The sequence below is a fragment of the Cornus florida genome, unplaced genomic scaffold (genome assembly GCF_030987335.1).
Source record: "Cornus florida cultivar Cherokee Brave unplaced genomic scaffold, ASM3098733v1 CherokeeBrave_3.0.0_Hap2_Chr06, whole genome shotgun sequence".
NCBI classification, from domain to species: Eukaryota; Viridiplantae; Streptophyta; class Magnoliopsida; order Cornales; family Cornaceae; genus Cornus; species Cornus florida.
In genome coordinates this window covers 102118057-102262235 of record NW_026775576.1, presented here as the reverse complement: position 1 = coordinate 102262235, position 144179 = coordinate 102118057, and the positions used below count along the sequence as shown (strand labels likewise).

The following is a 144179-nucleotide window of genomic DNA, read 5'->3' as shown; positions in this document are numbered from 1 at the left end:
TTTTCGTTACAAAACATGCTTCCGATTTTTAAACAAAACATTCCTACATAAAAAAAAGTTGTTTTGGTTTAGGCTAAAAACCAACCGCCTAAAACATAACTCGTACCAAACAGGCCCGTAGTCTTTTAATTCCTTTATACTTCTTTTACAGTAGTTGTAGTTTTAGATTAGAATACTTAGGTGCTATTTGATAACTCAATTCAATGCTTAATTTTAAATATATTAAACACTTATTTAATTAAGTGTGTTTGATAACGCAATTATGAAAACCGTAAGCTCACCAATGGCTAAATTTTTAAGAGACGGAGACATCACTTATTACTGAATGTTAAATGTTGAATATTCAAAAAGATATCATAAATTATTTAGAGCTTATTTGATTTTTTAATTCAGCGCTGAATGCAGAACACGTTAAGTGATTTTTTAAAATAAGTTTGTTCGATAAAATTTTAGGACACCGTTTAACATGGTAAGTGCCGTTTAAAAGAGGCCAAAATTTTAAGCGTGGGTAAGGTTACTTATCACTTATCGCAGAAGACGGTAAGTGGTTAGGTTTAAAAAATAATTTTTTAATGACTACTCTACCCTCATATAATTATGTTCTCTCTTTTAGGGTTTCTCTCTGCGATTTCTCTAATGAAATTGAATTACATGTAACAAATTCCAAAAAAATAAAAAACACAATTCTACCTAATATATTTTAAACACGTATATAGCCTTTTGGTTATCATTTATATTGATTTACTATAGAAAACAATTATTTATATAACAAAATTTTATTCAATTTCACTTACTTTCTTTAATATTTTTAACATCATTTTTATACCGTACATAAATATTATGTAATTATTTATATAATAGACTTCTATTCCCAAAGAAGAATTGTATTTAACGTATTTTCTTAACACTTTTTTCAATACCCTACCATGTAATCCAAAACCCATATATTTTAAATTTTACTTTCTTTAATCTTTTGTAACATACTTTTTGATATCCAAAACCTATATATTTTAAATTTTCATTAATTATTTATATAATAGAATTATGTTTCTAGATAAAAATTCTTTTCCACTTTCCTTAATTTTTGTAACACATTTTTTAATATAAATATTATATAATTCAAAACACATATATTTTAAATTTTACTTTCTTTAATTTCTCTAACACTATACCTACATAAAATATTATGGAATCCAAAACCAATAGATTTAAAATTTCCATCAATTATTTATATAATAGAATTTTATTCCTAAATAAGAATTATTTTTCAAATATTTTCTTTAATCTTTGTAACACCCTTTTCAATACCCTACCTTAATATTATTCAATCCAAAACTCATATATTTTAAATTTTACTTTCTTTAATCTTTGCAACACCCTTTTCGATACCATACATAAATATTATGTAATACAAAATCCATATATTTTAAATTTTCATATTTATTTATTTCATTGAGTGAATGTGATTGTTTTATTAATATTTTTGTATTATAAATATAAAACTGTTATGAGTATCAGATATTGAGGGCAAAAATATAATATATACAACTTTCAGACTTCAGCTTTTGTATATAACAAACAATCTTAATGAATTCAGCACTTAAAATTAAAATGTTATTAAATAGGGTTTCAAATTAATACATTCAGTGCTTAAAGTTTCAGCAATTAAAATTCAGTACTTAAAATTTTCAGTGCTTAATTTTCAGTTTTATCAAACAGCACCTTAGTTTTAAATTACCACTTAAAAATTTCAGTACTTAAGTTTCAGATCTTAAAATTTTCAATTTTATCAAACAACACCTTAGTCATTTGTAATCCATCGTGACTCTATTTTACAAAATCTCTATTTTTTCTTCTTATTCTTAACTATCATATACATGCGAGGCATTATTTTTATGCTATGTTTGGGACAACTTTGAAGACAAGGGCTGGTACAAACTTGTCCCTCTTTGGACGTGCCTAAAGAAGACCTCTGGCGGATATGGGTTATATCTTGAAGCCATATTGGACTGATACCACCTGTATGTAGGAAGACCATACGACTTTAAGATAGTCTTTACATGGATTACTATTGAAAAAAATGCAACTACCATAGGGTAATGATGTTTATTCTATCGTTTTCTTTACATTCTCTTTGTCGAGGCATTCATAACTCCTCTTTGTCGAGGCATTTAGAAGTTAACAAGAAAGGGTCATCCCTTTTGTATTATATTTACAGAATAGAACTCATATAATAATCATTAACCTAGGATAATGTGGAGGGAAATTTTCCCACCAGCGAAGCTACACGCATGCACCTCATATTAAAAAGGATATCCCGGAAAGTAGAAGTCCAACTTCTGGACCAGCTCAATTAGGAATGTATATGGTTCGGTTCCTTACGGTTTCGGTCGGAATCGGAACCGTTCACAACGGTTCCTTAAAAATGGAACTGGAACCGTATGGATTCGAACGTTCTTAAGAGACAGCGGCTGTCGGCTGAACCTTGCGAACCCGAACTGGAACAGCAGGCGATGGAAACTGAAAGTTATGGGTTTTGATTTTTTGAACACACCATCTCCATAATTTCAGATTTAAAAAGCACTCCATCTCCATAATTTCAGATTAAAAAAGAAGAAAAGGAAAAAAAAACAAAATAACACACAAACCTTAGGTGCTAATAACATCAACAACAATAACCGAAAAATAAATTAACATAAAAATCTAAACAAAGAGAGAAAACATAGAGACGGAGAGAAAGATTTATACTAACTCAGATCTGATGAATAGTTCGGCTGAAGCTTGCGAACTGCGAACCCGAACTGGAACAACGGGCGATGGAAACTGAAAGATATGAGTTTTGGTTTTTTGAACAATCTAAAATTATATGCCGATATGGGTTTTGAACTTTTGATTCTTGCAGACAGATCTGAAATATACGGGTTTTGAACTTTTGATTCTTGTAGATTTTGTAGTTGTAGAGAGAGGGGGAAAGTTCAGAGTCGAGAGAATAGAGATGGGAGACGATTGGGGAGGCTGAGCCTCATTGATTTGCCCTAAAAATAAAATATAATCAAATAATAAAATATAATATATAACATTATATATAATATTATATATTATATTACTAATAATATAATAATATAATAATATATATATATATATATATATATTACGATTCCGGTTCCAGAACCAAACCGTGAGATCGGAACCGGAACCGAACCGAAACTCAACGGTTCCTCATTTTAGGAACCGGAACCGTGAGAACCGGAATTTCCGTTCCGGTTTCGGTTCCATGATTCTTTTGTGCACCCCTAAGCTCAATGAATAAAAGGAGACTTTATGCGCCAAAAAGGCCCAGAAGCAATTACACAGCCCACAAGATCCAGAATAAAACCTTGACCAGCACGATGAAGAACAACACACAAGTGAGAAAAAATGTAACATATCAGGAACCATATTACAATCGGAAAGTCCTTAGAAGGCTCCTAAACAAGGGCTTAGGGTATACCGGCGTTGGCAGGAATTAGAACCACACTCTTAACTTAAATGGTTGTGGGCCGATACATGTACTTTAAGTAGGAAGAAGAAAAAAAAAAAAAAAAAAAGGCACCTCAACGGTTTCGTATGCAAATATAAATATAGGCGAAAGACCCAAATAAAATCAAGCCGTTTTACTCTGCTTCTTTCTTTTGAATATATATTTTTTTTATTAACGAGCAGCTTTTCTGATTGAATGTTCGGTCCAAGATTTTATGCACCTACAAGTAAAAAGTGAAAAAAAATAATTTCCGAGTTTTTCCATGTCTGGAGCTTCAGTCACTTTCAAGAGAGTAACCTCCAAACACCAATTATTCGAAAGGTAATTAGAGCGTAAACCTGAAATATGCAAATTCAACTTAAAATGGTGCTGGATCCAGGAGAATGGACGATTGTATACATGATATATACTTGCATAAAATTGTATCAAAGGAAGCATAAGGAATAAATAATTATCCATACATATAAAAGTCAAAAATTAGGTTGTAAATTTTGGGTAAAGAAACAGAAAAGAGAAGATGAGAAAAATTGCATTGAAATTCATATTTGCTTGTTCTTTTTCTTCTTCTTCATTTTTTTTTTTCATTAATATGAAAAATAAAGAAATACTTAAATATTAAGGGGAAAAAAATTAAGAAAAGAAAAAAAATTTTATGATAAAAAAATTTTATATTTATATTTTTATATATGAAGTAATTCAATATTCTAATACTACAAATTGCTTCCAAAAGTAATTTATATAGAAAATTGTTTCACATTACTTACTACCTTTGTCCTACCAAATTTGTCCCTTTTTTAGGAACCAAATTTTTTAAGACTATAATTTTTATTTTTATTTTTTTAATTTTTATTATAATGGGTAGGGAATGAATTTTCAAATATACCATGTGTTTTTATAACTTCAAGACAAAGAGAGTCAATTAGAATTATTAAAAAATAGTAATTAAATTTTGAATTGAGACAATTATTTAGGAAGAGTCAAAAATAAGGAGGTGGACACTTTTTATGAGAGGAAGAAAATATGATATTTTTATTGTACATCATAAAATCCGCAGATTGATTATTTTAAAAAATCCGTTGATTATCCCACTGCAGCTGCAATCCGAACCCATTAAATTGTAATGGTTTGTTTTGGTCCATACAGCTCTGACTTGGTGAATCACCCGTGAATCTAGACTGTCCAACCAAATGCAGAATGACTTATAAATTGAAACACCTTTCCATGTAATTTGGGTTCCAGAAAGAATATAATAGCAAAGTAGCGCCCGTGAATCTCGAAATCGAGTGGGTTGGGCTTCCTAGGACATGCCTATGCGACCTCAAAACCAAGACATAATCCCAAGGTCCATCATCAGCTTACAACATTTGGGGGCTATCCTTATCCCCTTCTTTTGGGCTTTTAATCGAGCCCTTGAAGTTGACCTCTTAAGAAGCATGTTGTCTTTGCGGATTGGGCAAATTTTAAATCCAAACAGTCTATACGGCTACAATGGTTGGGGGAGTTTAACAACACTATTTCCATTTACCCTTTCAAATAATTTTATTTATTTATTTACTTATTTTTAAAAAACGCTATTTCCATTTCAGGACGTTTTATATGGGCGGTTGAAAATCGTTCTTTCTACTATTAACACCAAGCAGTTTTTCTTGAATATCACAGACCTTGAAAAGTTCGTATAAAAAAAAATAATAATAATAAAAAATATAACTCGATGAGTAATTTAATAGGCTCGTCCAGCATAATCAACTAAAGAAAGATTCCTTTAGCGAGAATCCCATTGTTTAAGCAAACCATTGAAAAATGCAGAACTATTAGAACTGAGAGGCTGAAAATTTAATAAAGTCTGAACATAATAATAATAACAACCTCTTGTTAAAGCTCTCATGCAAGAGTTAAATTAAACCCTAGTCAAGAATTTAGAGGCTTTCCCTAAGCCTCAACTTTATTCAAGCACCCTCATTTTATGCTTCCCAACCTCTTAGAACTGTTGCGCGGGCAACGCGATTAACTCCAAGGGTGAAGGCTCCCATACGGAGATCACAGTTATGGGTCTTGCACATCTCCTTCACATCTTTAAAACCTCTAGTCATGTAGGTTTTCAGCTCGTCGTTCACTTTCTCCTCGTCCCACATGAAGCCTTGGATGTTCTGTGAAGCACAAAATAACAATTGATCTTATAAACATATCAACTTGATAGGCATTTTATCAAAATTAATTATGCTGGTTAAATCTAAAAAATACCTTTCAATATTAGAGTAAAATACCTTGTTTCGTAAGGGGACAAAAAACACTAGTGTTGTGGCTATGGTAGGAAAAAATTGATGGGAGGAATATAGTAAAACAAGTTAGATATGCCAAATCATATTGTTGTACATCACTTCAAGTCTTTTGATTTACAAATGTTCAAAAGAAGTTTCCCCACTTTTTTCTTTTTTTTTTTTTTCATCCAATTATTCAACTGTTGTGACCATGTGAAGCGAAGAGATTAAAATGATACCTGAACCCACTCAAAATAACTAACAGTAACTCCACCAGAGTTTGCATATATGTCTGGAAGGATAACAACACCTTTCTTGGATAGGATCTGCAAAAGTAGACAATGGTTGATGCTACTCTGTTTATTTTTTGTCCTGTGACTCTAACCTTCAAGCATGCACTTACCTCATCAGCCTCTGGATCAGTTGGATGATTAGCTGCCTCAATGATAAACTTGGCTTTGATATCGTTTGCATTTTCCCTTCAATCAAACAAAGAGAACATTTCGGTAAAACTTAATAATAAAACCATGACTATGACAAGAGTTCACTCTTTTTGCATTGTCCATTTCCTAAGATTAAGGATATTGAATAGCCAAGTAAAAAAAATACATATGAGCCTACAAAATTTTTCAAGCACTTTCTAACTAGGATCTGAATTGCCACAGCGGAAAAAAAATATACATATAAAAAAAAATAGCACATACTCATGTTTTCCTTGATTGATATATTTGCTTCTTGAGAAGTTAAACTTATTTTCACAGGGGTGATTGTGTTCATTTTCCTTTCATTATTATTTTTTTCTGCCCTTGCATTCCTTAAAATTTTGTCCCAACATTCCCGTGCTAAAAGGGAATTCTGTTCCCAAATTTTCCCTTTCCAATTTGGATAAGTAGCTCATGAGCGTAGAACTAAAAAAATAAAAATTAAATAAGGAGACTCTAAGATGCAGATGATCATTAAAATGAACCTGTTGATCACACCCCCAAGGGCTGCTGGGATAAGAATGTCACAGTCTTCAACCAATATTGAATTAGGATCGATTGGATCTCCACCTGCAAAACCTCTAACCCCACGATTTTCTTTGACGTGCATGAGTAGGGTTGGAATGTCAATTCCATTGTTGTTCTTCAAGGCTCCAGTTATGTCACTTACTGCAACAATTTTCCCACCCTTCTCACTGATGAGTTGAGCAGCCCATGAACCAACATTCCCGAATCCCTGAGATTAAAGAATAACCATTATTATAGGACATATGATTGATGAAAAACAGTTACATTAGTTTTCCTTTATATTCAAGCTTTCCTCCCTTCTCCAATCACCCATGCAATCATGATCTTTTCTTTTAGACACTCCCAAAAAGTAACATGATAATTTCTTTATGCAAAGCCTTTCTCTAGGTCGCTATATCCATCAAGTTGCAACCTATTTTACTATTTGTGCATGGACTACGTCAAATTAAGCTTCAAATTTGCTAGTAATAGTCATATGATAGGTGCACCTGTATGACAAACCGTTGTCCAGCAATGCTCTTTCCATGCTCATGAAGCAGGGCCTCTGTTGCAAAAAGTACTCCCCTTCCTGTAGCTGCATCTCTTCCTAGGGATCCACCAAGATCCTGATGGTAAGAGTTTGTATCTGTCAAATACAGGAAGAAATTCTATGGAAGCAGAATAAATCATAGTTTTTAATTATCAATATTGCCCTATGAATGTAAAAGAATAAAACTTATACTGGGTGATATGCCAACATTATCTTTTCTTTTTTAGCATTATATTATGGTATTTAGAGAATACATGTTTGGATTTATCAAACAGCCATGAAAATATCATAGAACAAAGGCGTTAACGATTATAAGATGAACAATTCCAAAATGGCATATCAAATAGATAAAAAAGGTGTATTTATATGACCAGAACAAGTGATAAAAAACAAGAAAACAAGATGACAATTTCAAGACCTGTATTTATGGTCGGTCATGATAATGTAGAGATGGGTCACCATTTATACTTACGATAGGTTTTCCGGTTACCACTGCAGGCGAGTATCCATGAAACTTTGAGTATTCATCTAGTATCCATGCCATCGTCTGTTTATCACAAAGCAAGCAGAAACAAGTTCAAGTTTTTTGAGACTTCAAGGCAAACATGTAACCACTTTTCTGTAGCACTAGTAAGTGGTATGATTCTCAACACAATAGAACCAGTACTTAACCAATCTCCTGTGAATTGAAATGGACATTTTTTGCATACCTGTGGATTTGTTCCCATATCAGGTGCTGGAACATCAGTGTGGACTCCAATTAGATCATGTATCTTCTGGGTGAAAACTCTTGTAAGTCGTTCTAGCTCAGAGATGCTTAATTCACCTGGAGCACATCCTATCCCACCTTTTGCCCCACCATACGGTATATTGGCTACTGCTGTCTTCCATGTCATAAGTTGAGCTAAAGCATTCACCTCATCTGGGTCAACCTACATTCAATGTGACTATTTCAACTGACATTTAAAGTAGGGTTACAAATACAACTACATATCATCATCCACGGTGGACGAGGAAAAAACTGGAGAACATGCTCTAGACTCTTACAAAGTTATTCACTCTGCAAAATCATGTGAGACAAAAATATGCATACTCCAAACCATTAATTAGAAGAAATGAAATAACATAAAAAGATGAATTTCAGTTGCATGTTAAGAAAGGCTGCTTATGGTTTGACTCCCAAGTAATTTGACTTATTGTAAAATATTACTGCTATTTTAAATCTTATTATATATACGTATATATAATTGCCCCTTTTAACCATGATAGTAAAGTTCTGATTTTCCCATTTTTGTAAAGGTTTCAGCTTTCAAGTACTAAGAAGTGAACCTCTGGGTGGTATCTGATTCCTCCCTTCATGGGGCCTCTGGCATTGTCATGTTGAACTCTGAATCCAACAAAAGATGCTAAAGTGCCATCATCTTTTGGTATGGTACACTCAACCTGCAATTTTGTGAGGCAGTGGAAGGAGCAGAGTTAATCAAATGAGAAATCATATAAATAAAGTGAAACGAATTATGAAAATCCACAACTTATACAGGTCAGAATGCCCTACATTTCTCAACAGAGAGCTAAGGCAACAAATACGTTAGTAATTCACACTCTCATGGTGCAATACTGAATTCATTAGGATTGATATTATCTAATTTGTAGTTCAGAAGTCAACTAAGTCAAACTTGTCTAGATGGATTACGGAGGAGCAAGTAATTGGTAGATTCTAATTCTTATTGGCTAAAATGCTATACATTTTTCCTTGACTTCCTAAATTTAGTGACTGAAATACAAGTGATGTTTAAATACTAAGTTGTGAATTCTGGACGGTATGGAACTAAAGTGCAAATATTGAGGAGTTTTTGAAGGCAATCGTAATCAATCCAGAAATTCCAGAATATAAAAACTTCCAGCCAACAGCATCCAAATTATCACAAAAAGGACAAAACAAAATCAAATGTGCAGAGAGCAAATTGACAAAGAAAAGTTATTTCTTGAAAAGCACCAATGCATTAAGCTAATAAAATGCCAAGTCAATAGATGAGTTGAAATTAAGATCATATCCAACAGGCGACAATTAATAACCTTGATTTCCCTAAATGGGATAAGTAAACTCTGTTCAAGCTTTGAGTCCAACCCCAAAAGCCGAGCTGCCAGCTTAAAGTTTCTGTTCGTTGCAGCTAACGCGTTCATGATTGTTCAAAGAGCTGCCAAGGAGCAAAAAGAGGAGATCAGTTATCTCACTCTGTAATGCAAAACAAAGGTAGATAATATGATCTGAACAGATTTTCTTATGAGAAACCAAAAACAAAACAGATGTAGAAGACAATTGCCACTCGATCTCATATAAACTGGAGAACCGTGCAAGGGAACCACACAAAGAAGAAAATTTTGCAGTAAATGAAAATCAATTGAAAGCCTACAATGTTCTTTCAAGATTTAAGCAGACATAATATACTTGGTTTCTTGTCCAGACCAAAATTGTTAACTTAGCAATTAGATTTTACTTTAAATCTATTATTGTCTTATATGTGAAACTAGAAAACCATCATATGCTGAGTATGTGCAGTTTCACGATTATCAAATAAAATAACCTTAAAATAAAGCGTGTCGGGGTAATTGTCCTAGATTTGAAAATTGAAGCAGCGCAGGTTAACAGATTTAAACTATTAACCCATATAGCAAATTTGCCCGTTATAGAGACATGAAAGATATATTACTAATTCCTAAACCCAAAATCTTGATTAACATCGATAATTAACCATAGTTTTCCGGTGTTTGACCTTAAATTTAACAAGCTAATGATTTGGTTTGGAGCCAATTTAACTATTTATTATCATGCATTGAGGTTTGAGTAAATTACAAGTACTATAATATTTGCTATAATTGAACGTATCTGATCTGTGTCACTGGATCCCCAACATCCGTCTCAATTTTGGATATTGACTCATTATTTTATTACTGCCAAACTTTCTTAAAACCAAGTTGTCAGGCTGAAATTTTGAACTTTTGGCATTGCATGAATTAAATATTTCCCCAACGTTATCGATTAAACTTATGACACTAGAATCTGGAGCCTGATACAGTCTAACCTAGTTTAAAATTAGGGAATGGTCACTGTGGCCTGAATATATATATATATATATATAACCTGACAAATTGACAATACATATAGAAATTAAAGAACACTTAGAACAGCAAGATCAGACTTAACTTTGATGGACCCCATATAACTACCTAAGAAAGACGATGATATAAGTAGTGCCATATGTGGGCACTCTACTTTGCATATTGGACTCAACTGTCTGTAAACCTCTCAGTTGGTGGGCCTAATGGACCAAAATATCTTCCACCACTTGAGTTTTAAGCATATATTTGAAAAAAAAATCTAAAGTACTCTTGAGTTTTTTAATACATATATTTATTTTTTACTCACACCCCCTTTGTCACTATAGGGGACTAAGTAACAAGTTATAATCATGAAAAAAAAAAAAAAAAAAAAAAAAAAAAAGTTTATAATCCAAAAAATAGTGAAAGACATTGGGGGCATGCTTGGCTCATTTCTTTGAGAAGAGAAAAATGAAAAAAAAAATACAAAAATACAAAAATAATTTTGTTTTAACATTTATTTAGATATTAAAAAACGAAAGAACACTATTGGGCCAACGGCCCACAGAAGAAAATTAAGCGAGCCAGCAGTATGGGTGTGTGGGCGTGAGCACTGATGAGGAGTCAAAATCCGAAGACTTTGTCGTCAGTCACTCATTTGGAAATGTGTACGTTTGACCCAAAAACAGGGTCATGAAGATAGAAAACCTTGTATAAAAAATCCTTACCCAATTTATAAACTCCAAATTACAAATGCATACTGTATAAGAGGAGAAAATTAGATGCTAGTAAAATAAAAGTATCATCGAATTTCATAAAGAAGAGTACTACCAAGTACCAACTAGGAAGAAAAAAAAAAAGAAAGAAAGAAATTGATAATGAAAGAGCAATCATACCGAGAAATTGAGAAGGGGCACAGCAAATTCGGATGAGTCTTGACTTCCGGCAACGGGTAGATCCAAGATGTAACTCGCAATCTACGAATATATAGCCAAACCACATATAGAATCAGAATCAATTCCTCTCTCTCTCTGTCCTTCTTTTTCCTCCCAAAACTTTTGCGATCCACCAAATCCCAATGTTTGGGGATATGTATAGAACACCAAACATAGGTATGTGTGTGTATATATATATATATGCATCTATATATGTATATAAAGTGAGAATGAATCTGAATTTTGTGGTGAGAAGAGAATATGAATACGAATATGATGCTTATGTATTTCTGGTACAACATGTACAATCAACTCACCTTCCACTAACCTTCCTCCTCCTCCCACAGCTCTGCAGACAGATAAAGAGAGTTTTAGAGAGAGAGAGAATAATCAAACGTGGAGAGGCACAAAACCCCACTTTGCAAATCCTGCTACAGCTACGTGATTCCGACTCGAAACGCACGTTATCAACTCACTATTAGGATCATATCACTCATTCTTCGTAACTAACGTAACTCTCTATGTTTATATGGTGTTGTGAGAGCATCATATATATATATATACACATATGTATAGAAGGTTCTTTTCTCACTTTGTATTGAGGAGAGATTTCTTTTACCCTTTCCGTTTTAAGACCCGGACATTTTTACCTTTTTGCATACCAAACTAGAATGGGTAGCAATTTCCCCTTTATTTAGACATCAAAACAAAAACACAAAACACAAAAAATAAAAAAATAATGTGTGAAGGTTTAGGATGACGACAGATGAATGAATCGTATTGGGATGGCGGACAAATTTTTTTTTTGGGAAGGTCAGATGGTGGACACATTGCGAGAGAGTCTGAATGACTTTCTATTCCCGATGACACTACTTTTGGTACTGAGCTGAGATTCGAACAGCAGCCTCTTTTTTTGGATTATACGATAATTCAGCTCATTTATCCTAATACCCTAATTTTTACTATACATAGATTATTCACACTGTTTTAAACTCTCAAAATATTAAGAAATTTTTACATAATTAGAGATTATCCCAACCTCATTCGCAGACAAAAATGGGCTGGGTTAGGTTAGGTTAGGTATGTGTTTGAATGTAGAGTGAATTAAAATTAGAATTAAAATCAAATCAATTTCACATTGATAATGTTAATATAGTTTAGTGTACTTTATCACATTTTAAAGCATAAAGTTCAAAAGAATATTAATTTTTTTTTTTTTAGATCAAGGAGCAATTTTTTAGTTCGGTACAAGTAATATCAAATTTAAATTCAATTATTTTTTAATTTACTTTCACGCCACTACAGTTGAAGTCTCGAGTCGGGATAAAATGGCTGGATCAATTTAGTGTCACTCCCCTCCAAGTGAAGTCCCGAGTCAAGGTAGTGATAAGATGGGTGGTCCAACCAAAGTTTCATTATTTGTACAAATTGCATCAAAACGGTTCTAATTCGATGCACAAATATGGAGCCCAACAGCAAATGCCGTTTTGGTCCTCTTTTCTGACAGTGTGTTATTTCTCTAATTCGTAGGGCAACATTTTGTTTACAATGTGCATTGGTAGACTATGGTGGTGTCTATTGCAGGCTTGCAGCAAGGTGAAACATCAACAAGCGATTCGCTGAAAGGTCACAGTAGAGTTGAGCCCACAGGTCCATCACCTTTATCCAAATTTATTGTAACCAACTGTTCATACAAAGTGTGATAATTTTGTCAAGTTGAGCTTTAAAAATCTTTAAATAATCAGGTTCAGGTTGTTTAGATATAAAATATTTTTTTCAATATTTTATTTTTTATTTTTTTAGTATTTAATTATTGTAAATTTTTTTTAGCAAAGTACATAGTATTTTATTGTACAAAGGCAAAGAGGCCCAAGAGGAAAAGCACAAAACAAAAACAGAAGCCAAAGCAGAAGCACAGCTTACACAAAACCAGTTGCACCCCCAACCATTGAAAAACAGTTGGGTCAAAAAATGGATCAATTGTTGCCTCTGAAAACAGAGCTTGGAAGACTCCAAGCAGCAGCAATTGTTCTAGAGGCTTTGTTGTCATGAAACTTGCACGAGAGAAGCCAATTACGAACATCGATGTATATAAGCTTGCTGGTTGATTGCATGTCTCCTACTTGATGGATTCGACATCAACCTCAATCTTAATCTAAAATTTTATCAAATACAAAAAAAATAAAAATTCGTAGTCACTCTCTCTCATACAATTCTCTAATAGTTAGAAGTCCAACTCTCAATTAATGAAGTCTTAATAGAAACATGTCATACTAAAAAGAGATGAACATATGGAAATTAAAGTTGTTATGGGAATAAATTTAAGTGCCTAAAAGCTTGAAGACTGCTTTTTTATTTGAAAGAATGACAAGAGGGGCGACCAATGGTGGTTGTGGGTCAAAAAGATAGGTTTCCACTTCAACTACACACTCCACCACTTCACGGCTAGTTTGCCTTCTAAGAGTCTTGGAGACATAAAAGAACAAAATTGAAAAGAAGCCCACCTTCTCACCCACTACCATCTAAACCCCTATTACTCACTCATACAACCTTTTCTACTACTTGCAACGTAACTTTGGGCTATGCCTACGACTAATTTTATGTCCAATCACAAAGTCGCAATTATATGAGCCCATAATGCATGCAACCAAAGGTTAAACAATTTGTTCCACTGAAATTTGATCAAAGTAATGACTGTTTTATAATCTTTTTGTTGCAATGCCCTTTGCGTAAGAGAAGCAAGTAATCGAGTCTCATATTTTGACATTTGTGGGTGTGTGTGACATAGAGGTCACGAATTTGAAACAAGAAAACAGTCTCCCTGCATGCAGAGGTAAGATTGCGTCCCACCACCGGAGCTTCACGAGCAGGTTATTATTATTATTATTATTATTATTATTATTGAGTGTAGTTTAAATTTAGAATATTAAAATTGTGCCTTTCCCCTGTATCTTTGGTGTGGTTAAAAAAAGAAACATGCAAGTTGTGTGACAAGAGAAATGAGCACAGGAATTCCACTATGGGGCGAATCTTGTGATGGAATCCTTCTCAGAATCTCAACCACTACCCCTACAATAAATAGATTCCCCTTCTTGCTCGGCCGCATGCAACACTTGCATTTCATCTTAAAGATGGATAAAGCAGCTGTAGTGGCACTAGGCATTTCTGTAGTTCCATTATATATGTATATATATAATGGAACTATAGATCGTGGCATATAAGCCTACAGATTGTGGCATGCAATTTATGTTTTAAAAATATTTATTTAGAGGCCATACAATCCCTTCTACAATTCTTTTGTGTAGTTGAAATTAGAAACAAATGTGTACCAGAAGCAAGATTACATGCCGTTATTGCATGCATGCGTGTGGGCATTTAACGTAAATACAATAATATGAAAACTTAATTAAAATGCGAGTAGTGTAATAAAAAAATTGTGATTGTTCAATCTCATTGATATATATATATATATATATATATATATATATATATATTGATAAATTTTAAATCATATCCAGCTTATTCCTCTGCATATTACCTTCAGCATATTGCGCATAAGATGGTTCATAACTGCTATGGGGACTAATGATCACTTAAGTGATTTATCAGTGCCTAAAATTAAAACCAGATGGCCATTTGATTTCACCAGACTATAGTACTTTCTGTAGTCTTTTTTTTTTAAAAAATAAATAAATAAATAAATAAAAGTCTTTTTCACACTGCTTGACAATGACATTAATATAACATGATTTAAAATATGAAATTGTTACAGTACATTAATTATGAATGTAAAAGATATCAATGATGGAAGAAAAAAGCAGTGTTGATGTCACCCTAGTATGTAAGAAAGGAGCACTACGGTTCTAATTACAATGATTGATGGAAAAAATTTGATTTCAATTAAACAATGAGAGCAATTTTATTGTTTAAATAAATGAAAAGTTCTTTCAAATGAAAAAGAAAAAAGTTTCTATTTATTCAATTGTTATATATAAAAACGAAGCATTGAATCCCTATGTTGGTCAAAAGAAAGGTTGGAAGTTAAAGTTGAAAGGAAATTAATTCAGAATTTAATTCATGATGTTTGTCTTTGTTTCTTCAAGATGGTATCTTGAATGTTTGATAAATTTTTTAAAGTAAATTTTGAAAATTACCTCATTTTGCAATATTCTAAATATTCTGTCTCCTATGTAATTCATGGAACTTCCATTCGATGGAGTTTATTTCATATTTATTTTCTTATATAAATAAAAAATAAAGAAAAAAGATTGAGAGTCTTGTAGTTGAAAAACTCTAACTTTTTTGTGGGACTGATAGTATAACGATGTTATTAATATCTTTAAAATTATAATGGTATCAGTGCAAACTCACATAAAATTAAAGATGGAATTGTCAAACTCCCTTTGTCATTAATGAAAAATAAACAATCATAATGCAAATGCGTCCACAAACTTATTTACAAAGTTGCCCTAGAATATAGCAAGTTGTTTATAATAGAGTCCCTTTCTAGCACTTTTTTTTTTTTGTTAAACCCTTTCTAGCACTTTTTTCTTTGCCTACAGTGCTTCCACTTATTTTTTTTGAAGTTTTTAATAAATGTTATCGTGTTGGGGTGAGTAGAGCTGGGTTGGGCCGAGTAATTATTGGAAGGGTGTAAGTTTCTGGAGGCCCGCCCTCAAGCTTGGGTTAGATGGAGGTAGGCCTTCCAGATATTCGACTTGCCCACTATTAAGTTGTAGGGCATTTGGGCGCTTGGTCAAAACTACAATATTGGGTTTGGTTGCTCCTAATATTAGGGTTTCCTAATTTGTAGTTTGGGTCTTTTTTATCTTTGTTTTTCTCCTGAGCCATTGGGCCGTATTAAGGTTTTATCCCATCTTTCTATGGTATTTATTTTCCAATTCTTTGATGGTAATTTAATTTTATTTTTTTTCAATGGCAGAAAAAACATACTCACTTTGTCTCATCATTCTCTTTGAAGTTAGAGTAAATACTACTGGCCACAAGACCGCATGGTATGGTATATGGTATCATATGCTTTAGACCTGAGCCCATATGATTTTGTTCTTCGATTTTACCCCCAAAAGGCCTCATTACCAATTAGAGTGTACAAATCCCACATTTATAGCACTTCCTTTTCTTTTCTTTTTTTTCACACCAAGTGATATGGAATTGTGCACCTGTAACTCGCCCAATGCCTCTTGCACCTGCCTACAGCACACTCGCTTACATAGATTGCCACATTGCTCCCTCCCCCCTCCCATCCAAAAAAAAAATTCTCAACTTCTTTATTATTATATTTTTTTAACAAGGCAAAAGAGTCAAAGTCTAGCACTCTAAAGTCTACCAGAGACACTAATTCACTAAGCTATCGAGGTATTTGCCTCAACTTCTTATTACTGCTATTTAATAAAAAATCATAAATATTATTAAAATAATATTATTATAAATTATGAATATTATTAAGGTATTATTATTATTCTATTTATTTTCATTATTACTATGTTCTTAATTCTATATTTTTGGTATAAAAGGGTTACAACTTGAACTCTACCATACTTTGTGATCATATCTTGTGATTAGATGAGAGTGGTGAAGGCTGTGAGCCTACTATTTTAAAAAAATTATGAATATTTTATATTGTGTTTGAGATAATTTTGAAGACAAGACTAGTAAACATTTATCTCTCTTCGAACATGTTTGAAGATCATTAATATGAATTGTATCTTGAAACCGTATTGAATTACTATCACCTATGTAAGAAGACCATACGACTTTAGGACACTGCCTACATACCTCTTATTATCCAAACCAATTATGCCCTATTTATTTTAGTATTATCGTTTTCTTATCTTAATTTATATTGTTAATATTATTGTATAGATTAATATTCTATGATTCATTATTATATTCATGTAGTTTAAATTGATATATTATTCAGTTCAGTGAAAGCGTTTTGTTTTTATATTGTGATATTATTTATTGATCTACTGTTCATATTGTTATGACCTATGTATAAATAATTTTTGATGTGTTGTTTTTATTTTTTAATGTTCGGTAATTAATTTAGGAAAAAAAAAATGTTCTGTAATTTACTTGCAAATTCCTCAACACTTTTAACATATATAAGTAGAATTTGATTTTTTTATAATGGCTAGATGGAAAGTAAAACAAATTATATAATTTTTGTAAGATTCATTCTACAACAATGGAAAGCATTTAAGTGGTTGCATTTCTATCTTTGGGCTTGGCTTGAACTTATTTCAACCACACCATTTGCTTATTTCAACAAAATAATGTATTGTTAGTCTCATAAAAATAATTCAAGTTTGTTTTATGTTTCGTCTGGTTGGAGGCCTGGATGGAGAAATGGATAAAAGAGCTATGGGGAGGGATGGATGAAGAATCTTTCGGAAGGGAATGTGTCTCCACCATTGTTTATTTGGTTGAATGAAATGAACAGTAAAAATGACGAATGTGTGAATTTTTTTTTTGTTTAGTTGGAAAGAAATAAAAATAAGTTTTTACATATTTTTTTACCAATATTATACCATTATTATATAAAATAATAAAAGATAGATATCCATTTGAATTTTTTAAAAAAGTTTAAAATGAAAAATTGTATATATGTAAGTAATTATTTATTTTTTTCTCTCCCCCATTCCTCCAAAATTGAGCGAATAGAAAAATAAAAAAAAAAATGAGATATGAAACATCCCTCCTTACTTTCTCCCTTTCTTCCTTTCCCTCCAACCAAAGTATAACATGAAAGCCATCAACATCAATATATTCTTTTTTTCACAATGAATATATATAATAATTCTCCTTTTAAAAACCACATGCACTCTTCTTACAGTGAAATGAGCTAGTTTTTCAAACTCACAAGTACTGGTAAAACTAAGTATGAAGGGTATATTTGTTATTTATTTATTTAAAAAGATATCCCAGTAATAAAAAAAAAAAAAAAAATACAATTGATTAAAAATTTAAAGGGAATAGTAGTACGGACATTAGAATTGGGAGGGCTTTAAATGACAATGTGATTTATTTGGTCTGAATATCAATTCACAAGTGGGGCCGAGCTGACATGGCAATCACCTGATTGGGGGGATTCAGACCACTACATGCCAATTTTACGATTGGACAAACATGAATTGAAATAGTGTAACGAACGGAGAAGACGAGGAAGGGATATTTAGTCTAGTGAGAGAAAGAAGGGAAGGGATATAACAAACAGAGAAGACCAGGTAGGGATATCTAGTCTAGAGAGAGAAAGAAGGGAAGGAAGATCAGAGATAGAGATGGTGTTCAACAGCCCGCTGGTGGTGGCGGTAGCGAACGTATCGGCGACTTTGTGCCAATACATAGCGTGCAATCCAGAGAGACTCAGCAGCCAACAAGTCCTCCATCTCATCTTCTGCTTCCCCTTCAGCCAGTTCCGCCGCGTCGCTCTCTCTCTCTGGAACGTCTTCTGCTTTCCTCCTTCCAACCCTTTCCTCACATCCTCCTCCTCCTCCTCCTCATCCTCCGATACCTCCTCCGATTCCGACTACGATCACTCCGATTGATTCCTATATCTATACACGCACTGCTCTATTTGGATTATGGATTTATGGATATGGTATTCTTTCCTTCCTCTTTTTGATTTGGCTCTGTGAATGTTGATTTCATGTAATTTCTAGTATCAAGTCTCAATTTTTTAATGGGCGACGTATTGAACAATTTTGGGTTTTCTGTGTTCTTTTTATTGGATTGATTAATTCATCTTTTAATTGTTTGTTATTACTGTCCATGATTTGTTGTCAATGTAGTTGGGACCTATTACTGAATTGCAAATGAGAGATGAATTTAATGTCGTTGTTAAAGGATTTGTTTGGGATAAAATTTATATAGGGGCACATGTACTTGTTGAATTTGTATACTTTGAGGCCTTTCATCAATATGGAAAGTTATCATGGTGTAAGTGACCCCAACAACCTAGTTCTGTATTTGAAAACCCTTTTTTTGTCTTTTTCTTTTCTTCTTGTATGTTTGTTATGTAATGTCCAAAAACATCAGAGTGTGTGAATATTTTCTCTCCATTTTTATGTAATTTCCTCTCCATTGTTATGTAATTTCTTGTATCAAGTTATCAAGCCTCGTTATATGTACTTGGTTGGACAGAAACGAGTTTTGTTCTGATATGCTTGTTCTGTATGGGAGTTCCATTCCTCTTTACTTCTATGCGGAATTGTTATAATTGTCATCAATGAACTATTTGTCTGCTACCAAATTAAAGGCTTCCAATAGAATGTGTTCCATTCCATATTTTGTCACTGCTTGCATATCAATTATTGCTTGAGTGTAATGTTATTGCATCCTAGCAAATCCCTGGACTAGGCTTTCCGAGAATTGTTCTAGAATCCTATTACATCAAACATTTCATCTGATAGAGGAATTCACATTTACCCTTTTATGGCCCGAGTTGATTTTACAAATTCTAATTTATGTGATGCTACAGTTTCTGCTGGTTTGGGGGAGTTTGAGAACTCTATTACCAAGAGTACTTTGCTTTTGAGATGATGGCGTAAGTTTATTATTGGACATGTATAGATGGAATTTAGCTTCTTTTAAAATCCATCAGAGAGCTCCTAACTTATTTGGATCAAGTTTCTAATTTGTATGATCTTCTTTGGATTGGTCAAAAGGAACATATTCATATTTGCATGCATATATTTACTTCCATGATATGCAAGTATTTACACTCTTTATTTATTTTCCTCGGTGAAAGGTGTGAGATAAGCTTGGATTCTAGGAAGTTTGTGTTTGACATGGTCTTACTGATAGTTGAGAATGATACAAGATTAACTGCTTCAGGACATGTGCAATAGGGCAATGGATTTGGAATTAGGAGTTTACTTTTGAATTAGAGTTCACCATTGTAGAATGGTAACAACTCCTTTTTGCCTATGGACTGAATGTTGATAGGCAAAGTTGGTAGAAAAAGATTTGGAAATAGTCAAGTACCATGAAAGTCCCTTTTGGAGGATAGCGTGAGATGTAATATCTCGAAATTTTAGATCATTACTAATATTTTTCTTTTCCTTTTTTTTTTTTTTTTTGGTATTAACTTGAGGAAAGAAACTCTTTAGGATAATTACTCTTACTAGCATACCCAACCAATGTGGGGTTTGACTGGCTGGCAATGCATTTGGATGCCATGTTGTGGATAATTTTCCATTTTATTATCAGCCGTTAAGTCATCTGCTCATTCCGTGAAGAAGATGTCCTGTTAACGGACGTTTATCATTTACTAAGGTGATATAGTGATATTGAATTTATAGGTGCAGCTTAGGATGCCACCATTCCTTTTTCTTTTTTTAGTTGGCACCAGGAACTCCCCCACGCAGGGCCCCTTAGGAACCCACCGTGGGCTACAAACCTGGGGGTGTAGGGCAGCCCCTACCATACATCGGGTGAGTCGACGAAATTAGAAGGCTTGGTAGAGGATTCGAACACTGGCCTTGTGTGTGCCAGGCCCAAGCCCCCACTATCACTGCTGGCCCGCCGGGGGCACTTCTGTTCTTAGTTACCTGTGTGTACTTTCATGTTCTCAATTTAAATATTATTGTTAGCTGTTTCATGTGATAAGATGTGTTTGTGTCCATGTGTGTATAAGGTAGTGCGTTCTCCTTGAGTTTTGTGTGTGTATCTGGGAGAGAGAGAGCACCCTTTTTTTTTTTTTTTGTGTTTGTACTTTCTTTTTTCTCTAGTTCAAAGAGTTTGATGCATCATAAACCTATTGTCACTTGCTATGACGGCCACATAATTCGGTAACAATTCCTCACGAGCTGGATCGTCTGCTTTCATATACAATTTAGAAGCCTTGTTTTCTATGTGCCATCTTGTTTCAGAGCCTGCAACTTCTTTAAGTCAGCTAGGAATTCCTCTTATATTATATCACCACAAAAGGAGTTCCATTGATCTCTAATAGGAAAAGTGCAAAGCAAGGGGCTAGTTTAACAAGCATTCTTCATTCATGTTCCTGGAAAGATTGCTGTTTGCACTGCTTTTGTCATTGTACAAGTAAATTGCCAAATTTGCATTTCTTTTGAGGCAAGGAAACAATATCGAAAAAATGTGGAGGTAAAATTTCACCTTCACAATCATATATATATTTTACATCTTTGTCTTCAAGTTATAGTCTTGCAAATATGGAAAAGCTTGGTGTGGATGTGGGTGGTATCTGTTGAAGGTACTTAGATAAATTTAAAAAGGTGTTTTCGAGCGTTGGAGGGTGCTTGGTATGTTGTTACTATCTGTTTATTTATTATAGCTGATCTATCTACATGACATACAGGATCATATATGACAGTGAGATGAAACTCAACCCCACCAGATTTAGATATTACTTTAGATTTTGATTGTGATGGCAGCAGCAAAGAAAAAAAGGATTATAGTTTTGTTGTGTGAAGTTAATCGTTTAACGTCTTGCTTATGGTAGAATTCGTTCATTTTTTTGGGACAGGTTTTCTGTTTGACAAAGACATGATTGTATTGTGTATCAGGTTAATTGATCTATTTTCAGGTCAGTTAATGGATAGCAAAAAAAACACCCTGGAAGATGGTTACCAATCTCTAGTTTCATCCTTTAGCCAATTAATTTAGACGATGCCTCTTTCAATATAATTTGAGTGTGAGGTTGTGAGCTCATTGCAGCGGATAGTAAGAGCATTTAGGGTACGTTTGGATAAGGTAGATTTAGAGGGATGGGGAGAGAAAAGAAAAGAGAGAAAAAAAGGAAATGATAGTGAGAGTGTGTTTAGTTGATTAAAAATAATAGAAAAGAAAGGATACCGAGTGATAATTATCCTCTTTATTATGTCATTTTCTATCTCTCAAAAAATAAAAAGATATGAAGAGGAAAAATAATGTTTAAGTAGTATTTTTATAATCCCGAAAGTGCTTTCAATAATTAAAGGAAAATGATAAGGGGTTCTAAGGATAACCCCTGAAAAAATGATAGCTTGAAGAGTAAAAGAGTCATCACGTGCTTAGGTATAGGTCACACCAACAGTAAATTTAAAAAAAAAAAAAAATTTGTTTGAGAAAAATACAAGGAAGGTAATGGAGTCATGGACATTGTGAAGATGACCGGGAGAAGGTGGGTATATATATATATATATATACACACACACACACATACATACACACATAATTACATATATGTTGGTAATAGATCATTTCTTTTCTCTTCTCTTCTATCTATCCAAACATAAATAAAAATAATTGCTATCATTTCATTTCTTTTATCTCATAACTAATATTATTATTTCTTTTCTTTTTTGTCCTATGTATCTAAACAAAACCTTAGTCTAACACGTGTCCACACAAAAACATAGACGCCAACAAAATTATTATTATTATTATAACAACAACAATAATAATAATAATAATAAAGACTTCCCCCATCTTTTGCAATTTTTTCTGTTGGTTTGGCTCTTAAAATGTAAAAAGAATTAGTTCTTCCGTAAGCTCAATGTTTTCTTTAAAAAAGTCAATAGAAAGAGAATTGATTTTAACCTTTACTTCTCAACAAATGCATTATATTTTGTAGATAAAACAATATTATTGTCACTAATCCTTAATAAATAAGGGAACTATACATTTGTAAAATAGAGGCACTTTCGTTATTTATTTTAAGGAAAAAGAGGAAGGGGAAGGGGGGGGGGGGGGGGGGGGGGGGGGGGGGGGGGGGCGCAAAACATGGAGTGCTAACATCAAGTATCCCTAAAAGTTACAACTTTGAGTTCTTTTTCAGTGTTAATAATATAAAATGCTTGTTTGAATAATACTTTCAAAATAATAGTTTTCTCATGAAAAGAGTTACAAGTTTTTTTTATATTTAACTACACAATTGGGATAGATTTTTTTTAAAATATTTAAAAATTCAAATAAACCATGAAAAACTTATGGCGAGGAGTCTTGAGAACATTTACTCAATATTTTAAATGTCAGTTTTGAAACTTTATGAAGAATATTGGTACGCCAAATGCATGTTTTTTAAATTTAAAACTCCTAAGATATTATTTTAGAGACAAAGTATCAAATAGATATAAATCGGTTGATAAATGGTACAAATGTTTTCTGCGTGTTTTATTTACATGAAAATCATCATCAAACATCTGCAATAATTAGATATAATAAATCATCATATTGATTCCAAAAATCAATGGCTAACCGTAGATTTTACAACAGACACCAAATTGTATGATTAACTCCATTGGCAAATAAATGCACTTTTTACTATTTTTTACCTAGCTAATCAGCTATAAACAACACCCAAAAAAAAAAAACATATTTATTTATTTTCTTTCTTTTAAGCACATCTTGGCTTGAAATTCTCCATATATAAGTGGCTAAAACAGAGTGGTGAGGTGAGAGCGCGAGCGCTAGTGTACGTCTGAAACTAAAATATTGTGAAAAAAAGGAGGAGGTTGAGTTGGCGTGGAGATGAAGTGTTTACTAGTCTCACCCTCCGCTCTACGCTGCTCATCGATTGCCCCTTTTTCTCGCATAAATAATGGCCGCCGCAACATCAATCTCAGTCAAACACCTTTCAATTCTCACCAAAATTTCCATTTCCATTTCCATTGCAAACCTCCAACCACTCGTCTTGTTCTCGCCATGGCCGCCTCTTCTACTCAGTCCCCTACCCCTAACCCTTCTCAGCAGGTCTCTCTCTATCTATCTAATTAACACATTACTCTAGGGTTCCAAAGTCAAATTTTCACTTAGATGATGAATGATTTTTTGTTAATATATGGCTCAAACAAACAATTAGATAATCTTTATTCCTCCTAATTAATATTTGTATTTTTCTTGAATTTCTTTTGTCAATCAGACTGTGCCTTCTGGGGATGCTGCTGGTGAATTAAATGTCTTTCAACTCATTCAAGCTCATCAGGTTAAACTTTATAATCTCTCTCCCCCTCTCTCTCTAGATATATATATATAGGTGGGTGTCTATGTATATATATTGGTACATCTTATTAATCATGGGTTGTTATTGCAGGAAAAGGCTGCTAGGCTTCCTCCAATTGAAGAAATTCGGACGGTTCTTGATCACAGTTTACGCGGCATGCTTTCTACTTTCTCTCATGTAAGAATTCTTTTATAGTTTGCCAATTATTTATTTTTATTGGAACCAGATCATATAAGTTGAGCCTTTACTTCTGCACTGTTATTTGGAGTAGTATTATTGGAACCAGATCAAAATTGTGGATGTTCGGGATGATTGATTAAATGGAGCTTTTATTTTCTGGATTCTATCTTTGGCATTATTATATGAATGGAAGGATGAGGACGGACAGCTTTAAGGGACAAATATGTGATAGTCTGATAGTAACTTACAACTATCCTAATGAATTCTATTCTAGGTCCTGTGATTTCCCCCTTTTTGGGTTTTTTACGTAAAAATTGTGTTTGTGCTATACTCTATTATACTTTCTGTTTGTTGCATGATTTTGAGAATGATTGAAGGAATTAAAAAGTTACTAGAATTCAAATATCAATCTTCACAACAAGCTAACTGGATTGCAAAAGGGATCAACAAAAAATTGAAAATTTAATTAAAAGCAAAATAATATTCATAAGACCTATTCAACCCCATAGGTCAAACTCACCGCTCACGCTCTGACACATCAGATCCTAGGGTTTCGGTTCCACAGATATATCAATTCGTATCAAAGTATAACAGTTGTTAGATTTTCCATAATAATTCTAATGAATCAATTTCAATTAATCACAACTGAAGAAAAAATATATATGTAAACAATTATCATGCCAAATTGTACAACTGACAAGTGCAAATAGAAGCTGCACAATTGATTGTGAAAAGTTGAAAACATATTACCTTTTCCAAATTATTGGCTCAACTTATTTGCAATTACCTTTTCATTTGCAGAAGCATGAGGGTTATCCGTCAGGGTCGATGGTTGACTTTGCGTGTGATGCATATGGATCTCCAATATTAGCAATCAGCAGCTTGGCAGTTCATACCAAGGTTTGCACCATTACTTTAAAATTCATAGTCAAATAACTTTTCAAATTTTAGAATGATTTTGGCAATATCCTAAGAGATATTGCGAGTTGCAAGTGAAAGTCATCCTTTTCTTCTGATTTATATGTAAAGTTATATTGCAATACAATGGTTCCTGATAGTTACTTGTGCTTTTTAAATTGATAAAACAGAAATAGAAAAGGGAATGCTTGGACACTTCTCGAACAAAGAGAAAGTTTGATGATAAGGGTTGATTGTACATCAAAATGCTTTGTACAAGAAAAAGTTGTTGAATTAATAGTTTGAATGTGGGTACATGTTCTCATGTACGTTAAGATGAGCTCGGTCAAGGCCAAAACCTAGATTGTCCTAGACATTCATTATTCTTAGAATATCTCTGATACATTTTCTTTACCCTTATAACTAAATGGATTAACAGTTTGTTCGAATAAATGTTTATGGCCTCTTTGTTTCCTTTTCTTTGAGAAAATCATAGTCTTTGAAAAGTCAGGTAATTATTTGGAACTATGCTGCTATATGCAGGACCTCCTATCTAATCCCAAATGCTCATTGCTTGTGGCAAAAGATCCAGAGGATAGGACTGATTTAATAATAACAGTGCATGGTGATGCTATTTCTGTAAGTCTTTTATCTTTTTTCTAATATTTTACCTTTTTTTGTTCTTTTTTCTTTTTCTCCATTTGTTGGTGGGGTAAGAACCTGTCCTAAATTATGCTGCTTATGTTCTTTTCATTTGCTGGTTGTTGCATTTCACTCCCTCCTTAATTGGATCATTAAAAATAAATTTTCTTGTGATCAATTCTATAGGTTTCTGAGAAAGATATAGAAGCTATTCGTTCTGCATATTTGGCAAGGCATCCTGATGCTTTCTGGGTAACCTTTGCTCATTCATTATCTGGCATACAATGTATCATGGCTCAATAATTGTTATGCTTTCTCCCCTATTTATTTAGATAAACTATTAAAAGAATTTTTTTGGAATATGAAGGTTGATTTTGGCGATTTCCAATTTATACGCATCGAGCCCAAAGTTGTGCGATTTGTCTCAGGGGTTGCCACAGCTTCATTGGGATCAGGAGGTTTGTGTATCATCCATCCACCTTCCTTTCTGGTGTGCACATATGGACTGGGTTGGGGCAAAAGGGGGAGCTGACATGTTGCTTAAGTGCCAAAATACAAGAGACACTTCCCTTCTTATGCTATTGTTGCTGAATATTTGATCTATTCATTTTCTCAGTGCCTCCTGCCAATTGCTTTACCACGTTTGATTTCTCTTACTAAAACTGTCTTTCCTCATTTATAATATCTTGTACTACTTTCAGAGTTCAGCAAAGAGGAGTATAGAACGGCAAAAGTTGATCCAATATTTCAGTTCTCTAAGCCAGTTGCGGTATTACCTACTAACATGTGCCTTTGGATTACATATCGCTTTTTCTTACCTTCGATGCAGCCTTCTGTCATTTCTGTTTAACTCTATGTTATTGTCACTTGTCAGTCCCACATGAATAGAGATCATGCTGAAGATACAAAGCTTATCGTACAACACTGGACATCAATCCCGGTAATCTAGAAGACTCCTTTGAACCATCTCTTTTTTGTATTATCTAGCTGGAAATTTGATCTTAACTATTAAAAAAGCAAAATAACTCAACTGATTGAAATAGATAAACCAGGATGATTGCAAATTGGGGCTTCCAACTGGGCCTATTTCACTTGGAAACGAAAATGTTCTGTCCTAATGGATTTGGAGCCATAACCAGAATGGATTTTAAGCTAATGATTTGATCAAGTTTGCTTTTATGACACCCCTTCCTCTTCTCCCTGAGTTCAAATGTCAGTTGGGACATGGGTGTGCATGTCTTACTTATCCAAACAAAGAGAAAAAAAGTAACAATGGAAAATGTTCTCACCGCAATGAAACTGAAATTTGTTGTTCCCAATCAATTTGCATTATTAAACAAATAATATCATCTGACGCCAGCCACTTTTTAAAACTTGTTTAGTTTAAGGGTGTCAGTCTTGTTCCAAAGTGTGCAGTAATTATCTCTGTTTTTTCAAAACTTGTATGGTGTGGGATGAAATCTTAAACATCCCCGTCTTTTCTTTCTGCCTTTGTTAAATCATTAATTTTAGTGATGGGATTACTTAATATGGTTTTAAGTTTCACTTACTGAGTTGTGGATGTTGTACGTAGCTCGCTGATGTGGCATCTTCTTAAAGGATGCTTATTTTATTATATCTGCCATTTATCTTGTATTAGTTAATTCCTCAGTATAGAAATGGTTGTTTAGTTAAATAATGGTGAAATTATAGTTGACAGCATACGTTTCAAAAAATTGATTTTATGTTGTTCTCCCCAGGTGGACTCTGCTCACATGCTGGATTTGGACAGTCTTGGTTTCAATGTTAAGGTGATGCTGATGTTTACCATTTCATATTCTGTTTATTCCTAATAGTTGTAGGACTTATTATTGTTCTTTTCCTGCTATATATGACGGGAAGAGTAGGTCTTTTGTTGAAGTTGTTGAGGCTCTTTTTGCTGGTTGCTAATTATGTAGTGACATATGCTGGAAAATAAGCTATTTGGTGAAAGGATTTTCTTTGCTGAAAACTTAGCAAACCTTATTGGGTTCACTTTTTTTCCCTATCTCAACAATCCTCTTCACAATTGTGCTTACAATTTGTTTTCTATCAGGCTGGCTATCAAGGGAGCACTTTCAAGCTTCGAATCCCTTTCCCTAGACGTGCAGTGGATAGAAAGTGAGTCGTTCAAATTTGAATGATTTGCCATAACTTCAAAACTTGTACTGACATTTTTTTTCTTTGTTCTTTACCTCTGCTCTTGGTTATTGTTACACTCTGATCAAATGGATTGCACAGTAAGGGTCTGGTCACATATATATTATACATATCACTCACTTACTCTTTCACAGCGGAGGCAGTGCAAATATCAGAATTTGTGCTTTTGGTACAAGAATTTTTTTTAGGAAGAATAAAGAGAGATCCTTAGAAAAAGGAAAGGCCTTTTTAAAATTTTCTGGGTTTAGTTGAGTGTGGAGGAAAGGTGGAATGATTACATAAGATTTATAATTTGAAATTGAACAGTAGAAATTTCATCCCAATATTGAGACCCAACTGAAAAGAAAGGAATTACTGCTGTGGTGATGATGACTGGAAGAACCAATGAATTTCCTAGTGGCTGTGACAACAATAAAATTGGTGGATTTCTTTAGGGAGAGAGTGGGGATGGGGGAAGGGGAGGGAGATCTCTGAAACTTTTACCGTTTTGTCGTTTTCCAGTTTGAATTTCCTCCCATATTCAAACCCCCTTTAACATGACTGGGAATTTCTGACACAAATCAGAAGTTTAAATCTGAAGCTTCGACTGATTTCCACCATTCATCTTCCTTCTCCATTATTACAGATAAGCTAGATTAACATCCACTGAGCTCAAAACAAGGGATTTTAAGAGAGAGAGAAGTGAGGAGAAAGATTTGAGAATCGAGTCCCAAGGGAAGGAACAGAGACGTTATAAAAAGAGCCAGATGTTAAAAGGGAAATTTTGTCATTGCATTAAATAACAAAGTGGAGTAAAGTTCCAGAAGTATTTTTGGACCGCAAATAGCACTTTAAATAAAAATAACATGCCATATGAAGACTGTGTCCTTAACTAGAGTTGGATTACTTTTCTGGGCAGGTTGTATTCACATTCTTTCCCAAACTTTTGCAGGGATGTGAAGACTCTCATTGTTGAAATGCTTCAAGCTGCTACGCCTCAAGTTGATTGATTACACTGAAGAATAGCAAAGAGGTGTGCTTTCCCAAATTCCTAATGCAATTTCTTGCTTGGTCATTTAGTTGTCATCAACATTGTGTCCATTGCTCTACCTTATCCTGGTCTTATCACAACTGATTATTGAATCTGTTACCCAAGTAGACCGCAAGCGTTGAAGTCCGTTTACACTCTTACTAATTTCTGAGGCGCATATCTACACCCCCAAGTTGTGTGGAGGCTGGTTCCACTAGAAGCGAATTTTGTTGAGGCCTCTGCTTCATGATGTAATGCTCCTAGCCAACTGCTCTACCCCACTGGGGGATATAGTACATAGTACTTCTCAATCAAGTACAAAACCTGGTTCTGTTAAACTCACAAATAATATTCAAATCTTGCAAATAATCAATCTTTGTGAATATATTTCAAATTCTTCACGAATTTTGTTTTCATTTGGCGCAGTTTTGGAATAACTGGTTGATATTTAATGGTTTTACCTGTTCTAACTGACTGTCTTTTCCACAAGAAGTTGCTCTAAAAGTTCCTCCAGAATTTTATCTAGATTTGAATCAATGCAGCAACTCTGTTTTTCTCTGTGGCTGTGAATATCCCAAACATTGAACATTAATTCATTCGGGGATGGTGCTCCTAAAAAAATAATCGTTACTATTTTCTTAGATTTTTCGTGAAATGTAGTTCGTAGAGTCCCAGATGTTCCGACACTTGTGTCGTACACATGGTTGTGTTCTGAAAATAATAGCGTGTAAATATTCATTATCTCTAGTGATCCTGATTATGTTCACACCGGTATTATCTAATAGACTGTGGCCTTGGTCTCTATATTTAGGAAGAAGAGATGTTCGTTTTGTGCTGATCCCTCGAGCGTGACATAACCTTACTTTTTTGAGTATTTTACACAGGATATACATTACACATTCCAATATTCCATTGATCATCCTTCCCACTAATTTGTGCAGATTTATTCCAAGTATCAGAACCTAGACCTCTTTTCAGTATGGACAGATACGAAAAAAGATGCAAATAGAGAACAAAGTGTTGCATCTGGTCACATCAGGAAATAAATATTTTGGCCAACTTTATAGCTCTCTCTTGAATGTTCTTTTAGATTTACTTTGTTATTGTAAATAAAAGTGCGATTAAGGGTCAAAAGATTAACTCTTTGATGTACGAAAGATGCTGCTTTGCTACAGATTGAAGTCAGTGAGTAAATAGAAATTGAAGCGTCCAGAAACCTTATTTGGAATTCCTCTACCGTCGTCTTAACTCTTGAATACCATTTATTGTTGACCCAAACAGAACACCTTTTTTTTTTTTTGGTTATTTTTGGGTGACTTACACGTGTACTAAAGTTTATATTTTCCTATGAACGCCAACATCAATGCGGAGATAAATCAAATTATTGCCATTGAAGGTTTTTCATCAAATTTTCTATAATTTGGTCGTATCATTTCAAAAAATTAAACTTGGAAGGAAATGTAGAAGAGCAGCTTTGGATCTTGCCAAAGAAATTAAAAGAGTGGTGATTAATAATAATAGCTCTTTGTGAAGAAATACTATATTTTAAAGGGAATGGTTAGTGTGTATTGTTCTTTGTGAAGACTAAGTAATTAAATTCTACGTACGGTGCTCATTCTAATGCAGTTCTATGACACAGAACCCCACATAAAGAGAATCAGCATCTAGGCACACAAATTGTAGTTGCAGGAAGGAATCCAAATAAACAAGATCAAAGACTAAAGATATAAAATGGATATCCAATAGCAAGAATTTTTTTACATATGACGGGAATAATTAATTACAAAGATACGAATATAATCAGGCAAACATTCAATATAAAACTAAATGAAGAATCAACAAATGAAAGCTCATTTAAAAGATTGTGAAGCCAATCTCTTCCCCCACATGATCCAATGACGGTCATTCCCGAGCGAGCGAGCGCTCCATGAAAAATTCTGTTGCAGAGAAGAAAACATAAATATGCAACACAAAAAGAGAGATCAATCAAAAGAGGAGTGCAAACGCAAAGGTGATCAGAGAAGCCAAAGCAGTGGGCATAAAGAGGGTGGCGTCAGAGGTTGGGCTAGGCGCAGGTGCCTCCGCTGCAGCCACGTTTGGAACGGCAGACACTGCCATCAGCACCAACACCGCAGCAACAAAAAGCTTCATCTTCAATGCCTCCATTATGTTGTTGAGTTGAATTGTGCAAATGTTTGCTGAGAAAAGACAATGTGAAGTGCAGAGATATTTGTGGAGGCCAAGACAAGAAAGCACAGAAATAAAGACTATGAATGTGATGTGAGAGTGAGTACTCTCAACAACTAGGTTAGTTTATATATAGAGTGTTCACGGGCAGGCTGCCCAAAGAGACCGTTGTTCCAACGCCTTTAGGTTCGATTTTTGGGGCTCGGGCTTGCCCGCCTGCCCGATTGTTGACAGGGTGTCCCAAGTCTCACACTATTGGTGCCATACAGTTGTGGCCAACGGTTTTGTGGTGGACAATTTTCGATTTGAAAAGAACAGGGTGCTACGTAAAGACCATTATCACCTCCCATAGAGAACCATGTCTTGGGGTTTCATTCCATGTAGCTAAGGGTATTTCTGAGAATCTATTGACAAATTCAATGTACTTGTAGGAGATATTTCTAATTATATTGTTAAATATTTGAATTATTGGGTGTAAAGGTTGGTAAGTGAGCTGTTTGGTCGGCTGGATCCTTATGCTTTTCCTTCTTTTTGGTAGGCTCCTAGTTGTCATGTGTATAGAGTGCCTAACGGTTCAATTATTTTTGAAGGAATTCGGCTCTTTGTTAGCTCAATTGTGTATATTTGTTACAGATTTTCAAAACTACAAATGGAATTGTGCCATTTTTAGCTTTAAAGGTTAACATTAGGGGACAAGAATCCTCTCCACCACAGGAGAGATTTTGCACAAAATTAAGTGATTGAAATTGAATTGATAAATAAAACTCAATAATGATGATGCAATCTTAATCACTAAATTTTGTGTATAACCTCTTGTACATTGGAGAAGATCTTGTCCTTACGATAGGCCAATGGTCTATGCTATTTTTGTCTCATGGCATCAGCAAACCTTTGTTATGCTTCATGTTTTTCCTAACAAGTATACTATATTATAAATGTTAGGATTTACTAATATTGTAGAAGTGTCAAATAGCAAAATGATACCGAACGAGTGTTCAAAAAGGAAATAATAATAATAATAATAATTTATTTTTAAAATAATGAATTTATGTACAAATAATTGAACGCATTCATAAAAGTATCCACAGAAGTAATATATCAAAGCTTGGAAATTCATAAAATACAGAATGGCAACCTCAATAAACGTTAGTGAGGGGCAAGTTGGAATTTACAAAATATTGCCTGTGACCCCAATGATATTTTATGCAAAAGTGGCTGAAACTGAATTTCTTGTATGTAGCACAACAATGTTAATCCCAAAATACGGATTTCCACGACCATAAAAACGTACAATATTTATTCAATTATTTTAATTTTTGGGAGATGAAAAGAGGATAAGAAATCAGTTGCAGTTGTACATTGTATCCAAGTATTTTCGATGGGAACATACAAACAAACTGCAAATCGAAGACCCTAAACAGACGATTGAAGCCCAATGATACCTGCCAAACATGAATGTAACAAATGTTAGGCTCCTAAACACATGTATCAGGAGGAAAAACAAGTGTAAGTCCCACCCATTTAACAATGGGACCTGCAATTTTACAGGCCAAGCAAATTAATTTAATTTTCTGAACATTTAATGAAACGAAGCTTTAGAAATCAGAACCTTGTTATGAGGCAACTTTCAGGTGGAAAGCTTCCATTAGAACATCTTGTGGATACTTTCCTGAGTTGCCTTTAAATCTTCCTACTCTAGGTATACACTGAAGTGCATGATTGTCTATAGCATATGTGTAAAGAAAATTACAAAATAATAGGTAATGATATCATAAATCAACATATCTGACTATACAAATGACAACAAATTGTAGATACGAGTGTGCGTGCATGTGTAGATGTGTCTGTGTGTTATATATGCAAATTCAAAAAATTGAATTCATCCACAAGGTGCTTGTGAAGCTACTCAGGGGTTGCCCTTCAATTATTTTGGCCTTTTAACAATGTTAGATCAAACTAATTAAATGATATCAATCGTCGGCCATCATCCCATAGGGCCATAAGATCATCATGTTCTTGCATATGCATCATGCTCTAGGTTCACACCTCCTATGTACCTTAGCTTAACCAACCACAGGAATATAGTCAATACCAAAAGCTGGGAGAAAGAAAAAGAAAGGTAACTACCACATCCTACTCTTCCACCGGCATTCCCAGTTGCCTTGCTAAGTTCATGTCCACCTGTTGCACAAATCACTATAATTAGTTAATAACCAAAGAATGGTGCTATAACAGTTAAAACTATAATCATTTTGACTGCCAGATTAATGCTATTCAATCCCCACATTTGAGAACAAGACAAGCATGAGGATAAAAAAATTGGAACAGGTGATGATTCTGTGCGGATGGATCAACCAGTAAGACTTGAAGAACAGTCAGCATCTCCTTTCATTAAGCAACTCAACAGCCAAATGCCAAAACGAAATATCATTGTTCCATGGGTTTTACACCAAGATAAGTCAAGAATAGGCACATCCAAATGCAGAAAATTAGGAAAAGACAGCTTCACTTCTAGTAAATGTCACAATCTCTTCAGCTATTACTCTCGCTCATACAAAATTTTAGAGTCGAGAGGCCCACTTCACTACGCAAAAAAGGAATTTCCCAACATAAAGCTCCCAAATTGAATATTCCTCTATCAGGATTCAAACCCTTTCTTCCTATGTTATATGGGTTCTTCAAAAATCCATTTAGTACCGACGTCAAAGACATGACGCCTGCGCCTGTCAGGTAGGTGTATGGGTTAGGGCTGGCCCTTTAAGGGAAGCAAGCTTATCAATAAGAATGTGAGGAAAGTAGGTCAAATGGGAGAATCACATTGCAGTGTATTGGATACGACTGTTTTACAGCATTCACTAAGTAGGTATATGACACCGAAGTGAGCCAAGGAGCCAACTGGTTCATCACCAGACCAATCTACTGAAGTTGTTTGCGGTGTCGAACTAGTCCACTTAACATAACACACACAAGATATTGCTCAAAGAAGGACGTGCGTGTCAAATTCGGTCACTGAGCCCCTTCCTTGGTTCCAAAACAACTGTCTATCCCGATTTGAAAAGTGATTTTAAAGAAACCCCCTGCCAAAAGTCACACTATCCACTGCGATTGGTCCCGATCTTGTCAAATCAGGTGAACCAAGCCCAAACAAAGAACTATGGAACAAGAGGTGATCCCCATGAGCTCGGTTGGGAAACACAAAGAGTTATTGGCTACTGACACATTTACAATAGATGTAGAATGTAGAGTCAAACATGGATATGAGATGTGTCCCACATTATAATTAGACATACACCAGATAAGTATATCTAGTAGACCAAGTTTATCACAATGTGATGATTTTGGAAACATCATATGAGGTCGTCGAAATTCAAAACTTGGGGAGTATATAAATCTAATTAATGGGAAAAAAATTACAATAGAATAAAGCATATAGCAACAGTGTGAAGCATTGTAATTTAATTGGAGCAGTCGAACCTTTGAAACAAATAAAAACTTAAGCTCCTTTCTCAAATTAGGAACCAACAATCCAATCGCAACAATTGAAGAGAAAAACTAAGAAGATGGGCATATAGAGGAAACTACAGCTACTTCAAATATGAAAAAAAATACATAAAATAAAAAAAAAAAAAATGGTGCAATTTGGAGGGGGAAAAAAATATAGATAAATATACTATACTAGCGTCAGTTTGTATCATAGCACATATAATGCCGCTGTACTAAAATTTCACATTCCACCCGCATCACCTGCTACTAGACTTAGTTGCACCTCTTCTCTGACTGATGAACACTCCCCAACTGCATTTAACATTAATCATTTTACTTAAGTGCCTTATGTTTCCATATCTTGAGCTCATTTGACACAAGCACAAAAGGGTGTCAAGATCACATCCCTCCCCACATGTAAACCTCTCAAGTCAACATATTTTGAACAAATATAATTTTTTGAATCTACCAAGAAATGTTGCATACCGACATGACATGAAAAACTTCACAACCATATTCAACAACTATACCTCTTCCAAGATCATCAGGATCAGCATGCACAACAACTGCCCTCCCCAATATGGAATGCTGCCCACTTAACGGAATCTACAAATCAGCAACAAGGAAATGAAAATTTTAAGACAAAATTTTAAAGTATTACAACTTTTCACATCCTATAAAAATGAAAACATTAGATAGTATTTCATTAGCATTTGAAATTATTCCATTTTAATTTTCCATAGCAATTGAAGCAATTCTATTCCCATTCTAGGTAAAATCTTAAAATATTTCAGAAAAAACATTGTAAACATTTTCAACATGACAGCCTTCAAAGGTTATGGACAACAAACAATTTTATTTCCATGGTACAAACAAGTAAATCATTGATGTACCTGCAAGTCTTTGATTGAAACCTCAGCAATGCCTGAAACATGGAAATCAATATAGTATGATATACACACACATACATAACATCAATCCACTCTAGGACTACAACAGTAATGATGCGCTAAAAACAGAAACTGAACACACCATCTGAGCTGGCAACGATGTTACCCAAATCGCCAGCATGACGCTCTTTATCAGAAGGAGCTCCATGGTTCTTCCTTAGTGGATTAAAATGAGGTCCTGAAACAAGTGATAGAATCAGAAAACCCTATTCAACCATTAAGCAGAATCAACTCATACAAGATATTAAAACAAATTAAAAAAAATATAACTATATATATATATATAGAACACAAATAGATGTGTGTGTATACAATACAAGGTCTGAATTAGCCGAGAAAGGGAAAAGAAGCGACCAGTGGAATTGCAGCCGTTGGTGGTATCACCGAGGGCGTGAACATGAAACCCATGAAGGCCTGGTGTCAGTCCTGTAATCTTTCCTTTCACATGGGTAGCACCTGTATATATATAAGCGCCAAGATTACAATAACATAGTTATGACTAATTAGGAACCATAACACAACAGAAAAAGAAATACACACGTGTGTGTAGAGAAAGAGAGAGAGACCGTTGGGGTCCTGAACGAACTGGAGATAGCCTCTAACATTTGTGTCGCCGGAGATGATAGCCACCGCTTTGAGTGTGCCCATTTGCTTCCTCTTTTTATCTTTCTATTTTTTTTTTCTTTTGTTCGTTTTAGGTTCCTTCCTCTCCCATTTTATCTATTCTAATTCTTTTCCTTTCCAACTATTTTCATCAAACCAAACCGAGCGGTAATAAACTAGAATATAATATATATGTATATATATATATATATATATATATGTTGCTATTAAAAGATTGCTATGACACATTTTAATATAACTGCTTTTTATAATTAAATTATTTTTAATTTATTTGGTAGTAATATTTTTTAAAACAATATTTTTAAACTTCAGTTGTATTTTTAAACTTGAAGGTTCATTTTCCCTTTTCTTTGTTCATGTATCCGTCTATTGTTCGTTTTCACAAGAGGTCACATGTCATTAAGTCATCATATTATTTTAAGTATAAAAAAGAAGATTAATATGTTTTCAAATAAAATCACAATTAAGTTTAATCAAGTACCCATTAAAGAAGCAAGAGGATTAATTTTAAATTAAATCACAACCCGTTAACTTAGTTGTGAAATGACAAAATTAATCTTGTTATTTAATGTTAAAAATTATTATTTTAAAATTACAGAAATAATAAAAGACCATTAAATAATGTTAAATTACAAAATTGTTTAAAATTATAAAATTATTATTTAATATTAAATTACAAAATTAAACTTGTTATTTTAAAATTTTAAAAAGTAATTTTTTAAAAAATTATTATCAGCATTTTTATTTAACATGAAATAGCAATATTAATTTTAAGGTAAAGTACAGAGCCAACCCTGAGGTTTGGCAAAAGGATACTCAGATGAAAGTTTGCCTATTTTAGGACAATCACACCCCCTTGCGAAATTTGCCATCCAAATACGACCTTAAAACAAATGAAAAAACCATTTTACCCTTTACTATTTTATTAATTTTAATTATAAAATATCAAAATACTTAAATGACCAAATTACTTCAGAACTCAATCAACCCTACAACCAGATTCTAGCGCCACCACCACACCAAAATCCACAACCACCACCATCCCCATCCCCAACCCACCGCCACCATCTCCACCCCAACAACCACTCCTGTGTATTACAGCAATTTATTTTCTCTATTGATTCATCACTTTCACCGCCTCACCATCAATTAATTATAAAGCCAAACACACACAACAACAACAACAAACAAACAAACAAACAAACAAAAAAATGCAACCCATTTACAAAACAATCAAGCCATCACCACCCGATTTTTCTCTCTGACTGTCCTTGATCATCGGCCGCCATCATCCAAAGTTGAGCTTGCCCTCGCCACCATCCACGGCCGAGCCATGACATCACCATTTTCAGCCTTGCACATCGCCGAGCTCATCGCCGCCTCCATCACAGCTGACATCAGTAAAGCCGAAGTTTCCCACCGCAACTGCCCATCTTCCCCTCCACCGCCCACCCATCTAAATCAACATCATCAATGGTTACGCTACCGAAGAGGGCATCACCGGACTCAACCTTGCCCTAAATTACTGCAGTCAAACATTAGGGCTTCGCGGAAGCTGCGGGTGGACATTAGGGCTTCACGACTGGAGATTGAAAGGTTGAGGAGGGTGGCGGTGGCGTTTTCTTGGGAGATTGGAGAGAGATAGTATAGGGTTTCGGCGATGTAAGGTATTGCGCCCTCGTCGGCGATTAGAGATCAACTCTGGGTTGTGTTTGGAGATGAGACGCGAGTTTGTTCCGATACTGAGCTCAGCTTTGTTATCAAAGATCTCGTCGTTCAGCGTTTAACTTCCATTTGGAGCTTCTCTCTCCAAAGCTAGAGTTATTCCTATATTTGACACGATGGCTCCCGGACCATCCTTAACTCTAGCGCTTGCCCCTGGACCGGGAGAACCTCATAACACTTCACCGCCGATCTACTTGTCTTCTTTGTTGACGGCGACTTCAATCCGTTGCAAACTCCACAGTTTGATTGTTTCGTATAGAAGTCTCTAGCGAAGGATGACATATTCGCCTTCTTTGAGTTTTCGGCGGTGAAAAAAGAGTTGAGGAAACTCACAATCCCGTCGCCTTGTGTGTGTGTGTGTATATATGTATCTGTATATACATATATATATATGTGTGTGTGGGTGTGTGTACATATATGTGTTTGTGTATCTGTGTGATAATGTGTGTGTGTGTGTGTGTGTGTGTGTTCGTGTTGGGGCGAGGAAGAGGAACACGAGAGAGAAGGAAAGAAATGGTTATGGGTTTGAGATTATAAACGTCATTACAACATTTAAATTGTTCAATATAAAAGTTAAAGGGCAAAAATGTCAATTCATTATTATTGGAGTGTCTTTGTTAGCTGTATCAAACTTCAGGAGGTATCATTGTCTCAAAATAAGCAAACTTTCATTTTGGTATCCTTTTAGCAAACCTCAGGGGGGTATTGGTATACTTTACCCTTAATTTTATCACTTCAGAACTAAGTGTTACGGATGCACAATCCCACATCGCGTGGGAAAGGGAAATGTGAAATGTTTATATGTACGTGTGTCACTTCAATTGGTATGAGCCTTTTGGGGTAAAACCCAAGAGCAAAACCGTGCGGGTTAAGATCCAAAACAGACAATATCATATCATGTGGTGGAGTGAGTCAAAAACGTCGGGCCTCCAAAAAGAGTGGATTGTGATGACCCAATGAGTTTTTAAAATCTATTTAAGATTTTATTCACAATTTTAAAAAGTACAATTGTTTTTTTTTGTTACTTTCAAGTTTTAACCCTTAATGAAGTGAAATTATATTGCACACGGGACAACAAATTCGAGCTGTGATGGTCATTTGTTTTACGTCATTCATCGGTCATCACACTATGTGAGTCCATGTAGCATTGGGCTGCTATTGATCCAACGATCCCAATTTTGGGCCGCTCAAGCCTATATAGCCCAATCATATAAAGACTATTGTTCCCTAAAATGCCAATAAATTGACGTCACTTGTGAAGAAAATAAAAGAAAAAGTAAAAGATTAATGGAATAATAAATTCTTCACACAAAGATAAGAAACGGTTAAATAATAAAAAATAATAATAATAATATTTGTAATAATTATGTAGTCTGAGAAAGTTTTAAGGAATAGTTAAAATATTCTCCATTAAAAAAAATATGAAACAATTGAAGTGTGATGTTTATATAAACGAATGAATTTGGGATGAATGAATTTGATTTTAAACAAAAGATTGTGTATTAAGAGGTTAAATTATAAAACTCGAGGTAATACTCAGATGCATGGGTAAAATATTTTTGTATATCTTTAGGATTTTCCTATCCATACATGAATTTCAAATAATTTTTTTCACCTTGGTATTCAAAATTTATTCATGAAAAGTTCTTTAATCATTGTTAAAATTATATTAAATTACTCACGTCAAATTTATATTGTAATGTTTATAAGGTTGAATATATATCCAAAGACTATAATTTAATTGTATTTTTTCACCTTTTATATGTTTTTTTTAATATTCATTTTATTTTCAGGTATTTAGTATATCATCAAACATATGAGCTCATATGTCATTAAGTCATCAATATACGTTCAAATAAAATCGTAATCAACTTTAATCTAATACCCTTTAAAGAACCGAGGGATTAAATTTTAGTACAAAGGTACGATACAAGTGGGATCCTAGATGTTGAAATATTGAATTAAATAAATTTTAATACAAAATTTTGAATGTTTATTCTTTATCAATTGACCAAATGTGTGACAATTGACATGATACGCATATATGACTGGAATTAAAATGCAAAGCTCTTGTGCATGCGATATACTTGGTTATAATGAGCTTTCTTTTTTCTTTTTTCTTTTTTTTTTCTTTTTTTATATTCCGACAAATTAGTGGAAGAGGGATTTAAATATGGACATATCGACTCAAAAAGTAAGGCATTGTTGTATAGTGTCATCTATTTATACTAAATCACTTTTTTATTCAAATCCGATATGGAACAAATGGCTCTTTATAACATTATTTTTCATCCGAACTCGCCATGCTCTTGTTGCGATCGGACTACCCTACCTACCCAGGGTAGCTCACCCAGACGCTTGACGTGGCACCGAATCAAGAATTAAGAGTTTAACTCTGATATCAATTGTAACAGATTGACGCTTATCTATTTATTCAAAAGTTTAAACTGTTAGGTAATTCTATATATTCACGTATTTAGAACTAATCACTTCTTTATTTGAATTTGATGTGAGATAAATAATTCCCAATAGCGACAAGTAAGTAACATCCCACTTACCTCTTGAAAAAGAGCACTAATTGACTCCTAATTTTTTTCAAAAAAAACATTGAAACCTACCTTTAAAACCTTTTTCTTTACATAAGTTATAAACCAATCTCTGTTAAAAAATAATACTCCCTCGTTCCTAACTTAAGTATTCACTTTGAAAACTATAATTCACCCGTCCCAAAATCAACCTCTATTTTAAAACAAAGGCAGTAATATTAATAGTCTCAATCTGTATTTATGATTACAATCAGCACAGAATAGTTCACGTGCCATTACTGGCACACAAGTACTAATGAATGTCAAGCATATTATAGTAGCAGTACCAACAAACGCAACTATAATGAATAACCCTACGTGTAAAGCATGGTCAACAAAGTAGTAGTAGTAAAGCAGCAATATGACAGCCATTAAAAAGTCATAAAAGATGGGCAAAGGCTTCATTGATTTGTCAGTCTTAACATAACAGACAACATTGGCTTTACCTGATATGCAATGCATCAACCACTAACAAACAAACCCTAAAATAACTCCAAAACCAGTGACACTCATAATTATGAGATTCACAACCACCCCCATTAGATTAGCCTAACTGACCACACATAACATTAAAAGAGCTAATTAAACCCCCTCTCTCTGTCTCTCTCATTCCACTATTTTTTTACCCTAATTTGTTACTGCTTTTTTTTTTCTCTCTCTTTTTCCTTTTATGGAACTAACTATACATGACAAGAGTACAGTAGAATTGACTCTCATGATCTCATCTCCGGAAAAAAAGCCACTTTTTCAGCACATCTTCGTCACACACCCAAATGCATTATTAATGGCTAACCATATATATATATATATATATATGTATATCTTCAGCTTTTGTCCTTTTGTTATCTTCTTGTATTGTCCTTCAACTCTTTTCCTTTCCTTCTTTAAACTTGCATCAACAGTAGAGCTTGCTTGAAACCCCCCAAAACCCACTTACCTTTAACTTTTAGCCTCTTTAATTTACTCCAAGGAAATCAATGAAGGGCATGCTTTTCTTCTCATCATTTTCTGATCCATCCATGCTGGTCTTGTAATTGTTGCCAACTGACTCTGTTGCTGAAACCTCTGAGTTTGAGTCTGATTTACTGGATTGGTCTACACCCATCGCCGTTGGTCCATACAACTGGTCAACACCCACATTAATTCTTATTGCCACCATTTTTTCCTCTCCAGATGTGCCTACAATCCCAATTCAAAACAATTTTTTAAAAAATAAGTATGAATAAATAATTCCGACTATTTTGATTTGGTTGTCTAGCGATTTTGATGTCAGCTTGTTGGATGTTAGGTACAGGTCTGTATCATGTAACTCTTTATAAACTATAGAGTATACATGCATATAATTTAGCAAAACAGAACAAGTTAGGAGAAACCAATTAGATAAAGATAATGAATTAAGTGAAAAATTGATCATACCCATCTGCAGACCATAAGGATGAAGCTGGTGCTGAAGTGCTGGATTAAAGCTAGTGAGAAAAGCAGGAGGCAGTACAACTCTGGTTGAAGAAGATGGAGTAGCGAGGGAGAGATCGTGAGTAGTGCATGTTGATGCAGCAGAATGATCATGATCAATATTGTTATTTGTATTGTTATTGGTAGTGATGGTTGATTCACTACATGCATTGTTTGTGCAATTAGTAGTGAATAATGTTGTGATGACAGGAGGAGGAAGTCCCTTGGGAAGTATTTGGCGATTTCTTCTGATCCTGTAAAAACTGTTCTTGTCTCTGTGCTTCCTTGCCATGATCACATGCCAGTGATTCTTCACTGCATTATCAGTCCTCCCAGGGAATAGCCTAGAAATCATAGCCCATTTGTTACCATACATTCTATGCGCAGCTAATAGCTTTTCCTCTTCTTCCTCTGTGAAACTCCTCTTGTTAATCCTCGGATCTAGCTGGTTAAACCATCTCAATCTGCAACTTTTCCCTAAAATAAGTATATTTAATTAAAATTAACAGAAATTTCAATAAAAATTTTATAAAGGGTACTTTTTTTTTTTTTTTTTTTACTAGTAAAGATTCAAGCATGATGATCAAAATCATTTTCCCCAAATTTCAATCTTTTTTTTAAAAATAATAATAATAATAATAATAATAATAATAAAAACAGGATGTGTGTATAGTTAAGAGTACCTGATCTTCCTTCGAACTTCTCAGCAATCAAGTTCCAGTTTTGAGGACCAAACTGTTCGACAAGGTCTTTGAGTTTGGCATCCTCATGAGGTCTCCAATGGCCTCTGACACAGAGCTTTGTGTGCCCACTACTTCTCCTCTGATCAATCTCTTCAATACCCTCATCACATAGATTCAAAGCAAGCCCTTTTTTGGTTGTCTCAACGACTACCCCAGAAGTAGTCCCAAAGCTCAAGTCTTTAATCCACTTATTTGTTCCCCTGGCTTGTTCAAATGGGTGATCATCAACGTTCAAAATCTGAAAACCCATTCTTGAATCATCATGGGACTCCCTCTCTTGAAGATTATTATTGTCCACAGACAGAGAAAGTTGAGGCAGAAAGTTGATGCCACCAGCATGAGTAGTCTTGAGGTTTTGAAGACTCATTGTGACTCAGAATCCAGATGAACCCAAAAGGCAAAAAGGAAAACGATTCTGGGAAAATGAAGGAAAACAAGAAAAATGCAATGGAAATGAAAGAAAAGATTGGAGAAGCTTTAAGAGAAAATGAGAAGGAAAAAAATGAAATTTCCTCTGTGTTTCTCTTCTCTTACCCTTGGAAGAAATGAACTGGAAAGAAAAGGAAACAACAAAGGTTTAAATGAAAGGGGATGGAGAAATTGGTTATATAGTAGTGTGTCGAGGTAAAAGAAGAAAAGGAACAAATGAAGCACACGAATTCACTTAATCTGCTCTCTCTTCTTTTTATCTGTCTGAGTGAATGATTCCATTCATGTGAGGTCAGGGTGCTTATTTTGAGAAGGATGGCTTTCTGTCTCTTCTCTCTTCTCTCTCTAAAGCAGCAGTAGCACGTGTGCATGCAAGTCCATAACCGCTCGTGTGGGTGGTGGGAGTTATAAAACTCTCTCTCTTCCTTGAGAATGCCAAAATCTCTGTTGGTTTGTGAACCTTTTTTTTTTAGCTTTTCAAAGAAAAGGAAAACCATATTCATAAAAGACAATGCAAGAGTCTTAAAAGACCACATGCCCCATCTATGCCCGTTTCTTTGCGAATTTGTCCATAGCACCCGTAAATTGCTGCAAATCAACCCATCCCCTTTCTCATCATCACTTTTAACTCACCTACAACTTTTAGCTTCAATTCGCCTAGTAGTTATTAGGATGATCCCAAATCGATTCTAATAGGAATAGAGGAAGTGTGCAAGAAAATATTACACTCGAGTTTGTTTAATCTTTTTACTCTTCCTTTTAAAAATTTAAATCTAAACAATTTTATAAAAATAAAGAAATTGAGAAAGTTATAAGAAAAACGTTACGTTATTTATGATGTGGTACGGACACACATGAGTGAAAAGAACTGTTTTAACTTTTTTATTTTTGTAAACAACTTTTGTGTTTTGTCACTTAATACTTGATGAAGCGATGAATCAAAATTCTCTCCGGTGCATTTTGCTTGCCTCTTATTACAATTTCGTCACATTTATTTTAAAATTTTATTACCATACTAGTGCAACCAATTTTTATTTAAAAGTAAATTATAAAGTACAAGACAATATCAACATGTGCATCATTAGATTAAGAGTTTAATGTCACATCCTGTCATTGGAGATTACGCGATACAGTGACACACGTTCTGAGTAACATGTTACATAACATCTACAATGGAGGAGGGGATTCTGAAGTTTTCCAGAGTGATAGGGAGAATTTTAGTATGTAAAAATATGTGTAGAAGTGTAGAGAAGGTAAAAGAAAGTTATGTATGAACGATATGCATCCTAAACGTTCATTGGTTGATGAGATGCCTATAAATAAGTAGCAGTATTCATTTGTAACCACCAATACTAGTACTATAGTGAGACCTTGGGAGTTAAAGGGTAGTGTTAAAACTAACTTTGTACAAAGCATTCTTACATAATAGTAGAAGTGTTACAGTGCTCAAATGTGCGCGAGTGTGCAAGCAGCTTGTGTGTGGGCAAATCCAACATAATGCAGGCAAAATCTTAAAGATGAATTCAAAGTCCTTTATTGTTTTTGACCATCTTTCAATACAACATTTTGCTACACTGGAAAATGAATCAATTTGGTCAAATAATTGTCTTTTTACGAATTCATAACCAACGAATATATGCAGAGCATACAGTCATCTTAACACAGCCAAGGAATGTCTACAGACAGTGATCTCTATGGGCAATCAGTAACAAAAAGATGGGTAGGTTTTTGTCCCTTTTGTACCAAGAAATTAAACATTATAGGCAGCCTTTGTTGAAAATATAAAGACACATTTAGGGTATATCTTTTCGGCATATATTTCTTGACCACAAATTTTTTTTTTTTTTTTTTTAATTGTGAAATTTAATCAATCAATAAGAGAATAACTTTCCCAAACATCAAGGTCTTAATTATAACAAACCCATCAACTCAGATATAGAATAACAACTAATTAGTCCTTTATTGTTTTAGTGTTTTTTCCCATGTGAGTAATTGTAATAGTGACAAGGATCATCTAGTTTCACTGCACCTACAAGGTACATATTTTAACGTGTTTGACAAACAAACTTTGTGTTTAAAGGTAGCTTGTTTGTCATTAATTTGCTTTTGTCCTTCCTTTTGTTTTACTAATGAATTAAACAAGCAAAATAACAAAAATATTTAAAGTATTCATGTTGACAAGTAATTTTGATCATTATTTTGCAATTTCAAGAAAAAACCAAAATGGATGTTATGTCATCTCACTGATATTAAAGAATAAAAATCATTGTCTAAGAACACATTTTTCATCATTTTTTATGATCTGGGAATATTAATGTTAAAATTTTTATAGATCTCATATTACATTCGGTAAAGATTTATGATACATGTACAGGGTGTACTAGGGACAGACTTACAGAGGAAGGCGAAGGGCAATTGCCCCCATGAATTATTATTATTTTTTCATTAAATACTAGTAGTTTTTCTTATTTTTAATTATACACCTACGAAATTTTAGCATTACCTCCCTGAAAAATAAAATAATAAAATATTATTATTATTTCATTAAATACTAGTAGTTTTTCTTATTTTTAATTATACACCTACGAAATTTTAGCATTACCTCCCTGAAAAAAAATAAAATAAAATAAAATAAAAATAAAAATTACTTTTGTCCCCCCTCAATATCCTAGGTCGGTGTGTACTTCATATATCCGAACTTGCCCCACAGATGTATTAAAAAATGGACATTCTCGCTTCCGCTTCATCCACCGTTGCTATGGAAGCCCTTTTTTGGAATAATTCTTTTATTTGCTCCTCAGCCTACGGGATATTACCAGCCATTTCCAAGTCGTTGTTCCCCTCTCAAGAGTATCATCATATTGTTAATTGTACAAAGAAAATATTATTTTAACTCAACAGTTCAATTCTTTAGAGTAAGTTATTGTTTGATAACTCGATATTCAATTTTGAATGAATTAAGTACTTATACAGATAAATTAAATTTGATAACATAAAAATTGGCCATCACTTAAAAGAAAACTACCACTTCAAATGAGTTAAAAATTTTAAATATCAAAGACTAGACTTATTTAATTTTCAGCTCTTAAAAATTATAGCACTTAATTCTCATTTTTTTTTTTCGGAAGGTAACTTAATTCTCATTTTTATTATCCATATTATTGCAATCCTTGTATCCAAATGAATCATTCACCTTTCAACATCACTGCTGCATTTTGACTGGTCTCGATAAACACTAGAGAGAGCATCCGTGTCCCTCTCGCTGTCACTCTTTATATTCATGTATACTTAGGTATGTATATATATATATACACACACACTCTGCAGAAGAATACGATTTTCAGTCATTGAAAAAACCGAAGGAATCAATTGCGTTAAAATTGATCCACTGACTTCAAGACCAGTCATGTTAAAATTTGTTATCATTTTAGAAAAATATAAATTTGGAATTAAGCTAAAAAAAACCAAGATGCATGTACTCTTTGTTTTTCTCCACCTGCTTCTATCTGCATTTCCAAGAACCCAAATCACCCAGAGTCCTTGAAAATAGTATTAAAATATAGTCCATAGAGTGAATCAGCCCACAACAAAATCAAATGGAGGTTGGACTTTTCATTAGTTTCTTGATAAATAAACCAACATTTTCCCAGAAGCCAAACAATGACATATATACATAAATGTATCATGAGGTCGAGGACATGCAGCGTAGTTATCCACATAACTTTTAGCACCAAAGTATTATAGTTCTAAGTTCTAACTAAGACACGCTTGTCATCTATATTTTCAACAACATTATAATAATCCTTCAAATCTCAAAAATGTCGGCTCATTGTTCGTTGCTATATGTTCTTATATATATTAATTAATTAGTATTTCATTATCTTCTATAATAAAAAGCTAGGTTACAACAAAACCTAGATGTCCCTCTCATGGTCGTTGTTTGATAATTTGAATTGAAATTCGTTATTGGACTCCCTAGATCTAGATGTCGATTTTAAACTAACATATATGAATTGATTTGTGTTCTGACAAATAAAAGTTTGATTATTTTAAGTAATCATCAGTTTAAAATATTGGAAGCTTTGGGATAGAATTGACATGTTGGAGAATATGCATGTCGATAATTGAGAGGATATTCAACATCAAGTTTAGTCTTCTCCGGGATTAGGCGGTTTGTTTGGGTCAGAATACTTATGAATTGTTAATCCAAGACAAAGGTAATCATGAAAATTTTCAATGTAGCTTTATCATAAATAAAAATAATTAATTGTCACTATGCATTTTTCTGAGCTTAATTTTATTAATTCACATAAAATTTTAAATAAAATAAACCACTACAATATTGAATTTGGATTGGGTGCAGTACAACATGTGATTGTATAAAATATGCATAGAATATAGATATATATTTATTTAGCTCTAATTGATTTTTTAATTTTTAATTTTTGGATGAAAAATCAATAAATGGAGTCCCGAGATTAGAGTTTATTCTTCCATATGTTAGCTTAAACTTTTTCCGGATGTGAGAGATTTTGGAGATTATGACGGGAGAGCTTGATTTCTAGAGATTGAAATCTCTACAGTGATGCGGTGCTTCTCTCCTGTACTAAATAATTGGATAAACATTTATTACCTTTAAAATTTGTCAATATTTCACATAAACCTTCTTTATATTTCATAATCCCCCTACCTCCCTTGTAATCTCGCTTTCCTCTTCTATTAGTAACTAGAACGTCAATTTTGTTCTTCCAATACTTGAAATGACTGTAAACATTTCGTGAATAAAACGATAAAATAACACACTACGAGAGACAAGAATGAGATTATGAAACATGGCGAGAATTTATGTTAAATATTGACCTAGGTAAAATTTACCCTGAACAATTTCTCCAAATATGAGATGCAAGATGCAAACCCCCCTAAACCCTCCTGGCATGTAACATCTTTGATTCTTTCCAATAAAAGTTGTAACCTACACACACACACATATATATATATATATAGATATACTGAAATCAGTTACAACAAAGAGTGAAAAGCATGGAACCTTTTACGCCAATCTATATAAAACTCAGTTACAACGTGATGAGAGAGAGTGGAAAGCATGACTCCGCAGAATCAACGAGTAGAACGTTGTTGGATTAGAAGCTTGTAAATCTGGTTATCAAGCTGCCAACACCCATATTCATTGCAATTCTTCAAATATTTGCTCCAAATCCTATCCAGTAAATTTACCCCGAATTCCAAATTATGAATTTTGTTCAAAATCCAAATCTTGCCAACACTGAGTTACAAGATTTTTTTTATATATATAATTAACGGATCAGTGGCCCAACAGTATCAACCTCTTACTTTTCAAAGGGAAGTCAAGAATTCAAATCTCAAAAAAGGCAAGTGTGTATCAATATCAACTAAGAGGAAAAAAAAAAAAAAAAAGATTTTTATGTTGGTTGTGGAAGGAGTCAATAGTCAACTCCAATGGACATAAAATTGTTCAAGCTTGACCAACTTACAACTGACCTAATCTGTTTCGACTCCCATTTGGACCTCCGCTTTTGGAAGACAAATCATTTTCCTTTCTGATGGGCACCATAAACATAGCCCTTTTACCAACATACATTTACATACATACATATATATACATCCATATATATATATTTAACCATGTTGTTAATCAGGATTTGACTACATGTTTTACAATGTCTAGACGTGTTGGCATTCAGTTCTTGTAGCAACTGAAGGTAAAAAAGAGCACATCGATTAATGATTGAATGAATGAATCAAGAAAAAAACAAATAACAGACATCAACATTTCTAGCCAATTGACAGTCCAGTGCCTTAAAAACCTCCTTTTCTCCCATCTTCCCCTCTGTCTGTCATTTACAAGTGTTACAATTTAGTCAAAAAAGTCTGTCGCAAGCATATATTGTACTTACTATCTTCTTCAAGCTGCGTTCCAAATGTTCACCTCATATCCAAAACTGCCTAGCCAAAGAGTATTTGTTTTTGGCTCACTCACCAAAATTACGCGGCAATGGAGCTGATCTTAGCCCTTTTTCTTTAGGGGCATGAGAACGAGAGAGTCGCCTAGATTTGTGTAACTTCATTCTCATAGCAGGAACCTTACGGGCCACGGCCTGCCATATCATTTGGACAGCATCACCTTCCTTTGAAGGGTACTGAAACTCAAAGAAAGTTTCAACCTCTTTCAGCCTCACCCACATTCGAGTCCATTCATCCTTTCCAATGCTCCTGATAAGGTTTATAAGAAATTTTTCTTTGAGAGCATCTGATGTACGTACAAATATGCAGAACTCAGAGTAGTCCAGGACATCTTCATACGGGAGCTCAATGTCATCACTGATGATAACAGGGACACAATGGCTAGCAATGGCATCAAAAAGACGGTTTGATGATGGAGTGTCACCAGCTATATTGAGGCAGAATTTGGAGGAATGCATACCACTTGTAGCTTTTCTGATCCCATCTCTTTGGACAGTACCAAAAGAGAAGTGCACTTCTTTTTCATCTTTTAGAAGATAGAATAGCTCTTGCCTAGCAAAACCACCCTGAAGATGAGAAACCAATAAGAAAAGAATCAGACGAATAACAAAGGAAACTTAATCTGAAATATTAGAATGAACCGGAGGGCAGAGGAGTTGACACAAAGGATAAAATCGTGTTGCTTGCTTTACCATGTATTCTGCAATCCAAGGTATAACAATCATATGAGTTGGGAATTGTTTGTGGATTGCCAGAAGACTATTGGCCTAGAAAGTATTTGATGAGAGCAATAACATCACAGAATTGCATAAATCAGATGGCTGGGAGCCATTATCTTGGTGATGATCAACTCGAAATGCTTTCCAACTCCTAACACCCACTAATTACCTTGTTCCTGTGATTCTATTACTCAAGGCAACCTGGCCAAAAAAAAAAACACTAAGATTGAACAACTGACCTCCAAATCCACCACACGAGGAACAGTCTGACCCAAAAAGTTTTAAGTCAAATTGGAACTGTCAGAAAATACTGACATACACCCCAAATTAAAGAACACGCTATGCATCCCCAATCACCTTAATATCTATCACATCTTCAAGAGCTTCTCAATCAGTGCCAACTTCTAATCATAAAAGGATTTCTAAAAATTTGATATTCTAAGGCATATTCCTTACTCTCCCTCCAACACATGACACTTTGACACCCTCATCAACCACGCAATGCAGAAATAAGGCCAGAGACACCTTTCCTAAAGGCATCTTCTGATGCCAAATGCCATTCACAAAATAAAAACCTCACTGCCATACCAAACCACAAAACCTTCACCCCGTGCCAAACTTCCTCAACCACTCTTATAAGCCCTTCTGAATCCCCACATAGTACAATCTTCTCAAATCATTGGAATTCCAATCATCATAAGAATTTTTTTGGTGACAACCAAGCAGATAGACGCATTTTGTTACTGATAGTCATGAGAACCTATCCTCAAACACGAGAAATAAAAATAAAAATGATGTAAGGTGTTTCCTGTTCTTAAGCAAGTTAGTGCACTGAAGCGAAGAGAGAGGGTGACACAAACTTATATCTTCTTAATGTAGGTTCATTCAGACATCTTACAGTATCAAAAAGGGAAAGGTACAAAGTTGCTGGTCTCACTTACCCACAAAAAAAATTACATCAAGATTTAATTCACCCAAATCTCCATAAGGTTGCCAAGAAGACTAATAAAGCCATTTTGGTGGCTGGAATGGTATAACATACTTAATTTCCTTCTCCCCAGCCTTTTAAGCAACAGAATAGCACATAAATGGATTGATAGAAAAAAGTCCAACTCAAGTTAAGTAAATTAATAAAATTTCTTACTGAAATCAAACATTTGAAGCTACTCTTCCTCTAAATTGCATCATCTAGAACCATGAATTGTGATTTCGGAAAACCACCAAATTAGTTAGATTCCCATATGTGTAATTGCAAATATAACACAAAGTAAAATGATTCGTCTGTTTGATATAAAGAGGAGAAAATATGTTTTATGACTTCATAAGAATGGAAGTCTCAGAATTCAGCTAACAACCTGAGCTTCGAAGTTGAAAAACCAATGATGATTTCAACATAAAATAAAAGTAAAGGAACTTAATTATACTTCCCTTACAAGTCTCAACAGCTACATTGTTGACACCACTTGAAAATCCACTCGTTTTTTTTTTTCTTTCTTTTTCTTTTTCTTTTTCTCTCCCACCCTTTTGGCGAGACTAATCACCTCCTGACACGTGACAAGCCCCAATGTCACGTGCCAGTTCTAATTCAAGAGGCTTGCCTCAGGGAGGGGAATCAAAGTCAAAGGTGTATTTCTTAACCAAATCTTCCACCCCCTTGGGGTTACTTTCTCAAGTTAAGAAAATACTATACTTCTAACTCGAACTTCAATAAATCTAAAAGAAGCTGCAACATATATAAACTGCCTAAGTTTTCACCTTTGTAACAGGCATAGCATTCTTCAATCAAAAATAGAAATAGAACACTAGAATTTCTACTCTACATACAACATATCTACATTTTCCTCACTACTTATACCTTGAGCTATACAAATTAGTAATAGAGCAAAAGGGATAATGGAAATAGGGACAAGTCATAATTAGAATTAATGATTGGAAAAAATTGAAAATCATACGAAGATTGTAAATTTAATTAATCCAGAAAATAACTAAATAAATAAATGAATGCATATCAGTCTAAGCATATGTCTGAAACTAGGCATGGTAAACAAAGCATGTAAAACAAGTTTTTGTTGGATTATATAGCCAATTATTAGTCAAAAAAAGAGAGTAAAGGATCACATTTACTGGCAATTGACAAACAAAAATTTCTTTTCCAACCTCTAAATTCTAAAGAAACGACTAATAGAAAGATTAAGGGAAGAAGATCACATACATCTTTTCTATAAATGGCTCCTTGAAAGTACAGCAAAGTTGGACGGCTATCAAAATCAGATAAGTCGTTGACAAAGGTTCTGATTACATGCTTGTAAGGTGCAATCACATCTTTCTCTACATTAGCTATGTTTGGGGGGTACCTTCCAAAATCTGCGAGTATGAACATCGCAGGCCAAAGCTTCGTCCTTGCATCTAGCATGCTATTTGGATGATGGGCTAAAATTATATGGTCACATCCTCCTGACCTCTTCCATTCCTCTTGAGCTGTCAAAAATTTAACCAACTTTTCCTGTAGCAATGTGTTCTTGCTCTTCTTTTCGTGCGGCTTCAATCTGGAAAAGCGATTCAAGGATAAGGAGGAAAAGAATGGAACGAATATGACATCAGCTTCGCTTGAGTTGTGGACTCTTATTGCAGTATGAGCACTGGCTGGGTCAGCATATTCCGACGAGAGAAGATCCAACGTTAGCCAATATTCTATGCTGTGTTGTAAGTTTAATCCACCAGGATATTGAGGGATTTTGGTTCGAATATCGGGCCAAACACTTCCTCCATTTGCCTTCCAATCTAAAAGCTCAAAATGAAACTCCGGGGGCAAATCATACATGAAAACCTTAAGGGCTACTTTATTTGAATTGTCTTTCACCAAAGCATTATCTTTGGATGCTTGTACTTCTTTTCCAACATTCATTGGATTATTCAACACTAAAGGTTCATCTTCACTCTGAATATGGGGTTTAGAATTCCTCTTATCAATCCTGGCAAAGACCTTGGAATTGGGTATCAAACTATGGTTAATGAAGTGATTATGGCCAGTGGAACGCAACACAAAGAACCAAGACAATATGAACAAGACGGTTGTGATAGAAAACAAATAAAACAATGATTTCTGAGAAATAAGCCCAATGGAGGGTGCATTTCTCTCAGCCATTGCACCCCAATCCCAAGAATCACTAGTCTGTTTTGTAAAGCATCTCTCTTCTCTATTCCCAAAAGATGACACAATCCAAACAAAATTGTATGCGCAACTACAGAATGAAACAAATTAATCTTGATAATTAAGATTAAAACACATACAGACCCCGACAGGCCATACACTGATTAGAGAGGAGATATGAATGAAGACACAGAATAGTGAAGAAGGTGAAGACGACATGCAAATTAAGCCGAAATTCGAACTCACCCAAATTCAAAGGTTACCCTATAACAATCACGTCAATAGAACCAGAAATCAACCATCTATTCATTGCCCATTAAGAACACTCATTACAACAATTCATTTTCTCTCTCTACATTTGTCAGATATAATAGAAAAACAAAACCCAGTTCAAGAACAATCATCCAATGTGAAACAAAAGCAACCCAGATGAATTTGAATCTAAACTCGCCAATCCATCAAGAAAAAAGAAGGCCAAATCGACAAATTAATATATATAAATAAAATACTGTCAGAGAGAGTTTGAAAGGGAAAAAAGTTCACCAGAATATTGTGGTTCGTAGCGTAGAGGATATACAATGAACAAACGCAGAGGCTGTTGATCAGAAACACACACACACTCTCTCTCTTTCACTCTCCTATTTCTCTCTTTCTTTGTCTCTCTGAAAAAGACCCTTCAATTTGAAGTCGCGTGGGAATAGGGTCTATCTGTTGAAGCGGGCTCCTCCTCTTGTAATCTGAACATGTATGAGTAATGAGAGGAATTTTATTTCCAGTTATAGCTATTTTGTTGTTGGGACTATTACATCACTACTGATATAATTGCATCTTAATTTCAACTCAACCATCATTAACTAAACATACAGGGTGAAAAAAAAAATTAACTAATCATAAATTAATAGTAGTTAGGATAGTGATAGTATTTTACCAACTAAGATTAGATTTGGCATGACCTAAAGTCATCACCTGCCTCGTCCAAACAGGCGAACCCCCAAACCAAATAAAAAATAAATAAATAAATAAATTTTAGGGATAGTTTGGAAATAAGATAGAAATGGAATGAATCAGAGAATGGACTTTCATTTAGTTTTGCATGGCTTAAAAAAAGAAAACTAATATATATATATATATGTAAACCAAATAAATATATAAATATATATTCGTAAATATATATTTTCAATGTATATTTGGAAATTGAGGAGGAAATATCAAGAAAAAGTTGACTTTTATTGGATCTCATTGTTTGAAAAAAGTGTATTAGCTATCACATCGTTCAAGTAAAGCAATTTTTAATATTATTTTTACTCTGATTTTTAAAATTACTTTTACTCCGATTTTTAATATTATTTTTACTCCCTATTTTTTTAAATAGGGAATGAAATGTCTATTCCTGTTGTTGAAAAGTAGAATGATTTTGATGGAATGACTATTCTCCAAGAAATGTGAAGAATGGACATTCTATCTTTAAAATTACTTTCCAAACTAAAATAATGAAATTAAAAACATTCCATTCCATTTTATTTCATTCCATTCCCACTCACCAAACAAGTCCTAAGTTTGGTCCCACTTTATTACTAACAGAGTTTAATCTGTATCAAAAAAATTCCAAAAAATTGAGAATTATACGGCATCCACTAGGCTTGATGGGTCGACCCAGCCCAAGTGGATGGGCCCATTCAGAAAGTCCCTCGGCCTTAGTCTTAGGTCACTTTATCACTTTCCTTGTGGATATCTTCTAGTTAAACAACCAACAAAACTGGTTAACAAGTTGAAAGGGTTTTTCGGAAATTGGTATCCATACTATTTCTCCTAGAATGACTTCAGAAGCAAGGATTTAGGTTTTGGATGAGAAGGGGTTTTTTTGTTTTCTGTGGCAATCTTGTCTGATTTCTCTGTTCAAATTCTGCTGTTGTTTTTAGACTGCTCTGGTATCAGCTTTAGTTTTCTTTACACTAAAAATGTCACTGAAGTTAAATGTAAATTTTATTACATTGCTAGTTTATACATCATCGTTTTAAATTTTGAAGACATTGGCCTGTTGCTCTATAGTTCCACTTAAGAAACATACATACATCTTCAAAGGATTCGAATCCATATTGTGAGTTTTAATAATGGATACTAATATTGGTTGCATAGTGATTAATAAATGTCCAATGGGGAGGCAACCTAGTTGGCTGTTTTGGTTGGCAAGTAGGAATGTCTCAAACATATTTTCATGAATGCTTCAATTTAGCCCTCTAGACATGAGACATTCATGGATGCTTCATAAGTGCAGAACAGACACACATCAATACAGATATGGGGAATTGTAACTTAGAGAGAGAATCCCTTATTGAAGCTGAATCCAGAAAAGTTTATTGTTGCCCGATTGTGTTACCTATCCATTAAACGCACAGAAATACAACATACAGAACATAGATGCTTTTGCTCAAAACAATGGAAGGGCTAAATATGTCGAGTGAAGGCTAAGAACCCCCCACACAAGGATCAGAACTGGAACTGCATGTGTGGCGCATATTCAAGAGCCTCAAGGTGAGAAGCCATCGCCTTGTTCATTGGTGGTGGACCGCACCTCAAAATCTGCAGGTTCCAATATAAGAATTAGACCTTATCTCTTTCTTCCATCACTCGGAAAATTTAAAAGGAACATAATGCATGCGAATATAATCAAATCTGAAGAGTTCAAAATATACCTGAATGTCAGGAGATGGTGCAGGGCAGTGGGTTTGGATCATCTCCTTGGATACAAAGCCAACACCACCATTCCATACTTCAGGAGGCTGCAAAAGTAATCGAGCAGGAGAGTGGTTCAAAAGACAACACCAAAATAGTCGTACCTATATACTATGTACAAGTTCTCTCTATAGTGATACATTAGAGTGGGTCCACCTAGCATGAGGTACACACTCCTCTTTTATGCAAGTCATCTAACAAGCTAATCCGATCATCAGAATAAGGCACAATTACTTGATATGCTAACTGCAAACTTGGAATGAATATCAATTGAAAATGTTTTCAAGCAGTTAGCTGATCTGTAATACACAGTTCAAGCAACAGAATGTCACAATACGCCAATTTTTTTGTTGACAGAACCGGACATGGGAGCCTTAACAAGACTTCAAAAGTTACAATGATTAGCATCTCAAATGACATCCAGGAGCACCTGGTATTTGCCCATTTTTATGTCACACGCTAGTGTCTTAGTTAAATCCAATCATGTATATCCTTGTAATGTAATTGTAAATGTTGAGAATGAAAAAAGGACTTCTTTTTTTTTTTTTTGTTGGTAAGCCAAAACAGTTTTTTAGAGACTGGTGCAATGTTTACATAAATATAACAAATTTAGTAGCAAGAGAAAAAGTGGTAAAAGACGGAAAATAAAAATAAAAATACAAGATGTACTACATAAGAAAAGCAACTGACCTGATTCAGTACGTAGTAAATCTTGAAGCGATCAGGGTAGTTTGTAGCAAGACCGTCCAATTCTTCCTGCAGATTTCCAATATGAATTAATTCATTGCATTTCAAAGAGAGATCCAACATTTTTTAAAAAAAATAAAGAAGCAATAAATTGCTTATGAAAAAGGGGGGAAAAAAACAATAAATTTAGACCAGACCAAAATCAGCCTATCATCTCAAATTATTTCTGAAATATGAGCCAATTATCCTACATTACCATTTGTGATGCACTAGTACGAGTCACTAACCCGGGTCACCATTTGTAATGCACAAGTAAGAGCAACCAATCATACTCGCCATTTGTAATGCAATCCATATGAATTACTGCATGCATGTTTTCATGTCACGCCCCTTCCCAGATCCCACAAGATTAGGACATGACCCTGACTTAGAGGCCATAATAATCCCAAACCTCCTGTATTAGAAGGTCCGGGATCACCCATTACATCATAAATACAACATCCATAATAAATACAATTCACAAATCATAACTTTGTCATCAACTTTACCTCAAATATATTATTACAAAGTAAATCAGCTCAATTAACTAGGGGTGCACAAGGTTCGGTTCGGTACGGTTCCTGCCGGAACCAGTCTGAACAGTTCCTAAAAAATGGAACCGAAACCGGAACCGTGAGCAGTGGAACCGAACCGTGAAAAGGGTTCAGTTCCGGTTCGATTCCATGGAACCGTTGACCAAACTGAGACCGGAAAGAGAGGCTGAGATTGAGACTGAGAGGAGAGGAGAGGAGAGGCGAAGATCTGAGTAGAGGTGATTGAATCAAAGGCTGAGAGGAGAGGCTGAGACAGAGACCGATCTGAGTAGAAGTGATTGAATCAGAAAAAGTCGTCGATTTCCGAGCACCGCCTCCATCTTTGATCGGCTCCAGTTGCCGATCATCGGTCACAAACGCAGACGTTCTCACCAATTCTCTCGAACACTCTCTCCAGTCTCCACGTTCCGAACCTCATTTTACCGGATCGAGTCTTCCCTCGCCAAAAATCGACAGAAAAGCCTCCTAAAATTGACTTAATTAAATCAAAGGCTGAGAGGAGAGGCTGAGACAGAGACCGATCTGACCAATCCGACCGGTGATCTGCGAAGATAGAGACCAGTGAGAGGAGAGGAGAGGAGAGGAGGGGAGGCAGAGCCACCGAGTGTGTTTTGAGAGGTTAGTTCACTGAACCTAAAGCTTAGGTTTAGGTTTTGAGAGTTTTGTGACTTTTGATTTTTAAGACTTTTATCCAATCTGAATTATGAAATGTCGAATTGAATATGTGGATGTGGTCACTTTGAAAGTTATAGGCTAGACATGGCCCAGTCGCCCATAGACCACGGCCTACATCCCACAAATATAATTATATAATATATATATATATATATATATATATATATATATATGTATTACGGTTCGGTTCGGTTCGGTTCCGGAACTGAACCGTAAGATCGGAACCGGAACCGAACCGAATCTAAACGGTTCCTCGTTTTAGGAATTGGAACCGTGAGAACCGAAAATTCGGTTCCGGTTCCGGTTCCAAGGTTCTTTTGTGCACCCCTACAATTAACAACTACGATCACTCATCTCTTTGGGTTGTAAGACCTACTGACATCAATACCAAATTACATAAGATCCCCTCATCTTCGTCAATGAGGGTTTTATACAAGAATGAACACTTAAGAGCTTATGGGAAACAAGATGCGCACTCATGAGTTGCGCGTGTTTCAACATCACATTTGGAGAAGGGGAAAAGAGAAATAGAATTAGGAATTTTTGAAAATTAGGGCTACAAAAGTATGTTTCTTGTTACTTTTGTTAATGTTCAGATTTTAGGGTTATTTTAGTATTTTTCATATTTTAGGGTTCATTAGGGTTTGCTTAACGTTTAGCCTATATAAAGGCTCCTTTGTAAACATAGGTTTTCAGCTTTGGATTATTTGAATTATTATCGTGAGTTTGCGAACTCTCTCTGCATCTCTTTCTCCCACTTTGTTCTTGCTATTCTCAGTCTCTCTCTTTCAATCTATCTTCTCACCTTTTTTGTCTGTCTTCTCACCCTCTTCTTCTAGCCTCATCTTATCTTCTAATTCTCATCCCCTGCTTTCTTTCATGTGCTAAATCAATGTTACAACAAGCCTATTTGTCCTGTATCAGGAGCTGTACACAAGATGGCACCTATTTCTCTCTCTCTCTCTATATAAGATGGCTCCTACTTTTCTTCCAAAAAATAAATAAGATCACATCAATGCCATCCATTCCCATGTTATCACATACACACAGCATATTCACATCTGTAGAATATGTAAAGAGGGGGTAACGAGCACGAATGCTCACTGGGAAACAGGATCTGGTTGTCGAATATGAACACGTTGGACCTTAAAACATGCACATCGAGTAGCATACACTATATTACCTCGGTAGATTTTAACACACAACTTAAATTGAAGAGGGAGGGGGGGTTCCTACCTTCAAAGGATTGGAGTCCTTCCACTACTCCTATATCTATGGTGACCGGTGTAGTTGGTCAATTCTATTCTCGCTCGGACTGTCCGCGAGTTCCAACATAGTCTTGTTTCTATTTACTCTCATTTTTCTTTTCTTTCTTTCTCTTCCATCAATAAAGTCTTCTGGGAATTTTGTCCAAGATAAAGTATTGACATATAAACTTCTATTCAAAATCTGATCCAATTTATCGTAATCGATTAGTTAACACTTAACATGTTGGTTAACCGTATTCTAGAACATGGAAAAAATATTGTTTATCAAATTCTCTATCGAGCCATGAAAAGATTCAACAAAAGACGGAAACAAATCCACTAGCAATATGTGGGGTAACTCCCAATATATAGCCGTAAAAGCAAGAAGTGTAGGTGGATCGGCTCTATTTTCAAAGGGTGTTGGGCTACACACAAGACATCAGCAAGTACTTGGTTCCATAAAGAAATGTTATGTGAAAATCCTTTAGTTTCACAAAAATGTTTATGGCATCCAGAGAATGGGGTGGAAAGATGAAATGTTTCAAAGATTGTTGGAAGCAATAAAATATGTTGATCAATTATCAAAGAATCATTAGAGTTGCAAGTAATCTAGGAAGCACGGACACTCCAAAATGGGCGAAGAATCCGTGTCCGACACGTGTCGGACACGAACACGCATCGGACACGCCCCGACACGTGTCGGACACGCCAAAAAACGTGTCTGGAATTTTTTTATTTTTTTTAATTTTCGGACACGGCTCAGACAGCTCGGACACGGCTCGGACACACTTTTCTGGAATTTTTTTTTTTTAAAAAATTTTTAATGCTGATATGTTCTATTTTTTGTTTTGTACTATCCTAAAGATGCTGATATATATATATACTAACCTAAAGATGCCACAATTCGCCGTGTCCGTGTCCTAAAGATGCTGATATATATATATACTAACATATCAGTGATATATATATATATATTCCAACCTAAACATATCAGTGTTTTTTTTTTTAAAATTATTAATGCTGATATATATATATATATATATATATATACTATTCGTCGTGTCCGTGTCCTAATTTTTTTGGATTTGCCGTGTCGCCGTGTCCGTGTCGTGTCGTATCCGTGTCCGTGCTTCTTAGCAAGTAATCAAACTGAAAGATGCTCTTTAAGCTATTACGTATCAAATATCCCTAGTCTTTAGTGAATGAGAGGTAGGCTCCCAGACTATGGTGCAGGAGTGAGAGTGGCAATTATGGAAAATACCATAGGATCCAAAGTGCCTATATGTTATATATATGCATATCTATGAGAGATTGATTTGCCACATCAATGTAATTAATCTAAAGTACAACAGTAACAAAGGTCATATTACAGCATATTAATGCACGTTCGAGCCTCCATAGTAACAGAACCTTAAAAATTCATGAAATTCTTGGTAGATTTGATAGATAGGCAACTCAATTTGTGGTCAAATCCATGCTTCAAAAGTCAAACCTGCAGATTATATAGGATTTCATTCCCATACTTTTATCCACGGATTTAACAGACATCTAGTGCCAATTGTCATCACTTAAGTGTCACTATTGAGACTAGAGCAATCAAAATTCCGATTTTGGGCCAGCGGTTTACAGAATCTTCATTCAAAGGAAAAATAATTCTCCAAGCAACCATGTCCTTTCAAGGAGAATGCGCAATGGCATTTTATGTAACCTACCTTTAGTGATAATTTCTCGAGACATGTTTCTCGAGACATGTCTTGATCTTCCCCTTCTTCCAACATTACCCTTCTTAATAAGGATCATGTTAATATTGTGATAGAGAGTTGTGATTCAAATTCTATTGTTTTCAAAGGAGGAGGAGCTTGAAAAGCCCAAGAGTTTGCAAAAACTGAAAACAATTCTGATTCCTTGATGAAGTCTTGTTTTGAGAAGAACGTGGCATCTTTGTCCAAACTTCAAAGAAAAACTTTTAAATGACAAGAAGCCCAAAAGGTCTTTTCAAAATCTGAAGAATAAAATGCAATAAAAATTTAGATTAGGGCAAAATGCAGACAACCCCTCCCTCACTTCTCTTGAACTATCAATTTTTTGCAAATACTCCCCATGCTTCTCTTGAACTATCATTTTTTTGCAAACACCCCCCTGACATGAGATAAATAAATAAATAAAAATAAAAATAAAAATCTTCTCAAATTTGCAAATAGAAAACGCGTAGCCAAAAAAACTAAGCGCCACGTGCTAACTGCATTGTAATTCCCATCTTCAATGAGCAGAGATGGCTTCAACTCCCGAAACAAGTGAAATATCTTCCATTCTACTTGGGTGATAAATCATATTTGACAAGGTTTAAATATTTGGCTTCTCCAATTTTACTTATCAAAAAAAAAAAAATGGCTTCTTCAATAAAGTGAGAACTCCCCAAATATAATAACAGTGAAATAGAATATATCAGAAAAAAAAAAAAAGAGAGATTATAAAAAGATACCTTTAGAAGAATGTCCTCAAATGTCACATTAGCATAAATGAGATGCACCTTTGTTTTGTCTTTGGGGTTTTCTAATATAGCTCTTGCAACCTAAAATGAAAAAGAACAAAACAATTGGAAATATAATGACATCAAGATCTCATGAAAGACAAAATATAAATACCGATTCCCAGATACACACCTGGAACATCGGAGTAATGCCAGAACCTCCAGCAAGCATTCCAAATGCTCTCACTTGGCCAGGTTGATACTTGAAGCGGCCCTGGTACAATAAAGCTGACGAGGTAAGAGCACTTTCACAGCAGTTATAACTTCACATCTTTTAAGTCCTGTTAGAGCTTCTTATCAATTAAGTGGCAAAGGCTCAGATTGCTAAGCTTGACAATGTGGGTTCGAGTCCCAAAGGCAGCCAATTTGTTCAAATGATGTTAAAAGTTAGTCTGTACCTAATTTTGCACTCCCAAAACCTCCAAATTTGGAGAACAAAAACTGGGTAAATGACCTTTTATCAATGTGGCATATATTACAAGGAGAATAATCCAATTCCATTACTATGAGAGAACCATTAACTTTACGGCCCACATGACTACATAAAGGTTTATTTAGGGATTTAATGTGTGGCACAAGCAACAATTTATTTCTAACGGTATTATTACAAAATGTTATTGGATAGCTTGCTTGAAATAAAGACAATAGTTCAAAATTGTTATCTTCAATTCCTTAAAATCAGGTTCTTTGATGTTATCAACTGAACTACAGTGAGCAAAGTTTAGCATTTGTGATTTTATCACTCAATGCAGCTTTGCTACTAACGTCCAGAGGAGCTGCTTTTTCGCAATAATATTAATGCATGTGTTATTTCATGAATATTGCCAACTCTTCATCAGTTCGCATAGGCCAAAAAAGAATAGCATTACCTTATACATATTGCAGTTTAAATACCTAGTAGTTCTAAGCACCACACAAATCATATGAAGAAAAGAAACAAGTACAGAATCATAACTTTCAAAGTTTTAAAGTGAATATTCAAACCATGTCCACTTCTGTTCATTTTGAAATCATGCTAAAAATGCAGAGTCCAAGGGAAAAATGCTGCTTCAATTAATGAAAATTTTGATGGTTAAAGAGATGCTATGGTAAAGTGAACAAGCAATTATAGGAGGGGCAGAAACAAGAGTCAGTAATTGCTTTGCACAATCAAAAGGGAAGAATCTGTCTGTATTTAGTTTTTTTTTTCCCCATAATACAATATATACTTTGAAACTCATTCATCAAATAATTAAGAAGGATTTCTAACTAAAAAAATAAGCTAGATTTCGTAAATACATGAAATCCTTTCTATATATCCAACAGATATTACATCACATAACTAAGACAGTAGTGATAAAGCTTTAAAACAAGTGAAATCCTTTAGTGGTATAATCACATGTTACAGTATCTATGGGTTTGAAGGATCTGGTACAAACTCTATTCAGCTTTATCGTGTCAATAGAGACAAATTTTCAAGTGATTTTGGTAAAATAAGCGAAAATGGCATAGCATCTTTGCCTTTTAGAGGAACTCACTCACCTTCTAGTAACAAGTATGCATTCCCAAACAATATAAAGAATTTAATTGACCATGTAAAGAAGAGAAAACACACCTTGGGCCCCTTCACTGCCAGATGATCACCTACACGCATTTCTCGGAAATGGTGTGACATCCTTCCTTGCGGGTACATCTACTTATGAGGCAAAATCAATACCACAGACCCCATTCGAATCAGACAAAGATTGAAGTATCTAATTCAATCAAAACATAAATAAAACCAATAATTCCAGGTCCAAGAAGAATTGAAGATTTTGGATAAATATACCTTTATAACTAATTCGAAGTATCCAACATCGGAGTCCAAAGTAGTTGGGGTGTATGGTTTAATGACATCTTCACCTAGGTTATCCTTACCCCTGAATATAAATTGATAATATTAAAATGGCAAAAACAAGAGAACAAGGATAGACCCAATCCTGGATGATCAAGAAATTCCAAGCATGCGGCCAGAATAAAGAATATTTTTATCTACATATAAATATACAGAGTTATTTACACACACAATAACATAGATCAAGAACCATTTGCCTTGGGTTAACTCAATCAACTGTACCTGCAACTTATATGTTGTCCAATAGGAAGACCCAAAACTGAAGTGGGTGTAGGTAGTTCAAATCTGAATTTCGCGACATTATGGCTAAGCTGCGTGCGCTTCACAAGCTTGAAATCCTTGAAGTTCTCTGGATCTAAGCATGCTATTAAGCACAACAACTGTTTAACTCAGTTTGCAGAACACTACAACTAACAAATTGGCAAAATATAAAACATATAAATGGGCAAGTTTGGATCCCAAAAATACAATTTTATTAAGAAAACAAAAAATTGACTAACAATTATATTTATGAATATGATCAAATACCACCATGAATAAAAATACTTGATATTCAGTAGAGAAGAAATTAAAACACACACAGACGAATATGAGAGAGAGTGAGACCTTTGGGTTTCTTGGAGGAAAAGAAGTAGGCAGCAGCAGCAATAACGGCAACAAGAGCAACAGCTACACCCAGATATTGGATTTCAGTTGTTTCTAAGAAATCCATTGATCTCTTTCTCAAATGTGAGAAATTTCAGGGGATTCTAGAAACAAGTAAAAAATTGGATATGAAGAATTGGGTTTTATTAGAGAGAATGGGTTTGTGTGTCAACTACCCGCATAGCTTTGAATGTTGAAATGGGAAAATCTGTCAAAAAAGGGCATCTCCGTGGGGTATAAAATATAGGCGTTAAATAAGAGTGGGTAGGTGAAGGTAGCACACAGACATGGTCTCACCAATCCTCAATTAGGTGCGCGGTATAACACAAACACACACACCAAATAATAACGACAACTTCGATTAGGACTAATTCTAGTATCTTTATCATCCTCTTTTTCTTTTCTTCTTTTCTTTAGTTATTTTTATTTTTATTTTTATTTTTATTTATTTATTATTATTATGACCGGTTGGTGGCATCGTTGTGCACGAGCTGGTATAAATTAAGGTAAGTTTTTTGGTTTTTTATACAAATAATAATGAATAAATAAATAAAGGTATATTAACATTTTTTTTTTTTTTTTTTTTTGAGAAGTATACATTATTTTTTATTTTTGAACAAGTTGTTCTAGGAGCGAAACAATTTTGAATAAGCCTCGATCAAAAAATAAGTGTTCTTTTTTAGAATTTAATTTTTTTGGAGAATAATTTTTATTATTTTTTATTATATAAGTAATGAATAAATTATTAAATTTATCTTTACTGTATGTAATGTTTAATTTTTATAGGTTTAATACAAAAAGATTAAATTAATAATATTATAAAAAATAGTATATTTATTTTTCAAATGAGAGACTATATTTAGGAACAAATAAAAATATATATATGCTACTATATATAGACTGGTATTATATTGGGATGGAGGGAAACACTTTGGTATGAAATGGAGTTAACCTTTCACCCTAGTTTGTACCAATTATACCAGGACTAAATGAAAATAATTACATATGAGAAAAGTCAAAGTTGGTGGATTTGACTTCAAAATCTTCGCTCCATTATTAGGTTCATTTACTACTAACTTCAATGCCAACCCAAAAAAAAAAAAAAACAGTATAATTGCACTCTGAGAATAAAGAGTCATATATCTGTTAAATATTAAATATTAAATATTAAGGCTATTTTCGGTGGCCATGCAATTAGAATTTTAAAATTAGATTTGTTGAAATTAAAAAAAAAAAAGTAATTCATAAAATTAAATTAAATTTTTTATTAATTTTATCAATTTCAAGTCAAAAACTTCAACTCTATACAGGGGAACATAGGCTAAAAGTAATAAAAAATCATTTCAAGGCCTATGAATTTATTGACCTACCATAATTGCGACAGCACATTAGGATTGACCTTTGCACAATGGCGTTTGGCCATCATCTATTCTATTCTTATTACTTATTCATCCCACAAATTAGAAAAAAGTAAACTCATTTAAATATTGTTGCCCAATTGAGAGAGCATATGTTTGGCTCAATTCTCTTAAACTAGTTTTCTAGTATTGGATGATGGAAAACAATTTGACAAACCATCTGCTGAATAGAGAAATTGAATTAAGTAAATGCTTTTTTCTGTTATAAAATACAGTAGTAGTTCTTTAAAATTGTTTTCAAATGTTTTATTTCCACATAACATCCTTGTCTTTTGTTGCATATTCAGCTTTGCTTCTTTGGTGTTGCCGGGGCACCTTTTTTTCTTTTCTTTTCTTCCTTTTCTTTTTCTGCATTTTGTTATTGTACATGGAGGGAAACACCATTCTTGATACCTTTTACATTTTTTACTTTTTAATCCAATCTTCTCTTGTTTAATTGAGTGTTGCTTTTGGGACTTTTTTTTAATTTTTACTTTGGCTAAAAAGTCACTTATCTATTTTGCCTCTAACTAGACTTGAACTTTGCCCTCGCCCTCATACTTTAATACCACTTTGCTCTTAAGAATCAACAATGTATTCACACAGATAATAGCCTTTCCAATCTTCTCTTACTTGCTAGAATGAATAAAGAAAATTGTTTTCAAATAAATGAAACAAACAAGGCCCATAATTATTGAATCATTTCGGTTTTTTTTTTTTTTATTTTTTTTTATTTTAATATAAGTAGAAAAGCAGGGATGTCCATATGAGAAAAAAGGGGTAATAACAACAAAGTCAGATACATAGGCAGAAGCCGGCGCAGAATACTTTAGGAGAAAAGTTGATGAAAAGAATAATAAAGAAAAAAGCTATGAACCCAAAGTCATCTTTCTTCTTATTTTTCAAAATCAAAGATGTGAATGCTGTATACTAAAATTCAATCAAGTTTTCCATAAACTTCAAATTTCACGATCTACAAAAAAAACTTTATGTATTACCATTTTGCAAACATTCCTCTCCCATGGTAGTATCAGCAACGGAGGCCCATATGCGCTCTAAATCCCGAGTAAACTCCTCCTCTCTACCTAGGACTACAGAACTGTGGTCAGCATTTGGTATGATGTTAATGTCAGCATGTGGAACCTTCAACTTAATGTTGTTGCTGCACTCCAATGGGACTACCTGGTCTCTGCTGCCTTGAATTACATTCACGTTCAAACTCGAATTTTTCAAAGCTTCTAAGTATCCATCCATCAATTTTGCTCCCCCACATATCACATTATGCATGGTGTGCCAAGCTGAATGATGAGTGTGCCTTGTTAAGTCGACGATCATAAAGTTGAGACACCTTCTTCTTGTGAGTAGCCTCAAAATCCATTCCCATACCCTATGGTTCCGGCAAATAAGAAAGCACACACATCGGCCCAAGTGCTCATACCATGACATAAATGATGAACCGAACAATATCAATGGCCATAATTTCCTATCCGCAAGTCTATTGAGCGCGGTTAAGCTTGCACTGCCTTGAGAAGGAGGTAAGTATGGCTGCAAGTAATTAAAGAAGGAAAAAGATTAACAGATAAGCAATAAAAAGAAAAAGATATACCAACTATAAATATGAATTCGAAACTACAGGCAGAGGAATACTTTCCAACCCCCAGTGTCAAGCAAGTCAATGATTGAACGAAAAAAATAATTAGTTCAGAAATTAGCTCTAAAGAAACGGCATTGTAATGTTTATAGTATACATTAGTGATATTTATTGTCAACTTGATCATGAGCTCACCGGTGCAATCAGGGTGATTGATTTTACAGACTTTGAGTACTTGGCAGCCAATGCCAATGCAAGTATGCAACCCATGGAGTGTGCAACCAAATGGAAAGAATTCGACCGAAAAGGATCATGAACTGATTTCTCAATCGCGTCCAAGTGATCTTTCAACGTGTAGAAACAATCTCTTGGCTTTGGGCTTCCTCCAAATCCCAAGAGGTCTACTGCAAACAATCTGTAATTGCACTTTGCAAATTCAGACAAATTAGGGAACACTGTCTCTGTCCAAAATAAGGAAGATGAGAGGAAACCATGTATGAATATCACATTTTCAGTTGCCTTTTCCTTGCAATCCTCAAAGGGGGCTGTCAAACAAGAAATGCTAAAGACATTAGTAAATCCCTAAAATTACATCCATAGGCAACAACATTTTTTGTTATCAGGTATCAAAATTATGTGACGGACCAAAGGTCTAATCATTGTCAACCGAATTATTAATTTGAACAAGTAAAACACAAGTCCCCACCACCTCCACGGACCACAGTGAGAAGATATTGAAATGACAAGGTACACACAGGAGTTGCTAATAAATAGAGTCAACAATAGTTGGTTTGCAAAACCTAGGTTTGTAGTAAATGGACATGATAAGATTCAAATAAATTGAAAGTCTTAATTAGTACTGTCCCCACAGCGGACATAAATATTAAATGATGGCATTCCTCAAACTTGTGACATGTCACATTCCTAGTAAAGAGGTTGTTGATACTTATACCTATGGATTTTGAAAAACGTGAGTAAAACAAATAATATAAACCGGTGAATGTGTGCAAAACAAACCATATTTATGGTGCCAGCAATAGTTTATTCCGATTAAACAATGTGAATTCAAACTGAAAGCAGGAATCATAGAAAAAATAAAAATAAAAATTCTATAAAATTATAGATTAAAGTCAAGAATTCATAAATGGGTTGCTCGTGAAATACCATTTGATGGTTCTCTAAGAACAACATGGAGCTTCTGATCGCCATTGCTGACCCATGAAAGACAAGACATGCAACCACAGTCGGACCACCTATTCGTCTTCACCGTCCAACCTTGTATTTTCTTCGAACCTTGGCATTTTCTAGAGAATCCAAAGAAACCCATATCCCGGAAAAAGTTTTTCCTCTCATAAAGTGTTTCCGACAGTTCACTTTCTCTATCATCGTCATCACTCGCAGCTGTTCCGATTCCTCCCCTGTTTTGGCAGTAACATGGAGAGGCGGTTTCTTCAAAGAATTCATCCACGAATTTGAAGAATGCGCAGAAAATAACATCAAGAAGGTCGAGAAATAAGAAGACAATTGAACTGGCAGCCGAGATGAGGATTTCAATCACTCTTCTCGGCCATTTTCCGGAGAAAATTGCCGAAAGGACGTACATTTCCGGCAAGGGAAATGTGTGTGTGTGTGTGTGTGAGAGAGAGAGAGAGAGTGGATATGCTGATGCAAAATGCGAAGGTGATTGTGCCATGTGCGAAATGAGAGATGTTATAGACATGGGGATAGGGCCATTTTGAACGACGAATAAGTGTCTTACGTGCACCAAATGTGGACTAGTATTAGGTTTATTATTATTATTTTTGAAAAAATAATCTGCCCTAACAAAAATGATATGAGTGGACCACCCTCTTTGTGGGTCGGCAGATGTTGGTTCGGGAAATGATCATCAAAGTGATGACCGCTGCAAAGATGCTCGGTTGCAATGTCGCTCTTTGGATCGGTTAGAAGGTCACATAATATATGTACATTCAAATAGATTATTTAGAATAAACTCATAACTTTTCTTTACATTTTCATTGACTAGTCATAAAAATATTGAGAGATAGTGTGGACGTTTTAATTCATTCTTAAAATATGTATATATATGAAATTAGAGTTTTTTTTTCATTCTTTAATTAGACCAAATCTCGAGTTAAAAAGAATTTAACTATTTCGAACTTTATGCTTTGTTTAGTGTGAAGGAGAAAAGAAAAGTGTAGAAAAAGAAGTAAGAATTGAAAGAAACGGACCTCTTCTATTTGGTAGATAAAGAGGAAAAAAAAAAAAGACAACCCTATTATAAAAGTTTTCCTAACACATAAAATAAGATATTAACTCATTCTCTCTCTTTTTTTCATCCAACAAAGACAAAAAGATAAAAATGTACACAATTATGTCTCATTCATCTCTTCTTTTTGTCTTCTCATTTAAATTTCTCTCACCAAATAAATAATAATGATATTAACAATAACAATAACCACGTATTAGTTTAGCATTTTCAGCCACAAGATAATAAAAAATTCAAATAAAAAACGCTTTGAGCCCTTTCAACAATAAGTAAAGACGTATAACTACTACAGCCACAAGCTTCACTAAATTTGGCAAGCACACAGCCGCGAGGCCGAGATCATGTACAGACAAAGCCAGGTCCAAACACTTCTATACCGACCTGGATTCAAATCATTCACAACCCTAATTTTTATAAAATTAATGTTAACAATTAAAAGGAACACTCCCAATACTTGGTTGGTTTAAAAAACATTTGCAGCCACACACATGAAGGGGGAAGTAGGAAAAGTATATGGTATCTGGCAACCTTGTCTTCAACTTATTTGAAATGTGGACTCTTCTCAAAACTATTAATCATCCATGTACGACATTTAGACAATACGGTACGTGTCCAACACATTTATTTAATTAGACATGTACCTGAAAAATGTATACCTAGTACAATAATTTTAATTTTGTTTTATTAGAGTCTCAAAACGAGTTAAATGCCTGTTTAGGACGCAATGCTACACCAAAATGCTATTTTATTCTAGAAAGTAAAAGAAATTTATATATATATATATATATATATATATATCAATATTAGACCGTGTCCTTGTACCCTTCTGTTTTGAGAATTGACGCATCTTACTCTCCAATACATACCCCACCCGACCTGCGTACCCAATTCCAACTTGTGTTCCTGCATGCTGGAAAAATGGACCATTCCGGACCAAAACAAACGATCATTGCCGGAACAACCAAAAAGCACAAAATATTTATTCTATAATCCTGTTTGTGCATCAAAATGAAACAATTCTTAGCACCAAAGTGAAACAAAATTTGTAACTATCATAAAACCTCAACAAAAATGATCACATAAATGTTCCCAACACCCCAAAATGTGATAATTATAATACACATTCAAAATAATGTCTTATTCTTAAATACAGTGATCAAAATTTGCCAAGAGAATAATTACCTAAGTGAGAGTCTCACAAGAAATCGCTCCCATGTTTTTCAGTTTTTGTCATTTTCTTTCTCCGGAGAATTGGAGCTTATAATTGGAAGATTCCTTTTATACTGAGGAGATGTCAACCTCCTCTCCAATGGTGTTTTCCTCTTGCTTACTACAAACCTGTTCACCCCTTTACGCATGGGCATTATTGATGGGAAATCTTCATCAGGGATCTGGCTCAGCTCAGAGATATCCTTGATCTGGGCAACACGACGGAACCACCTCTGTGCCTTAGCCTCTTCTGACATGTCTAAAGGATCGGGTTCCTTTACTGCTGATCCCTCCAAGCTTTTCCCCGTCCAGCTACTCCTAACATTCTGATTTTCAGTTGGTCGGGGTAAACTTCCAGCCATATTTGTACCTTCGGTTCTATTATCTTTCCCACTATATCCAGTACTCCAACTATCCTTGCTATTAGTCTGAAAATTAGAGGAGGAGTTTTGAATTGGATTTTCACTGATTTGTGTCCTGTAAGCAGCACCAGTTTCTCTCTCATTTGAACTACCTACATAAGACTCTGAAGTCCACCTCCCAAGACTGGTCTGTTTATTTTCCACTTGTTTTGTATCAGACACCCCTATTTTGACATTATCGAGATTCTCAGGAAGTTTTTCTGGTTTCGTAGAAATGGAAGAACTTTCACCTGTAGCTTTAAATACAGTTTCATCTGCCTCAGTTCGCTGCTCTTTGTCCTTTTTAGCGAAGTAATCGGGCGGGAATGGGACAAAGGGAACAAAATTGGTATTGCCTGCTTGCTCCATGGCCATTCGTCTTTTGTACATTGGTGAAGTTAAAGAACGATCTTTCTTCTTGCTGACCACAAATCGATTTTCTCCTTTACGCATTGGCATAATCTCTGGGAAGTCCTCATCTGAAATCTCACTTGCCAGATCTGTAACATCATGCAGCTCTGCTACCCTCTTAAACCATCTCTCTGACTTTCCAGCTTGGTCCTTCTCCTTATCCTGGTTCTCAGCCTGACTAGCTGGCATTTCAGAAGAGTGCAACCCATCTCCTGATCCTGCAGACTCACTGTTCCCTGAAACATGACCTGTCTGCTCACGAGTGGCTTTCAAAGAGAGAGATTCAGGGTTTTCTGTGTCCCCCTTCTCATTGTCCGTCCTTGAATTTTGAGATTTTTCAGCAAACGTGTCAGCAGGTAATGGCACAAATGGAACATAACTGGAACTGCTCTCTTTGGAATGTCCGTTCCGTAAAGAAGCTGAACTCAATCGTGGAAAGGAGCTGTTCTCTGTCTCAGCATTTTGTCTAACAGTTTGAATTTCATCCAAACTTCTGTTGAAGGTCTTATTTGCATCCCGAGTTTGAATATGATTACCCGTAGAAGAACCACCATCTCCTAAGTTTCTTTTATATTGGGAATCGGCCAGTCTCCTTTCCAGGGATGTCTTCCTCGTGCTTACAACAAACCTGTTTACCCCTTTCCTCAACGGCATGATTTCAGGAAAATCTTCATCAGCTGCAACTTTGCTCAAATCAGATGCATTGTCCGGTTGAGAAACCTTACTAAACCACCGCTGTGCCTTCTCTTCATTGTCAGCCAACCGGCTATCGACATCACCCTTATTTGCATAGTCCCCATTACTATATCCCAAACCTGGTCTGGAGTTTCTAGTGCCGAATGAAGCCTCTCCAGGTCGTTTGCAGTCACACCTTAAGCATACCAAGTTCCTCCCATAATTAAAGAAATCACATCTGGAGTGACCAAAAAAAAGAGTTAATGTCACCATTTGACATTCTAAACAGATATGGGATTATTAGTTAGGCAGAGAAAGTAGGCAATTCTCACTGAGGACACTCCCACTCCCCACCAGTCAGCTGCCTTTTTGGTCTTGCCTCCTCACATTCAAGGCATTTAATGTTCCTTGCAAAATTCATGAAACTGCACCTGCTCAAAACAGATTATAGTAAAAAAAGTTGACCAACAGAAAGCATGCCACAAACAGCCATGCAAGAATCCAGCATTTCAAACAAGATCCGGTTAATATAGTGTTAAATCAAAGAGTAAAAAAGGCATGTGCATGAAGGTGCTACTTGCACAAAGAAAGTAAAATATCCATATACAAGCACTGAAAATGCCAAAATGCTATAATCATAGAAACTGAAAAATAAAAACTTCATATGGATTAAGTTTGGGGCAAGTAGGATACTGCCATACCGTTACTATTTTGTGGAGAAAGGTAAAACAAAGGAAAGGATATTTGGGCAATATCCAACACCTCTTTTCATTTCAATTTTTTGTCCAAGAGGTCCTGGTGTTTGTCCTTTTCTATCCAGTAGCAGATATTGCATAGAAGCAAAAAGGTATCTGAAGAACACCATACCTTGGGCATATCCAATCACCTCTTTTCATTTCAATTTTTTGTCCAAGTGGTCTGGGTGTCTGTCCATATCTATCTGGTAACTGATACTCCATAGAAAAAGAGGTCTTCAATTCCGGAATGTTGCTGCTCACCTCAGCCAATTGTATCAACAGATTACGAACAGATGACTCAACAAGCTTTCCATTGTATAGATTGTTGTTCTCTGAAGAAACACTAGGATTGCTTGCATAACTCAATAAATACTTCATCAGATCAACCATGTGTATTTCTTCAAATTCCAACACCTAAATTTCAAGAAAGAATTAGTCGTGTGGGAGGGGAAATAGATGAGTACTTGTTACTTCAATACCTAAATCAAGAATGGAGTACACGAATGTCCTGAGATCAGCAATAAATCAAAATCACCAAAATCGCACTTTACCAAAGAAATTGTTATCCAGCAAAAGAATTGCTACAAATTGTTATCCACCAAAATAATCAACAGATATTTTTCACAAGTTGTCCAATGATCGATCCAGAAGTTTTAAATTGAACAAACAAATCCTACATCTTTGCCCGGAAAAAATTATCCAAAGTAGTAGTTTCAAATTATAAACAATACACATAGTCCCCACATTTCCCTCGTACAAACTATTTAATAGAATACTCTTCTACAAAGAAACCATATTTGTGGCTGAAAACAAGATCTCTACAGTTTTAGACACTCATGAGTATAATTCATGCCCAACACATGTTAATTTGTCTATAATATGAGATAAATTTCTTGAGTTGTAACAAGTCTCAATGTTGAGACAAGAAATCTTTTTTGTTAGTGTTGATATGTTGATTGACTAAAGAAATGAGTTTTCAATCCGCATGATATATGACAGCGGGGGGAAGAAAAAAAAAAAGTGCTGGATCTTAAACAGGTGGTTCTTGAATTTTAGCAGTTTCCTTAAATGATTCATGACAGGTTTAATAGGAAAACATAAAGGATACTTGCCACAAGAAGTTAAGAGAACTGCGAGGAGCTACTTTTTGCACTTGCAAAAGTGGACGAAGCAAATAATTGAATGATCTGGCCATATGATATTACGTTATAAAGAGTAGTACCTCTATTTTCCAGCACCTGGATTGTAGTTCTTGCATTTTCTTGCACCTTTCTTATCTTGTTCCTCAATTTCCATGTACTTCTCCTTTTCCTCTACATGCCAACTGGTGACCATTATTTTCCTCTTCATTTTAACGGACTGTGAGTTGTATTTGTTTATCTGAATTCTCTAAGAAGTAATACACATCTTTATTCATTTCATGCAATTTATGCTTTGATCATTTAATGTATGCAACTAAATTTCATTAAGTATCGCGCAGTTAAATTTGAAGCCCTTTTAACAATGAATGAATAACTTAGCTAAAGGAACCTCCTATTCCTTCTCATATTCACCTAAAGAATATCGCATGGCCAAAATCAACCAATCCAAAGGAGTAGTTGATCACACATCAAAGCCCTCCTAAGCTTTTCGCGCCTGATTAAATTATTCATAACAGAAATGGGAAATGTTGAGTAAGAGTTGCATCAATATTTCAGAATGCTTAAAATACAGTCATGGAACAATAATGGTGACCCAGTAATAGAAAATCATCAACACGCTAGATATAAAAAACCAATTTTCCCTCTATTTCATTTTTTTTTTCTTTCTTCAAGCCAACATGCCAAAATTTACTCAGTTTACTTTATAAAATGCTATATTTACCTTCCAACAGTAGAGTTAAAACAGGACCTGATCATCTATTCTGACAGAAAAATGGTTATGTTTCCATGACCATGCAGTTGGACTTCAAAATTTTATAAAAACAATTAATTTGAACTTCAATGTTCATGTAAATTAAATTACTAATTATCTCTGTTCTTAGTTTTAAGAAATATAATTTTTTATAGATGAACTGCGGAAACTTCTCTTGGGCAGTTTGATTATAAAAAAAGTAGACCCCCTCCTCCTCTCTAATATGTCATTTGAGAGAGAGAAATTTATTCCATTGGTGCGGATGACAAATCTCATGCTGTGTGTATTCCATACCCAGCTCAAGGAGACACAAAACCCAATGATCAAGCTAGCAAAACTTTTTTTTTTGATAAGTTATCAAGCTAGCAAAACTTCTTCACTACAAAGGCTTCCACATAACTTTTGTCAAAACTGAGTACAACCATAAGCCCAGACCATCCTTGACTACCTCCCTCATTCTGATGTGGACACCACCCAAGACATCCCCTCTGTCTTTGAGTCAACATCAAAGAACTTATTACTACCTTTCTGCAACCTCCCGTCCAATCAAACCTCAACAACTCCTCGTCTTCCAACATCATGCATAGTATAATATCCAATGGTATCATGAACTTCACTCTCAGAGCTACAAAGAGCTCAGATCCATCATCCATGATTATTGTTCTGGATGACAAGTACTTGTGGATTCTTGGGTTATACACAGTACATCCATCTGGAGGCTCCACCAGATGGTAACTCACCATAAAGCTCTGTTGAATTTTATAAAATGTGTTGAAGAACAGTTATCCTAATTCTTCGGGGTCACAAAGATATCATCAAATTTAAAGTGGTTCAACCAATTTTTTTGATAAGTCATCATAAAGCTATGCCAATCCTTTGAGTGTGTCGAAAAATTAATTTCCTTCGTCAAATCAGATTTATTGGCACAAGTGCATTCTATCACATCATTTATCTTCCCACATTTGTGTGTTCTTATAATGGTCAAACTAAGAGCTTGGCTGTCATATTGCACCTATGAGCCCATGACACCAGCATAATTATGCACCCAAATTAAGTTATGGAGATTTTCTAAATTTATTTTCATTTTCAAGTTATTCTCTCCTTCATAAGTTTTTCAAGTAAATAAAAGAAAGAAAGAAAAAAGCAAAAAATAAAAAATAAAAAAATGGAAAGCAAAAAGAAAAGAGATCCCAACATGCATTCCAAACTTATATTGTGTTTCAAGCTCTAACTAAGCATTCAAAATGGACCCATTGGGCCATCTTACAATGAAAATGATATTATCCTGTTCTGTCCTAGTAGAATCATGAACTATTCCAATTGTGTCTCAAATACTAGCCATATCTGAACTAAAATTCAACAAACATACCACTTGCAGATGCTGCACTAATAGCACCACATGCCAAACACAACTACCAACAATAATCCATCACCCCTCGCACAAACATCTCCTTCCAACCTCTACTGCTACTAGCAATGCTCCCCAAATTTCATATCACCACCATCACATAATCATCAACACCACTTATTCCAGCTCTCTTCTTTTTGCTAAACACCTATATGCATAATTTTATCCATTCTTTCAGCAAATAAGGCAGGTTCAAATTTCTATTACAGCGCCAAAAGAAATATTCCACCCATCCCATAATAAGTGTCAAGCTTTCCATTTTGTGATGTCCCAAAACAAGTGTCTACTTTTCTTTTTGAAATGCTTCAAATTTAAGCTTTCTTAGATTGTCCTTAGGCTTCGAAAATGTTATCAAATCAATAAAGTAAAAGTTTAAATTTGTTAGGTTAGTTTTGTAAGTTGGATTCACATAGATCAACACTGATTATAGGACAAAGGAAGTAAATACTAAATAAACAGAAAGCTATCCCAACACCATGAACTTAAACCATTTCTATACAAATGAAACAATTAAAAAGCCTACATTTCAAGCAGAACTTCATGAGCATAGAAATACTATTTGGCTTACATTGCTTCTGCTTCTGTCCATAAAAGGCCTCATCCTTCTTGCAGTGTCAAGAGCATTTTTGAACAGAAATGGCGTTCCTTTTTCTACAACCACCTCGATGTCTCTCCTAGAAAGTGACCTGTACCCAAGAGAGAGAGTTAAGTGCTTCAATAGAAACATAAATAAAATTATATATAGTTAAGGAGACAAGAAAAGAGGAAGCAACAAACCTCACAAGATCGGAACGATGACGAGCAAATGCCAAACACGCGCTTGCAGCATGAACAAAATGGTTTGACAAATTCTCATACGCCACAAATGCGTCTTCCTCAGCCCCTATTCCGTGCCCCTGATACCTACAAGCATAGAGGTTGTCTACGAGTTTAGACCATTCAGGCCATGGGTGCGAAGCCGGAGAGTTGGGGGATGAGAAGTCGAGGGAGTCTCCAAAATGGCTGGTCTGGGTATGAATTTCTTTTTGAGAGGCTCTGAGTAGGAAAACTGAATTGGTGCGACAAGTGGTAGTAGGAGAGTGAGGCAGGTGGTGAGGAGTGACAGAGAGGGACGATAACCGGAAATGGCGAGAATGGCGAGCGATTCGGAGGAGTGAGGGACGCAAGTGGAGAGGGAATGGGGTGGTGAGCAGCATGACGAACCTGGAGGCACCGGCCATAGCGGCCGGAACTGTATTTAGAGATGGCGGGAAAGAGCGCAGTGTACGGTGGAAGAAGGTGGATGAAAAAAAACCTAGGGCTAGGGAAGGAAAGGAGTCAGCTCATCACGCTGTGGCTAAACTCCCAATCCCTTTCTTTCAGATTTAATTTGAGTACCGTATAGTTACAATGATTAAAATGACAGTATTAACTTAAAAAATATACGGAATATTGTTATAATTAAATATTAAAACTATAAAATTTTCACTATATTTAAATTTTGATCATAAAATTAAAAATATGTTTAAATTTTGATAATAAAATTAAAAATATGTGTCAGAAAATCTTTACGTTTTTTAAGAGTGCTTTACATTTTTTAAAGGGATTATTACATATAAATGGGGTTAGAGTTTCATATTTACCAAGAGGCTGAGTCAAAGTCTCATATTTCTTAAAAATGAGGTTGACTAAATTGATGACATGGCACATGAATTATTACTGTTTAAAACTTGTGGTGCCTAAAATGCCCTTCTCACTATTCCAGCACATTTACCTTATTGCCCCCGTTTAATTTAGTCACTCAACTCTAAAGCATTGTTGCCCTAAAATACACAGTCACAAATCCAGCGAAGCAAGCCCAGGCAAACACAGCATCACCGAACATGGAACCCTAACCCTCCCTCATCTCATTCGTGAAGAGCCCTTAAGAGCCCTCTCTCTCTCTCCCCCCATCTCTGTAACAGGATTGAAGCGTAGCCGTTGAGCCCTAACCCTCATTCAAGCCCTCTCTCTTTCCCCCTCTGTAACAGCAAAGCACTTCTCCACGTCTAACCGTCGTTGGTGCGCCCTCTCTGTAACCCAGCGAAGCACTTCTGCCATTCATTTATTGTTGTTCTAGTAATATGGTAAGTACTCTCTCCCTCTTAACACACACACGTTTATATTTTAGATGATTATGGTCCTGATTTAGTGTTATAATTTTTTTTTTTTTTTTTTTTTTCCAATTGGATGTCTGATTTTCATGTAGGTTATGTTTATATATATTCTCCTCTTATAATTTCTATTATGCAATCATATATATATAATTTCTATTCTGCAATCAAGATTGTTGTTGCTCTGTTTGTTGTATATGTTTGAAATGTGCGTAACAAAATGTTGCTCTCTTGTGCGTGACAAAATTAATTTTTAAAACTCAGTTTTATCCCACCAACAAAGGCAAAATTTTCATAAAGTAGATACTTAATTAATCAAATGTTTTTTTTTTTATTTTTTATTTTTCTTCTTCTTCTTTTGTAATTAGGTTTGCTTGTTTTTGAAGAGTTCATGCTTTCTTTATACGTTGACTGAACTGAAATCCCAAATGTTATCCTACAATCTTTCCACTAGCATGGGTTTTCATACTTAAAATACTCGGAATTTGCTGAAGAAAACATAATTAAACAGGATAAAAAACAAATTTCCATGCATGTCCTTTGTTACCTGCTGAATTTTTTTTTATAGAACATTAATCTGATCTTAAAACTTAAACATTGTACTGTTAATGCCTACCTGTGTATAGTAGAGATTCAATGTCCCTAAATCCAAATAATTCATGTTCTTTAAATTTACTAGGACCATGTGGAAGCAAGTGGCAGTACGTGTGGTGCCTACAGGCTTTTTGTTGGATTTCACTAGTTAGCTAACTAGCTTGTGCCAAGGTAACAAGCTTAAATCCTATCTTCATAAGTCATTTGCTCTGGAGACCTTATGATACAATCAATGAATGTAAACTGTAAAGAGGCATGCATGTGATAGTCTTTGGGTAGGGACACTTGTTATCAAATGTTTGTGAAATCTACATTCCCATTTGCATTTGCTTAGTAAAAGAATTGTTTAAGATTACTAGTATTGGTTCTACAATATTAAATTAAAAACAAGTTTTTCATACATACTATATTTGTTGTGGTTTAGTGGTTGAAATGTAATTAAATATAAAATTTGAGTTTGGTTCAATTAAATGAAAATGCTTTATAATAATTTCATGATTAATATCTTGGGTGTTAAGAATCACTAATAAAGATTTTAGTTCTCAATATAAAACAAAAGGGAAGAAGCTACTCTGTTTGTGCCTTATAGATGAAGTAACAAATCTTCATGGTTATGCTATGATTTGTGCCTTAGCTTACAAGGTTGGAAGTCTTTGGTAAATGTTTTCACTAGGGAAACATAGCATTTTAGAGCATGTCAGTGATGGCCTTGGTGTCTGATAATTACCAACATTTAAATAAATTAGATAAATAATTCTTTTTAGTAGACTGATTGAATATGTTAACATTTTTAAACGATTAAAAAATTTAGTCTAAGATATTGCCATGCAATGACCAGAAATGGAAAAGATTTCTTCACCATCTGTTCATGAAATTTGAATGGTTTTAAACAACAAATTTCTAGATATGCTTACAAGTTCCCCCCGCCCCCCCCCCCCCCCCCCCCCCCCCCAACCGGTGAAGAGTGCAAGCTGCTTTATACCTAAGCCCAAATTCAGTTGAAAATACAAGACACGAACAATAATGGGAAAACTGTTATATGACCTTTACGTCTAAATTGTATTTACGGGAAAAGAAAGAGAGAATGAAAGAAAGAAGTAAATTTCGATCAAAATTCTGTCCAAGACTGATGCTTTGGAAGTTATTTAGTTTCTAACGAGATGAAAAAGAGAAAATATAAAGCAGTAGGTAGTTATCTAAACACCAGTTATATAAATAATAATAAATAAATAAATTAAGTACTTATTCAGTTTTATCAAAAGGGATGCAGAAAAACTCCTCCGAAGATAAACATATTGTCATAAAACAAGACATAGCATTGGTAATACTAATACCTCTTCGGGCGTTGATTCTTCTTGAATAGCCGAATTGGGTCATAACCCTCCAAACACGCCGCATAAATAATTATCCTGACATTGAAATTCAAGCAATTTTCAACCCATCAAAGAACCAAAACAAATAGCCCGAACTTTCTATATATATACACACACAGAAAAACAAAAATTGGTAAGAGGGGGACATAGAAGGTGATCTCTCTGGCGGCTCTGGGGCTGCAAAACCTGCCACTCTCGTCAATTCTGGGCAGCATTTCTCTGGGAGATGAGAGAGAGTTTGCCGATTTTTTAAGAACTTCCCCAACAGCCGTGAGAGCTGAAGAAGTGCGAAGAGGAGAGCTTAATAGAGAAATTAAGCTTTCTGAGAATTAGGTTTTGAGTAGCATTCTCTATACCAGATCAGAATATGACACCTCTTTGCATTATTTGGAATCAAAGTAGAAATAGAAGTTAGAACTAAATTGAAGAGTAACATTACTTTTTGTATAAATTGAAGAGTAACACTACTTTTTTATCTAATATATTCTACACCCGTGCATATATATAAATATATTGTGGAACATACATATTAAATTGATGACTTAATATGAATGCCACAATTAAACACACTACCTTAGGGGGGGTATTCCCAAAGTTTCTCATTTTATCTGTTCGATTTTCTAATAATAGATAATAAATAATCTCCTATTGTGTACAGAATCACAACACTTACTCCAAAAACATATTATATATATATATATATATATATATATATATATATATATATATATATATATAATATTGTGAGTTGAGTTGAGAATTTCACTTGATAGAGCTTTGATGTCAAATAAATAAAGAAAGACAGGTTTCATAAATGAGGAGTGAAGAGGTTGAGGGAACACTGACAATATTTCTTTGTATTTTGCTCTGTTTTGAAAAGGCTACATGAGAGAGCTCTCTCTCTCTCTTTGAGGTGGATCTGATTTTTTTGGTCCAAAACTCTGGCACTACAATCAAACCAAAGACACCACCTTTATGTGAAGGTGAATACGGATACTACATGTCTTTGCACTAGGAAAGGAATCAAAATCAAAATCAAAATCAAAATCAAAACAGCTAATGGGTGATTTAAAGTTTTCAATGGGAAACAGATAAGTGTAGTACTACTAAAGTCTGTTTTAAGAGAAAAGCCTTCAAACATGGTAGAGTTTATAGATTTTTGTGGGGATTGCCTTATTAAATCTGCCTATGCTCTTTTAGCTGCATTATATATATTTCTCGCAATCGAGATATACATGGTTTTACCCCACTAATTCTCGGAGCTCCCAAAGAATTATTTGTACTCATGAAAGCGTAGTCTCAAAGAATTATTTGTACTTATGAGGAATCTAATTTTAAATCTGGTGCTTCATGTACTTTTATTTTTTGATTTTCAATTGTATCCAAACATCTTATTTTTTTATATTTCCATTAAAATGGTATCTCTCTTTGATTTTGGATCATGTGTGTGATTATGAAATTATGTGTTGATTTGTAAGGTTGCTTTCAGCTTTGGACAAAAATAAAATGAAATGCTCTTTGAATTATCGACTCTCAATTAACTATGTTGGCAGCCTATTGCAATCGATTAGAGTGATTAATAAATTCTTAAAATTTTGTTTCTTGTGAGGGAGGGTCTAATTTTGTAATTTTGCTTTAATGGTATTTGATAGTAACAGAAAAATTCAGTAAGTTAATATTTATATTTGGTTTTATACTAAGTCGCATAAAGTGGTAGATAGAGCGCAAAAGCAACAAAATTAAATTACAAACAAATCGTGAGAATGGGAGCTAGATTTACACCTGTTAAAAAGAATTGTATGACCTAGATTTTAACACAAACACACTTGTCATAGGCTAGCTACACCTATTGTAACTTCTGCGGCTAGCTATTGGTCACTGTTCTTGTTTGTTTGAGTGTGTTTGGATCATAAAAAAACAAACATATTTCAGCCACTACATGAATAGCTTCCCAATGAGATTGAGGAAAAACTTCAAGACAAAATGGCTGAGCTAAATCTAGTTTATGATTATGTTAAGTGCTGTTAGGAGGAGATTGAAACAGCACTGGACCGTCAATAAGCACATCAATCTTAAGAATCATAGTGTGAACTATACTCTAATACAGGTCCATAGAACACGTGTGCCATTAGGGGAGAGAAAACCCTAACGTACCTCGATTTGGAAGGAGAAAGAGAAGGAATGAGAGAAATGGTATAATAATACTTGTTTAACCTTCCAAACAAAAAACCTTTAGGAGTCATCCAAACCAACATGAATTTGTTCTAATTTTTACAAGAGTTAGGCTGATATATTTAAACATAACACGACTTTGTCATATATATGTATGTTTATACATGATTTTAACACACACACACTGGCCATAAGCCTAAATACCACACATTAACTAGTACATAATGGAACACATACACAAAACTAGTAGTAATCATGATGCAACTAATAAGCTCCATATGATCAAAGTAGTTTCACGGCTTATTTATCATTAAGCAGTAGTTGCCATGGACTGATATAGATATATATTCAAAGCATATAATTTTAAATTTTTAAGCTCATTACATCAACAAACTATCAAGACTTTCATTTTATTTTTGTCCAAATCTGAAAGCAACCTTACAAATCAACACATAATTTAATAACCACACACATGATCCAAAATCAAAGAGAGATACCATTTTAATGGAAATATCAAAATTTAGTTAAAACCATTAATACTGACCATGGTTATATCCATTTGAAATTTTAAATTGACATTGTCAGTTATAACCAATACACACCACAATATTGGTCGATAGCTATGAGTAGTATCAATTCACTCCGTTAGAAAATAATATCTATGTAAAATCAGCTATATCTGTATCTTCCTACAAAAAGAGTCAGACTAAATCAGCTATATCTGTATTCAAGCTATATATTCAAGGCTCTTTGATGACTGCAGACTAAATCCTCAGCAGAACGTAGGAATTTAGGAGTTAAAATTCAAAGCCACCAACACATAGGTAGTCCAATTAGTTTTTATGTATAATTAATTATTATAACTCAATTTAGATCAAGAATTATTCAAGATTGTTGCCTCTTTCTCAAATGGCATGTAGAGTATACCTCTGTGTAATATGTCTTTAGGCATCTACGCACATGATAGAATTGATGCAAAAGCTAGCAAACTCTATGAATGAGGCTTTTTTAATATATGTATTTAGCATTAATTTATAAAAAAAATGTATTTAGTATTAATTTATTATTCCAACATTCCCTTGTACTTGTCTCCCCCATTTTCAAGACTTACACATATAATATTTGTGTGTGAAAAATATTCAACACTCTGCTCTCTCTCTATTTAACTCTCAATTTTTTTATTTTCAATCTATATTGTCCCATTTAACTCTCTATTCATCTCATAATCTCCCTCATCTTGTATATATGTTTGTTGTACACATAGTGATACAATTATCTAGTAATCAATGGCATTGATTTTGTGGTTGTATTTTGATTTGAAAAAGGTCTGTAGTGTGTGTTTAGGAAAAGTTTAATCTTGACACCGCCTATCCCTATTGAGGGAATTAGTAGTGTTTCGGTGTAAATAGATCTCTAAATTACATTATATAATTATGATATTTAATTGTTTTATATTTCATTTTTTTTTGAACTTCATATTTAGTTTTTTTTTTTAAACTAATGAGTCAATTTTCGAAGCAGTTGGACAAATGGATGAGAGACAAATTATATGCTATTGTCGATTTGATGGGAAAATTGACAAAAATGAGAATGGGGAAATTATATACATCGGCGGTGTCACAGACCCTTTTATGATAACAACAACAACAACATACGAATCATTTATAAATGAGTTACAACAACGTTCATCTTCAAACATGAGTGGTAAAGTCATATATTATACCACCGAATCTAACAAGAATGAACTTTTGAGGATGACGGGAGAATCTGGATTTAGAGTGATGCTTCTAGTGAGTGGTCCCATGCTAAATGTGTATATGGAAGATGCAGAGCCTGTAATTGCATCATGCACAATTCCTACTGATCATAGTGAGAGGTAAGACACATATATTTAAAGTAATACATTGATGTATGCGCTGCATAGGTTATGTGATTTTTAATATACCTTTTTATCCACTTGTAGACAATTTGTTGAAGCCACATCGCCAATTGGTCTTCTACAAAGTGTTGCGTCAACGTCTTCATTTCCTCCGATAAATGCGCATCGGGATTCTTTCCGACACATTGATGACATTCTTTGCGTGGATCAGCTTTTTGACAGCCTAAATGATTTCAAAGATGCACTCGTTTTGTTTGGTCTTCGTAATCATTTTCGGTTCAAGTACTTGGACAATAGCAGAAAATATTATAGAGTTGTGTGCGAGGTTAATAATTGTCCATGGAAATTATCAGCTGGTTGTGAAGGAAGTGGTGATATAGTGAGAATCAAGCGGTTTAATAATGTTCACACTCACACTGCTCAAGACATTTCAGATTATAAAGCCATTTTTTGGTCGAAGGAAATGGGTCGAGCTATTGTGAACAAGGTTAGGGACAATCCTAAATGCACCCCCAAGACTATTTCCACAGACATAAACGGTGAATTTTCTGCTAAAATGACTTACATGCAATCGTGGAGAGCTAAGGAGTGTGCACGTCATATCATTGAGGGAAATCCCAAGGATAGCTATATTTTAGTCCCGTGGTTGTGTGAACGAATAGCAGAATATATTCCTGGGACAATTACATCGTGGGAGTGCACGGATGATAGGAGATTTAAGCGAGTGTTTGTAGCTTATGGGTGCTCCATACGAGGTTTCATCAACTATTGCAGGCCCATGTTAGCAATCGATGCTTGCCACTTGAGTGGCAATTATAAAGGAACAATGCTTGGTGCAACGGGGTTCGATGCGAATGATGGCTTGTGGCCTTTGGCGTATGCTGTTGTTTCTTCTGAGAATGATGATGATTGGCATTGGTTCTTGAGCAAGGTGAAAGAGATTCTAGATGGTCGCATTGTGACAATCTTAACCGACAGGCATCCGAGCCTAATAAGTTGTATTAGAGATATTTTTGGCTCCCAGTACCACTCATGGTGTCTTCGTCACCTAACGGCGAATTTTTCTACATCCATTCTTGGGAGACAAAGTTTAGGATTGAGGGCTTCGGGTAAAGAGCATGCGAAAAAATTACTCGATAAAATTGCATATGCTCGAACTGTAGATGAGTATAAGAATGCATTGGCTGCCATGCGGGTATTTCGAGGGGAGTTATGCGATTGGGTTTTGGCGAATTCACCTGAACATTGGTCAAATGCTATGTTTACTTCCAAGCGTTGGGATAAATTATACACCAATCAAGCAGAGTCCTTCAATGCATGGGTGAAAGAAGAGAGGGTTTTTTCAATCACAAGGTTGATGGATACACACATGCAAAGACTCAGCAAATTTTTATACCAAAAGAGTTTGGACGTTCAGAAGTGGACTATCCCGGTTGGGGATCATATTGAGGAGAAAATAAAAAAAGAGCAAGAGTTAGCTCTTGGTTTTCAGTCGATGCGTGTTTCGCCTACTGAGTGTACAATATATGATCGAGACAGAAAACCATTCAGGGTGGTATTTGGCAGTGAAAATTCTTGTAGTTGTTTGAAGTGGACCATGAGTGGGATTCCTTGTTCGCATGCATGCTATGCCATCCATGAATTATCTTTAAATATTTATGAGATGGTTGATCCATGGTTTAGGGTTGAAACACAACAAAAACTATGTGAACATCTCATGTCTTCTGTCCCCATGCATGATATGCCGAATGCAGCTGCTGTTGCTGCTGCTGACGGTGAAGGTGCTTCCCATCTTAGGCCTCCTGCGGTAACACGTCCCCCTGGACGACCTCGTATTAAACGAATCGAATCACAATTTCAAAATGTAAGGTCGTTACACTGTTCGCGATGCGGCGAGAATGGTCATAATCGTCGAAAGTGCAAGGCTCCTATACCTGGATAGAATAGTTATATAATTGCTAATTCTAGTGGAGTTATTTTGTAAGGTGTTAAGGCCTTAAATATGGAATTATTTTGTAATTACTATTAATTCCTTGGAGCTCCCCTACTGCATTAGTATAACTATGTTGTGATAGTATTTCTAACTTATTTAGAAAACATTTCTAAGTATGATGTAACTTATTCTAAGTTGAATCTGTATTATTCGTCTGGTGGTTTATTTTGGTATTGAAATTATTTTCCTGGGTCCTCGTATGAGTCTCATGTGGAGTGTTATTTAAAAATCATAGGTGTGTGAGTTTTCTGGCAGCTGGAGGGTCGTGAAAGCAAGGAGGTTATGGGATTATGTGACAATGGACGGGCTTACATGTTACATGCTTACGGAAGGCTAGGAAAATAACATCATATTAAAGTCATTATGACTTGTTTCCTCACTATTAATTCCTTGGAGCTCCCCTACTGCATTATGACTGTTATTTCAACCACAATTTACCTCGTGAGTCTCTCTCTTCCTCACTTTCTTTGTGTCTCAAAAATTATATGAACATTGTGTTTACATTATCAACATTGTTTGACAGATGAGGCTGAATGGATAAATCAGTACAAAGGAAGAGTGTTCAGTTTAAACGACAAGCCTGTGGTGCATAAAATTTGGCTGCCGAATGAGGAATGCCCCAGATTGGCAATGTCTAGAGCCTTTGGGGACTACTTTATTAAGGATTTTGGACTTATATCCGTCCCTGAAGTGAGGTGTTGTCACATATAACCAGCAGAGACCAATTTGTTGTGTTGCGAACCGATGAGGTATGTATGGCACTTTTTGGTATTTATCACTTGTTCTTTTTTATACAATGACAAAGAAAAAGACTTGTTTGTTTCTCTATTAAATGTCCAAAAGATCACGTGAACGAATACGTTTCAAACTCACGAGCATAATTAACAATAATCACTTCAAATTATGTGATATCAGTTATTATTAATGAGTTTACAGGTTTTTGTTTTGGCTCAAATTGATTGGATTTTGAAATTAGTATGGATTTTTGAAGTTAATCTTAACATGCTGTGATCCTTGTTTTGTAAGCAGAATTCTTCCTATCTCTTCCTTCAAACCTTATTTAATCGGTAAGAAAATTTATTGATTTAAATTGATAGAAGAAAAATTGTGTGTTTAAGCTTCCAATGGACTTGGTTTCATGCAAATTGTTTGAGAATTTCTTTTTTATTGATTTTTCAAAGTGAAGTATGTATTTCTGGGAAAAATTGTTTCAAATAGATTTTTGGGCTTCCTTCTGATTTTTTGTTGTCCAAATTGTCCAATCATGTTTGATAGAATAAAAAAATAAATAAACAATAATAAAAAGGATTTTGCTATAATCTTAGTTGACTACTGTTACCCCATTTATTTATTTATTTTGTTTAGAGTCTTGCTTTTGGTTACTAGCGCCTAATAAAAAAGTTGTTTGCTCATATGTCCCTTATTTTTGAGTTTTTTCATTTAACCATCTCCACTTGTACAATATTTTGGTGTTATATTTTGTTTAATTGATTTGCATGTACTTCAAATGTAGTCTTCCCGCTAGGGGCTGGGAAGAGATAACAACGGGAGCGTCGATTGCATGGCTATCAAGTACATCAAATTTGTAAGTTATATGGTCTTTATGTTCGATAAAAATCTTTTATGATTGCACATTTGTAATGCTTTTTATACTCATACTCGGGGGGGTCACATGCCTTTAAGTGACCAATTTTATGGTGTATCATGAACTTTATTACCTTATTGCTACATCGGCCCATGTGGAGCCCATTTTTTTTTTTCTTGTTTTAAAATGTTGAAAGCATGGGAGTATGGGATCATCGTATGTGGAGGTTTTGATTGATTGTTGTGGAAGAGAAGTTGTTGATATGTTGTTTAATGAGTTAATGCAAGTTCTCACGTTCTTCGTACATGTTGATATGTAGAGGTTTTGCTAATTTTCTCTTAAACCCAACTCATTCATCAACGCTCTCTTGCTCTCTCTCTCTCTCTCTCTAGTCTTGTTCATCGTTTTGCTAGGATTTCTACTCTATTTTTATACAATTTTAATCCCTATATATATATATATATATGCTGTTCCTAAAACATCAATTTTGGATTCAGGAATTGGACACAAAAATGTCGCGATTCCCTCTCTCCGATCAGAAACTTCGAAGGCAAAATTTGTGCGAAAAAGTATGTGTTTCCATCTGCTTGTGTGTTTATGTATGTTCGCCAACCAATTGATATTTTCGGCTTTCTGTTTCGTTGCAATGAATTCAAGAAAACGAGAAAAGTTTAAATTCTTTTAGCTTTTGTATCGAATTCCTTTTGATTTTCTTTCTTTTGTTTGTCTTCGTGAATTTGTTGGACTTTTGGATTTACTGTGAACTACGGTTTCTTCGTCTACTATTTGAATGTTTCTTTTTTTTAGACGATATCTAGTGTTGTTTGCAATATCTTTAGATTTTTGTGGTTGATGTTCCCATTAATTTCTTGGATTTTGATTTTTTTTCACGTAAGGGTTTCTTTAGCATATTTGGATGGTTTATTGTCTACGAATATGAGTTTTCAGGAATTTAGGGTTTATTTGTTCAACTTGTATAGATTCTGCACGACTAGAATTTTTGACATCATTAGATAATTTTTTGGATGGTTTGGATTTCCATGGGATTCAACATGAAGATTCAGGGAAAACACACTCAATATGTTTTTGTTTCTATTTGTATAAATTTGGATTTACGTAGTTCTTTCTTTATTCAGAGAAATAGACCCAATAAAGTTTAAATAATCAATAGGTCCCATAATCTCTTGAGAGAGGTGCAATGAGATTGTGATCAAAGACACATCAAATAGAAGAAGTGAATTCAAATATATTTGATAATGAAGCAATAGGTATAGCCATTTTTGGGCTTTCCTTTCACAATTCCTCATTGGGGGGATCCACAACACTTCTCCCTTTTCCCCTTATAACTTCCTCCCACTAATTCGAATTAGGTCTAGCCGTCCTCCTTCATTCTCCATTTTTGTGTATGCTTAGTAGTGGGCTTAGAAGAGCAAGATTGGGTTGAATGACCAAAAGATTCACAATCTAACATCTGTGACTTCTCATATAGCTTCCTCTCTATATATACCAGTCTCGAACCTTGACCAGTGGGTTTATAATTCAAACCATAAGCCAACAGGCTATAAGGTGAACCGGTAAGCATTTTCATTTCTCCAGTTGTTAGGTTTCTAAGTGAGGAAAATAGATAATAATGTAATATTATCATATGTCCTATTGTCTTGGATTACAAAGAATTTTTACTCGAAAGGAACCAAAATAGTTGTAGAAGACAGTAACGATAGTTTCAGGTTTTGTTTTTGTGTTCCATATAAAGAAAATATTACATTTCAAAATATACTCTCTTTATTTATTTAATTTTTTTTTTAATATCTTTGCCTGCCTTCTTTTGTCATCGCAATAGGCTTCACACTAATCTTGCTCCTGGGTTTTAAACTCTATGGCTGATTTTTTCCTGTCATTTTGCCTTTTTATATATATATATATATAGGTTTTATTGGAAATTCACACTAATCTTGTTCTTTTGGGATGGCAGCTGGATAGGTTTATTCCCAACCGATCTGCAATGGATTTTGATTTTGCACATTACATGCTCAACGGTGGGATGGTAAGAAAAGAAAGCCCAACACCATGCTCTCCAGCCAAAGAAGCTTACAGGAAGAGGATCCTTGCATTTTGTGTGGAAAAAGAAATTGGGCTTCTGTCAGTTTCTCTAACTGCATTTTGTGTGGAAAAAGAAAAACTTAAAGAAAAACATGGGTTTAAATGCAACACAACATGCATTTTTATATCCCATTTAAGTTCTGATAAAGTTGGTAGTTTCTTTTACGTTTTTTTTAGTTTGGAAGAGAACAAAGTCCAGTTTAGTGGTGAAGTGCAAGGTTGAATGAGGCATGTATCATTGAAGATTTTATTATACTGATATAATGCATAAAGTGAACTACTATGAAGGATTATGGCTTGTATAGTTGGCCTATATTTTAGAAAACAAATATTAGAACTAAGAGTATTATATTCTTTATTTGGAGTGAAATGAAATGTATTTATTGCAAATTGTCACATTTCTCATGATCTAGGCATTAGATTTGATTTTTCTGGTGCCACCTCTCCATCCTGTACTCTATTTTTCATGGTTTTTCTGAACAGCTAAGGACTTTGCAAGACGGGCATAGTTCAAGGGTTGGTTCTCTTGATATCCAATGACAATCACACACTGTATTAGAAAACTGTATTAGAAAATTAAAAGAAACCAAAAACTGTCTTGGTATGGATGATGGCTTTAGGATACTGCTGAAGAAAATACTAAAAAAAAATAAAATAAAATAACTGTGTTGGTGTAGGAGTGATCCCAAAGTAGGGTTATTAAAGAAATTAAAGACTCAAAAGGTGATGTTTAACTGGTTAATCTTGAAATATAGTTGCAGTTTCTTTGTCCAGTTCTTTTATGATCCTGTTTTCTTACCCCTTGTTAAAAATATCCTATACTGGATCTTGGTTCCCTTTACTATTTAGTCTATTACTACTTACATATCTTGTTCACTGATAATCAAGTTAAATTATACTTGTACTTGAGAATCCAATATAATTAATTGGTCTTTCTGGGTGTATACCAAAATTTACATGAAAATACAAAACCTTTGGAATTAAATTAGGCGGGTCACGGGGATTTAGACCTCCATTACCCAAATTAATTGTATGGGAAAGCAGTATTGTTTATCAGGAGTAGGCGGAATTAAGTTGCCTACTGCCCAAATTAGCACTAGGCTCTCTTATCTTGGTTTTGTTTATTTATGTATGTTATTTTGTTCGTACGTTTTGGTAGTAGTTTCTTCGCTACTTTTTGTTTGTCAATGATGATGATATCTATTTGATTCATAAATGACATTATAATAGTTTTGTTAAAATAAAGACATTAGATTAGTAAATTGTAATTACAAATAGGGATGTCAATAGTCTGCCTCATGACAACAATGGCACTATTTATAACTTTTTCAAACACTAAGGCTTTTTCTTGATGATATGACCATACCTCTTTATCTGCCATGGTGTAAGGCTGTTTTACATTATTTGGCTTTTTGTTCAATCACATGGCTAGACACAGAATGGGACTCTTACTGAATAAATCAGCTCTTGTAGATAAACAAAAGCAACCCACTTTCATATCTTATCATCACATGGCTAAAGTTAAAAATAGTGGTGGTAGGTGCATGAACTATTATGCAAAACACCCCACTTCCTGCCAAAGAGAGAGAGAGAGAGGTGTAAGTCCCTTTTGTCAAATCATCACATGGGTAAAACTCATTCACATGTCTGTGAATTGGGCATTGTAAATAGACATATGGCATATGCACAATGCCATAACATTAGCACTAGTAAATCTCAAGGACTGAGTTTTTTTGAGCAATAACGGGGAGGTGGAATTCATACAAAATACTGCATAAAATAAATAAAAAATACATACATTTCATATACATACTGCATAAAATTTAACTCAACTACTAAGTTTTTTTTAGCAATAACGGGGAGGTGGAATTACAAAGTCATCATCCCCTGTATCTGAATAATCTGACAACTCTGAAGCAACTTATAAGTCTGGATCATTAGTAATGGCTTGAATAACTTCAATTGGATCCTTATGCATCTTCTTTGCAATGGAAATGCTCTCATTCCTGCAACATCTGACATATAGATTTTTTAATAGCTTTGATCAAATATGAGAAAAAATAAAGATACTACATAATCAAAGTGCACTTAGAAATCTATTTAAAAAATAAATTAACATTATAATAGTTTTGTTAAAATAAAAACTTTAGATTAGTAAATTGTAATTACAAATACGGATGTCAATACTCTGCCTCATGACAACAATGCCACTATTTATAACTTTTTCAGACACTAAGGCTTTTTCTTGATGATGTGACCATTCATCTTTATCTGCCATGGTGTAAGGCCACTTCAAATTATTTGGCTTTTTTTTCAATCACATGGCTAGTCACAGAATATGACTCTCACTGAAAAAATCAGCTCTTGTAGATACACAAAACCAATCCACTTTCTCATCTTATCATCACATGGGTAAAGTTTAAAATAGTGGTGTTAGGTGTATAACACGACAACTATTATGAAGACACCCCTATCATGCCAAAGAGAGAGATGTGTAAGTCCCTTTTGCCAAATCATGATATGGGTAAAATTCATTCACATGTCTGTGAATTGGGCTCTATAAATAGACATATGGCATATGCACAAAACCATAACATTAGCACTAGTAAATCTCAGTTGTTGATCTATGGATCGAAAGTATATAGAACGAAAGTACTCGTTAAGAGATGCATGGATTGAAAGTAGTTGTTTTACATTCTCAATCGTTCTCAAAACTATTCCATTTATAATTCCTCACATCGATGATTCATTTTTTTTTGTAAAACTAACCTGGCATGTAATCATCGTCGCCTCCATCGAGATTTGGTGTGTATTTATTTTTCAATGTGTTCAAGTGTGTATTTATTTTTCCCTCAATAAACGTTTCAAAAGTGTTTTTACAAATGTACCCTGTATTTATTTTGCTATTATTTGGCTTCTATTCATTATAGCATTATAAGCTATTCCATTTTTAACTCCTCATATTTGAAACTATTCCATTTTTAACTCCTCACGACATTTCGTGAGGCCATGAGACCCCTCCGACGTATAGGATTTTGCTGCTTGCCATTGTCTTCAACCATCAAATGTTCTTCCTTCATATATAAGAAAATACTAGGAAATCTCCTCAGTATATATAATAAGATAGTAGGAAATTTTCGAACTCTAGTGAATTGTCTTCCATAAATTCATGCTAACCCTTGTAAAAATATTTTGTGTTATTAACCTCTCTCACTTCAACCCGCTACGATTTGCTTGCATAACTCCTAATTATAGACTTGGAAGGTAAAACTCTATCAAATTGCTTAAGGAACGCTGGTGGAAGTTGTAGTCGTTGAGAGCTCCGTTCCGGGAGAAAAACTTTGAAGAACTATGGACACAAATCAGGTAAGGAGAACTCTTTGCAAAGTACTATTTCATAATGGAACTGGCTTAAAAGCAGCTTCTTTACCTATTAGGGAGAGAATAATTGTTTTTAGGATATCTTATAGAAAAAAAAAAAAATTAGCTTATGTGTAATGTTTTAAGTGATGTTGGACTATATTTTGTATTACTCATTCCCTCAAGTTAGATAGATTGGAATAAAGTTTGTACTCTTTATGGCACTAATGGATTTATTTATGGATGTAATGTGCAACCTAATTAGCGGTGTGGGTTATAATACCATTTTCAATTGCAAAAATAAATCCCTTTTGCGAAGGTAACACTTTTTTTCCAAAGGTACCACATTTTTGAACTGAAGGTACCACTTTTTGGCGTCAAGGTACCACGTTTTCTCTAAACACTTATTCATGGCGCTAATGGAGCTATTTGTGGATGTAATGTGCAAGAAAATTAGCGGTGTGGGGTGCAATACCATTTTCAATTGCAAAAATAAATCTCTTTTGCAAAGGTACCACTTTTTTTCCAAAGGTACCATGTTATTGAACTAAAGGTACCACTTTTTGGCGTCAAGGTACCACGTTTTCTCTAAACACTTATTCATGGCGCTAATGGAGCTATTTGTGGATGTAATGTGCAAGAAAATTAGCGGTGTGGGGTGCAATACCATTTTCAATTGCAAAAATAAATCTCTTTTGCAAAGGTACCACTTTTTTTCCAAAGGTACCATGTTATTGAACTAAAGGTACCACTTTTTGGCGTCAAGGTACCACGTTTTCTCTAAACACTTATTCGTGGCGCTAATGGAGCTATTTGTGTGGATGTAATGTGCAAGAAAATTAGCTGTGTGGGGTGCAATACCATTTTCAATTGCAAAAATAAATCTCTTTTGTAAAGGTACCACTTTTTTTCCAAAGGTACCATGTTATTGAACTAAAGGTACCACTTTTTGGCGTCAAGGTACCACGTTTTCTCTAAACACTTATTCATGGCGCTAATGGAGCTATTTGTGGATGTAATGTGCAAGAAAATTAGCTGTGTGGGGTGCAATACCATTTTCAATTGCAAAAATAAATCTCTTTTGTAAAGGTACCACTTTTTTTCCAAAGGTACCATGTTATTGAACTAAAGGTACCACTTTTTGGCATCAAGGTACCACGTTTTCTCTAAACACTTATTCGTGGCGCTAATGGAGCTATTTGTGGATGTAATGTGCAAGAAAATTAGCGGTGTGGGGTGCAATACCATTTTCAATTGCAAAAATAAATCTCTTTTGCAAAGGTACCACTTTTTTTCCAAAGGTACCATGTTATTGAACTAAAGGTACCACTTTTTGGCGTCAAGGTACCACGTTTTCTCTAAACACTTATTCATGGCGCTAATGGAGCTATTTGTGGATGTAATGTGCAAGAAAATTAGCGGTGTGGGGTGCAATACCATTTTCAATTGCAAAAATAAATCTCTTTTGTAAAGGTACCACTTTTTTTCCAAAGGTACCATGTTATTGAACTAAAGGTACCACTTTTTGGCATCAAGGTACCACGTTTTCTCTAAACACTTATTCATGGCGCTAATGGAGCTATTTATGGATGTAATGTGCAACTTAATTAGAAATGCGGGGTGTAATACCATTTTCAATTGCAAAAATAAATCTCTTTTGCAAAGGTACCACTTTTTTTTCAAAGGTACCATGTTATTGAACTAAAGGTACCACTTTTTGGCGTCAAGGTACCACGTTTTCTCTAAACACTTATTCATGGCGCTAATGGAGCTATTTTTGGATGTAATGTGCAAGAAAATTAGCTGTGTGGGGTGCAATACCATTTTCAATTGCAAAAATAAATCTCTTTTGCAAAGGTACCACTTTTTTTCCAAAGGTACCATGTTATTGAACTAAAGGTACCACTTTTTGGCGTCAAGGTACCACGTTTTCTCTAAACAGTTATTCATGGCGCTAATGGAGCTATTTGTGGATGTAATGTGCAAGAAAATTAGCGGTGTGGGGTGCAATACCATTTTCAATTGCAAAAATAAATCTCTTTTGCAAAGGTACCACTTTTTTTCCAAAGGTACCATGTTATTGAACTAAAGGTACCACTTTTTGGCATCAAGGTACCACGTTTTCTCTAAACACTTATTCATGGCGCTAATGGAGCTATTTGTGGATGTAATGTGCAAGAAAATTAGCGGTGTGGGGTGCAATACCATTTTCAATTGCAAAAATAAATCTCTTTTGCAAAGGTACCACTTTTTTTCCAAAGGTACCATGTTATTGAACTAAAGGTACCACTTTTTGGCGTCAAGGTACCACGTTTTCTCTAAACACTTATTCATGGCGCTAATGGAGCTATTTGTGGATGTAATGTGCAAGAAAATTAGCGGTGTGGGGTGCAATACCATTTTCAATTGCAAAAATAAATCTCTTTTGCAAAGGTACCACTTTTTTTCCAAAGGTACCATGTTATTGAACTAAAGGTACCACTTATTTATGGATGTAATGTGCAACCTAATTAGCGGTGTGGGGTATAAAACCACGTTTTCAACTGCAAAAATAAATTCCTTTTGCGAAGGTACCACTTTTTTTCCAAAGGTACCACGTTTTTGAACTGAAGGTACTCATTTTTGGCGTCAAGGTACCACGTTTTCTCTAAACACTTATTCATGGCGCTAATGGAACTGTTTGTGGATGTAATGTGCAACTTAATTAGCGATGTGGGGTGTAATACCATATTCAATTGCAAAAATTGGTACCTTTTGTAAAGGTACTACTTTTTTCCCAAAGGGACCACGTTTTTTGAACTGAAGGTACTTCTTTTTGGCGTCAAGGTACCACGTTTTCTCTAAGGAAGATCCAAACCAATTTTTCATTCATTAAACTATCCATTTATCGACACCATGGAACCAAGGAAGATCCAAACCAATTTTTCATTCATTATAAACTGCTTCAGTTTTAAACTCCATCAAATTTGAAATTAGTACATTAATATAGTAGTGAAAGAAATTTCATTGAGACCCTAATATAATAAGCCATACAATACTAATTCCTGAGAACCCAAAAGAGCAACTTCATTTGATTTCATGTAAGGTAGATGCCAATATAATAAGCCATACAATAGTTGCAAAAATATACCAACCTAATCCACAATCAAAAGTTGCAAAGCTACTATTCTTTAAGACTTTAAAAATAGCTAACACCAACAGAGTGCAAAATACATGAAAAAAAAATGACACTATTCAACAATACAAATGTCCCATATCCCACATCATTTCAGGTACCACTTTTTAGAAAATTCAACGATCGTCCTATCCCACTTCCTCTAGCTTCCAACTGGGCAAATACTGGTATGTGAGGTTCCTTGAGGTAAATGGTACCTTGTTAGCTGATGGAGGTGATGTTAGAATCATAAAAATAAAAAATAAAAAATAAAATTACTAACCACAAGTAAGCTGATGGAAGCTTACTTGAAATCAACATGCTTGACCAAATGGATAAAGTGCTTTGTTCTTTACAAAATCCTTCATTGTGTTATTGTCATCTGAAAGCAAATTTGAAGCAATAATTGCACGTAATCTATCAACAGCCACCTGCAAATTAAACCAGGTAAAGACAAATCATGAATATAGGATTGGGAAATGGACTTCATGCGTGAATACATATAAGTGTAAATAGATAGGAATCTAGTGTTGCAGAAACTATATATTTGATAAAGAAAACTTTTTCAACAATGTTGAATTTGGCATATGCACAAAATCTCGGTGATACTAAACTTTTATATGTGAAATATTGCATAAACAGGTAGCTTCATCCTTGGGAAATATGTTAGCAATTTGGTCAGATCAGCACAGAGACAGAACATAAACAAAACCAAAACAAATCTAATAATACGAAAGATCTCCCTGTCCCAAAATAGTTATCCCTTTTTACTGATTCCAAACACTCAATGGCACACACCTTTTTTCTGACATTCCAAAAGTAATCTTAAAGTGACTATTTATTTTGAAATTTTTTTATCATTCATTTCAATATGTCGTAGTTTCAGTATCTTTTGTGTTCGGTTCATTTTTAATGAGCACCACTAAGTACAGTGAAGTGACCATATTAACTGCAATATGTTCATTTAAAATGACAGGAGTCCAGTATTTGCGTATCTAATTGGTTAGGTGATGTAGGAAAAACAAGGTTGACTAATGATTTAAGCTACTGATCTCATACTGAATTCTTTGACAATGAAAAACTGTCTGAAAATATTTAAGAATATGCTATTCATTTAAACCTCATCTAGCAAAGCTGGTTTCTACTCGATAGGACCCATTATACAGTGGATGTCAAACATTTTCTATATCATTCATTACAAGGGAGTACTGTTGCTTACTTCATGTTAGATTAAAACTCACTAGAGCTGGATGCTTTCTCTTTCAAAAAAATGGCACACATTAAGGGTATACTGCATTAGGGGGTTCTAAGGTTGAAAATTTTGTTGCCTAAAGGGGTTGCTTACCGCTCTCTTGGTTTCAACACGTTCCATAGTCCCCTGGTCTTCCCGCTATTGACACTACGACATTGCAGCCTAGCGGGGAGAGATCGGAAAGCGAAGTACTTGCACACAAACATGGGTTTAAAAGATGCAAAAAGAAAAAAGAAAGGTATAAGCTGGAAAACGTGTAAAAACAGAATGGGGAGTGCAGTGAAGAGGAAGGAAAACGTTATAGTGGATGCATTTTGTGGTTGCATTAATTTTTTAAATTATGTTTGCATGTATTGGAATTGAAGACCCTCCAGTTTCAACCCTTGAACAAAAGTATGTAGGAATGTGGATCAGTTTTACAAATATATTTTTTGAAACCTTTAAAGGCAAGACCCATTTCTTCCTTTGAAGACTAATGACCAGTGGGTGCTTAGATTAACAATGCACCAATGGTTTAGAAGAAAACAGAGAATTAAATGATTAACGAAGAGTATCGAGGAGATTGTGTGATTTAGTAATTCGGTAATTTCTTCATTCGGGGAAAAAAATAAATAAGACCCATGTAAAAAATAGAATTGGGCTTCACCTTCTCTTTTGGGTGACTGAGTGAACCATCCCATTTCTCCATGAAGTCCAACATGAAAGCACCACAACTATCACTGAATAAAAGACTGTTTAGGTATCTGTTAATTATAATTGTGAACATAATCAGTACACCAAACTAGGAACATTAAGTGATAAAATTACCTATCGGGCTGTTGAGGTACGTTGGGCACATTGTATATGAAGTTTTGTAGATCTCTTCCGGTGAATACCTCAACCAACATTACCTACAAATGCACAATATATAAATGATTAGAGTAAAAAATTCAGTACCACGTTCTTCAACTTGTATACTTTACCGTCTTAATTTAACAGTAAATGAATACATAATCAAAAAAATGAGCTCATATGTAATAAGCGTTTACCAAATCTTTTGACATCTTGTCTGGAGTACGCTTATCATGCGAAGAATGTTTGTTTGAATCCAACACATCCATACGACTATCGCAAATGTTAAAGACATACAAGCACCAATGTTTCTCATTTACAAGTATTGGAAAGAAAAGCTGCATATTTAACAATGTAAAAATTTAATTACTTTTAGAATCATATTTTTTTGATAAAAGTATAATAATTATTTATGTTTGCAAGCGATAAATATTACCATATTGAATTGGCAAACTTTGTTATCATCGACATTCCTTATCCTTTTATAGTTGTTCCAAACTGCTTGTATTTTACCTTTCCTATCAACCACTTTTGAAGGTATCTTGGAAAGTTCAATCTGAAAATGCACACAATTGATAACCTAATATGTGTCAAACAAACATTCACTATAGATAGAAGAATTTGTTACCCCAATCGAAGGCGGAAAGAAAAATTTGGTTCCTCTACGCTTTTGTTTCAGCTGGAGCATTTGGCAATAGACTTCAACCACCTACAATGATCACATTTAAACCATTAATGCATGCGTGTGATTGGTTTGAAAAATCAATGAACTTTAAGTGAACATACCATATTTGATATCCAATGATTGTAAGAGATTGTTCTCATCTCTTTTCTTGTGAGGAAAATATCATTTATGTTCACCAGCATTTCACTATAATTAAACAATAACATATTAAGTGTTTGAGCATAGAAAGTAAGTAAATATAGAGCAAATAAGAAATTATTTATATAATTTCTCACTCATCATTTCTGCTCTCATCCATGGCATATGAGATGACTGCCTTTGCTTCTGGACGAAGGACACGCAATCGGTTGACCTTCATTTCAACCCAAGGTGATCCCTTATGGCGCCCAGGCTTTATAACACGTAATAAAGGGATCACTGCTTCCTGCACATCACGCTCCTCTTCCATTGCTGTGGAGGTTCCCACTTCCTCCTCCATTGGTGCGGGGATTTCTCCTTCCTCCTCCATGGGATCGTGTTTTGTAAAAGATTGCCAGGGTGAGTTTGCTTGTCTTGTGGAGGTTTCGAATTCCTCCTCCACTGGTATGTGGGATTCATCTTCCTCCTCAATCGGATTGTGTTGTGCAAACAATTGCGAAGATGGGTTAGGTTGTCGTGTGGATGAACTGGGTTCTGAGGATCTCGACCCCCTGCCTTGGCCTACATTGTGCCGTTGCTTCCATTTCTTAACAACTTTAATAATTTCATATGCCAACTCCTAACAATTTTAAACAAGTTTAATAAATATATATATCAGTTAATATATAAATGTAACCGTAGAGTTCCAAGTAATTATGAATATGCAAATATAACCGTATATTTAGTACCAATTATAAAAAGCCATAATTGACGTGATTACCTTATCGGCATCTTCAGATGTATCAGTTGTAAACTTTACCTCACCGAAGCCGAAACCATTATATTTATGCTTCTCCAAATTCAACCTCTCGCGTATTAATTTGTTGGTCCATCCACGTACGCATGACATCTCAGGCTTCGGTTTTGGTCCATTGACATCCACACGGTGTAGGTAGAAAAGCTACAACATATAAGCCATTATGATAATGACATTATAGCTATTTAAAATAAAATGATAGACACATTACAAATATTATATCTTAGAACATACCATGAGAAAGAACAAGCATCCATGTATGTATGTACAACCTTCTCTTCCTTCCTTTCCTTTATAGGACGCAATTCCTTTTTTCAACCAATCTAAAACAAACTTCCCCCAATTATACGATTTAATAGCATCCACATTGTCAACCGCTGCCAATAACCTTTTGTTTGTCTCATTTTTCGATATGGGTGCTAGAAGTGATCCGCAAGCGAAAAGGACAAAAGCCCTCTTGAAGTCATCCCCAACAGGAAGAACGTCTAATTGATGCACTAAGTTTGGCACTTCTATTACACCGTCCTTTAAAAAAATGCCATTTTCTAACCAATGCACACTTTGTACAATATAATTTGGCACATCTTCTCCTCTTCCCGAGGGTAGGCCAAGTACCTCTTCAACGTCACTTGGCGTAACATGGATCCGAGCGCCAGATTCAAGGGTGAGATGAGATGTTCTAGGGTCAAAGTGTTCTACCAACCATAAGCACAGGTTGCGCTTCAAAATGGTACACTCGATGTCTAAAAGGGACCCAAACCCAATCTCTTGTACGGCAACCTTTTTGTCTTCACTTAAATTGCAAACCGTTTCCTTGAATTTATTTGGAGAACACCGGGTATTCAACATCTACAAATAAATTACCAACACAGGCACATTAGATACAAAAGGAAGGATAGAGCACATATATGGACATAACAGTCCAACTTAAATTTACCAATTTGCACTTCTACACATTACATGTTGAAAAGATTCAATCTCAAATCTGCTAGCTTACAAAGGCACTTGGGAGTACTCATATATTCCTAATTCATTAATTCAATACACATTCTTCGGAATTAATCCAACTAAGCACGTTAATGATAGGTAAAACACACAAAAATAAGCATATATAAAGCATCACTTAACCCAATCGAATAGATAAAAGGAAAAAAAAAAAACACTTACAGTTTTTATTTTTATTTCTTTTATTGAAATTGTTGAAAAGTTCTTTTCCTTGGATGTTAATGGTTGTATGGTTTACCTAATAAGGGAAGGAGGAAGGATCCAATGTCCTCATACCATTTGTTATAGGAATGAAGGTTCTACCTCGTATTTTTAATTAGAGAATAACTCTAGGGGGTTTCGATTACCATTGGAAATGCTCAGCTCAGAGGATAAGTAATGGACCTTTTTGTTGATGATCTTATGTTAATCGCAGCTGGGATGTTGAATCTGTTAAAATACTGACAGAATCAATAGCTCAATTTAGTTTTAACTTCTATTTCTAGCTTGATTCCAAATAATGCAAAGAGGTGTCATATTCTGATCTGGTATAGAGACTGCTACTCAAAACCTAATTCTCAGAAAGCTTAATTTCTCTATTAGGACCCTCCCAATTAGATATTTGGGAGTGTTATTATTGTCTAATAGACTGAATAAGCAGCACTGTGATCCTTTAATTGAGGAGTTTTGGACTACCAACTACTCATTTTGTGCTGGAAGGTTACAACTTATAAAGTCTATGCCATTCTCAGTGCAAGTTTATGTGGCTTCCCCCTTTGAATCTAGGACATTCAAAATTCAAACACACAATCAATTACCAATTAAGCACCCAAATTGGCCCACAAATATTAATAACATCAGTTTCTCGAGTCAAATAAATAAGTTAAGAATTATCCTTTTTCAAATAAAGTTTTATGACAACACCATGATAATGATGATTTTTATTTTTGGGAAGCACTGGAAGTGTTTTTGTTGCTTCTACAACTGAATAACTACACAAATCTTTCAACCTTCAAACACAAAAACACACACACAAAAGAAAATAAAAAAATAAAAAAATGAAAATTTTGTTGTTTATATATTAATAAATTTTGTTACTTTATATTGTACTTTGTTTCATATACAATTGGGTGCCTGTCTTAATTGACAGATTTATGCTTCATGCGGTTAACATCCAATTTATTATTAGCATGAAAAAAACTGGAATAAAAAATATATATATATATTTAAATAATTAAAGATATGACTTACCAGTATGAAGTGATGAAAGCACTCTAAAATATGGTAAGACCGTAGGGTGCTGCAATTGTAAAAATTATAATCCACAATAAGGGCCTTCAGCTTGTTCAAGACTAAAGTTCAACCCAAATTTACCAATTAGTCTTTCAAATCCTGCAAAGGGAGATCCTGTTTCAGTCATTATCTTCACAAATATTTATAACTAAAATTCATAAATAAAAAAAAAAGTATATAAAAAAGATCATAAAAATTTTCACCAAATAGGATTTAGTTTGCAAAACAAGAATTACAGTTACAAATCTCAGAACAAGATAACCATAAACACGAGAAGCTAGAATGAACACGAACAGTCATCTTAAGACATATACACCAACTTATTAACTATTAATAGAAAATCGAACATGACACAGATATTCAAATTTATAAGTCCAGTCTTCATTTAAGCTGAGTCTTATGCAGTAGTTATGCTACAAAATAGGAACCACATGCTTTAGCTTTTATGTTACTATAATTGTAAATTAAGGAAGGCTATTCTAAGTGTAAAGAAATAAGAAAGTGTGCATCAGAAACAAAGAAATAAAGAAAGAATTAATGAAAGAAAATAGAGTTAGCATGCTTAGGAATGCAAGGCTCTCTTCAAACTGGCAACTGTATGCTAAACTAAAAACTACTTCAACCCTTGTTTTCTTTAGATATACTCTTGTTGAAACTCAGAATTTGTAATTTGGTGGTTTGACAAATCTCATACATACATGTTACTTTCAGAAAAATATGTGTACATGAGTCCAGTTAACTGATGGGAGATATTCTGATGACGTTTTCTTGAGTCTCCGTTCAAGTTTCAAGCATAAATAATTTATCCTATAATGAATTTATAAATAAGGTCACATCAAATCCAACTTCTAGTGGAGTTATTTTTTTGTCTTTCTTAAAGGGCAATAAGAAAATTGAAGACCCAATCAGGGTCATCTCTCCTTTCTGCATTTCGATCAGCAAAAGGAGAAAAGGTTTTGGAAGTGGAAGGGACAATCACCAGCCAGCCGGTTCTTCAAGACGTGGGAATTTCTACATGGCCTAGTATATTTTTGTGATAGTTCAACTCTTTAGTATTCAAAATGCTACTTTATATATATATATATATATATATATATATATATATTTGATAAAAAAAAGGGGTCAGGTGACATGGTGAAAGCTTAAACTGGCCACTATAAGGAGACATATTTAAGTATGAGATCAGCCATTTCGTAGGCTGTAAACAAGCTGAGTCAAGCCAACTTTATAGAGCTTATGCTCAGCTTGGCTGGTTAGAAGCAGTGTCTGAGCTTAGTTTGAGCTTGGTTAATTTTTAAACAGTTGTGATCAAACTTGACTCACTCAAATAAACCAATTACTCAGCTCGGTTCGCATAAATGAATTGAGTTCTTAAGAAGTTCTGGAGGATGGGAAATTTGGAGCCTTGTTATCATAATTGTTAGTCAAAATAAAATACGCGCGTCATGCTTTGCAACTTCTCACTGTTGGAGCAAAAGATTGAGAAAATGTGTCTGTGTGACTGTAGATTCTTAGTTTTAATTGTTGATTAAATTTGGACCATTGACTTCTTTTTCTGTAAACAAATGAATATCAAATCTAAAAGATAGGTGAAACGCATGAAAAACTTAAATTAACAGGATAATCTGCCAAGGAATGCTCTACGATGTCTCTAAATGCTAGTTCAAAGTTTCAAATTATGTATCCACATAAGGTATAAAGGAAAAAACAATCATGAGACTTGCTACATCAACAATATTCAAACATATATACAATAATAACAACGAAATAGTAAAAAAAGGTTCAATAATTGCTGTACTACTTTCACAAGTGATTGAAATTTGCAATAAACTGTACATTATGCATAAAAAGGCTTCCTAATAACTATTGGAAAATCTGAAAATTTGGATACAAGTCCATTCAACCAATCTTTTCCTAAGTCCTTATACTTTATCCTATGTTTGGTTGCCAAGAAATTGGGAAAACAAGAAGAAATTAGGAAACATGGAATCTTGTAACAATTCTACTCCTTTATAGAAACTTGTTAATCTTAAAGTTTTTCTTCTTTCCTTATTTTCTCTGCTACCAAATAATAGACAGTTCAAAATTGTTGTGTTCTAGCCTAATTTAACCTACATCTTAACTTAAAAAGTCCAAGCAATGACTTAAACTTTTATAAAAGATTGGGATGATCAATACCAAAGTCCATGCCTTCTACCAAACAAATTTAATGACATAGCTAGCCCTTTGTCCTACATTGTTAATTCTCAACATACACAAAGAAACATCATCCACATATGCTACAAAATGAAATTTTGCATAGACACCATTATTAGTAAGACAAATCCAACAAAATGAGATTAATTAATCAACAATAATCTACTTATCCTAAATTATTTTTCAGTCAACTTGTTCATTCTATAGAGAAAAGAGTATCACCCAGTGGCCTAATTGATAGAGTGGCCAGCTTCCTGTGTTCGAGTCCTTTCTCCTTCTAGTTTGCCAAGGAAAAAAAAATAGAGAGAAAATACTATTTTCATGGCTGGGAATAACATGCACTTCTACTGTTACGTTATTAGAAATAATTGTACTTTAGCTTGATGGAATGTCTGGAACAAAATTTTAGCAACTTGAGGTATAAAATCTACAAAAGAAGTACATTATTCGCTTGGAATTCAACATTTTAATAGAAAGAAATCTTTAGTATGCATATGTTTCTGGTAAGGGGAGAAAATTGTGACATTTCAGTAATCAAATAGGCATAATATGGAATCTAATCCCTAATAATTGAGAAGTAAAGTCATAAGATTAAAGATGCAAAACTAAGACAAAGATGAAATAATTAACACATTTATTGTATAAGATAACTGCAATTGTTGGTAGAATATATCAACTACTTATTCCTATATAAGAGATTATACCTAGTTGATACTTCCATAATCATTATATTCACCTTCTCACCAAAATTAAAGCACGTATGTAAAAAGCATGCTATTAACCACCATTAAACTTAACTAGAAAACTTAAAAATAATATTTTTGGAGTAATTATCTAAAAAAACAAAAGTGACTAAACAAGATTCTTGAAATTGTACCAAATAATTGAAGAAATATAATGTTAGTATCATTATTGGAGGTAGTGCATATTATGTCCCAGGAGGTAGTTAGTAGCCAATACATATATACTCCATATCTTGTAGCAAATATTTTGTAGCCGTAGTTCCTTATTTTGTAGCAGATTAAGGTACTACTTCTTTCCGATATTCCCTATGGCAACCACTTAGTTATCGCGTATGTGTCTAACTTCTGGCTATAAAATAGCACTTTTAACTACACAGTCAGACATAGCATAGGTACGTAGTCTCTTCTATACATACCAATATTGAAGAGCTTTTTCCTTACATAACTACTACTATATTAGGAACTACTTGACTGCCTTACCCATTATACATGGATTTGTGCTATATGGTAGATTGAGTTTATAAATTTGTATATAACCTCTCATCACATGGTACTAGTCACAGTTGTGAAGTCCTTGAAGAGAGTTCAGGCTTATGGGTTTTTGGTGAAGTAGCTCTGATTGTCTTTTTGGGTTAATATAATTTATAGTGATTTCGATTATATTCTTAAGAGGATTATAGAACCTAACCTTCTAAAGTTCACAAGAACAGGAATGACATCAGTTTAAAAAATCTTAATAACAACTTCCACTTTATCTTCACTAGCTGAGAACTTATCCTGTCATTATCTACAAAAAATTGAAGTCAGTGAAGGTTTCCTGTCTCGAAACAACAGAAATTTGAGATTTACCACAACTTTATGAAATTCTGCATGATTAGTTGCAAGTGTTTCCCAATGAGAACTCATTAACATCACAGTTATTTTTCCCTTAACTTTTGGATTTGACTTATTTACTTCCTTGCATAATATATAACCAATAATTGTATTGCCATCACACCTACCATGAACAGAGGAGTTATCAATAGTAATCATAGTCATATTTACAATGAGACTACAAAGAAATTACCAGTATTACTGGTATGCAGTTATTTTGAAAAATCCTCTAATATTTTTTTATCTTTTTTTTTTAAAGTAAAAAAAATCCTCTAATCTTATCTTTGGAGAAACAAGAAAGTTTAGTTCCACTTTTTATTGCAAATTAGTATGCACCGAATTGGAGCAGTAGCACAACCAAAACCAAAAAGGATAAAACTGAATCATTCTTCTATTAAAAAAATAAATAAATAAAAGAGAATAAAAAAAAACCAGCAACTTCATAAGACAGAAAAACACAGCTTACAGCATATGAATCCTCAAATCTAGTGAATATGTAAACAACACATGAATTGAAATCATGTCAGCAGAAAGTAACAACAACTTAATTGATTAAAATTTTCACCACATAGTATCATTTACAGAGAGACTCTACAACTTTCTAGGGGAAGGCAGAGATGAAAGAGGAAATTGGAAAATAGTACCCGGGTTAGAAAGGGTTAGGGCTTATCCCTATGCTTGAAGAAATAACTTCTGCGATTGAAGAAAAAATTAGAAAATTGATGAGAGTTCAGAGAAGGAAGAAAGCAGAATAATAAAGATCAATGAATGTTTAGAAAAGGAAGAAAGGAGAACAAGGCCAGTACCTGGGCGATTTTCCTCTGAAGGTGAAACTTGCAAAAGACAAAGCTTCAAACAATCAGCCTTTGTGATTGAGGCAAAGTTATATCAGTGCTTAGAAAGGGTTAGGCTTTCATTGATGGATTCAATAGAGTGAGGGCTAGGTCTCATTTGAGAATGGGAGAGAGAAGGGTCTGCACAAATAGAAATATGAAAGAGCATTAGGGCTCTAATTAGGTCAAAGTACCTATTTCAAGAGTTATAACGTGACCGGAGGCTGAGATGACGGTAAAAAACCCCAATTGTTTGCAACCGTCCAGTTATTGCCGTTACACCAGAAATTAGGAAGAGAAAGGTTAGGGTTTCAGCAAAGAGGGAAAGAGGAACCGTTGAGCCTGAGTATTTGATTTCCCTTTAGCAGATCGAAGATTGTTCGTGCCATGGCAGATTGTATCTGTATCGCAGGAAACAAGTGAGGGAGAAAGAGTCGTGAGAGAGGGTTACACCGAATGGAATATGAAAGGCATTAGGGCTTGAAATTAGGCAAGTGTAGAAAAGGGCATTTTAGGCAACACATAAAATAGGAAGAAGGGTATTTTAGGCAACAGAAATATCAAACAGTATTTTTTCATGTGCCACCTCAGCTTTTGGGTCAAACCCATTTTAAAGAAACTATGGGACTTTGACTCAATCTCTTAGTAAATATGATACCCTAAGTCCATTTATGTGTAATAATCCCTTTTTTAAAAGTCACACGGACATATCAAACCAAATGACTAGTTTCCATTAAAAAGCACCCAAAAAAATAATAATAAAAATAGTTGAAACCGACCACATACAAAAATGAATTGAACCCACAAACGTTCTAATACACACACACATACACACACACACATATATATATATATCTATATGCACACATACACACACATATATATATATATCTACATGCACACATACACACACGGGGGGCAGAGGAGTTGGCAAAGGTGGGCTGTTTGCCCACCTCAATCTTCTCCTCATACGTGAAATGTGTTAAAACAGTAATGTATGATAAGATTGGAAATGAATTTCTCACTGACTACGTGACTATTAACCTGAAAAAATTTTTGGAAAATTAACTTGAAGTTTATCATGGACAAATTTGAGTCTTTAAAGACTCGTCAAGCACAACTTAAATAAATATTTTATAATCTTTGAATTTAAATATTTATTTATGTTATGTCATAATTTTTTATTTATTTTTGCTTAAGAAATTTTGTTATTAAATTTATGTTTAATATTAGCCCACCCTAACAAGAAATCCTGAATCCGTCCTTGCATACACAACGAATTGAGCGCATAAACACACAATCTCTCTCTCTAAAAGTTCTCTTTCTCTCTAAAATCAACCCGCTAACGCATAACGATGCCACCCCCACGCGAAGCAGAACAACGATTGCTCAATGAATTCATGCAAGAAGATTAAGAAAGAGCGTACGAATTGACCTGTAAATTCCATATCACTAGAGTCAAAGAGGATGTAGATAACTATGACGTCCAACATTTCTCTTCCTTCCTTTCCCAAGCACCCCAATTCTATCCCCTACCACATCCTCCCCCTTTCACCATTAATAACTCTGTCTCATCCGCCGTTGACAATGACAACAAGCCGATGCAACTTGACAATGACGACGATAAGAAGGCCAAAGTGAAGGAAAATTCAAAGATGATGATTGGTAGGGTGGATGAACTTTGAAATATTGCTTCATTCAGAATAAGCCCCCCAAGCAATTGTTGTTGCCGACGGCAGCGGCGAAGCAACAACGGTGGTATGATCATGAGCTAGCGAAAGGGTGAGAGAAAGAGAGATTGTTGTATGTGGCCTTGTTTAATTCATTTTTGATTGAGAAATAGAGAATGAGTATGAAAGAATAAGGGTGAAGAAGAAGACAATCCAGTATATTTTTGTAAGAGGGATGCTAATCACAATCGCTCCCGCGATTGTAGAATCTTAGTCGCTAGTTGAGGGGTTGATGCGTGTGTTTTTTTTCCCAATAATTAATTACTATTTTTCTGCTAACTTCCTTTTGAATCTCTCATTATATATAATTACTATACTAGCCTCCTAACTGAGAAACTTCATAAACCTCCACGATTCCATCTCTATAAAATTTTATTTTTTACAAAATTCCATATCTAAATGTTTGAAGTTCCAACACTAAAATTTTCTTTTTTACAAAAGTACATATCAAAATGTTTGAAGTTCAAATCTGAATTTTTTCAGATCCGTATTCTTTGTATTCGAAGTATTGCTCTGATTTTTCAGATTTAAAAAAATAAAATAAAAAAATTATCATAAAATAAAAAGAAAAAGTACTCTAAATTTTTTTTTTTCAGATTATACTCTTTTTTTTTATTTGATTTGATTTTTTTTTAATTTGAAAAAGAACCGAATACTTCGAAATAGAGAATAATGCTACGTTTGGTGTGCAGGAATGGAATAGAATGGAATGCCCGTTCCAACCATTCCTTTATTTGGTATGCAACTTAAAGTGGGAATGGCCATTCCATTAGAATGAAAATCCATTCCACAACTAAACCTAAGGAATGGCCATTCCATTCCCAAGTAATTTATTTTAAAAAATCGACTTCCCAAAACACCCTCATATTTCAAGTCTAAAAACCACCATTACCTTCCACCACAATCATCTCCGCCTTTCACCACCACCACCACTACCACTGCCTTCCACCACCACCGACTTTCATCGTCGCCCACCACTTTCCACCACCACCACCGCCGCCGCCGCCGCCACCTTTCACCACCGCTACCGTCACCGTTTTGCCGCAACCTCCATCGCTACCGCCACCACCACTGCCATTACATTTTACCACCTTCCACAACCACCGCCACCATCGCCTTTCACCATTGCTACCACCTTCCACCACCACCACTGCTACCGCCTTTCACTACCATCACCTGTAAGATTATTTATTTAATTGTGGCCCACATGATTTGGACACGTGACATATTACTTGATGGGTAAATAAATAGATATCAATTAATATTATTTATTTTTGGTCAATTTATAATTACCTTTTTTGGTAATTACTTATTGGAGAAGTGTTTTCCTTTCTTATTCATTACTTTGATGGAAAGTAGAATTATGTTACTGTAAGGAAAACTGGTCCTCTCTCTGCCTTTATAAAAGTGCATATACTCCATCAATTATGTACAATTAATGATACAACACGTAAAAGTTTTATGTGTACAAAAGGCCAAGATAGAGAAACCAGTTTTCACCTTTGTCTGTTGATCAGAGTTGCACATTAGTTCGTGGTTAAAGGATCTAGAAGTTGGATTTAATCTCAACAAGGTTTGATATCATGAATCGAGGTATTTATATCTAACTATTTATTTATACATTAAAGATATGTGAAAATCATGAAGTTCTAAGATTATGGGATTCATGTTTATTTGTGATGAATGGTTTAACACGAATAATTGTAGTTTACATGTGGTATCAGAGCTAACGGTTTAGAAACTCATTATTTTTCATTAAAGTTGCATAAATAATATATATAAATTTAAAATTAAATGATTGTATAATCCATTCTTTTAGAATCGTATATTTAGATCAGTCCGTGTGGTTTTTGGGTTTGGGTACCTCAATTTCCGAGTCAAAATTGAATTATGAAAGTTGGTTACTGATACATAGTTTACATATGTGTAATAGTACAAATGTATGCATAATGTGTGTAAAACAAACAACATCAATGCTTTAGGTTACTGATTTTCATGCATAACTAATAAAGAACATTGAATAAAATAATAATAATAATAATAATAATAGCATTTGTCTTGCTATTGTTTTATAGAAACAGTAAGTTGTGAAAGGATTACAACGACTCATTATTATTATTATTTAAAAATTAATAACATAAAGTTTGTGTATTTATTTATTTTATTAAAAAGGTTTAAATTATTGTTATAAGTATTTGTCCAATGATTTAAAGATTCTGATTTTAATTTAAAATAAATTAAAATTAAAGTTATTGAATACATAAAATATATGTATTGATTTATTTTTTTAGGAATTTGAATTTCTAGAATAATTTGTGAGTTTAGAAATTTAATCTAATAAATTAGACATGCAAATAACTTGTTGTTTCGTACCCAAACATACATACATATTGTAGAATCAATTTTAAATTGATTTAATTATGATCTTTAAATCCGAAAATAAAATAATATATTTTATTATGTATATAAAATAAAAAGATATTTTCTATAAAATTTCGGACTATTAAGTTTTTGAGATCGAAGTTGCTTAAACTTTAATCGACAATTATGAGTATGTGTGTATAATGTTAAATGGGTAAATCAATAATTAATTAATTACTAGTTAATTTAATATTCATATTATGTGTGGGTTAGTAGCTATCAAAGTGGCCTAACCATAATGGTCGATGAATATTAATTTTAGTAGTAAATATAACTTAATGATGAATTAATTACTGTCTAATTTAATATTCATATTATGTGAAGATTGGTAGCTACTAAAGTGGCCCAATCATAATGATTGATGAATATTAATTTTTGTAATATACATAATTAATCATAAATTAGTTACTATCTAATTAAATATTCATATTATGTAAAGGTTGGTAGCTACCAAAATGGCCTAACCATAATAGTTGATGAATATTAATTTTAGAAGTAAACATAATTGCAATATTTCATGAATTATGATGCTTATAATTTTTTTGTGATATTCATGAATATTGATTTTATTTAATTATGAGAAATAATTCCTCAAAGGGAATTGATTTTCAAGTGATTAAATAAAAATTAAAGGGTTGTATGTATTTTTTTTTAATTAGGTAAATATAGGATATCCAAAGGTAACTTATTTGTTTAATTAAATAATGCATCACCAATAAAGGTATACATATAAATACATGTAAGTATCATTATTAGTATTTTATAGTTGCCACCCAAAGGGGTACTATAGTTATACATTGTATTTACATTTTTAAGTTATACATACGTGTTGTTAACTCAAAGCATTATTGTTGTTAAGATTTTATCTTATTATATTTGTTTTATGACATCCCTTAATGTGCATGCTACATCTGTTCCGATTCTAAATATGACTAACTTCTCATAATGAAATGAGGAAGTTGAGTTCAAAATTTAGATGTGTTAAATCTTGATTTAGTATTTTAAATTGAGAAACCTACTGTTATTACTAATAAAGACAGTGAGTGAGAAATTTTTTTCCATAAAGCTTGGGATATATTGAACAGATTAAGCATTATAGTTATGCGAATAATTGTTTTCCATAGTTATAGTGCTAAGGAATATTTTGACTAGATTAATGTTTTCGTATTGTAAATAAATATCTAAAACGAAAATTATTAATTGATATCACTACTATGCATTTTTGTTGGTACTCTTATCATGTATGGGTATGTTCTTAGGATGACTAATGTTGCTACCAAATTGAGAACCTTATGGATGATTGTGGATAAGAATTTTCTTATTCAATTTATCTCAATTTTTGTCTACTCGGTATGGGTCATTTCGAATTAACACTATTAAGACAAGTGGAAAGTAAAAGAATTGGCCATTATGTTAATTTAGGAGGAGACAAAGCTTAAGCAGCAAGTAATCATTATGTTCATCTGATGACTCGAGAAGTTAGAAAGAAATATGGGAATAAGTCAAAAAAGGCATTAAGTGAGCAACACCCCAAATTAAAAGATTTAGGTCAATCTACTAAAAGAAAGTAATGTAATAATGAAAAAGTGTCATTAATGTATTGAACACTTTTAGAAAGATTACATGACATATAATGAATGATTCGAAAAAGAAAAGTACGCTTTTGGCTTTTGTATATTGCGAATTACTTGTTGAAATTCTTTTTAATACATGATAGGTTGACTTAAGTACTAATATTTATGTTTCTAATAGATGCAAGAATTTTTTATGGCCTAAACCACAAATTCAAATAAGAATTTCTTATTTATGATAATTAGGAAAAAGTTTTGTTGAAACCATTGTGACACTATGTTTAATGTTAGACAATAGATTTTATTTAAATTATTTTAAAAAATTTATGTTTATTCAATATCCCATAATTTGATTTTATTTCAAAAACTTTATGTTAATGGTTTTTCATTTAAATTTGGTAATGATATTTGTTTAAGAAATTATAATTTGTAAGTTATGGTATTATTGTTGATGATTTCTGTAAATTCAAATTTGATGGTTTATTTATTAAAATCCTTTTGATCTTGTATCATAATGTTAGAATTAAGCGTAGCTCAATTAATAGAAAATTTATCTTTGGCATAAAAGACTAGGTCAATATCTAGTGAAAGGTTAGAAAAATTAGTAAATGATGTGATTCTTCTGAATCTAAACTTTACTGATTTTGATGTGTGTGTAGATTGTATTAAGGGTAAACAAACTAAACGCACAAAGAAATGAGCCACAATAAGTACATAGCTTCTTGAAATTATTTGTAGACATTCTGATGTTCATCTTTTGGAGGAGAAAAGTATTTTATCGCATTTATAGTTGATTTTTCACGTTATGGATATATCTATTTGTTGTATAAAAAATCTCAAACAGTGGGTACTCTTGAAGTATACATAAATGAGGTTGAAAAATAACTAGATAGAAAGTGAAAATCATAAAGTCATATAGAGGTGGTGAATATTATGTAAAGTACGATGAAACAGGTTAATACTCTAACCGTTTGTTAAACTCCTTGAAATGTATGCCATTTGTGTTCAATACACTTTGCTATACATGCCACAGCAGAAACGTGTAGCTGTAAGGCGTAATCGTACTCTTATGGAATTGGTTAGGAGTATGTTAAGTAATTCCTCGTTACCCATAATGTTGTGGATATTAAGTAATCTAATGGGTACAAGTTTTACTATCCGAAACATAGTACGATAATTATTGAAACCAGTAATGTCAGATTCATTAAGAATGGTGAAATCAATGGGAGTGATAAAAATAAGAATTTGATCATTTTAGAAGTTAGAGTGCAAATATCTTTATCCATAACTTATAAGGAAATAATTATTCCTTCAGTTGTTGAACCGTATAACAACAAAGAACAATTAAATGATCAACAACTCCATAATGAGATTGTCACCAATGAATAGATTGTAGAAAAATTATAAGGAATAACATTAAGACGATCTCAAAGAGAAAGGAAATCTGTTATTCCGGATGACTATGTGATATATCTGCAATAATCTGATTTTGATATATAGTGAGATATATACGGATCCGGTTACATATTCACAAGCCATTAACAGTAATGATTTTACTAAATGGATTAGTGTCATGAATGAAGAGATTATAAAGAAACCTTCTCTCTAGTATTTAAGAAGGAATCTTTTAAAATATCATGGCATTAGTAGCTTATTATGATTTATAATTTACATCAAATGGATGTGAATACAATTTTTATGAATAGGAGTTTATAAGAGGAAGTTCATATGGAACAACTTGAAGACTTCATATTAGAGGGTAAAGAATTCATGGTCCGTAAACTTAAGATGTCAATATATAGATTTAAACAAGTTTCCTAACAATGGTATATCAAGTTTAAAGATACCATTATTTCTTTTGGTTTTAAGAAAAACACTGTTGATCAGTGTATATACTAAAAGGTTAGTGGGAGTAAGTTTATATTTCTGATTCTATATATTGATGATATTTTATTTATTAGTAGTGATCTTAGTTTATTATATAAAACTAAAAGTTATCTTTAAGAACTTTGAAATGAAATATATGGATGAGGCATCCTATGTGATAGGAATATAAATATTTCATTATAGATCAGATTGATTTGTTTTTAGAATTGTCTCATTAAGCATATATTAAAAGAATTGTAGAAGATTTGGTTGGAGGAACAATATTATGAAAAAGTGCAAAGTAATTTATGATTACTTTCTCTATTATGAAATTTTAATTTGTAGCATGCTTTGAGGCTATAATTTATGGTTGCAGAATTTATTTCAAGACTTGGAGTTATGGGTACCGTTTTCAGATTGCTGAAAATTTATGCTACAATTGTCGATCTTCTTATATGAAAAATGATAGGTATTCTAAAGTTGAAATACTTTATCATTAAAGAAGATATTTAGAAATAACAAATGTCTATTGAAATTATAAGTACACAACTTATGATTGCAATCCGTTAATAAATGGAACATGTTGAAAGAATGGGTCTTAAATGTAGTCAATGATGATTATTTTTTACTTGTGGATTGCTTAAATAGTGCTTATATATATTTGACATTTTACGCTGATTAAATGTGTTTCTGATATTTCCTATTAATTAATGTACATGTACGTATTGCTTTAATAAGTGGTAATAGGAATAGTCTTGGAAAAGACATTATTGTTAGATCATTATTGATACTTCTCATTTATAGACTATGTTGAATAGATTACAAGTGTTGTGGTACATGGAAGGGACTGTGTCATTTAAGGATATATAACCGCAATGACTCGCATTTGTAATTTATTTACCATGGTATTTATGATGACCAATTTAATAAGTTAATCTGATTTGTGGTGCACATTAATGACTATTTTACTAAACCACTATAGAAATTATCATATGTGCCAAGTGGGAGAATGTAAGATTGTTTATTTAATTGTGGCCCACATGATTTGGACATGTGACATATTACTTGGTGGGTAAGTAAATAGATATCAATTAATATTATTTATTTTTGGTCAACTTATAATTACCTTTTTGTTAATTACTTATTGGAGAAGTGTTTTCCTTTCTTATACCTTACTTTGATGAAAAGTAGAATTATGTTACTCTAAGGAAAACTGGTCATTTCTCTGCCTTTATAAAAGTGCATATACTCCATCAATTATGTACAATTAATGATACAACACGTAAAAGTTTTATGTGTACAAAAGGCCAAGAGGGATAAACCAGTTTCCACCTTTGCCTGTTGATCAGAGTTGCAGATTAGTTCGTGGTTAAAGGATCTAGAAGTTGAATTTAATCTCAACAAGGTTTGATATCATGAATCGAGGTACCTATATCTAACTATTTATTTATGCATTATAAATATGTAAAAATCATGAATTTCTAAGATTATGGAATTTATGTTTATTTGTGATGAATGGTGTGATACCCCCCCGGATTTCCGAATACGGGTTGGCCAGGCTCACGCCCGAATACTCGAGGATATCAAAACAAATTGATAATAAACGAACACAGAGTATAAAAGAATAAAGAAGAATAAATAAAATGCTGACAAGAAACTAAAATGATAATCTAATAATAAACCTCATAATATATTTCCATTAATTAATAAACTCTTCTGATACAACTGATCCTCCAAAATACAACTCGGGAATCCATACTGTGTAGACCCCTAGAAAATCCAAACTAAACAAATGACAGTAATCTAAAACAGGAAACTGAATCATAAAGGAACTCCTATGTAGCATCGGAAAAATGAAGTAGACTGATCCCCGCTCAGCATGAACAACCTTTACTCGTAACGAACACCTAAAAAATAATGGTGGGTCAGGCCCACAAACAAGTTCTACTCTACTACAGTCCAAGCAGAGATCCGATACACGTATATATCCTAGTCAATCCAACAGTAACTAGTAGTCCGTATATATATATATACACACTAAAGGAACCTCACTAGACTATAGGATTGTCTTAACCTGAATAGTAGGCAACATGCAAAAAGCACATATAATGGGCATGAGTACCTAGACCTACCAGGGAACACAACTACACTATATCTAGCTACACATCCCTGGCAATATACGCGCCCTAACCATTGATCCTGAGACTCAATGTGATACCCCCAGATTTCCGAATGCGGGTTGGCCAGACCCACGCCCGAATACCCGAGGATATCAAAACAAATTGATAATAAATGAACACAGAGTACAAAAGAATAAAGAAAAATAAATAAAATGCTGACAAGAAACTAAAATGATAATCTAATTATAAACCTCATAATATATTTCCATTAATTAATAAACTCTTCTGATACAATCGATCCTCCAAAATACAACTCGGGAATCCATACTGTGTGGACCCCTAGAAAATCCAAACTAAACAAATGACAGTAATCTAAAACAGGAAACTGAATCATAAAGGAACTCCTATGTAGCATCGGAAGAATGAAGTAGACTGATCCCCGCTCAGCACGAACAACCTCTACTCGTGACGAACACCTGAAAAATAATAGTGGGTCAGGCCCACAAACAAGTTCTACTCTACTACAGTCCAAGCAGAGATCCGATACACGTACACATCCTAGTCAATCCAACAGTAACTAGTAGTCCGTATATATATATACACACACTAAAGAAACCTCACTAGACTATAGGGTTGTCTCAACCTGAATAGTAGGCAACATGCAAAACGCACATATAGTGGGCATGAGTACCTAGACATACCAGGGTACACAACTACATTATATCTAACTACACATCCCTGGCGATATACGCACCCTAACCACTGATCCTGAGACTCAAGCTCATATCATGACACCATACTTATATATATATAATCTAGTAACCATCCTATCCAGTATAAATTAATCCTCCATAGGTCATTCAACTTGTTCAGCTGACCTGACTTGAATATAAGTAGGACTTAACATTTTAGTTAATCCATTCCCTTATATAATAGATTAATCCTCCATAAGTCATTCAACTTGTTCAGTTGACTTGACTTGAATATAAGTAGGACTTAACATTTTAGTTAATCCATTCCCTTATATAAGATAGGTAGGACTTAACTGATAAGTTAATCCGTCCCTAGAATGCCACCGTCCCATACCGGTGCATTAAACCACACAATCCAACAATTGATGTAACAATTAAAGAAATACATCAAACATTCCAGAAATAACTATGATAATATGATATCAAGTTATCACATAATACGAATGACTTATTATTTATTTAAGCTTCCTATATCATATGTCCTACACAAACTGAATCTTATACATGATGATATTTTATTATATCGTCAAATAAGCATTCTCCATATCCAATTCATTCTACACATTTAATCTCAATTGTTAAAGCATTTTAAAAGATTAAATCCATTCGTTTGTTTAAAACATTCAAATAGCAAGCATCGTTATTATCGAGTGTATTTAAATTTATTTAAACCCAAACCTAGTCCCTATTTATTGTTCAGGAATCCTAGACATGTTTTTACATTCCATCATTCCACATATATGAAAAATACATAATTCAAACATGTAAAAATTCACACCAGAAATCAAATCAAAATCATGCATTTATCAATTCCTAACATAAGAACAAATATGAACCAATTTCATAAAAACCTATGTTTTAATCCAATTAAACATGCATAATTATTTAACTTTATGTATTTAATAAATCCTGAAATTTTCTAGGCATGTACAGAAACACGAATCAAAAGGAAAGAGATAGAAGAAGAAATTGCCTTAAACTTTCGGATCGAAAGTTAAACTTCTTCTTCCTTAATCTTCTCTCTACAGGGTTTTTCTCCTCATTCCTTCCTTTTCCTCCTTCCCTCTCTATCACTATCTCTCTAGTATATATCACGTGAATATTTCTAACCCCCTTTTACAACCTATACCTATATATTTATAGGCTAAATAAAATAACCCTAATCCTTTTCCCAAGTCAACTAAAAAAAAAATGCAAATTAAAATATTAAAAAGGTAAGCAAAATATGTTACGTATATAATTTATGTATATGTTTATTAAATAAATAAATTATACACATTCCATTATTTATTAATGGATTATCCAATAATATTTAAGCTACCATAATATTATAAAGTAACTTAAAACATAACACGTATCAAATCTATATATATTTTTATTATTTAAATAAACATATACATCAGATTAAATATTACTACCCAAATTACCATAAAAGTAATTAATAAATTACTTTCTCTTTTACACATATATTAAAAAGGGAAGTAAAATATGTTACGTATATAATTTATGTATATGTTTATTAAATAAATAAATTATACACATTCCATTATTTATTAATGGATTATCCAATAATACTTAAGTTAGCATAATATTATAAAGTAACTTAAAACATAACACGTATCAAATCTATGTATATTTTTATTATTTAAATATAAAACATATACATCAGATTAAATATTACTACCCAAGTTACCATAAAAATAATTAATAAATTACTTTCCTTTTTATATATGTATATAATATATATCCATATATATACATACATTATCCATGGGTAATAATCCATACACATCCAACCTCCTATCCAAGTAGTCCATGGAACCCAATTGGTTGGCCCATTACTACTAACCATAACCATAAAAGAAAAATAAAATAAAATAATAAAAGAAAAGAAAACATTTAATTTACAATTAATCAAAACACCATTTAAGCACATAATCTAATTAAACAATTAACATATAGAAAAATACAAATAATACATAGACACATAATCAAATAATCAAGTAATACCTAATTCAATTAAACACATAAGCAATTAGTCAAATAATTAATTAAATAATTAAAAAATACAATTAAAACAAATAAATAAATACCGAGACTATCCTTTTAAAATTAGAGGTATTACATTCTTCTCCCCTAACAAAAGGAATTCCGTCCTCGGAATTCGCCCTTACTTTCTTCCATTATGCTTGGAAACTCTGAGCGAAAAACATCCTCCTATTCCCAAGAAGACACAACCTCACTATAAGGGCTCCACTTAACTCCAATATACCAAATGGTATACAGGTTTCTATATTTTAAGAAATACAATAATCATACAATGCATAGGTTGTTTTAAACCACAACGTAACCCTCTCATTTCAACAAGGGAATGATCTACATACCTCAAAGTACCATAGAATATACGCACAAACTTCTATGCACCCGGCGCTAATAATTTGGTAACGCTAATCCAGAGGCGACTGCCTCAATTAATAATTTAGTGTGGTAGCCTGACAGTGTCTCTCGCATTCGCCCACGGCACACCCGCCCACAGGGTCATCACAATCCACCCCCCTTGGAGGCCCGACGTCCCCATTGGCACACTTCCGGCTGGGTCAGGCTCTGATACCAACTGTGATACCCCCGGATTTCCGAATGCGGATTGGCCAGGCCCACGCCCGAATACCCGAGAATATAAAAACAAATTGATAATAAATGAACACAGAGTACAAAAGAATAAAGAAGAATAAATAAAATACTGACAAGAAACTAAAATGATAATCTAATTATAAACCTCATAATATATTTCCATTAATTAATAAACTCTTCTAATACAACTGATCCTCCAAAATACAACTCGGGAATTCATACTGTGTGGACCCCTAGAAAATCCAAACTAAACAAATGACAGTAATCTAAAACAGGAAACTGAATCATAAAGGAACTCCTATGTAGCATCGGAAGAATGAAGTAGACTGATCCCCGCTCAGCACGAACAACCTCTACTCGCGACGAACACCTGAAAAATAATAGTGGGTCAGGCCCACAAATAAGTTTTACTCTACTATAGTCCAAGCAGAGATCCGATACACGTACACATCCTAGTCAATCCAACAGTAACTAGTAGTCCGTATATATATATACACACACTAAAGGAACTTCACTAGACTATAGGGTTGTCTCAACCTGAATAGTAGGCAACATGCAAAACGCACATATAGTGGGCATGAGTACCTAGACCTACCAGGGTACACAACTACACTATATCTAGCTACACATCCCTGGCGATATATGCACCCTAACCACTGATCCTGAGACTCAAGCTCATATCATGGCACCATACTTATATATATAAAATCTAGTATCCATCCTATCCAGTATAAATTAATCCTCCATAAGTCATTCAACTTGTTCAGCTGACCTGACTTGAATTAAGTAGGACTTAACATTTTAGTTAATCCATTCCCTTATATAAGATAGGTAGGACTTAACTGATAAGTTAATCCGTCCCTAAAATGCCATCGTCCCATACCGGTGCATTAAACCACACAATCCAACAATTGATGTAACAATTAAAGAAATACATCAAACATTCCAGAAATAACTATGATAATATGATATCAAGTTATCACATAATACGAATGACTTATTATTTATTTAAGCTTCCTATATCATATGTCCTACACAAACTGAATCTTATACATGATGATATTTTATTATATTGTCAAATAAGCATTCTCCATATCCAATTCATTCTACACATTTAATCTTGATTGTTAAAGCATTTTAAAAGATTAAATCCATTCGTTTGTTTAAAACATTCAAATAGCAAGCATCGTTATGATCGAGTGTATTTAAATTTATTTAAACCCAAACCTAGTCCCTATTTAATGTTCAGGAATCCTAGACATGTTTTTACGTTCCATCATTCCACAGATATAAAAAATACATAATTCAAACATGTAAAAATTCACACCAGAAATCAAATCAAAATCATGCATTTATCAATTCCTAACACAAGAACAGATACGAACAAATTTCATAAAAACCTATGTTTTAATCCAATTAAACATGCATAATTATTTAACTTTATGTATTTAATAAATCCTGAAATTTTCTAGGTATGTACAGAAACACGAATCAAAAGGAAAGAGATAGAAGAAGAACTTGCCTTAAACTTTCGGATCGAAAGTTAAACTTCTTCTTCCTTAATCTTCTCTCTACAGGGTTTTTCTCCTCATTCCTTCCTTTTCCTCCTTCCCTCTCTAACACTATCTCTCTAGTATATATCACGTGAATATTTCTAACCCCTTTTTACAACCTATACCTATATATTTATAGGCTAAATAGAATAACCCTAACCCTTTTCCCAAGTCAAGTAAAAAAAAAATGCAAATAAAAATATTAAAAAGGTAAGCAAAATATGTTACGTATATAATTTATGTATATATTTATTAAATAAATAAATTATACACATTCCATTATTTATTAATGGATTATCCAATAATATTTAAGCTACCATAATATTATAAAGTAACTTAAAACATAACACGTATCAAATCTATGTATATTTTTATTATTTAAATAAACATATACATCAGATTAAATATTACTACCCAAATTACCATAAAAGTAATTAATAAATTACTTTCTCTTTTACACATTTATTAAAAAGGTAAGTAAAATATGTTACGTATATAATTTATGTATATGTTTATTAAATAAATAAATTATACACATTTCATTATTTATTAATGGATTATTCAATAATACTTAAGTTAGCATAATATTATAAAGTAACTTAAAACATAACATGTATCAAATCTATGCATATTTTTATTATTTAAATATAAAACATATACATCAGATTAAATATTACTACCCAAGTTACCATAAAAATAATTAATAAATTACTTTCCTTTTTATATATGTATATAATATATATCCATATATATACATACATTATCCCTGGGTAATAATCCATACACATCCAACCTCCTATCCAAGTAGTCCATGGAACCCAATTGGTTGGCCCATTATTACAAACCATAATCATAAAAGAAAAATAAAATAAAATAAAATAATAAAAGAAAATAAAACATTTAATTTACAATTAATCAAAACACCATTTAAGCACATAATCTAATTAAACAATTAACACATAGACAAATACAAATAATACATAGACACATAATCAAATAATCAAGTAATACCTAATTCAATTAAACACATAAGCAATTAGTCAAATAATTAATTAAATAATTAAAAAAATACAATTAAAACAAATAAATAAATACCGAGACTATCCTTTTAAAATTAGAGGTATTACACTCAAGCTCATATCATGGCACCATACTTATATATATATAATCTAATAACCATCCTATCCAGTATAAATTAATCCTCCATAAGTCATTCAACTTGTTCAGCTGACCTGACTTGAATATAAGTAGGACTTAACATTTTAGTTAATCCATTCCCTTATATAATAAATTAATCATCCATAAGTCATTCAACTTGTTCAGCTGACTTGACTTAAATATAAGTAGGATTTAACATTTTAGTTAATCAATTCCCGTATATAAAATAGGTAGGACTTAACTAATAAGTTAATCCATCCCTAGAATGCCACCGTCCCATACCGGTGCATTAAACCACACAATCCAACAATTGATGTAACAATTAAGGAAATACATCAAACATTCCATAAATAATTATAATAAATATGATATCAAGTTATCACATAATATGAATGACTTATTATTTCTTTAAACTTCCTATATCATATGTCCTACACAAACTGAATCTTATACATGATGATATTTTATTATACCGTTAAATAAGGATTCTCCATATCCAATTCATCCTACACATGTAATCTCAATTGTTAAAATATTTTAAAAGATTAAATCCATTCGTTTGTTTAAAACATTCAAATAACAAGCATCATTATGATTGAGTCTATTTAAATTTATTAAAACCCAAACCTAATTCCTATTTAATGTTCAGGAATCTTAGGCATGTTTCTACGTTCCATCATTCCACAGGTATGAAAAAATATATAATTTAAACATGTAAAAATTCACATAAGAAATCAAATCAAAATCATGCATTTTATCAATTCATAACACAAGAACAGATATGAACCAATTTCATAAAATCTATGTTCTGACCCAATTAAACATGCATAATTATTTAATTTTATGTGTTTAATAAATTCTGGAATTTCCTAGGTATGTACAGAAACACGAATCAAAGGGAAAGAGATAGAAGAAGAACTTGCCTTAAACTTTCGAATCGAAAGTTAAACTTTTCCTTCCTTGATCTTCTCTCTATAGGGTTTTCTCCTCATTCCTTCCTCTTTCTCCTTCTCTCTCTAACTCTTTCTCTATAGAATATATTACGTGATATATTTTTACTCATTTTTCAACCTATAGTTGTGTATTTATAGGCTAAATAATAACTCTATTCCTTTTCCCAATCCAAATCAACTTAATAAAGAAAAATAAAAAATGAAAATATTAATAAAGTAACTTAAAATATGTTACGTATATAATCTATGTATATCCTTATTAATTAAATAAAATATATACATTAGATTATTTATTAATACTAAAGTTACCATAATATTAAAAGGTAACTTAAAACATATTACGTATATAATCTATCTATATCCTCATTAAATAAATAAAATATATACATCAGATTATTTATTTGTACTAAAGTTACCATAATATTAAAAAGTAACTTAAAATATGTTACGTATATAATCTATCTGTATCTTCATTAAATAAATAAAATATATACATCAGATTATTTATTTATACTACATTTATCATAATATTAAAAAGGTAACTTAAAACATGTTACGTATAAAATATATGTATATCCTTATTATATAAATATATAAAATATATACATCAGATTATTTATTAATATTAAAGTTACTATAATATTAATAAATTACTTTAATTTATATATATATGTATATACATATATATCTATATATATACATATACAACTATCCATGGGTAATTATTCATACCCATCCAACCTCCTATCCAAGTAGTCCGTGGGACCCAATTAGTTAGCCTATTACCACTAACCATAAATAAAACATTTAATCATTTAATTTACAATTAATTACAATTAATCAAAAATATCATTTAAGCACCCAATCTAATTAAACAAATAATACAAATAACACCTAGACAAAATACAAATAACACATAGATAAGTAGCCAATTAATCAAGTAATACTTAATTTAATTAAACACATAAACAATTAGTCAAATAATCAATTAAACAATTAAAAAAATACAATAAAAATAAATAAATAAATACCGAGACTATCCTTTTAAAATTAGGGGTATTACAAATGATTTAACACGAATAATTATAGTTTACATCACCACCTTCCACCACCGCCACTGCCACCTTTCACCATCACCGCCACCGCCTTCAACAACCACCATCATCTTTCACCACCGCCACCTTTCACTACCACCACCGCCACCACTACCTTCCACCACCGCCACCACCTTCCACCACCTTCTACCACTGCCACCACTGCCGCCACCACTGCCGCCACCACCTTTTACCGTCGCCACAACCACCACCTTCCGCCACCACCACTACCGCCACCACCTTCCATCATCACCGCCTTTCACCACCATTATAGTCACACCACTATCTCCTTCCACCACACTACTACCACCACCTTCCACCAACACCATTGCCACCTTCTACCACCACTGCTACCACCAATTTCCACCATTGCCACCATCGTTGCCTTCCAACACCACCACTTACACTACTACCGCTTTCCACCATCCACCGCCGCCATTTATTTTTAAAAAATTATTAGAGAATATCATTTTGTTAATTTAATTTAATTTATTTGTTACTAAGAGGGATATTTTGGAGAATTCAATTAAAAATTTATTCTATACTAAATTTTAAATTGGTCCAACCAAATACTAGAATGGTTATTATCATTCCATTCCTATACATTTCATATTTACAACAAAATAATAGAATGAGAATGACCATTCCATTCCATGCTCATTCTCATTCTCATTCCCACTTGCATTCCATTACATTCCTGCACACCAAACGTAGCATAAGGATCTGATAGTATTTTTTTCACTGATTTATTTATTTTTTTAATTTGAAACCTTCACGGTTCCATCTCACTTTAAAATTTTATTTTTTACAAAATTCCATATCTAAATATTTGAAACACTAAAATTTTCTTTATACAAAAGTCCATATCTTAATGTTTGAAGTTCAAATCTGAATTTTTTCAGATTCATATTCTTTGTATTCAGAGTATTGCTTTGATTTTTCAGATTAAAAAAAAAATAAAAAAATTATCATAAAATAAAAAGAAAAAAGTACTATAAATTTTTTTTAGATTATACTTTTTTTTTTTCCATCTAATTTTATTTTTTTTATTTGAAAAACAACCGAATACTTAAAAACAGAGAATAGGGATCTGAAAAAATAGATAATTTTAGAGAGAGAACCAAATTATAGTACTTTTTTCACTGGTTTTTGGAGGCTAGTATATTAATTATATATAATGAGAGACCAAAAGGAAGTTAATATAAAAATAGTAATTAATTATTGGAGTTTTGTAAAAAATAAAATTTTAAAGTGAGATGGAACCGTGGAGGTTTATGAAATTTCTTAATTAGGAGGCTAGTATAGTAATTATATATAATGAGAGACCCAAAAAGAAGCTAGCAGAAAAATAGTAATTAATTATTGGGAAAGAAAACACACAAGCAACCCTTCAATTAGCAACTGAGATTCCACAATCCGGGGGCGACTATGATTAGCATCCTTCCTTTTGTAATTTTAAAAATAATAAATTTAAAATTCTAATTTAACATTAAATAGTAAGGTTAAATTTGTCATTTCACAATTAGGTTTACGGGTTGGACACCGATATTGGGGGTAATGTGATCACTTTTTAAAGGTGTAGCGTTTTTTGAAACATATTTGGAGTTTTATGATCAAAATTTAAAAGTAGCGGTGGGTTTTATGATTTTAACCCTATAATTAATTATTTTTTATTTTTTGTAACGACACTGTCGCCACGTAACAATATTGTACCTAAAATACAACAATAATGTAAAATAAGTCGTATTTTAAATTTATTATTTAAAAATATTACACTCACTCTTATAATTCGACAAAATATGTTGCATGAGTATTACATATTCAATTGTATAAGTATTACTCCCTAGTCATGTCCTGAAAATAATAATAATAATTTGTTCATTTTTCTTTTTCCGGCTATTCCAAAATAAGTTCTTAGTTCAAAATTCAATGCACTATATTTTTAATATTTATAATATACCCTCTTGTCTTGAAATAAGTGTACAAATCAAAGAACATAAAAATTACTATAAGGAATTCATTTCATACCACTATAATATAAAACATAAAAAAAAAATTCACTCTTACCCCTTAGATTAACTTGTTTTGATACTTTTGAATACAAAACATCTGGAACAGAGCCGGAAATAAAATTTTGAGGGGTCAAATTAGTAATAAAAAATTAAAATTTATTATATAATTGTAATATTTTTTTAAGAGCATGTTTATAAAATGACATAAATCGACTATTAATATACCCCCTACAATTCTCTCCCTCCGCCCAAACAGTGTAAGAACTATATCATTTTGTTCACACCTAAACATTTCTGCGACGTAGTTTATATCAAAATTTCTATAAAATTATGCTAATCATTCAAATGTGACAATTCAACTTGACAATAAATGATAAAAATAAATATGGTATAAAATTGTAACTATAGTGTATGATTTAAATTAATTTTAAAATTAAAATTTGACAGTATAATGCTGGTACCCTCCTCCTCCAAACAGTTAAGTCCTAAAAAATTTAATACGGGGTTATAAAAAAATGGAGAGTTCGTGGATGCTATGACGAGGTGCAACATACGGATCAAGGGTGTGCAGAAAATAATAGTCATATTAATAATACTCCAACAAAATTGGTAAATTATGCTGCTAATAATAATAATCCTAAAATTGGTAAATTGGGTCGGATGAGTAGATTGAAATATTGAATCATAGGATTTAGTCTAGTTCAATAACGGAATGTTGGATTTAAAATATATATGTATAACCTTAAAAAAAATAAAAATAAAATACTCAGCAAACTTATCTTTTGCTCTTTGGATTTCAATTATAAAAGTTAAAGGTTCAACTCTCAATTTGAAGTCCTTTCGATTGAACAATTAGTAATAAATATTTCTTTATACTGAATCATAACTGAATAAGTGTTATACACAAATATATATATATATCATAAAACCTAAAATTGTAGAACTAAATCGTGATACAACGTATAAGTTGGATTTTACTATTTTCAAAATTATAACAAATTATAGTAATTCATTTCAAATCCAAAAAGTACAAGGTGTGCTCCTTAGAGTCTCATACTCCCTGTACGATAAACGCTACACATTTTTTTTTTTTTTTCTTTCTTAAGTCAAAATGACAAAGATATCTATAATGCTTTTATGCAATTAAAACATTAACATCATTTTACTTTTAGAATGCAATTAAGACATTAACATCATTCTACTTTTTGAAGCACCAATACCGTTACGGTTGAGTTATTTCTTATCTTCTTTAGGAGAAGGCTTTTCACTCCCTAACTTATAATATACAGTAACATATTCTTGCCGAAAAATCTTTTAGAAGCAGAGCACATTTATGGGAGCATAGACGGGACGTCCTTTTCAATTTAGTAATAATTTTTAATTTAGTAATATATACATTGATTAAACACGGCATGCGAGCACACACTAGTCTATCTCATAGTGACTACTTGGTTGACTTTATTTTTTTCCCCGAATTAAATGGAGAGGCCACGCTAATGTATATAAATTGCTTGCGTATGTCGCCTTTGAAGATTTCGTCACCGCTATATTATTGTATATTTGTAATTTTGATGGTTTTTACTTCAATATATGTTATTTTTTTATTTTTATTTTTCCGAAAAAGTTGCGAATTGTACAATGGCCTCCTAGCTCACTAGTATTAGTTTTGTCAGTGCACTATACCTTCAGAATGTAAAGATGTTGTTTGTAGTGTTTTTTTATGTTATGTTGTGTGTTCATGTTCCTATGTAATATGTGTTTTGAGTGTTGAATCTTGTTAATAAAAATTAAATTAAGGAGATAAATTATACAAGAATGTAACGTGGTAGTTTTATTGTAGGGTAGGGTTAAAGAATAGATTCTGTTCAAACTGAATGAGTAATTGCTACCCTAAAATCTTTAGGAATAGTTTTTGATAAGTAACAATGTCAAACTTGATCAAACGGTGGGTGTTCATCTCATTAAAGAACGCAGTTGAAATCGCCCATTAAATGGAGCCAATTATGATGTTCTACCAATTTTTATATTTTCATAAATAACTGAAATTCAGTTTCTTAATTGGTATCTTAAATTTTTAGAAAGTGAATGGGCAACAACTTGTACTTAAAAGAATAAGAAAGACTTGCTCTACAAGTATTTTACGAAAAAGTTAAATACAAATATTGTAATAATTAATAAACTTAATTAGAAAAAAATTAAATACAAATATAGTAATAATTAATCAGTTTTATTAGGAAAATTTGTTTCTTAAGCATACTAAAGGTCAAAATGTGGACGTTTGAAAAGTACATGAATTTCTAACTTGTTTCTTAAGCATACCGAAGGTCAAAATGGGGACGTTTGAAAAGTACATGATTGTAATTCTCAATTACCACATTTATGGTGTGGAAAAAAAAAAAAAAAAACAAATAATGGCTTTTGTTGTATCTAACACAACTTTGATGTACACTAATTTTGTGATATGAACTAAGTTTGTGAAAATTACCACCTTGTGATTTGTGAGTTTCAGAGGTTAAAAAGTATATTGTTTTTTTTTTTTTTTCCAAATGTTAAAAGTGGCACATAAGTGCATTTAATTAAAACGTACAATATTAATCCCAAAGTTGAAAAGGTAGTTTTTGCAACTAATTTGATGAAAAAGAGAATACAAAACAAAGGACCTGTTTGGTTGGAGGTTTGGAATATTGCAAACCAAAATGGCATCGCATAAGGAATATGCTTCTCTTCCTTCTAGTAATTTCTGGAGATGAAAACTGGCGGTTTCCATTATTAGGCGGGGAGTCAACAAACAGTCGTAAAGGGGCAGGTGCACGGCACGGGGATGGTATGCTTTCCTCAACTTTGACATTACCATATAAGTTCATTTATTTACAATTATATAATACAAGCGTGCCCTAATCTCTCAGCGGTGCTTTCTTTAGTTGATATAAACAAATCAATATAAATATCTCACTTCAATATATCTGTGTTGTGCGTTCGTATAGCAGTTTATATCTAGCCTTGTCTCCGTGATCCTAAATCACCTCCGATCTGTTGATTTATATTGAAGAGAAGAGGTATGTATGTTTCAGATTCACGATCTGGTTCTCCAATAAATTCATCTGATAGTTATTGTTTTGTATTATTCGTGATTAGTGATTTGATACTGAATTAATTGGTCTTTGTTATTTGATTGGTCTCTGGGTCGCTCAGAAGGAAGAGAATGGGGAGTTCAGGATTTTCATGGAAGTTACCGGAACACCCGAAGCTCCCTAAGGATAAGATCTTGGCCATGGTAGTTTTGGACGGCTGGGGCGAAGCTAAGCCAGATCCTTACAACTGCATCCATGTTGCCGAGACTCCCACCATGGATTCTCTTAAACAGGTCTCTCCTCTCTCTCTCTCTCTCTCTCTCTCTCTCTCTCTCTCTCTATCTATATATATATATATGTATGTCACCATATACATAGGGATTCTGAGATACTTGGATCTTTCAATCCAGTTGTTCTTCGCAGATTTGAGGAAATTCACACTCTTGTTATTGATATCTCAATTTTAAACACTGTTTGGTCATTGTACCCTGTGAATTTTTTCAAAATTTTCTATTTTCTATTTTCGTTTCTTTTCTTTTTATTATATTTCTTTTTTATTTTTAATTTTTTGATACTATGGGACCAAATTAATTGTGTATCTAAGATCATACTGCCTTCTACTTTGGCAGCCTGGGACAAATTATCTGAACAGTTTGCTTTTTACATCACTTCGGATCTACATGATTTCTTTTGGTTTTTGAAAGCGCGAAAACTCTTCAAGAATAGTTTGGTCCACTTTAGAATGTGTAAACAAAGTGAAAAAGAATGAAGAAAACAAACTGCAAAAAAAGGAAAATAAATTGGTCTTTCCCTTCTCGGACCACATATATATTTATGTATATTTATTTAGTGTACCACATATTTTATACTTTTTCCTGAACCATCTAGGGTCGACTACACGAATGCTATTTTTTCAAAGAATTCTTAACTACCTGTGTTCAGGAAGTGATTTCTTATTCGCAGTAGACCAAAAAAAAAAAAAAAGGTAATAGAAGGTTGGCATGACTCTTATAGGCACAAACTTCTTTTACTGATTTGGGGATAACATTCATTATCTGCCTTACTTTTCAGGGTGCTCCTGAAAAATGGAGGTTGGTTAAGGCTCATGGTAGTGCAGTAGGGCTTCCAACTGAAGATGACATGGGAAACAGTGAAGTTGGTCACAATGCTCTTGGTGCTGGTCGGATATTTGCTCAAGGGTGATCCTCTCTTCCCATTTGTATTTTTTCCAACGTTTTTGGGTAAATTTTACTGTTATAATCATCAAGATAATGGTTTTATCAGAAGCATTTCCAAATTATTGTTGCACATCTTTGAATGGCCAAGTTTTTTTTTTTTTTTTGTTGGTTATTATTACCTTGGTGGTGATTTAGAAAAATTAAAAGTGGCACCAGGTTAGCTTTTTAAGAGGGCAAGGTAGTGTAGTTAATCATCTGGCGGGTGTGTTAACTCAACATAGAGGTCATTATAGATGGAGATGATTATGTACTGGTTGCTCCCCATTTGGGTTTTCTTTTCTTGTTTTTAGGATCCTAATACCTGAAAAGTACCCATAATCCTACTTTTGGGGCTGTGGTTGTTCCCCCATACGGCTTCATTCTACCTGGTGATTTAATTCTCGAAATGAGCTAAATTGATAAGGAGGCAAGTTGGCTATTTGCCTTCATTTTAATTTATATACATAAATATATGTGTGTGTGTGTGTATATATATATATATATATTATTTTTTTATTTGTAGTCTCTTGTACTTTACTTTTTCTGCATTCTGACCAACTATTAAATTTTTTGGTTTCTTACAGAGCAAAGCTAGTTGATCTTGCTCTTGCCTCTGGAAAAATTTACGAAGGAGAAGGCTTTAAATACATTAAGGAAAGTTTTGAAACTGGCACATTGCACCTCATTGGATTGTTGAGTGATGGTGGTGTCCACTCCCGGCTTGATCAGTTACTGGTATGTTCTGTAATTGAAGACTATCATTTTGCCTTCTAATTCTTGGTAGATCTTTCTATAATCAATTGACTATTATATTGCTTTTTCGGGGTGCAGTTGCTGCTAAACGGTTGTGGTGAGCGTGATGCCAAAAGAATTCGTGTTCATATACTTACTGATGGCCGTGATGTTTTGGATGGTTCAAGTGTAGGCTTTGTAGAAGCCCTTGAGAATGAACTCGCAAAATTACGTAAGAAAGGTGTTGATGCACAGATCGCATCTGGTGGAGGTCGCATGAATGTCACAATGGATCGTTATGAGGTAAATTCTTGATGATTTGGTAATTTCAGTTTTAATTTTTATTTAGAGTGCTGAATATCTTTGACACTTTCTGGAGTATCTGGCAAATTCATTGAAATGAAACCATTGCTAACATGTTTCATTTTGTAGGGATAAGATTATTATAATTTACCAGTAATATCTGAATTTATTTCAGTAAGAGTTGTTGCCTGCAGCATTGATATTGTCATAAATTGGTGGGTACTACGTAGGTGCTATGTCAGCAACTACCTTTTATTATACAGATTTACATGCCATTTTGAAGGAACTTAAAGGGAACAGCCTTCAAAGTGGCCCGATTGCACACTCTTCCGACCATGTAGTTCATTTCACATAACAGAGTCCTCGTGATGACATGTGCTAAAACTCATCAAGTCACACTTTGACCTCTAAATCCCACTAATGCAATGCTTACTAGACTAGACTCCACTCATCCTCACTTGACCTATGGTAAGGCCTTGACCCTGTAGAGTCTGTGCTGATCTCCATACAGTCCCCACCCCCACCCCTCAAGGCCTCTCTCTCTTATAAGTATGCCCAGGCTTCCACCCTAGCCCAATCCAGTTGGTATTTTTCTTGATATATTCTCTCTCATAATCTTGTCCATTAAACCCAGAATTGGCTTAATCATAGACGTGGAATGTCTGGGTGGAGTAATTTGGTGATGGTTCACACATTTTGTATGCACTTTTGTATGATCACAGTCTATTTTTGGGGTTTTACATTTCAAATTCTAACTTTTTCATGATAAGGATATTATAAACTATAAAGACATTGGTCCTCAAACTGATCATGTTTGCAAAATGACACATGGTCAATCAGTGTTACCATTTATATTTCTGTTTTTTTAAGATTGAAAGTTCGCATACCCTATGAATGGTTTGAAGTCAGGTTCACCAATATGCTGTAATAAATGATCCCATCCCTTTCTCTAGGACAACGTACTACCTTGGGCCTTTCCCAGTATAAAAATTAATCGGTTCTTCCTCCCGCTTGGTATTGGTATATTCTTCTCTGGTAGCTTATGCATTAAGTGTAATGTTGACCTTATTCGAACATATTAGTGTCTGGAATGACAATGATTCTGGGATCTGTGTTTTGTTATGGGGAGGAACATCAATGGAGGCAGGGACAGACCTATAAAGGTCTCATTGGGGCCAGCCTCCCCCACTTATTTTTTTACTTACAAAAGTACCTATATTTTTTGTTAAAATCTTAAAAATGCCCCACTCAATTTATGATAATACCTACTATATATATTCTTGTTGTTCAAAGCTCCCCCCCCCCCCCCCCCCCCCCAATACAATTCTCTTGGTCAGTCCTTGAAGGGAGTGCCACCTTGCTTCCGAAAGGTTGGCCAGGAAACATGGCATTCGTTCGTTGAAGTCACACATAGGCATATTTTTCTGTATGATGAATTGACGAACATGTTCAACCTTACCTAATATTTATTATCAAAGCTAGTTTGAGTATTTCCGGCAATGTATCTTTTCATCAATTGATTTGCCTAGAATGTGAATTTAAAAATGTTGCTGCTGCTTTTACAGAATGACTGGGAAGTTGTAAAACGTGGATGGGATGCTCAAGTACTTGGTGAAGCCCCATACAAGTTTAGAAATGCTGTTGAGGCTGTCAAGAAACTGAGGGAGGAACCTGGTGCAAACGACCAGTACTTACCACCATTTGTTATTGTTGATGAGAATGGGAAGCCTGTAGGCCCAATAGTGGATGGGGATGCTGTTGTGACAATCAACTTCAGGGCGGATCGAATGGTTATGATTGCAAAGGCCCTTGAATATGAAGATTTTGATAAATTTGATCGAGTTCGATTCCCTAAAATCCGTTATGCTGGAATGCTTGAGTATGATGGCGAGTTGAAGCTTCCGAGCCACTACCTTGTTTCTCCGCCAGAGATAGATAGAACATCTGGTGAATATTTGGTCCATAACGGTGTCCGTACTTTTGCTTGCAGGTATGTTGGTACTATGTGATTGTTTGATGTTATCAATAGCATTAATAATGTTTGTCATTGTTTTTTAGATTGAAGTCTTAGTTTGCTTTATGATTCACCTCTTCATTTTGGACTCTTAGTTTGCTTTATGATTTGCCTTTACAAATCTGTATTATTTGTTAACTTTATACTTGCAGCTGAATGTGATCTGAAACACTGTGTTGTTGTCTAAAAGCTTGTATATGCTGAGATTAGATGGTTAATTCTAGAATATGTTTAGGAAAAAAAAAAATCTAGAATATGTTTATAGAGCAGTTAGTTATTTTGAGGGCTTTCCAGTGACTTGTCACTATACATATATACATATATATATATATATATATACATATATATATATATATATATATATATATATATTTTTCTAAGTATCATTATTGGAAGTTTTCCTTAATTAGTTTAGCAAACATGTTCGTTTTCGGATCCGGGATGGTAGGAGGATCAGATTTTGGGAGGATCTTTGGTGTGGAGAGCGTCCTCTTGCTCTTGATTTCCCATGGCTCTTTAGGATTGCTTCTCATAGACAGGCCTTGGTGGTTGACCATTATCATCTTGATAACGGGAGACTGACTTGGGATGTTCAGTTTAGGAGGCACTTTCAGGACTGGGAAATTGAGGAGGTCACTCGCTTTTTGGATTTATTGTACCGTCAGGTGATTACAGCTAGGGATTCGGATTGATGGATCTGGGATCCCAACTCTCAGGGCCGCTTTGAGGTTCAGTCCTTTTTCAGGCGTCTTACGCTTGGCTCTGGAGGTCCTTTCCTTTGGAAGTCTATTTGGCGGTCTAAGGCTCCTCTCAAGGTGGCCTTTTTTGCTTGGACCTCTATTCTAGGTAAGATTCTAACCCAGGATAAGTTGAGGAGAAGGAATCAGGTGGTGGTTAATCGTTGTTATTTGTGTTGGAGCGACGAGGAGACTGTGGATCATCTTCTGTTCCATTGCAGCATGACTAGGGACTGTTGGGATTTAATGCTTGGTTTGTTTGGGATCCCTTGGGTCATGCCTTGCTCCTTTAGAGGGTTGGTTGACGCTTGGAGAGGATTCTCAGTGGGGGCTTTCATTCAGGATGCTTGGAGGGCCACGCCTCTTTCGTATTTGATAGTGCATTTGGCTTGAGAGAAATCGGCGCTATTTCGATGGAAAGGAGAAGCCTGCTTCTATGCTTAAGTTTTCTATTATTTCCACACTTTTTTGAATTTGCTGGGTTTCAGGGAGAGATTATAGATCTGTTGAGGAGATTTTTGTTTTTTTTGGGCCTCTTTGAAGGCTTGAGGCGTGCTTTGGCCTCTTGTTTTGTCTTTGGGTTTCGCTCCCCTTCTGAGCGCTTTCTTTTTATAATTTTACTTATTAAAAAAAAAATTTTATGGTGAGGGAAATTGGGTTATGTTGGGTACGTGCTTCAGGGGCTGGATTTATCAAATCTCCAAAACCAAGAAGTTGGGAGGAATTGCCAACTGCTTATATATATTTAATGTAATTATTTTAACTTTTAGGATAAAATGGTTTTCATACCATAAAGAGTGTTCAAAACAGGCACTCCACTCGTATTGAAGTATCAATGTAATGACAGGAACGTAGTAAGATAGTTTTATGTACACCTGTATAATAAAATTGAATTATTTATATGCTTACTAGGTGCAGGACCAAGCAGACATATCAGACCCAATAATCTAATCAATTACCCAAGGTTCATGTGTTTGCACAAGTATTTTGTTTTTTTAGAGGAATTATGTGCTATAGAAGATTTCACTGGTTAAATCTAACATCTTGTTTAAGAGGCTTCCCTCCCCCCATTCCTGACTACAATCCTCACTTACTGGCTAGAGAGGAGAAGAACTATACCCGCGTGTCATGTCACAAGTCTGTGTTTTGGCTTTGGAAAAGTGTGGATTTTCAAGAACGGGAATCTTATGATATGTAGGGAATCTCTTATGATAATCATCCACGCTTGAAACGTATCTTAATGCCGGAAAGTTGGATAGGGTGATAACAATTAGTCTCTAATTCAATACCTTGTCTCAAACTATCTGTTGGCTTCATGCATCTTTTCACAATGCTACTCCTGAGCATATTTTAGCTTATTTCTGATTGCTTTTCTTCTTGAACAGTGAGACTGTTAAATTTGGGCATGTAACATTTTTCTGGAACGGAAACCGGTCAGGGTATTTTAACCCTGAGATGGAAGAATATGTTGAAATTCCGAGTGATTCTGGCATTACATTCAATGTCCAGCCAAAGATGAAGGCATTGGAAATCGGTGAGAAGGCTAGGGATGTTATCCTTAGCCGCAAATTTCATCAGGTAGCTTTAGTTCATTGAGTTTTGTATGAGGTGGGACATGTTTAACTTGGATTATTGACTATCATGCTACTTTACTTTTTGATTTAGGTACGTGTGAACATACCAAATAGTGACATGGTGGGGCATACAGGTGACGTTAAAGCCACTGTTGTGGCTTGCAAGGCCGCTGATGAAGCTGTCAAGGTATGGTCCTTCTATGTATCCTAGCTTCAGCGGCATAAATTCTTTGTACTCTTAATGTTTTACTTGGTCAGTCTGCTAGTTTTTGGAGAAGTCAGGTGGTGTAGTATAAGTTAAAATTAAAAAGAAAGCAATACTAGAGCTTTGTAATAAATGACGTTAGAGGAATGCTCAGAAACATGTTTGTGGTGGTTTTAAGGAACAGTGAGTAAGATGGCTTAAAATCTCAAAAGTACTAGGAAACTATGATCAATCCCGCCTTCTTCCGGGTTATGTGGGGTTCGTGAGCAGGTGGAGGGTTTTAACCATCAACTTTGGACTAAAAGAAACAGAAGGAAAAGAGTATCTAATGTAACTTTGTTATGACAGAATTGTGCTTCAAAATTTGGATTGAATACACGTCTTTTAGGTAGCCTTGGTAAGTGACTAGAGAATCTTACTTTTTTTATTTTTATGTGGAAACTATAAAATTATTTTCATCAGAACGTTACCCCTCCGGTTCTATTTCATGAATTGACAAGAAATCCTGTAAAATAATCTATCGAGGCAGTGAAATCTTTTATAAATCAGCTTAATGAAGCCTTATCCCCCTTGCTGGAGCAGGATAGTAGAATCCTTTTTCTGCCACTTTTCTTTATCATTTGTGGTGCATTACATGCCGGCTTTAAATTATTTTTATCTTGATTTGTCGGACTAAAGCCAGGAACTTTTGCTGATTGTAATGACTTAATCTGATTGCAGATGATACTTGATGCAATAGAGCAGGTGGGAGGAATATATGTTGTCACCGCAGATCATGGTAATGCTGAGGACATGGTGAAAAGGAACAAGAAGGGGGAGCCTGCTCTTGACAAGAATGGCAATGTCCAAATTCTTACTTCTCACACTCTTCAACCAGTAAGTATCGTGTGGTCTTTACTCTTCTTGGCAGTCATTTTATTTTATGGATCTTGGAACCTGAGGTGCTTCCCACCCTTGAATGGGTGAATTATAATGTTTTTTGAGAAGTAGATGTTTTGAATTAGAAAAACTTAAATTTTGCTTGGGTTGATAGATGACCATTATGCTTTCTTGATCTTATTTAGGTACCTATTGCAATTGGAGGTCCTGGGTTGGCACCTGGTGTGAGATTCCGGAAGGATGTGCCTACTGGTGGGCTCGCAAATGTGGCTGCTACTGTGATCAACCTCCACGGATTCGAGGCTCCTAGTGACTATGAGCCAACACTCATTGAGGTCGTAGATAACTAGCAAGTCAATGACAATTATCGAAATCTCTAAAATTTTGACTTTATGTCATTGGCCAAACTTCAATAATTTATGGGTATGAGTCATCTCAGCAGTGGTGTTAATTTTCCAATCTGGTGTTTTCAAAGTGCCATTGATATAAGAATATTTTGGCAGTTGTTTGTTACTGCCATCACTTTTTTTGTTTGCCTTTTTTCATCATCAATGAAGTATTTTACAAGATGTTTATTTTAGTATTAAAATTTTACTTTCGAGGATATTTGTTTGCTTGTTCAAGATGATTAAATTTTTTTTGTTCCACATAGCTGGTTGATTAGACCTGCCGGAATTGTCTGAACCTTGAACCCCAACTAGAAAGCTGGAACCATTTATGGACAGTTGAGGGCCATTTAGATTAAGGCCTAGTTTGGTGCGGTGGAATGGAATGCAAAGAAAGTGGAATGGAATGGTTTTTATTTTATTCTTGTGTTTGGTGTTCAATTTTAAACTTGGAATCGTCATTCTCCACTATTCTTGGAGAATGGTCATTCCATCAAAAAAGGAACGACTATTTCATTTCAACTTTAGAAAAATACAAACTAAAAAAATATTAAAAAATAAAACTTAACAAATTATAAACCCACGCATCACCATCTCTTCCATCAAACAAACAGTCAAGCCTACCGCCGGCATCATCACCTTTATCAAACCCACCGCCAGCATCATCATCTCCTCTATCAACCCACCGCCGGCATCATCACCTCCTCCATCAAACCCACCGCCGGCGTCATCATCTCCTCCATCAAACCCACCACCGGCATCATCATCTTCTCCATCAAACCCACCGCGTGATCTTGAACTTCATAGTGATGGACCAAGACACAATAAAAAATCAAAAGTAGATCTGAAGCTTTTTTGTTTTTTGGTAAGTTAAAAAAAAATAAAAAAAGAAGATCTGAAGCTTTTTGGTGATAATTTCCAAATCTGTTTACATAAGCTTTTTCATTGATTTTGTGAAAGAATTGCTGAAACCATTCTTTCCAAATCAGATCCGTCTTCACTTGATCGCACTAAAGTTTGTAAATCGGATCACCATTCTTTTCAATCGGATTACCATTCTTTCCATCACCTTTTCTCGCCGCAATCTCCAACACCTCACTTGCCCAGTCTCTACTTTCTCTCTCTATCTATTGCCCCAATTTCATTCTTACATACCTAAATCTATCCACTGGATTTGAAAAAATTTGATGTGAATTTTTTAGTTAATTTTTTTTTTTTACTAATTATAAAGATAATTTGGAGAAAATAATATAAATGATGAATAAGGTAAAACATTATAAATTTAATCCATTTTTATTTTTAGTCCAACCAAACAAATAAATAGAAATTATTATTTTACTTTTATACATTCCATTCTATGTTTGCAATCAAACAAGAGAATGTGAATCATAATTCCCACTCTATTCCATTCTCATTTCATTTTCATTCCATTCCAATTCATTCCACCACACCAAACTAACCTAAGAGTATGTTCGGTTGCATGGCTCCAATGCTCCAATTCCGATGTGGTAATGGTGCCTTGATATGCTGGTATTATTATTTTGGTAGATAAGGGTTTATATATCAGAAAAGAGGACTACAAACCAAATCAAATTTGTTTCATTAAAAAAAAAAAAAAAAAAAAAAATTTCAAATCTGCCACCAAAAAATCAAACTGCAAAGAAGGATGGAAACACTAGAAACAAGAAAATAACAAACTAGATCCAAAACTATATCCAAGACCATGAATGGGAAAATCATGAAAGCGGCAATATGCCAAAAAAGCAAAGATAGTTTCGGGAAGATTCTTGACTCCTGAAGCAATCTTGGAATCTTGAACTAAGCTTAAATGAAGGTTCCAATGGATGTTATATGCATGTAGAAGAAGAATTTGAGAGGTTTCAAATTTAAGGGGAAGAAGATGAAGATTCACCATTCGTCTATATGTGTGTGTTAGTGTAGAAAAATGCCTGAAAATAAAATCAACGCAAAGCAACTCTCAGGCAATGGACAGTTTTAAGCGGGTGTACCTTCCCCCACCCTGCAACCGTTTAGAATCTCCGCTTCGTCCCCCGCCCAAAACCGCCTAAACGGGGACCTTTCCACCCCATTCCTACCCCTATAACTTTTTCATTTCCACGGGCACCTGTCTCTCCCCGTTTAGTTCTAAAATTTCTTCTCCTTTTAATATATATATATATATATATATATATTTTCTAATACAATTATATAACTATTGAAAAAATTCATAAAAAATGGATAATCAATAGTTTAATATAAAATTTTAAGGGTACGAGCGTTCTTAATTCATAGGATTCTGTTTGAGTGAATGTGACCTAAAGTTTCTAAAGGCTAACTACATATACTAATAAAATAAGAGTAATTTAGTAATTTACCTACCTAAACGGCGGTGAACCCGCGCTGATTTTCATTAATAAAAATCATCCCCGCACCAATAAGCTAAATGGTCCCCAAAATCATTATAATACTTGACCGCAGAGCAAATTGCCATCCCTATCCCGAAGTGGTTGATGGAAATCAGTTTATTAGCTACATGTACTGTTGTATATGTGTAAAATGTTTGTCTATATACATTTAGATATACACGGACAGATAAAATGATTGGATGAATCGCCCAAAGAAATCGGGGGAATGAGGGGGACCTATTCCTTCACATTTGTAACAGATAAACATCACTTGCCAAATATATCTCTAACTAACCTTTACGATTCTTCTGCACTTTTCTTCTCCATCTCTAATCCATAACTTATTCTGTATTTCCTTTTTCTCCTTTCCAATGTCACTAACAAATCTGCGTACAATGAATTATACTAGCTTTACAAGTATTATTGATCCATCAGCGAGTGTTTGATCGAGAAGGGAATATTAGAAAAAATATATATAAAATTAAAAAAAAAGAAGTTAGTTTATATATAGGATAGGAAGTGATCTGGGTGGAATGGAAGGGGTGGATGAAATTATAGAGAGGCTTTTGGAAGGGAGGAAGATCAGAGGGAAGAAGATTCAGCTGACAGAGACGGAGATCCGTCAACTTTGCATGATGGCCAAGGATATCTTCCTCAGCCAACCTAATCTTTTGGAGTTAGAAGCTCCCATTAATGTTTGTGGTACAAACTCTTATCACCACTACCTTCTTTTTCACTATTTTTCACCCAATTAATCTTACCATGCATGGATTAATCAAATTAATTCTATATTCTTCTGTGTAGCATTTCTGTAAATATATTTCCTGGATATAACATTATCTACAATCATGCTTCTTCTCAATTGCTAGTAATTGCATCTTTTTTTATTTAATTATTTCTTTTCATTTCTTTCCATGGTTCTTCCATTAGTCAGACAGATTAATCATCGATATTTTTGTTATTTCAAAAATAAAGTACCCAATTTTTCTTTTTCTTTTTTTCAATTAAAATTCAAATCGAGGAATTTTGAAAGTCTGTTGGATCCCTGCAGGCCTGATACTTCATATTTTAGGATCTGTCATGTCCTGAAAGATTTCAAATGTCAGTCCTAACATTTGCAGAATTTAAATGCATTTTTTCTAATGAGATTTGAATGGTTGGAATTCCACAATTAAAGAGAAGTTGGGGGTGAACAAAATTCTGGCAAGTCCTTCCACAATTGTCTATGTATTGCCATGCCTTATTAATTGACTTTACTAAAAATGTATCCTAATTAAAATTTGAGAGGTGTTGTCTGTGTTGTTGAGAAATGTATGGTAAGGTGAATGTAATTTTTTGCAGGTGACATTCATGGGCAATATTCAGACTTACTACGGCTCTTTGAGTCCGGTGGCTTTCCACCGGATGCCAACTACCTATTCCTTGGAGATTATGTGGACAGAGGAAAGCAAAGTATTGAGAGCATATGCCTCCTCCTAGCTTACAAGATCAAATTCCCTGATAACTTCTTTCTCCTCCGTGGAAACCACGAATGTGCTTCCATTAATAGAATCTACGGATTCTATGATGAGTGCAAGCGTCGGTTCACTGTTCGCCTCTGGAGAACTTTTACAGATTGCTTCAACTGTTTGCCAGTGGCTGCAGTTATTGATGACAAGATCTTATGCATGCACGGTGGGCTTTCGCCAGAAATGGAGAGCTTGGATCAGATAAGAGTCATTGAAAGGCCTATTGATGTCCCAGACCAAGGCCTCCTTTGTGATCTGCTTTGGTCTGACCCTGATAGAGACATTACAGGGTGGGGTGAGAATGATAGGGGTGTTTCATTTACCTTTGGACCGGACAAGGTGGCTGAGTTCTTGAAGCAACATGACCTTGATCTCATATGCCGAGCTCACCAGGTCCCGATTTTCTTTTTTGTTGATAAGTAACTGATTGTATATGAATGCGGAACTGTGATTCTTACTTTTACCAAAAATGACATTGCAGGTGGTTGAAGATGGTTATGAATTCTTTGCAAACAGGCAGCTGGTTACCATATTCTCGGCACCAAACTACTGTGGAGAATTCAACAATGCAGGTGCACTGATGACCGTGGATGAGAGTTTGCTATGTTCTTTCCAAATTATCAAACCATGGAAAGGAAAATAAATGAATAAATTCCAGAGACTATCCAAGGAAGATGTTGAAATCTCTTTGCGCGCGACAAACATTATGGTAGAGCTAACCATATGCATTAAGCGCGTGTGCTTGTTGCTGTGTTTTGAGTCAGAAATGTTCCATTAGCATCCAGCACAGAATAACCCTTGTTTCCTTCACTTGGTGATTATCCTTGTAACAACAAACCAATCAAACAATGGAAAAAAGTTTTGTATATAAATCCCTAATGGTTTTAATTGCCTTGTAGCTTGAAATTAAACAAATAAGTAGACAACCAAATGCAATGCAAATGATTTGGCTAAGCTTTTTGGGCAATTAATTTACTGCATTTATCTGTTTCTAATAGTTTATTCAAGAACGGTGGAATTCTTTACTGCTATTACTCTTACAATCCATTACTATGTTAAAGCATGAAACAAAAACTTATTTGTTCAATGCCCCTATTTATCCTGTTTTGACCTGCATGCGGCATGCCCTCAACAAAATTTCTTCCTTCCACCCAAGCAGCATGACCTTCCCAGCATTGTTGAACGGTATACATCTGACCTTCTTCAGACCTTGTAATAATGAGAGCCTCGTGCATTAGGCTAACTCTTTATATATATACACACACACTTCTCTGCATGGTTTCTCTGTCAATGTGACATGGGAAAAGGTCCAATTTCAGGTTAATTTATGGCTGTACTCTTGGCTGGGTTTTATTTGGTCCAGGAACTATTGGATGCTTCTAACTTTATTAACTGTGGTGTGTCGGAGGGATCATTGTTGCGTCAAAGACTCTCCACACTCCAAGTAACAAAGGTGAGTATCATTCAAGGCCCATGGGGATGGGTCCCAGAGCAACTTCTCCTACGCATAATTATTACTACAGTTCTCACACACAACATCTTTCTAGATCCTACAATTACGCATATAAAATTACATGCGTAATTGGAGTGTATATAGTTCCTACAAGTAGCGAATTTCAGCTCTCTTGTGTTTTTTTTTTTTTTAAAGGGAGAATTTGGCTTATAGGGATATATTGTACCTTTTTTTTTTTTTCTCAAAAGTTTAAGCCAATTTATAAATTTAAAATAGGTACAGTGTGGGCCTTCGGCGGAAACAGGAAGTGAAACAAGCCCACCAGAAGGCAAGTCCAAGCAAAGCCCAATCGCAATGTCAAAGAAATACCCTGGTTTAACAGACAAATTAGGGGTTAAACCAAACTATCCGTTGCCTTTTCCGATGTCAATCTGGCTGTCAAAAAAACACATATCTTGCGGTTGGAGATTGACTGGTCTGGGACTCTCAAAATTTTGAAAGGTCACTTTCAAATGCAAGACACTTAGATTTTGAGAGGTTCTAGATGAACTTTCAAATGAAAAATCTTTTATATATAAGGTTTTGCACGTGTCAAAAATTTATAAGAGTGCGAAATTTTCAT

General features: G+C 34.0%; 11 protein-coding genes and 1 long non-coding RNA gene across 18 annotated transcripts; 4 read left to right on the top strand and 8 right to left on the bottom strand.

Moving 5' to 3' along the window:
- Positions 1 to 5259: 5259 nt before the first annotated feature.
- Positions 5260 to 11892, bottom strand: LOC132313451 (glutamate dehydrogenase B). The gene is made up of 11 exons (XM_059812218.1): positions 11669 to 11892; positions 11313 to 11393; positions 9394 to 9515; positions 8647 to 8760; positions 8028 to 8249; positions 7790 to 7864; positions 7277 to 7393; positions 6746 to 6996; positions 6182 to 6257; positions 6018 to 6104; positions 5260 to 5667 (listed from the first exon to the last, which is right to left on the bottom strand). Exons 3-11 carry the CDS (start codon positions 9499 to 9501, stop codon positions 5482 to 5484), a joined length of 1236 nt encoding a protein of 411 aa, XP_059668201.1. The 5' UTR covers positions 9502 to 9515; positions 11313 to 11393; positions 11669 to 11892; the 3' UTR covers positions 5260 to 5481.
- Positions 11893 to 23756: 11864 nt separating this feature from the next.
- Positions 23757 to 30630, top strand: LOC132313448 (uncharacterized). Of its 2 annotated transcripts, none has more exons than XM_059812215.1 (13): positions 23757 to 24065; positions 24235 to 24297; positions 24406 to 24492; positions 25297 to 25395; positions 25936 to 26031; positions 26221 to 26286; positions 26402 to 26492; positions 26736 to 26803; positions 26909 to 26974; positions 27774 to 27824; positions 28109 to 28173; positions 29144 to 29224; positions 29351 to 29622. In XM_059812215.1, the coding sequence occupies exons 1-12, from the start codon at positions 23844 to 23846 to the stop codon at positions 29199 to 29201; spliced, it is 1032 nt and encodes a 343-aa protein (XP_059668198.1). In that variant the 5' UTR covers positions 23757 to 23843; the 3' UTR covers positions 29202 to 29224; positions 29351 to 29622. The 2 variants fall into 2 exon arrangements, with proteins under 2 accessions (XP_059668198.1, XP_059668197.1); XM_059812214.1 differs by lacking the exon at positions 29351 to 29622 and adding an exon at positions 30163 to 30630 and having other exon boundaries at positions 23758 to 24065.
- Positions 30631 to 30940: 310 nt separating this feature from the next.
- Positions 30941 to 31523, bottom strand: LOC132313450 (arabinogalactan protein 13-like). The gene has a single exon (XM_059812217.1). The coding sequence runs from the start codon at positions 31385 to 31387 to the stop codon at positions 31208 to 31210; it is 180 nt and encodes a 59-aa protein (XP_059668200.1). The 5' UTR covers positions 31388 to 31523; the 3' UTR covers positions 30941 to 31207.
- Positions 31524 to 32607: 1084 nt separating this feature from the next.
- Positions 32608 to 36584, bottom strand: LOC132313449 (superoxide dismutase [Cu-Zn] 2-like). Its single transcript, XM_059812216.1, has 7 exons — positions 36408 to 36584; positions 36196 to 36297; positions 35924 to 36019; positions 35785 to 35816; positions 35422 to 35497; positions 33536 to 33589; positions 32608 to 32850 (listed from the first exon to the last, which is right to left on the bottom strand). The coding sequence occupies exons 1-7, from the start codon at positions 36487 to 36489 to the stop codon at positions 32822 to 32824; spliced, it is 471 nt and encodes a 156-aa protein (XP_059668199.1). The 5' UTR covers positions 36490 to 36584; the 3' UTR covers positions 32608 to 32821.
- A 5146-nt stretch (positions 36585 to 41730) lies between these two features.
- LOC132314734 (transcription factor MYB54-like) lies at positions 41731 to 43337 on the bottom strand. The gene is made up of 3 exons (XM_059813556.1): positions 42911 to 43337; positions 42192 to 42719; positions 41731 to 41954 (listed from the first exon to the last, which is right to left on the bottom strand). The coding sequence occupies exons 1-3, from the start codon at positions 43335 to 43337 to the stop codon at positions 41731 to 41733; spliced, it is 1179 nt and encodes a 392-aa protein (XP_059669539.1).
- A 5804-nt stretch (positions 43338 to 49141) lies between these two features.
- On the bottom strand, positions 49142 to 54346 carry LOC132313447 (probable arabinosyltransferase ARAD1). The gene is made up of 2 exons (XM_059812213.1): positions 52334 to 54346; positions 49142 to 49968 (listed from the first exon to the last, which is right to left on the bottom strand). Exons 1-2 carry the CDS (start codon positions 53264 to 53266, stop codon positions 49411 to 49413), a joined length of 1491 nt encoding a protein of 496 aa, XP_059668196.1. The 5' UTR covers positions 53267 to 54346; the 3' UTR covers positions 49142 to 49410.
- A 1239-nt stretch (positions 54347 to 55585) lies between these two features.
- LOC132313446 (NADH--cytochrome b5 reductase 1-like) lies at positions 55586 to 68945 on the bottom strand. 2 transcript variants are annotated; one of them, XM_059812211.1, is made up of 11 exons: positions 68408 to 68945; positions 67439 to 67788; positions 66651 to 67197; positions 63833 to 63974; positions 63545 to 63635; positions 63332 to 63409; positions 61871 to 61951; positions 61690 to 61779; positions 56696 to 56761; positions 55966 to 56052; positions 55586 to 55852 (listed from the first exon to the last, which is right to left on the bottom strand). In XM_059812211.1, the coding sequence occupies exons 1-11, from the start codon at positions 68934 to 68936 to the stop codon at positions 55760 to 55762; spliced, it is 2154 nt and encodes a 717-aa protein (XP_059668194.1). In that variant the 5' UTR covers positions 68937 to 68945; the 3' UTR covers positions 55586 to 55759. The 2 variants fall into 2 exon arrangements, with proteins under 2 accessions (XP_059668194.1, XP_059668195.1); XM_059812212.1 differs by lacking the exons at positions 66651 to 67197; positions 67439 to 67788; positions 68408 to 68945 and adding an exon at positions 64217 to 64529.
- Positions 68946 to 70025: 1080 nt separating this feature from the next.
- On the bottom strand, positions 70026 to 77612 carry LOC132313444 (zinc finger protein VAR3, chloroplastic). 2 transcript variants are annotated; one of them, XM_059812210.1, is made up of 6 exons: positions 77024 to 77612; positions 76815 to 76932; positions 73076 to 73359; positions 72541 to 72639; positions 70695 to 72446; positions 70026 to 70422 (listed from the first exon to the last, which is right to left on the bottom strand). In XM_059812210.1, the coding sequence occupies exons 1-5, from the start codon at positions 77464 to 77466 to the stop codon at positions 70733 to 70735; spliced, it is 2658 nt and encodes an 885-aa protein (XP_059668193.1). In that variant the 5' UTR covers positions 77467 to 77612; the 3' UTR covers positions 70026 to 70422; positions 70695 to 70732. The 2 variants fall into 2 exon arrangements, with proteins under 2 accessions (XP_059668193.1, XP_059668192.1); XM_059812209.1 differs by lacking the exon at positions 70026 to 70422 and having other exon boundaries at positions 70545 to 72446; positions 77024 to 77611.
- A 708-nt stretch (positions 77613 to 78320) lies between these two features.
- LOC132313443 (uncharacterized) lies at positions 78321 to 88543 on the top strand. The gene is made up of 5 exons (XR_009483427.1): positions 78321 to 79143; positions 86625 to 86830; positions 86913 to 87138; positions 87903 to 87974; positions 88472 to 88543. It is a non-coding gene; the product is annotated as an uncharacterized LOC132313443 (long non-coding RNA).
- A 9428-nt stretch (positions 88544 to 97971) lies between these two features.
- Positions 97972 to 103227, bottom strand: LOC132313442 (uncharacterized). 3 transcript variants are annotated; one of them, XM_059812206.1, is made up of 10 exons: positions 102526 to 103227; positions 100525 to 101139; positions 100255 to 100434; positions 99632 to 100113; positions 99458 to 99542; positions 99300 to 99380; positions 99108 to 99227; positions 98869 to 99009; positions 98648 to 98730; positions 97975 to 98571 (listed from the first exon to the last, which is right to left on the bottom strand). In XM_059812206.1, the coding sequence occupies exons 2-10, from the start codon at positions 101137 to 101139 to the stop codon at positions 98412 to 98414; spliced, it is 1947 nt and encodes a 648-aa protein (XP_059668189.1). In that variant the 5' UTR covers positions 102526 to 103227; the 3' UTR covers positions 97975 to 98411. The 3 variants fall into 3 exon arrangements, with proteins under 3 accessions (XP_059668191.1, XP_059668189.1, XP_059668190.1); XM_059812207.1 differs by having other exon boundaries at positions 97976 to 98559; XM_059812208.1 differs by lacking the exons at positions 98869 to 99009; positions 99108 to 99227 and having other exon boundaries at positions 97972 to 98571.
- Positions 103228 to 129874: 26647 nt separating this feature from the next.
- LOC132313439 (2,3-bisphosphoglycerate-independent phosphoglycerate mutase) lies at positions 129875 to 138409 on the top strand. Of its 2 annotated transcripts, none has more exons than XM_059812203.1 (11): positions 129875 to 129897; positions 130061 to 130129; positions 130266 to 130437; positions 131216 to 131343; positions 131946 to 132096; positions 132193 to 132396; positions 133962 to 134386; positions 136533 to 136725; positions 136813 to 136908; positions 137647 to 137802; positions 137991 to 138409. In XM_059812203.1, the coding sequence occupies exons 3-11, from the start codon at positions 130276 to 130278 to the stop codon at positions 138153 to 138155; spliced, it is 1680 nt and encodes a 559-aa protein (XP_059668186.1). In that variant the 5' UTR covers positions 129875 to 129897; positions 130061 to 130129; positions 130266 to 130275; the 3' UTR covers positions 138156 to 138409. The 2 variants fall into 2 exon arrangements, with proteins under 2 accessions (XP_059668186.1, XP_059668185.1); XM_059812202.1 differs by having other exon boundaries at positions 129879 to 129897; positions 130058 to 130129.
- Positions 138410 to 140838: 2429 nt separating this feature from the next.
- On the top strand, positions 140839 to 143022 carry LOC132313441 (serine/threonine-protein phosphatase PP1-like). The gene is made up of 3 exons (XM_059812205.1): positions 140839 to 141298; positions 141938 to 142497; positions 142586 to 143022. The coding sequence occupies exons 1-3, from the start codon at positions 141130 to 141132 to the stop codon at positions 142745 to 142747; spliced, it is 891 nt and encodes a 296-aa protein (XP_059668188.1). The 5' UTR covers positions 140839 to 141129; the 3' UTR covers positions 142748 to 143022.
- The last annotated feature ends 1157 nt before the right edge of the window (positions 143023 to 144179 follow it).

Bases quoted from the DNA above. Each gene is read 5' to 3' on its own strand.
- LOC132313449 (XM_059812216.1), bottom strand. From the start codon at position 36,489: ATGGGCACACTCAAAGCGGTGGCTATCATCTCCGGCGACACAAATGTT. The intron at 36,298-36,407 runs GTCTCTCTCTCT...ATATATATACAG, and splicing joins GTTCGTTCAGGACCCCAACG to GTGCTACCCATGTGAAAGGA. The intron at 32,851-33,535 runs GTAGTTACCTTT...CATGTTTGGCAG, and splicing joins CGGTGGAAGAGTAGGATGTG to GTATCATTGGGCTTCAATCG.
- LOC132313451 (XM_059812218.1), bottom strand. From the start codon at position 9,501: ATGAACGCGTTAGCTGCAACGAACAGAAACTTTAAGCTGGCAGCTCGG. The intron at 8,250-8,646 runs GTTCACTTCTTA...CATTGAATGTAG, and splicing joins GAATCAGATACCACCCAGAG to GTTGACCCAGATGAGGTGAA. The intron at 6,997-7,276 runs GTGCACCTATCA...CTTTAATCTCAG, and splicing joins GACAACGGTTTGTCATACAG to GGATTCGGGAATGTTGGTTC.
- LOC132313441 (XM_059812205.1), top strand. From the start codon at position 141,130: ATGGAAGGGGTGGATGAAATTATAGAGAGGCTTTTGGAAGGGAGGAAG. The intron at 141,299-141,937 runs GTACAAACTCTT...AATTTTTTGCAG, and splicing joins AGCTCCCATTAATGTTTGTG to GTGACATTCATGGGCAATAT. The intron at 142,498-142,585 runs GTCCCGATTTTC...ATGACATTGCAG, and splicing joins TCATATGCCGAGCTCACCAG to GTGGTTGAAGATGGTTATGA.
- LOC132313448 (XM_059812214.1), top strand. From the start codon at position 23,844: ATGAAGTGTTTACTAGTCTCACCCTCCGCTCTACGCTGCTCATCGATT. The intron at 24,066-24,234 runs GTCTCTCTCTAT...TTTGTCAATCAG, and splicing joins CCCCTAACCCTTCTCAGCAG to ACTGTGCCTTCTGGGGATGC. The intron at 26,287-26,401 runs GTAACCTTTGCT...TGGAATATGAAG, and splicing joins GGCATCCTGATGCTTTCTGG to GTTGATTTTGGCGATTTCCA.
- LOC132314734 (XM_059813556.1), bottom strand. From the start codon at position 43,337: ATGAGTCTTCAAAACCTCAAGACTACTCATGCTGGTGGCATCAACTTT. The intron at 42,720-42,910 runs GTACTCTTAACT...AATTTTAATTAA, and splicing joins GAAGTTCGAAGGAAGATCAG to ATATACTTATTTTAGGGAAA. The intron at 41,955-42,191 runs GTATGATCAATT...TTGGGATTGTAG, and splicing joins TCCTTATGGTCTGCAGATGG to GCACATCTGGAGAGGAAAAA.
- LOC132313442 (XM_059812206.1), bottom strand. From the start codon at position 101,139: ATGTTGAATACCCGGTGTTCTCCAAATAAATTCAAGGAAACGGTTTGC. The intron at 100,435-100,524 runs GTATGTTCTAAG...TATATGTTGTAG, and splicing joins GATGCTTGTTCTTTCTCATG to CTTTTCTACCTACACCGTGT. The intron at 99,228-99,299 runs GTAACAAATTCT...GTGCATTTTCAG, and splicing joins TCTTTCCGCCTTCGATTGGG to ATTGAACTTTCCAAGATACC.
- LOC132313444 (XM_059812210.1), bottom strand. From the start codon at position 77,466: ATGGCCGGTGCCTCCAGGTTCGTCATGCTGCTCACCACCCCATTCCCT. The intron at 73,360-76,814 runs GTAAGCCAAATA...CTTGAAATTTAG, and splicing joins TGGACAGAAGCAGAAGCAAT to GTGTTGGAATTTGAAGAAAT. The intron at 72,447-72,540 runs GTGAGAATTGCC...TGGTCACTCCAG, and splicing joins GGGGAGTGGGAGTGTCCTCA to ATGTGATTTCTTTAATTATG.
- LOC132313450 (XM_059812217.1), bottom strand. From the start codon at position 31,387: ATGGAGGCATTGAAGATGAAGCTTTTTGTTGCTGCGGTGTTGGTGCTG.
- LOC132313439 (XM_059812203.1), top strand. From the start codon at position 130,276: ATGGGGAGTTCAGGATTTTCATGGAAGTTACCGGAACACCCGAAGCTC. The intron at 132,097-132,192 runs GTATGTTCTGTA...TTCGGGGTGCAG, and splicing joins CCCGGCTTGATCAGTTACTG to TTGCTGCTAAACGGTTGTGG. The intron at 132,397-133,961 runs GTAAATTCTTGA...CTGCTTTTACAG, and splicing joins TCACAATGGATCGTTATGAG to AATGACTGGGAAGTTGTAAA.
- LOC132313446 (XM_059812211.1), bottom strand. From the start codon at position 68,936: ATGGCACAATCACCTTCGCATTTTGCATCAGCATATCCACTCTCTCTC. The intron at 67,198-67,438 runs GTGAGCTCATGA...AATTACTTGCAG, and splicing joins CAATCACCCTGATTGCACCG to CCATACTTACCTCCTTCTCA. The intron at 61,952-63,331 runs GTGTGTTTTCTC...TTATTGTACCAG, and splicing joins TGGCAGTGAAGGGGCCCAAG to GGCCGCTTCAAGTATCAACC.
- LOC132313447 (XM_059812213.1), bottom strand. From the start codon at position 53,266: ATGGCTGAGAGAAATGCACCCTCCATTGGGCTTATTTCTCAGAAATCA. The intron at 49,969-52,333 runs GTATGTGATCTT...TCTCATCTTCAG, and splicing joins GAGCCATTTATAGAAAAGAT to GGTGGTTTTGCTAGGCAAGA.